Source organism: Protopterus annectens, chromosome 5.part1 (assembly GCF_019279795.1).
Source record: "Protopterus annectens isolate FY-2018-M chromosome 5.part1, PAN1.0, whole genome shotgun sequence".
NCBI lineage: Eukaryota > Metazoa > Chordata > Ceratodontiformes > Protopteridae > Protopterus > Protopterus annectens.
The window spans coordinates 722,649,373-722,793,551 of NC_056736.1; positions in this window are offsets into that span (position 1 = coordinate 722,649,373).

Here is a 144,179-nt window from a genome sequence, read left to right on the forward strand (position 1 = left end):
AGGGAAGAGTACAGGGAGGTTATGACTTCTTTTTTTGGAGGCAATGCCCTTACTTATGAGATGAGTAAAATAGAATGCCCTTCTTATAGTTTCATAGTAGTTTCATAGTAGTGTACTAGGCTATCTGCCCGGGGGCATTTACAAGCCTAGCCAACAGTGATGTGGCTTTACGCCACCCCATACTATATAGTTGCGCCTCTCTAGTAGTGACACATGTGGAACCCCATTATTTAGTAAACTATACCTCTGTCTAGTAGTGACACTGAGGTCACTCCCGGGGTAAACTTGCAATCTCCCATCCATGCATCGAGATTTTTCTTGAACAGTGCCAATGAAGGGCTCTGTCTCACGTGAACTGGGATTTTGTTCCAGAGTATGGGTAACCTCTGTGTTATGAATCTATCCCTCCAGCATGTCCTATTCATATTTGTGCAGAGGTTGAAATCTTTAGCTCGTGTGGTTCTGGTGGATTTGGATTTTTGAGATGGAGCATGTCCATCAATTCCTGGTTGGACATGGCCCTGTATGTTAGGCACAAATCACCTCTGAGCAGGAGGTATGCTACTGAATAGAGCTGGAGTTTCTTTAATCTAGCTGGATAAGGCACATGTTTTAGACCTATGATCCTCTTGGTGAGGTACTTCTGGGGTCTTTCCAGTTGCTGCATGTGCCGGGTGAGATACATCCCAAATGGAGCATTATATTCGATCATGGGCCTGATGAGGGAGGAATACAGAGGTACAATGACCTCCTTTGATCTGGATGAGAATCCCTTCATGATGAGATGGGCAAGGTAGAAAGTCTTTCTGACCACTTTGGCAACATGGTTGTCAAAGGAGAGGTCACTATCGACTTGAGTCCCCAGGTCTCTGATTACATCTTCTGTATTCAGTGGGTTATTGTCTACGTGATAGTTTGTGGGTACTTTGTTTTTCCCAAAGGGGATGACTATACATTTTTTGGCGTTAAGTTTGAGGCCATGATTCCGGCACCAGTTGTCCGTTTCAGTGAGACCTTTCTGTAGGATGTGTGTGTCAGCAGGTGAATCCACTATGGCGCCCAGTTTGCAGTCATCTGCAAACTTTGTCAGCCATAATCCTTCCATATTTGCTTTCACATCTGAAAAATAAATGCCGAATAGGAGTGGACCCAAGACTGAGCCCTGTGGGACACCACTTGTGACGGGTTTTGAGTCTGACATGGCTCCAGCAATTTTAACCTTATGGGTTCTGTTTTTAGCCAATTTGCTACCCATCTTGTGACATATGGATTTACATTTAGGCTGCTGAGCTTGTCAATGATGCCAGAGTGTGGTATTGTGTCAAAGGCCTTAGCCAAGTCCAAATAGGCAGTGTGGACAGCCTTGCCCTCATCGATGGCACTAGTGACTGTCTCAAAGAAGTCAACCAGGTTTAAGAGGCAGGATCTGCCTTTTACAAAACCGAACTGTGTGGGATCAAGGGTCTGCAGATCACCAATGTCGCCATTTATGAGTTCCATGATGATCCTTTCCATAGCCTTACAGATCAGGCTGGTCAAACTTATGGGGCGGTAGTTACCTGGGTCAGTTGAATTTCCCCTTTATGGAGTGGGACCACTGTTGCTGTGCGCCAGTGTTCAGGTACATATCCTGTAGTGAGGCTAAGATTGAATAGAGTTCTTAGGGGGGTTTAGTTCATCTTGAGTTCACGTAACACGCAACCGGGATACCATCGGGTCCCATAGATGCTGTGTTTTTGCCTTGTTGAGTGCTGATTTCACCTGTGTGTCTGTGATGACAGGTAGGTTACATTCAGCAGGGATAGTTACTTCATCTTTAGGGGTGAGGGAGGGAGAAATTTGCACTGAACCTATCTGCCAGAATGTTGGCAATGTCAGTAGGGTCAGTGAATTTTTGTTATTGTGTACTAGCTCAGAGCATATCTGAGAATTTCCTCCCAAGGTTCTGACATAATTGAAGAAGGCTTTGTGATTGTCTTTGGTATCCTTGGCAATCTTTTTCTCAAAGTTTGCTTTAGATGTTTTTATGAGAGAGCGTAGTTTTTACTTGTGCTGATCAGGAAGCCTTTCCCTTGTGGGATTTGGCTCTGTCCTGCAGCAGCTTCCTTCTTTTGTTGTACAGTTTGTTTATAGCCGGGGTCCACCAAACCGGGCGTTTTCCCTTGGTGGAGAGGGTCTTGGTTTTAGTTGGGATTTCCTGATCCATGCATTCCTGGAGATGTCCATAGAAGGCTTTTGTGAAGGATTCAGCATTTTGGGATGTGGTTTCCATTGACCCAGTAGGCTTAAAGGATATCATTTCCGACTTAAGGAGCTCAAAGTCAGCTTTTGAAAAGTTTTTCACTGTAGTCTTTTGTTCTGGGGGTGGGGGTGGGATATGTACATCCAACGTGATCAGTTTATGATCAGATCTTACTAGTGAGGGGTTTATATCCGGTGCGGAGCATTTGGACCCCATGTTTGTGATAATCAGGTCAAGTATATTATCTCTCCTCGTAGGAGAGGTGACCAGTTGCTCCATAGCATTTGAGTTTATGAATTCCAGGAATCTTTGGGCCAGGGTGTTAGGGCTAGAATAGTGGGCCCAGTCTATGTTGGGGTAATTGAAGTCACCCAATATGATTGTGTTTGGTGTGACATTCATATCCTCCAGTGTTTTCAGGAATGCTTGATGGGATTCCTGGGATTGGGAGGGTGTTCTATAACATGCGACCAGTTGTATGGCAGTTTTACCTATGGTGAGTAAAACTTGTATGGTTTCTGATGCTTCATGAGCAGCCACCAATCGAGAGGTGTAGGTGTCTTTATGAAAATGGACACTCCCCTTTGTGGTTCGGCCTGGAACTTGAGGCCGAAACGCATGATATGAGGTATAGCCTGGTAGTGCTGGAGTGCTCTCAGGAGCCTTGAACCAGGTTTCAGTTACTGCACAGACATCGATGTTCTCCATACTGAGAAGTGCTTCGAGTGCCTGCATCTTGAGATTTAGACTTCTGGCGTTGAGCAGCATTACCCTTAATTTTTTTCCATTTTTGTTTTTTATGGAGGTTGATTTGTCCTTTGAGCATTGCCTAAAAAGGCACTATGGGGTGGCAAGAGCCTTGGCCAGTATCCGGAAGCCCAGTGGTGACAGGTGCAAGCCATCCCTTGCGAAGCAACGTGGCTTGTCCAGCATATCATCCCAGGCTGACAGACATTGGATCCCCCTAGAATGACACCAGTGATTAAGCCAATTGTTAAAACTGATCATTTTGTCTTTGTACTGAGGCATCATTCTTGGCGAAGGCAGGATGCTGCTCAGGGTCAGGGTCATACCAGTCTGGGCTACATAATCGGAGAGCTCCTCAATGTCTCTTTTCATGTAGTCCAGGGAGGTACGTCTCAGGTCATTCACACCCGCATGGACAATGACTGAATTCTTACCACTGTGGAGACATGGTAATCAAAGGTAAGACTGCTGTCAACCTATGTGTCCAGGTCTCTCAACACTTAGGGTGTTGCTATTGATGCGGTAGTTAGCAGAAACACTACATTTACCAAAAGGGATGATAATACATTTTTATGTACTGAGTTTAAGGCCATGACTTTGTTTGTGGAAGACCCTCTTGCAGGATGTTGGCATCATTTGGAAATTCTATGACCACTCCCAGTTTGCAGTCATCTGCAAACTTTGTCAGCCACAGACCTTTAGTTTTTGCTTGTACTTCATAGAAATAGATTACAAACAGTAGAGTTCCCAGGACTGATCCCCGTGGAATACCACTGGTTACAGGTCTGCTGTAGGAGGTGGATTCCCCTATTTTGACTATATGTGTTCTATCAGTTAGCCAGTTAGTGACCCATATAATGGTATAAGGGTTGTTAACTAGCTGGGTGAGTTTGTCAATGATGTCTGAGTGGGGGATAGTGTCAAAAGCCTTGGGTAAGTCTAGGTAGGCTGCATGCACAGATTTCCCCTTGTCCATGGCCATGTTGACTGTCTCAAAGAAGTCCACCAGGTTTAACAGGTATGATCTCCCTTTGACAAATCCAACCTGAATAGGGTCAAGTATTTGGAGATTACCTATATTTTTGTTGATAAAGTCAAGGATGATTCACTCCATATTCTTGCTGATAAGGCTAATCAGGCTAATAGGTGTATAGTTTCCAGGGTCAGTAGAAGCACCACCATTGTGGAAGGGAATAACAGTGGTAATTTTCAATTCAGCTGGAACAAAGATGGTGCTTAGATTATAATTGAAAAGAGTAGCCAATGGTGTTGCTAATTCTTGCTGGAGCCCATGTAGGATGCAGCTTGGGATGTTATCAGGTCCCATAGAGGCTGTGTTTTTGGCCTTAGAGAGGGTGTTTATGACCTGCTCTTTAGGGATACAAGGTAGGGGACAGGTGGTAGGGATGTCACGGGGTATGTGTGGCAGGGACAGGGAAATGAAGTTTTCATAGAAACTGTCGGCCAATAGGTTAGCTATGTGTTAAGAGAAAAAGTTTTAAAAACATACTGTTATTTGTCTTTTTCCTCTTCTTGCAAAGTGAACATGTTATTTGTTGGGATATGCCTATCAAAGATGAGCCTCATCTGTGAACAAAATGCAGCATTGCTTATGAAACTGAATAATAACTGTTTTTTGCATTTCAGAATGGAGAGATTTGGTTATAGCTCAGTGAAGCTTGGGATAAGGACGCACGGCCGAGTAAGAGTTAATTTACTGAAGCAGGCTGTGTGTCCTGGAAAATTTGAGCTACCATTGTTGAACTGAACATTCTGTACTTCTTGAACATTCTGTACTAACTGTTGGTTTGAGGTGATTTGTGATAACCATGTTTATCCTATATGTTTTTCATAGCCAACTGTCAACGGTCAGAAATGTAACAAAAAGTTGTTTTGCTTGCAGTATAAAAGTTGATGTCAGTAAACAAGTTGACCAGAGGAGGAGATCATCTTGGGCAACATGCTGTGTAATCTGGTTAGCTGCTAATAAAGAAGTTTTTCATCACCTGAGGCAGATGTGACTTGTTTGAATTCTTCTTCTGACATTTTGGTCCTTCGGACCGGAAACCTCTATGAAGATATGGATCAGACCGACAGAGAGACCGAAAAACCTGTGCAGGTGAGGGTTTCTCATCTTAAGATTCCCTCAACTGAAAGCCATCTGACTGATTTGTCATTGAAAGGAGGCCGGCCGCTCTCTGATCCCTATCTGAGGGACGGTTTCTGAACCAAAAGGGGAAACGGAGTCTCATCTGGTTCAGGTAGGATGAAAACTAAATTTTCTTTTAATTTAATTTAACCTTGTCGACAAGGGTTTTATTTTTAGTTAAGGGTGGGTAGGATTACTTGTTAAGATTATTTTGTTAGGATCACCCGTTAAGATAGCCCCACTTTATAATAAGCCCTGTTAAATAACTTTGATACAGTCCTAAAATAAGAAATCTAGGGGAAACATGGGTTTGAGTTGCTGCAAGTGTGAGAGTGATGTCTGTTTAAATGTTGATGCTAAGTATATGAAAGGTTTAAACAAAAATAATGTTAAATTTTTGAAAAAGTGGAAGTTGAAATATGATTTTGATGGTACCCTGAATAAGAATGCCTGTGTAAAATTGGTTAGAGATTTGAAAAGAGATGCGGGAACTAGAACTAAAAAACAAAGACAATTGGGATTTCCCCAAGCACAAAAATGGTTAGAAGAAGCAAATAGACAAGCTACAAGAGAAAAACAGTGCCAGGAAAAAGAAAAAAATAAATCAAAAGGTATCACTGGTGCCAAGTGGAAAAGTAGCTTTATTTTTAGATAAGGAGGATGAGCACACAGTTTGTGCGGTACAAAGGCAGGCAACTTCCCCACTGTATGGGGAAATTGCTGCTGCCGCATCGTGGAACCTCCTCAATATCAGTCTGAAGATGTGGGATCTGTACAGCAGGGTGGGTTATTGGCTGCTCAAGGAAGCATTGTGACCCCTCCAATTTACCCAAATTCCGTAGTACCCAAGGTTGCTTTGCAACAGGTAGACCAACCTATGCAGTTAAGGTCAGGACCAGCAGGACAAGGACGTTGGGCCATTAAACTTTCTGACTACTCAGAAGCTCTTCCCTTAATACAAGTTGCAAACCCACAAGCAGGGGATGTTGGACAAGAGCCAACTATTTTAGTTTATCGTCCATGGGCTAGAGAGGATATAAAACGAGCTACAGATGGTATTCCTCATCCCAAGGTTAATTTTCAAAAGTTTTCTGAAGACATAGTTGGTATGCGTTTAAGTTATCATCTAAATGGTTTAGAAGTAGAACAAGTAGTGCGACAAATCCTGGGTCCAGATTGGCACTTAGTTTGTGGTACTTGGACGTGTAAGGCAGATGACGGCACTACATTAAAGCATAATTCTGGGGTGTTAGAAACGCGAGTCACTGATCTGTTAAAGAAAATTTCTGATAAGTGGCGTCCAAGAGCAGATTGGACAGTAATAAATCAGTGCATCCAAAATGATTATGAATCTGTAGATCACTATATTGTAAGATTGATAGAAGTGTTTAATAACCATTGTGGAATGATGATTCCGCAGGATCAGACCAATGATAGTCCGTATGAACAGCAATTGAAAAATGCTTTTCTTAAGGGTTGTAGGGCTCCAATAAGTAGTTTTATAACTAAGCATCTGGTAGATCATAGAAAATGTAGACTGCAACCTTTGTTTGAATATGCATGGCATGCTGAGCGACATTTCAATTTAAAAAAGAAAAAGAAAGTACAAGTGTTAGCAGTAGGGGATGATGGTGGTATATTCTTGGTACAGGACCAAAGGGGGCAAGGGTGCCGTGGTGGCGTAACAAAAACGTGGGGGCCCGAAATGGGACACGTTAAATAAACAGGGTGGACATTCAGGGGAATATGAGGGGAGGTTAAAACGTGGAGAATGTTTTAAGTGCAGTAGATGTGGGCACTTTGCTGCCGACTGTGAAGAGTGGCAACATCCCCCACAGCTTACGAACAAGGGCTCCACATGACTATATGATAGTAAAGGAAGGAGCCAAATTCATTATTGTGATTATTGTAGAGAAGAAGAAAGCGAGAATGATTGTGATGATGATGAGGCAGACACTCTCTGCGATGAATGTCAGAACACTCAGAAGGAAGGGCGGGATTGTAACTGTGAAGTCATAAACCTGGCAAATTTGGGTATTGCTATGCATCTAGATCAAAAACCCATGATAGAGTTTTTGGTTGAGGGACAGAAAGTGAAGTTTTTATGTGATTCAGGTGCATCATCAGTTCTGCCCCCGAACTGCGAGACAGACGAGTTTGTCCTTGTGAAAGCGGCAAACGGGAAAATCTATAAGGAACCACTGTCTCATCCTCTATTGTTCACAGATCCGCAAACAAACCAAACTGTTAGGTGTAGGGTGATTATATCGAAAGTTTGTCCAGTTAATTTGCTGGGAAGAGATTTGATGCATTAGTTTGGAATAGCGGTAATTCCCACACCTAAAGGCATTGAGGCAAAAAGGTTAGCGGATGGCTTGGTAGTACAGGGAGTACAAGACTTGTTTTACTGGTATAGCCAGGACTTGATTTCAAACGGGCCGGGGAGGGTTGATACAGATTTGATCAACCTATCTTTAAGTAAATCTAGGAGCGGGTCACCACAGGTTGCGGTGCACTTACATTGTACAATGTTCTACAGAAAGGCCCCTGGTCCGGATAAAGAATTTGAAAAAGAATTCTTTAAGCACAAACATGCAAGGATAATTTTGAATGATATGTTTTGGGATACGCAAGGTAATACAGTAGTGACCTGTACTTTGACCAAGGAAATGAGTTCTTTATATCGCTCAGGTTATAGCCCACATATTTCAATTACTAAAGCGGTGGGGACACATTGGGTAGATTTGGCGAAAAAGGTAACGAATTGGGACACAATGTCCGAAAGTCAGTTGAAGGATCAACAGATCCAGGTACAAAGATTAAATTGGGTGACTTGGGCACAACCAAGCGTGCACCTCAGGGATGACAAAACAGAAATGGCATGACAAATCCTTCTAACTCAAGAGGAAGATAGTGCGTTAAGTGCCTTACCTGTAGATTTATGGTCAAAAGGTAAAGGGGATGTAGGACTGATGAAAACAGCAGGTGAAGTTTGTATAACTCCAAAGTCAGGTTTTAGACCTCGTAAGCACCAATACCCGCTAAGTAAACAAGCAGAGGAAGGAATTAAGCCAGTTATTGAGCAGCTAAAATGGGTAGGAATTCTTGTTGAATGCCCAGATTCACCCTGCAATACTCTGTTGTTTCTTGTAAAGAAACCGGATGGGTCATGGAGGTTGGTTCAGGATTTACAAGCAGTTAATTCAGCTGTGATCCCAAGAGCACCGGTGGTCCCTGACCCCTATACATTACTTAATGATTTACTACCTCAGCACAGATATTTTTCTGTCATAGAAATAAGCAATGCTTTTTTCTCCATACCACTACATAAGGAGAGTAGATTTTGGTTTGCATTCACTTATCAAGGTAAAAGATACACCTACACCAGATTGCCACAGGGTTATTGTGAGAGTCCGACAATATTCGCACAAGAAGTGGCTGCGAATTTAGCTCAGTTTGTTCCCCCAGAGGGAAGCCAGGTTCTGTTGTATGTAGATGATATTTTGTTGGCCTCACCCACGCAGGAAGGTTGTAAAAGGGATACCCTTGCCCTTCTTAGTTTTTTAGCTGAGCAAGGACATAAGGTAAATAAAGAAAAATTACAATTGTGGAAAGCACAAGTAAAGTACTTGGGTTATTTAATTTCACAGGCAGGTAGACAATTGGAGAACAAAAGAAAACAAGCAAGTCTTGAGGCACCTATGCCCACGACTAAGCAGGAGATGATGTCCTTTTTAGGTGTGACTAATTTTTGTAGAAGTTGGATCCCTAACTATGCTGAGGAAGTAGGGCCATTGACCGCACTAATCTATGACACTCCCATGGCAGCTAAAAATGATATACAGTGGACAAATACGGCAATACAGGCATTTAATAGAATTAAGCAATTGATAGCAGGATCCTCTGTTTTGGGTTTTCCAAACTATTCTAAGCCGTTTGTGCAAATGGTTGATTATAAGGGAGGATATATGACTTCGGTTCTGGTACAAGTACATGGGGATAAACAGAGACCGATAGCTTTCTACTCCTCCAGATTAGATCCTGTTGCAAGGGCATTGCAACATTGTGTTCAAGCTGTAGTGGCAGCCGCCATGGCAGTACAAGCCTCAGCTTCATTAGTTTTGTTTCACCCATAACAATTGCGGGTTCCACATTCAGTAGCTACTATACCTTTGCAAGATAAGATAACCTTTTTATCTCCTAGTCGACATTTGTTGTGTATGACAGTGCTGTTGACACAGCCTCATATGACCATAGAAAGATGTACTACTCTTAATCCGGCGACACTTTTGCTGACTCCAGAAGAAGGTACTCCACACATTTGTTTAGAGAGCATTCATGACAAAGTGCTTCCCCGACCAGATTTAACGGATAATCCGTTGGTAGATTCTGATCTCGTTTTGTTTGTAGACGGATCAGCAAAGAAAGACACTGTAGGAAAAACACTAGTAGGGTATGCAGTCACCACAGAAACTGAAGTTTTGGAAGCAAAAAGATTGTCAAACATTTATTCTGCACAAGCAGCTGAGTTGGTGGCTTTGACTCGAGCTTGTACCTTAGGGGAGGGTAAAAAAGTGACAATTTATACAGATAGTCAATATGCTTTCTCCACTGTACATGTTTTCACTCAACAATGGAATAATAGGGGAATGGTTACTGCGACAGGCAAACCAATAAATTACAGAGATTTAATTTTACAGTTGTTAGATGCAGTGCAACTACCACTTCAGATAGCGATATGTAAATGTTCCGCACATACCAACAGAAAAGATCCTGTCTCCAGGGGAAATGCACTTGCTGATATGGCTGCAAAAAAGGCAGCTCAAGAAAATGATTTGCTTTTACATGACAATGATTTAGAGCCCGGACACCTCTTAGACTTAGAGACACTAAAAGTAATGCAAACATTGACAACACAGAAGGAAAAATGTCGTTGGGTAAAATATGGTATCACTCAACAGGATGGGTTGTACAGGGCATCAGATGGCAAAATGGTATTACCCTCAAACCTTTTTAGGTATGTGGCATTGGTTAGCCATGGACCTGCCCATGTAGGAGTACAGACGATGATTCAAATAGTGTCTAAGGTGTTTTGGTGTAAGGGGTTTTCAACTTATGCAAAGCAATTCTGTTTATCTTGTTTATTATGTGCAAAGTATCATGCTCAGGGGGGAGTTAAAAAGTCTCAGCAGGCATTCCCCACCTCTCCATATCCATTCCACACACTCTGTATGGACTTTATTGAATTGACACCCTCAGAGGGAAAAAGGTTCTGTTTAGTCATTATTGATGCTTTTTCTAAATGGGTAGAAGCTTTTCCAGTAAAGCACCCAAATGCACAAACAGTAGCAAAGTTTTTGACTACAGAAATAATTCCCCGATTTGGTTTACCAAGACGCATTTACAGTGATAATGGATCTCATTTTGTTAACCAGATTGTTCAGACGTTGGGTCAAGTGTTTCAAATTTATCTTAAATATCATTGTGCTTACCATCCCCAATCAGCTGGACTGGTGGAAAGACACAATGGTGTCTTGAAGAGTAAGCTTCGCAAACTGATGGCAGAAACACATAGATCATGGACTGCGTGCCTTCCTTTGGCACTCCTGTATATGTGAATCTCAACTTCCTACAAAGGACTTACACCATTTGAACTTTTGTTTGGGAGACCATATTACGTCCCGCAGTGGCAAGGATTGTTGCCAGTGGAACGTGAGGGGGGTGAGGATCTAGCGGATTATATGAAGAAGCTGCTAAATGTCAAATCTCTTGTAACCAATGACTCCTTTGCAGATTCCAGAAATGAAACCTTGTTAAGTGTGGTACCCGGGGACTGGGTGTGGATCCGAATTGTGAAGAGAAAGAATTGGTCATCCCCCAGGTGGGAAGGCCCATACCAAGTACTTATCTCGACACCTACGGCTGTAAAGATCGCTGAGAGGACTTCGTGGATTCATATCACCCACTGTAAAAAACTCAAGGCTCTTCCTTCTACCATTGATGTTGGTCAAACTCCACCGGACCTCTGAGATCAAAGTCTGGCTACAAAGGGGGATTAGCCCAATAGGGGTTAGTTCGTCTCAAACCAAGTGAAGAAACCAACGGCGCGAGGTGGTCCTTAGGGAGGATGGCCATGTTCAACTGGTACTTGAACTGTCACATGATGATGATTTTGGTGGCGAAAGTAAATATGTCCATACGAGAAGGAACAGTTGCAAGAGAAAAAGGAATGGTGGTGCTGCAAGCGCAAACAGGTGTTACTACTGTGTTTAAGGTGAAACTTTGTGAAGGAATTTTGGACTGTTCTAAATGGAACAATAATAATTTCTTGACTCGTGCAAAATACTTGTGCAATAGAGACTGTACGTCCTGGTCAAATGTTTGGTGGTCAACAGATGTGAATGGATGGGAAACAAGTGGTGCAGTGATACCAGAGAAAGATAAAAGCAGGCAACAAAGAATAAAAATTGTGCATTTCCAGGGTACCGGAGCAGTTACTATAACCATTGTGTCACCACAAGAAAGTGATTCAGGAGTTTATGGAATCGGAGTGTCCCTTCCAACTAGAACTGATCCTTTGGGGGCCCTCCAACTTAAAGTACAAAGCCTTAAGAATGCGACAAGTAAAGCAGATTTTGCCTTCACAGAAGAAGAACAATTGTTACTCGAGATGGGATTCGTACACCATAATGAATGGTTATCTTGGGTTAGATATAGTACCCGAGAAGCACATCATGAGAACTGTATTTCTTGTGCTGAAGGTAAACAGCAACTAGCGACAGTCCCATTGATGCAAGATGAAGGTAACCTAACGTGTCTGTTAAAATTATTCTTCAACAAAACTGAAGATAAATGCAAAAATGAAACTCAGCGTTTTCCAGTCATAAGCAAAGTTGAGAAACCGCCTGCAGCGATTTCCTATCCAGGTTCGTATATGTGCATTTCCAGAGATGGCACAGGGAAGAATTATGGCAATATGGGACCGAACTATTGCAATGTTACTGTGAATGGCAATGAGAATCCATTTCTGGAGAACCAAACTCATAGTTTAGCAGATGTTTGGTGGTTATGTGGAGACAACAACTCAGATCAAGGCTTACGATTCCCTGGAGGGGAACTTGTGCACTTGTAAAGTTAATTCTGCCATTCTACATTTTCCAAATTCCAGCAAGCAATTTCATAAGAGAACCTGAAATAAAACCGAAGTGGTTGAGTAGGAGAAAAAGAGAGGCACTGAAGCAATCCTTCGATAACGGTGTCTACATCGATAGCATTGGCGTACCAAGAGGCGTACCTGATGAATACAAAGCAATAAACCAAATAGCAGCTGGTTTTACATCCATCTTTGTCTGGATTCAACCTAATAAGAATGTGGACTGGATCAACTACATTTACTATAACCAGCAGCGTTTTGTGAACTATACCAAAGATGCATTGAAAGGAATTGCTGAACAACTGGAGGCCACTTCGCAGGTGGCATGGCAGAATCGAATTGTGTTGGATATGCTCCTGGCCAAAGAAGGAGGAGTTTGCAGGATGTTTGGAACTTTCTGTTGTACGTATATTCCAAACAACACTGCGCCTGATGGAAGTATCACTTGAGCTTTGAAAGGTTTGGCGATGTTATCCGAAGAATTGGCAGAGAACTCTGGGGTAAGTAATCCCTTTACAGACTTTCTACAAGCGTGGTTTGGAAAATGGAGTCATCTCATCAGCAGTTTCCTGGTGTCCGTTGGAGTCACTGTGGCTATCGTGGTGGTATGTGGTTGCTGTTGTATACCCTGTATCAGAGGTCTTCTACAAAGACTGGTTGATACTGCTGTTATGAAGACTATGTACCAGCAATTGCAACAGACTGGTGAAAGTGAATACATTGAAATATGACTTTTTGCAAATGTTTTTGAAGTTTAAAAATTTGTCTTGCCAATGAAGTAATGTATGCAAAGAAAAACTTAGTTTTTACCATATATTGCTGAAATAAAAAGACAAATAAAAGTGTTTTCAGGGGGAAAATGTTAAGAGAAAAAGTTTTAAAAACATACTGTTATTTGTCTTTTTCCTCTTCTTGCAAAGTGAACATGTTATTTGTTGGGATATGCCTATCAAAGATGAGCGTCATCTGTGAACAAAATGCAGCATTGCTTATGAACCTGAATAATAACTGTTTTCTGCATTTCAGAATGGAGAGATTTGGTTATAGCTCAGTGAAGCCTAGGATAAGGACGCACGGCCGAGTAAGAGTTAATTTACTGAAGCAGGCTGTGTGTCCTGGAAAATTTGAGCTACCATTGTTGAACTGAACATTCTGTACTTCTTGAACATTCTGTACTAACTGTTGGTTTGAGGTGATTTGTGATAAACATGTTTATCCTATATGTTTTTCATAGCCAACTGTCAACAGTCAGAAATGTAACAAAAAGTTGTTTTGCTTGCAGTATAAAAGTTGATGTCAGTAAACAAGTTGACCAGAGGAGGATATCATCTTGGCCAACATGCTGTGTAATCTGGTTAGCTGCTACTAAAGAAGTTTTTCATCACCTAAGGCAGATGCGACTCGTTTGAATTTTTCTTCTGACACTATGTCCACTAGTTCAGTATATGTGGAATCATTAACTACCAGTTTGGCACAAATCTGGCCTTTCCTTTTAGGTTACAGATGTAAATAAAGAATGCCTTATCGTTGTCCTTAGTTGAGGAAGCTAATTTGGATTCATAGATTGCTTTGGAGGTATATGCTTGTTTAAGCTGATGAGAGAGTGTTTCCAGTTTATGGCTCGCTCCTTCTTACTCTTAGCAATTTCTTCCTCTTATTGTAAAGCTTGTTAATGGCAGTTGTACAACAGGCAGGTTTTCTCTTCCTTGAGGAGCTTGTTTTAGTCCTTTCAGGTGCAGCCAAGTCAATGCAGTTATACAGGCATTTGTATAAAGTACTGGTGTAGAACTCAGCATAGTTGCCAGTTCCATCAAGGAAGGTGCAGTGAAGCTATTTATACCATCCCGTAAGAGGTTACAATCTGCTTTGGAGAAGTTTTTTAGTTTAGTTGCTACTGGAGGAGGTCAGGTGTGATAGTTACTACAAATGAGACTGATTTGTGGTCAGATCTAACCAGGGAGGACCTCACAGTGGGGGTGCTACAGAGGTCCCTCACTTTGGTAAGCACCAGATCCAGGATGTTGGCACCCCTTTGTGGAGATGTCAACCAACTAGTCCAGGGCATTGGAGTTAACGAAGTCAAGGAACCATGGACCAAGTGAGTTTGAGCACTAGTAATTTACCCAGTCAATGAACGGGTAGGTACAGTCCCCCAAAATCATGGTGTTCGGATGTGTATTGATAGACTCAAGTAGATCCAAATAGGCAGAGAGGGTTTCCTGATTCATGGAGGGGGTCCTGTATCTGGCAATGATTTGAATAAGTGTCCTACCAACAGTTAATTGCACCTGAAGTATCTCCAGGGAATCATATGGTTTAACCAATCTGGAGGTGTATTTATCTTGAATGAGTATTGATAAACCGCCTTCTTTAGTTTTCATGCCTTCAGTGTGTGGTCTGAACATGTGGAAGGAGGTGTAACCCAGTACAGCTCGGGTACTGTCCAAGACTATGAACCAGGTTTCCATGACTGCACAAATGTCTGTGTCTTCCAAGCTAAAGACTGCTTCCAGTGAGTGCAGTTTCATGTTAAGACTCCTAGAGTTTACCAGCATACTTGAGGTTCATAGATTCATAAGTAGGTACTAGGCTATTGGCCCTGGGGCCTATGCAAGCCCAACCAAAAAGGTACCCTGGCTTTTGCCACCCAAGAAAATTATTTTCCTGTGCCACTGTTGAGCAGAGCCACAGAAGTGATCCCCTGGGTGAATTTCCTATTTCCCACCCAATCATCAAGATTTTTCTTGAAGAGTGCTAATGAGGAGCTTTGTTTGATATAGATAGGTAGTTTATTCCAGAGTATGGGAAGTCTCTGGGACAGGAATCTATCCCTCCGGCATGTTCTGTTTATTGTGGTGACAAGGTTTAGGTCCCTAGAGCGTGTAGCTCGGAGGGATTGGGATTTCTTTAAGTGGAGCATGTCCAACAGCTCTGGGTTAGACATAGCTTTGTATGTTAGGCAGAGATCACCTGTGAGTAGGCGATATGCAATGGAGTAAAGCTGGAGTTTTTTGAGACGGTCTGCGTAGGGCATCTGTTTGAGGCTGATAATCCTCTTTGTGAGGTATTTCTGCGGCCTTTCCAGTTGTTGTAGATATTTTGTGAGGTACATACCAAAAGGGGCATTGTACTCTATACTGAGTCTAATGAGTGATGAGTAGAGGGGAACAATGACCTCTTTTTTTCTGGATGAGAAACCTTTTGTGATGAGGTGTGCCATGTAGAAGGATTTCCTGACTAATGTGGTGATGTGATTATCAAAGGAGAGACTACTGTCCACCTGTGTTCCAAGGTCTCTTATCACACTTTCGGTGTTAAGTATACTACCGTCTATGTTGTAGTTCATGGGTACAGAGTTTTTACCAAAGGGGATGACAATGCACTTTTTGGTATTGAGCTTGAGGCCATGGCTTTAACACCAGGCATCTGTCTCAGTAAGGCCCTTTTGTAGGATGTCCACATCATTAGGAGTTTCAATTATGGCTCCTAGTTTGCAGTCATCTGCGAACTTCATTAGCCAAAGACCTTCTGTGTTAGCCTGTACTTCAGAGAAGTAGATACCAAACAGGAGAGGACCCAGGACTGAACCCTGTGGTACTCCACTTGTCACTGGTCTAAAGTCGGATTTGGAGTCTGCTACTTTCACAGTGTGGGTTCTGTCAGTGAGCCAGTTGACAACCCATCTTGTGACATAGGGATTTATACCTAGTTTAGTGAGTTTATCTATAATTCCAGAGTGGGGGATGGTGTCAAAAGCCTTGGCAAGATCTAGATAGGCTGTATGAACCACCTTACCCTTGTCTACAGCGTTGGTGACTGCTTCAAAGAAGTCTATCAGGTTTAGGAGACATGATCTGCCTTTTACAAACCCGAACTGGGTGGGGTCCAGAGTTTGGAGATTACCAGTGTCTTTGTTTATAAGTTCCATGATGATACATTTCATGGCCTTGCAGACTATGCTCATCAGGCTAATGGGGCAGTAGTTCCCAGGGTCCATGGTGGCTCCCCCTTTGTGGAGTGGGATAACCGTCGCTGTGCGCCATTCAGCAGGCACAAAGCCTGAGGTGACGCTATGATTGAACATGGTACCTAGGTGGGGTGCCAGTTTGTTCTGTAGTTCATGTAGAACGCAGCCTGGGATGTGTCTGGTCCCATGGATGCTGTGTTTTTGGCTTTGGAGAGTGTGGTTTTTACCTGTGCAGCCGTGATTACAGGAACTTTGCATTCTTCCGGTATAGAGGTGGGCTCTTTAGGGGGTGAGAGGGGGGTAAAGTTAGCACTGAACCTATCTGCCAGGATGTTGGCAATATCAGTTGGGTCTGTATATTTAGTGCCATTGTGCTGTAACTCAGAGCAGATCTGAGTGTTGCCATTGAGATTCTTGACATAGCTATAGAATGCTTTGTGGTTGTCTTTAGAATCAGTGGCGATTTTGTTTTCATAACTAGCTCTGGAGGATTTTATCAGGGATCGCAGCTTCTTACTGAGGCTGACCAGGGACCTCCTCCACTCATAGGATTTTACTCTCTTTTGCAACAGTTTCTTCCTTCTGTTGTACAGTTTGTTTATGGCAGAGGACCACCAGATTGGCTTCCTTTTTTTGGAGGATAGCATCTTGGTTCTGTTTGGGATAGCACGATCCATGCACTCATGTAAGTGCTTATAAAGTGCAATTCTGTAGGATTTAGTAGATGTAATTGTATTGTCCATCTGCATGGGTGTCATGAAGTTCACCACTTCTGCCTTAAGAAGCATGAAGTTGGCTTTGGAGAAATTTTTTACCATAGTTCCCTTAATGGGGGGTGGGGGCAGGATGTGGATATCTAGGGTAATTAACTTATGGTTGGATCGGACCAATGAGGCGTTGACTTCAAGTGTGGAACACCGGTCACTCATGTTGGTAATGACTAGATCTAGGATATTGTTGCCCCTGGTGGGGGTGTGGATAAGTTGATCCAGGGCATTGGAGTTTATGAATTCCAGAAAGCGTTGAGCGAAGGAGTTGGTACATGAGTAGTTTTCCCAGTTAATGGTGGGGTAGTTGAAATCGCCAATTATTAGGGTGTTTGGTTGAACCCTAATATTTTCCAGTACATCAAGAAAAGAAGAGTGGGAATCCTGGGGCATGGTGGGTGATCTGTAGCAAGCTACAGTTTGGATTGCAGTTTTGCCCAGAGTTAGTTGCACTTGGATAATCTCAGCTGCATTATGCTGAGCAACTAGGCTGGAGGTGTGGATATCCTTAATGAATATGGACACACCTCCGCCTTTGGTGTTCCGGTCCAGGTTGCATGGCCGAAAAGTGTGGTATGAGTTATAGCCTGGTAGTGCAGGGGTGCTCTCTGGAGCCTTGAACCAGGTTTCAGTCACTGCACAGATATCAATGTTCTCCATTTTAAGGAGTGCCTCGAGTGAGTGCATTTTGAGATTTAGACTTCTAGCATTGAGTAGCATCACCCTCAGTTTTTGCTTGCCTGTTCCTGTTACTGTTGTTTTTAGATGGAGTTTTTATGTCAGGAATTTTGTCCTTGAGACACTGATTAAGAAAGGCACTATGGGGATGGCATCCCAGGGGTGACAGATGAAAATCATCTCTGGCAAAACATCAAGGTCTGTCGATCATGTCATCCCAGGCTGACAGATACTGGATCCCCTTAGAATGACACCAGAAACTAAGCCAATTGTTGAAGTCAATAATTTTCTGTTTGTAGTGAGGCATCATCCTAGGTGAAGGTAAAATGCTGCTTAAGACTAGGGACATAACTGCCTGAGACACATAATCCAAGAGCTCAGTCATGTCTCTCTTCACATAGTCCAGAGAGGAACGTCTCAAGTCATTCACACCAACATGGACTATGACAGAGTCATAACAGTACCTGTTGTTTTGAGACTTGAGTGCATGTGTGATATGGTAGATCCCAGCACCTGGCAGAGAGATGACCATGACCTTTTCCTTATCCAGTCTAGTGAGAGTGATATCTGTGTCTGATGATGGAATCACCTATGACTAATATGTTTGGTTTTGTGTTTTGCCTTAAGAGCTTGACAGGTGAGACTATGGTGCATGAGCTATTATGTGTATTGTGTTCTGTAGAGAAAGTATTATGTGTAGCGTGCTTGTGTTTGTGTTTGGGAGGTCTCTGGTGTTTAGGTATGTTTCTGGTGCGGACCTCCACATATGTAGGCATGTGTGATATGTGTTTGGGATGGAAATAAGAGGTAAGGTGTGCATGCTGGCAACCCACTCATTGTCATATGTACTCACTAGTAAGTGAGAGAGCATAGATTCAAGGTAAACAAATGGAGCTTTTCTCCCCGGGCCTCCACTGAAAACAGGTATTACCCAGTCAGACTTTCCTGGTAAACCTAGGCAAGTAAATAAATAAATAAATTTAGCAACGAGTCACAATTTGTAAATGTGGACAGTGAGTGAATATATCATATATGCAGCACAAGATATGGTATGCACACACCTAACCTTTGCCACACAAAAATAACACAAGACAGGACACCATAGCATCCCAGTAGGTCAGTAGGTCAGTATAGGGACAGACCATGTTGTCACATGTACCCTGTCAGCAGCCCTTGCATATTCTTGCCCAAGAAAGTGTGGCTATTGTGCACTCTGCATATTTACATCAGGCCACTATCTGTTAACCTTTGTTTTTGTCACACTTCACATTGTCCACTACATTCCATATATGATACAAATACAAAGACAGAGTGCATTGCAGCATAGTCCTGTCCATCAGTGCTGTGTTGCAATGGCCATTCAGCACCTTGCACAGCCCAAGGTCCCTTTGTAGGTGGGCCACTGCTACCTGCACCTGGGCCCCAATTTCAGCCATTCTTCACAGCAGCCCACCCTGTTCTCTTCATATTGCTGTTTGCATGTGGCAATGGGCCCCTCCCCCCAAAAAACTCACCTTCTTGCAATCAATCACCACACCTGCATACAGCCAGTGTCCCTTTACCCCATAACACATTACACCCTTCTGTAATCTGTAAAGCACTGTGGAACTGTACTGCAGAGATCCATCACAACCTCCCCCAGACAACAGTAAGACTGTTAACCAGACATTCTCCAAATACGTCAGTGCTATGTGTACCCTTACCAAAGATAGTTGACCAGACATTCTCCCCATACATTGCAGTTACATGTACCCGTACCAAAGAGTTAATCAGACATTCTCCTCATATGTTACTGTTACGTGTACCCTAACCAAAGAAGCAGTAGACTTGTCTTTCCTCTCTTGAGCATCTCCTGTAATATTGACCACTGTTCAGTTGCTTTCCAACAATGCAGTGAGCACTGTAGTGGTTATGGAAGATTTTATTGCTCCGTTTTGAGGTTCATAGTGCAGCAATTAAGGTGATGAGGCAATTTAGGATAAATGTCTCTGAATCACATCTTAGTGCAATGCATACTAGCCCTGGGCTGCACAATGAGGTTCATGCCTGACTGTGTACATGCATAAATGACTGCAAAGCACAATGTGCATACATGGGTGACTCCCTGATGCATGTTCCCCAGGGGCACTTTATGTGCAACCATGGACAGTGACATGAGTTTTAAGGACACATACCATACACTCCCCAAACTGCACCCTTGTCTGACATTCATTAATGCATGACTACATGGTGGCATCGGGCTGCAGTGTGTTGTCCTGCTGTTTGTTGATGTGCATCACTTGATAACCGCAACATGCATCAATGCAAATCTGATACCATTGCCCTCTAGATTACAACCTGCGATGTGGTTGTGGCTTCTGAGGGTGATGAGTGTAGAAGGGTTCCCGTGTGGTGCAGGAAAAAATCAAAAACCTTTCTGTACTTCTTGCACATGGATCAGTAGGAGTGCCTGCTGGCAGACTCTTATGTGAGCCCCCCAGTACAAAGTCAATACCTGGTACTGCCTTGCCACGGCAATGAGCGATGCTATGGTGATACTCCACTCTGGCAAGGAGTGCTGATATAGATTCAGTGATCTGAGGAGGTTCTACTTTGACCTTCTCAGCCAGTGAGAAGAAACTGCTATAGAAAGTGCACCAGAGTTTTATAGTAAGTAGTAGTGACAGGTGGTCATTTGTGGATATTTAGGCATAGGAGTTCAGATATATACAGGACTTGTGAGCCATGGCCATTTTTCTTTGCCTTTTCTGTTTTTTCAACTCCTGCTGAGAAAGAGAACAACCAGATGATCTTAATGGGTATATGTTTACTCATCGCAGGTTCTTTCCTCGAACCTGAAATGAGTAAAAACAACAGATCGACCCCCACATGGGTGGGTTTAAAATAGTGGGGTATGTGAGGTGGGGAAATGTTGGCCAACTAGTTACTTTCCCCATCTCACACATTCGCTGAAGGGAATGTTCGATAAATGAATGCTTGAGGTCCAGTGTTCACTCATCGGAGGTTCAAGGAAAGAACCTCTGATGAGTAAACATAGACCCGACCTTACCAGAAGCACCTGACAACATTCTCCAAGCATAAGCGTATGTGTGTGTGTGTTTGTGTATATATATATATATACACATACATCGATGTTAGAGCTGAATGTTTTTAAATGTATGCTTTATTGTCGTTATGCACTGCTGCTCCTTAGTATAACTATTGATTATGACTTTTAAATGCCTATTGTAACACATGCCATGTCAATACAAGCTGACCCACCATCCATCCTACCTCCAGAGATTGCCATTGGCAGTGTGCTTATGATGACTGTCTTGACAATGAGTGTTCTACTATCATCCTGAAAATCATACTCTACTTCAGATCACAGCATTTGCCTGATTATATTGGCACATGGTGCCCTGGTCTCCCTGCCCTGTATTATTTTTCCACTGTCCACTCAAATTACCTGCCTGTGGCAGTTATTCCTGGCACACTGAGAGCAAGACTTGAACAGGCAACTGGTCTATGTTTACTGTTGGCTGTTGTATTTCATGATACGTTACAGGTACCAGATGTCTACTGCCCATGTTTAGGGCATTTTCATTTCTTTGGCTGTGTGCTCATGGCCTTGTTGTGATAGTGCCATGTAGGGCAGTATCCTGTAGGCTGTATCTGCAACCTGATGGCAGCTCCTTGGTTAAAACACATCTGGCTGCTGAGTTTGTCCATGCCAAATTATGCAGCCTCTGTGGTCACTCTTTGCAACTCTTGCTCTTTTCACATGCCATGCACCTAGGGGGACTGGTCAGTGGAATAAGATCTGCACCAATGTGATACACTTACTGCTGTAGTAAACATTTGTCTGGCAAGTTTATTGTAATCAGTTTGCCATTGTACAATTAAGAGCATTTTACTACTCCAGAGACTGTTCTGCCTAGCAGTGTAGTACATGTTCATGATAATTGCATTTGCTTTTGTGCTTCTGAATCTTTATTGCTGTTTTTTTTAATATTTAATGTATTAATTCATGTGCATGTGTGTGTGTGTGTGTGTGTGTGTGTGTGTGTGTGTGTGTGTGTGTGTGTGTGTGTGTGTGTGTGTGTGTGCGCGCCCGCGCATGCACGTATGCAAAACTAATCGTTTTTCCTGGGTTGTTACAATACGTTTTGCTACACAAAACTATTTTTTATTTAATACATATGAGCTCATCATTTGCTTGTTTTATGTGTTCTTTGGATCTTGAAATTATATTTTTCTTAGTGATGTTTCATAGTGTCCTTGTTGCTATTTTTTGGTGTCAGCATGGTTGTTCTATTGTTTGCTTGCAATTTTATATAAAGACTGTATGTTATTTTAAGAAATCATTTGCAAAATATTGGAATAAAAAGAAAGATACAGGTCAAAGAAATAATGGAGATCTTGCTAAACTGATGCTAGAATCCACTGATTAGATATGCATTATTAGGAGAGCATATTTTTAATATGTTTTGAGCACCACTCTTCCATGCCCTTTTTGGCAAATGGGATTTAGGGACCAAATGCTGAGATAAGTTTTAGCAAGTGAAAATGTGAGGCTAAGGAAATTGTTTAGTGATGTCCTGAAAAGCACAAACACACATGCGCATGTACATAAATATACACACATACAAACACAGACACACACAGACACACACACACACACACACACACACACACACACACACACACACACACACACACACACGCTTGTATACCTCCAGGATTGGCAACATTTGCAAATACAGCTTCTAAAGTCAAGAGTGTTTGGAATTATAAATGGTTTGGATATTAGATCCTGTATTTCATTTTCTAAGATATGCAGGTGTCAGATGTAGCAAAACAGGTACACAAGGTTACATAAGCTGAGCAAATGTATTAAACATATGAATGTTAAAAGTGTTACAAACCACAGTTATACACTCATAAACCTCTCTTTAGTTTTGTATGTTATAAAGCAGAGGTACATAGCATCCAGTGTTGACAGTAATAATTCCACAATTCATGCCTGTTCCCTGAGATTTGACCTTGAAATTCTTCATGAATGCTGCAGGTAGCTGAATGAATAAAAACCTGAGAGATGTGCCAAGTCATGCTTTTCAAGTAGCATTTACTTTCTTAGTTAAGTAAACAGTGAAATCTTATGCATGTTTGCACACAAATATTACTCTTTATAAACTTTCCATATCGAGTTACATGGTTAAATGAAAGCTAGGAGTAATATTATGAAAATAAATTCCACTGGCAATATTTGTGTAGCGCTCATTTAATAAGAGGATTCATAATATGGAAAATCATTCAAAGTAAAAGCAAAAGGTCAGATTCAAGGTAATAGGGCATACACAGAAGCAGTGTATACACGTTTAGAGTAAAAATGTTAGCATATTAACTAGGACAGCTGCATAGGTTGCCTGATGCTTTGGATCTGTTAAGTATTGAGGGGGAGCTTGTACTGGACTTGAGCACAAACCTGCAACAATACTAACAAAGGTGTATTTACCTAACTGAGTATTTTTCACTGACTTTGAATCCTTTTCACTGACTTTGGGTTTCGTGGAACTACCCATTGCCCATCCGGTCCATTAGTTCCCACTAAGGGCCAAGAAGGGAGTGCCACATTTCAAAGGGAGGATTGAATGCCCACTCCACCTCCACTGTTGTTGGCTACTTATTGTTCATAGTCTAATGTACTACTTGATAAGAGTCTAGCATTAAAAGACATACTTCAACCCTACCACCCTGCCAAAGCCTTTTGGTCTAAAGATAAACTCCTCCAGTCTGTCACCAAAGCCCAAAATACACCCAGAGCCTCGTTATACTCACACTTTGTTGCTACTTTTTAGAGTGGCCTCCCACTTGCTCTCAGACATCTTGAAAATCAGCAGGCTTTCAAAAAACATCTAAGAGATCATATCTCAATATCTTTTCCCTTTTTTCTCCCACTCTGCCTCATCTTTCCTCCTTTTTCCACAATATCATCCTCTTCCTCACATTTACCAATTCCTCTCTTTATTCCTCCTCCATTTCACTGTAAGCTATATCCCTAATAGCTAACCAGCTTCCCAAATGTCTTGGACCCTGAATTAGTACACCTTTATTACTGCCCATCCATTCTGTCTACTATACCTACATTAGTTCAACCAGCCTATAAGCCTAGAACAAAGTGAAATCTGGATCTCCTGCCATTGTAAAACAATATACATATCTATCTATCTATCTATATATATATATATATATATATATATATATATATATATATATATATATATATATATATATATATATATATGGATCTACTTCATATGTTCGACACTTCAAAATGCCGAAATTCATATGGCCGAGACCATATGATCGTCATTTGAAATGTCGAACATATGAAAAACAAAACAAAAAAACAACAAACACTTACCTAAACACTGCTACCAGGGGGGGGGGGGCAAGACCCCCTGCACACAACCCCCCCCATAACTTAAATATACCAACTCCAAGATCGCACTACTGTGCAGGAATGGAAATCTTTCCATACCGCACTGCACAGAGATGTCGGTTCTGCATTGTCGGCATTTCAAATGTTGATCATATGGTCTCGGCCATATGAATTTCGGCATTTTGAAGTGTCAACAATGTCAAGGGGACCCATATATATATATATATATATATATATATATATATATATATATATATATATATATATATATACACATACATATAGATAGATATACATATAGATAGATATACATATAGATATATACATATAGATATATATACATATAGATATACATATAGATATATACATATAGATAGATATACATATAGATAGATATACATATAGATATATATATATATATATATATATATATATATATATATATATATACACACATATAGATAGATATACATATAGATAGATATACATATAGATATATACATATAGATAGATATACATATAGATAGATATACATATAGATATATACATATAGATAGATATACATATAGATATATACATATAGATAGAAATACATATAGATAGATATACATATAGATAGATATACACATATACATATATATATATATATATATATATATATATATATATATATACATACATATAGATAGATATACATATAGATATATACATATAGATAAATATACATATAGATAGATATACATATAGATATATACATATAGATAGATATACATATAGATAGATATACATTTAGATAGATATACATATAGATATATACATATAGATAGATATACATATAGATAGATATACATATAGATATATACATATAGATAGATATACATATAGATAGATATACATTTAGATAGATATACATATAGATAGATATACATATAGATATATATGTATATATATATATATATATATATATATATATATATATATATATATATTGCATTTCCTATTGTAAACCTATGCGTTGTGTTTGTTGCATTACCTTGCATTAAGTTTCTTCTGTACTTATTTTTTGTTCTACATTTACTGGAACTCTTCTCGCTGAGCTCCTCTGAAGAGGGGCTTTTATGCCAAGACAGATTTCCCCAGTAAATAAATATAAAATAAAATGATACATATTCAGATATGGCTTACCCAGTCCCACCATCCTGTGCTTTATATACTTAGATGCTGAAGTGATAGCAAGCACTTGATTCCACAGGCCCATATCCGCCATGGCCCCTTTAACCTGGTTGAATCCACTGAGCTGACAACATCAGCCTCATGGTGAGATGAGTAAGGAGGCTGCTCTGTATCTTGCCTTGGAAAACAGTTAATACAAGTTATTCATAATATAAGTAGCTGAATCTTAGGTGCTTGGATTCTTTCATTGTGAGCTTCTCTCCAACAAAATAAAATTCCTTAAGCCTTCTTTGTACACCAAAAATATCAGTACCTGCCAATAAAAAATACACAAGCACTTGAAATAATCATTTTATTCCTTATAAATATTTGCAATCATATGCACATATTCATGAACTATTATCTTTCTGAATTTAGCCTTAGTTAACATAGCAAGTGACCTTTTCAGACCTGCATGGGCCTTTCTTGAAACAGGCACTAGCAGTGGTAAGGGTACATACAAAATGTTAAATAATTTGGTGGCCAGAAATCCTGCTCCCTATCACTGTTTTAAGTGGAAGTCCCTCCCTGAAGGTCCGGCCATGCGAGTCCTCTGTACTTTTAGTGGAACTTCTGCCTCACAAGGTCCATCTGTGATAGTCTTCCATACTGTTAGCGCCATGCCCCCCCCCCCTTATGTGTACATATGAGATGCCTGGACATGTTTGGGCATGTTCACAGATATTTGAGCAAAAAAAAAAATGATGTCAGCAGAAAGCATTACCCTACTCTATCCATAGCTTATAAAAACAGACCTATGTGCACTGGTCTATGCTGTGTATGTTCTTTTGCTCCTGTAAGTGTATCATGGAAGATGATAGCTCTGCAATGGACGATGCTAACTCAGAGCCATCTTTGTCAACTCTGAATCCTTCACCGCAAGAGAACAATCAGTTGCATCATGAAATAGAGGAATTGTTATATCACTTTATTCGAGCATGTCATGTTGATGATCTTAACTTTACTACAGATGATGATGAAGAATGGTGTCTTGAGGAAGATATTGCACCCATGATCGACACACTTCAGCCTGAGAGGCTTATTATGATGGTCTTGGTAAAAGTTATTCTTACACAGCTACTACAACAACTGATGACTCAGACCTTAAAGATAAACTGTGAGGGATGCAGAACTGATACTCTCTCCCAGAGAGGACACCATTGTGTATATGACCCAGAGGAGGCAGTTAGGATGGGGTATTTCCAGAACTGTGTTATCAGTTGCGTCCCGACACATAAAACTGCTAATTGAAACTTGGCGGTATCACGTCATATTTTGACTGTCCAGGCAAAACAGCTAATATGCATTTCAAAAGAGCTTGAATGCATATATTGATGGAGAAGTGACACTATATGTTGTCCTGTTGAAGAAGCAGTAAGATCTGGGGGGGTTCATAAAAATATTTCAGAAACTCTGTACAGGCCCAAAGCCTGGCTCCATATTACATGTACCTTGTGATATGGGAAGTTCTGATGAGGAATACTGTGGCAACAGCTGAACACTACTAAGCCTGGTAACCTTTTGGTGTCATATCTGAGAAATAACAAAAAGCAAAACATTGTAAATTTTTAAAGGTTATGATATCTATGCAGATTAATGACAATGTACCCCAAAAGCTGTACAGTGCCCCTAACTGTCACAAACTGAGTTTTATTCAGACTGTGACCTTATGTTGGGAAGAGGTAAGTCTGACCATAATTGCAAAGCATGATATGTTGGAAATTATAAAAAATGTTCTACCCATAATATTTGAACAGGTAAACCAGAGTATACAGGGATGGCGCAGTAGAGCAGAGGTTTGTGTTGTCATCTTACAGCAAGAGGTTCTCTGGTTCAATTCTTGGTGGGGGTGCTTTCTGTGCAGAGTCTGCATGTCCTCCTTGTATTCGTGTGAGTTTCCTCTGGTTGGTCCAGTTTCCTCCCACATTACAAAGACATGCATCCGGGATGTTTCTCCCAGGGCATCTGCTAAAAATTGGCTTGTTCCAAGTCACTTTCCCAGTAAGCAAATGTTAAATAAATGTACTGGAACATTTTACATACACTGTTGCTATTTCTTGTTACAGTTTAAGGCAGCAACCACAAAAAGACATCATACATGTGCTCAACTTTGCAGCAAAGTTTTTCGTTACAAGGTATAACAAGGATTGTTTTTATTTTTTTTTGTTGTGAAATTTTAAAATGTGATTGTAGTCTAGGAAGTATTTCAAAGTATAGGTTGTGTAAGTATACCTTTTTGGAGTATGTGTCATGATAAAATTTTATACCCTTGAAAAGCGTCATGCCTTTTGTTTTATACAGCTATTACAGTTAAGATGAGGGATATGCTAAAAAATATATTATGACCCCCTAGTACTCAGTAGTTTAGGAGGTATGCAGAATTTGTATGATGCTGCTAGAAAAAGCGGTGAGAATATGACCTGTAACCAAGTGTCAGAATGGCTATACTTACAGGATGAGTACACTATGCACAAATCTGTAAGAAACAGAGTGATTGTAAGCAATACTGATGTTCAGTCATAGGTTGATCTTGAGGACATGTCTGGATTTTCAGAGTACAATGATTGGTTTCGATTTATTGTAACAGCTATTGATGTGCTATCTGAATATTAGACTGTAGTATTAAAAAATAAGTTTGGTAAAAGTGTTGGAGAGACTTTCAAAAAACATTTTTCTGCAGGGTGGAAACCCCCCAAAAATTACAAACAGGGATCTGAATTTCTTAATGTTGTTGTCCAAGCACTATTGAAAAAGCAAAATGTCCAGCATTTTACAATCACTAATGAAAGCAAGGCTTGTATTGTAGAAAGATTTAACAGCACAGTGAAAAAAATCAGGCATTTTACACCTTTTAATACATACCAGTATATAGACATATTACTGTGAATAACTAAAGCCTATAATGAAATTATCACAGAGCCAACAAAATGAGATTTATCAACATTACCTCCTCATATTTCTTACATGTTTGGGAAACATTCTATTGTGACCATAAATGCTCATTGGAAAACCTCTTTAAATTTAATGTAAATGAAAAAGTAGGCATATTGAAAAGTAAGAAGACATTTGATAAGGGGTTCGAGACAAATTTTACAGAAGAAATATTTGTTATTTCAGAATGTATAGCTAAGTGTGTCCCGGTGCGCAACTTAAAAGATTATGATGGGGTTGGAATAAATCTTAAAAGATTATGATGGGGTTGGAATAAAAGGTATCTTTTATGAACAAGAACTGGTAAAAACTGAAGAGTCATACATCATGTAAATAGAATTGAAAAAAAACTTTCTCAAAAAATGAAAGACAGGAAAAAATGGCTTTACTAGAATGGCATGGATGTCCCTCAAAGTTTAACATCTAGGTAAAGATTATACCACTAAAATTATGAAAGTATAAAATTAATACACTCCATAAGTTTGTGACAGTTGTGTTTGTGGCATAGTTGAAAAAGCAATGGATGAGAATGTATTTTTTATTACACTACTTAGCAATGCATCTTTACAATCCATCCATCCAACCAGAACCCCCTTTTCCCATTTTTGCACATGGGGTCGGGGTGTTACTTCAACAGTGACAAATAAAATTTCTGAATATACTGTAGAATTAGCAAAGCCTATAAATTTAATAGGCCCCTAGGAAGTCAGACTGGCTGAAATACAGTACCCCAGAACATGGGATGATATTACACCTGCAGACACCAAATTTTCTGCTGGTGAGATAGTTAAACCTGTGTCTAAGCTGAGAATACCTAGAGGATATTATAATGTGTTAATGATGTGGTTGCAGCCATCAGTAAGGCCATGCAGCATGTTTGGCTCACACTCTCTTTGGACTACGATGATCGAGAGAGAAAAATGAACTGTCATAATGGTGCTGCTCATTTATTTGTTGTGACCAGTAACCTAGCACACAATTTGGGAGTGCCTTCAAGGGTACTGCAATTTCACCCTATCAGCAGCCTGCACTGTGCAGACATTAATGACAGATTCTGTACTATGTACATATATACTGACATTATCGAACAGCAGAGAGTTGGGGATACATGTGCAGCTGCTTCAATGCACGGAAATTGCTGGCAAAAATAACTCAATTATTACTATCTGCTATGATAAGCCAGATTATATACCAATCACAAAGCAATAGTTTGACACAATAACGGTTGTGATGAAGAATGATCAAGACAGAAACATATTATTCTTGTTTAGTAAGGTGATTAGGAAGTTTCATCTCCACCATATTAGGGGACTTTTTTTGAAAATGACAAGACACATTTAAGGAAACCCTGACTGATACACAACTTATTACAAAGCCCAACTAGGATATGGCCTAATGGGGTTTCACAGAGCACCTGTCATGTACAGGGCATGCATAGGTGGTACATTTAGAGCCTTATTTAGAAAAGGCATACCTTTGATATAGACAAGATTTCGGGATGCAGAACCACAGCTTAATACGACTCCTAAAAATATTGTCAGAGATGTGGCTGGCAACGTTGTGAGCTATATGACATCACCACCTCCGCCCCCACCAACACCACCCAGCTGCAAGAAGGGTCCAGATTGGTAGGATACAAAAGACCTGACAAGAGGAGGTGGGGCGTGGACCAACAGGGGTTACAGATAGTGTTATTATAAAGCTGTATGCTCAAAATAAAAGACCAGTCCGGAAACAGAAATGTAAGAAGCAAGGGGACCTGTTTTAACTATGGCTCTGGTACACTGCATAAAAAATGTAATAAGAACCGGAACCAATGACGGATTAGCCTTAAGAAGCCCTGGGGTGAAAGTTTGTCTTACTAACTAATGAGGCATTGGGATTTTAATATATCTATTGTTCACCATTTTTAACGTCTATTTAAAATAAGCCTGATTTTTTTACTACAGCAGCGGTTCCGGTCTTTTTCTGCATTTTTTTATACAATTTATTTGGATTACCAGATCTATTGTCAAGCAACTACTTTTCTCATCTCTAGTATACTGCATATTGCAAGAATGTGCCAAGTCTGGATTAGATCTTTTCACTTTACCGCCAACTTAAACAAGTACAGAAAAAAACTGTTTGCTGAAATAATTTGTCGGCTATAAGTGATAATGCACCCCTAGAATTTTACATTGCTAGTAATGGTGAGGATTACATAGATCTGAACAAGTACTATGCCATATCTGTCGCAAAATAAAGGTGGATGGAAGAGACATTGAACACGTTGCTAGAATGAGATTAACAAATTACTCCACGGCTACTATTTTTTTAGTCAGGTGGATATTGTAGTGGGTTGCAAATCTTGCATTTTATGCCCACTTTGTAGATGAGATCTTTTTTTGGTTTGGGCTGGTGATGACATACAGTTAATGCAATTTGTCACCTATTTGAATTATACTACGTCTTTCCTAGAATTTGAGATGAGTTATTCCAAAAAATAAGTTGAATTCTTGGATGTAAAGTTACACCTGGACCCCCTTGAAGGGATAGGTATGGCTATATTTTGCAAGGGCAGTTGGAGAAACCACTATCTGCATAAAAATAACATGCATCCCAGGCATGTTTTCAACAATATCTTTGAGAACCAAGTGACCCATATCTCAAGACTATGTACTCAGGAGAATGAATTCCAGCCAGATCAGCAGAGTTTAAAAACTCATCTGAGAAATAGAGGCTACTCTAATAGAGACACACAGATGGATACTTTATCCATACAGAATACTAGTAACCAAAAGAAATGCTGTAAATAATACAAATGCCAAAACTCCACAGCAGTGCAAAAAGGAAAACCAGTAAAGGTCCAGACACCTGTAGGCAAAGGCAAAGTCAAGCCAATCCAATATGGTATCAAATTTAATACAAAATATCCACACCAAATAAGCGGTTTCGCTTCACCCACGGAAACGTTATCAGACTGGTGTATTGTCACAAATACACTGTTAAAATAATCAAAATCTGAATGTGAGTGGTTGTAAGTTAATTACACAATGTTTGAAAATTTAAAGAAACATCACAGAAACTTGTATACTCTTGTTTGACATATATACACACATATATGCACAACACAATTTGGTAAAAATATTTACAAATATTTACAAAAATGTATGTACACAAATATTATTTACAAAAGTGTATAGAATCTCCTAAACATGACAACAAAGATGTTATAAAATGTTTTCTTTCAGTTTCAAGGCAGGAATTGTAGAAAGGTAGTTTAAACCAGGGTTTACACAGGCATCAAAGAACATTTGCCATATCATCTCTTGAGATTCCAACCTGGTTTCCCAATCACCACCCCTTTCTGGAATCTGAACTTGCTGCATCACTCAGAATTTAAATTTGGCTGAGGGACAAGCTAAACAATGTCTGTACAGGGCATTGGTGTCTTTGCCCCTGTTTAGATCATATAAGTGCTCATATATTCTCTGTCTAAGACATCTCTCAGTCTTGCCTATATAGAATGCATAACAGATGGTACAATATGCTATGTATGCTATTCTTTTAGAGGCACAATTGTGGTGTCCATCAGTAGGAATAAATTTATCCAAGCTTGGTAAAAATAACTCACTGTTATTTACCACCATCCAACACTGTGCACAACTGCCCCATCTGAAAGTACCCTTATTTTTATGTGGTGTGAAGTTATTGACTTGTGATGCATTCTCAAACAAGTTCTTAAGGTTGCTACCTGTCCTATAACTAACCTTAAAGGAATATTGAAAAACTGAGAGAGTGTTGGGCATCATGGCAAACATATTTCAAAACATAAGAATAATGTATTTGATTTGCAAAGAATCTTGGTTATACCCTAACACACAGTATATGTCATTGGTTCCAGAGGTTTCTTTGTCTAAAGGGTAAACATCTTGTGTTACCCTTATTTCCAAGGTCTCCTGAATGTCAGCTGTCATAGCAGTAATGTTGTTGTTGGCAATAGGCTTACCCCTAATCAAGGGGTAATATTTAACTCCCAAACCATCCATAATTTCCTTCTTGGGGTTACCAATAAGAAGTTTGGGATAATCTTGAGCAAAAAAACAAGCTCTCAATAAATTATAATTCCTTACTCAGAACTCGTTCATTAGAAGTCATCTGGGCTGCCCTCACCATTTGACCCTTCACAATATTCTTTTTTTAGGGGAGGGGTGGTTACTTTTGAAGTGTAAGTACAAATTTGAAAAGTATTCTTTTCTGCGTATTTGAGAAATATATTCACTATTTTCTGTATCTTTAGAAATAAGTACATCTAAGTATGCAATAGACTCAGTATCAACTGAATTCATGAAGGACAGGAAACTGGTAGTGGAGTGTAAAAATTGCATAAAAATTGTTGTTGACTCAGATGTACCTTCCCACAAAACAAAAATGTTGTCCAAATAACGGTAATAGGCAAGAATATTTTTGAAAAAATCCCTGGTAAACACAAAATGTTTCTCCCAATAAAATAGTACCAAATTAGCAAACTACCCCATCCAGTTGTTTATAATATTCACCCTGAAAATAGACAAAATTGTTGTCCAAGATAAGTTCCATGTTTTCCAAAATAAGCCTAAAGTCATTGGCATTCAAAAAATCCAACTCAGTCAAAACTTCTTCAAACCAGGTTAAACCTGTTTGGTGGGGTATAACTGAGAAAAGATCTTTAACATCTATGGTCATGAAAATGTAGTTGGCGTCAAAGGGAACCTGCCCTAACTTGGTCAGGAAATGCCAAGAATCTATTAAGATGTGTTGGTGTAGTCCATAAAATGGCTTTAGCTTAGAGTCAATAAACATGGCCAAGGGTTGTGTTTTTGAGCCAGCTGATGCTACAATTGGCCTCAGTGGGGGGGGTCTCCAAGTTCTTATGGACCTTGGGGATTCCAAAGATTCCTGGGATGACCGGTCTTTTTACTCATAGGAAATTGTACAATTTTGTATCAATCATAACTTGCAAGAGATTATCTTCCAAAATAATATCTATCTTTTTGTACATTATTTCAATCTCATTCCTAGAGACCTGAAAATATCTACCTTCTTCAGTTAAGATCTCTAACATTTTCCCCATATAGCTCCAGTGCATCATTAACACCACCCCACCCCCTTTCTCTGGCTTCATAATCCTTAGCTCCTTGTCGTGACTTAACATATATAAAACATCCCTTTCTTCCTGACTTAAGTTATCACGACCATCTTTTAGATTTGAAAAAATGTTTCAACTCATTCTCAAGTAAAACATCAGAATTGGTCAACACTGGGTGCAGAGGTGGGTTAAACGTACTCTTTCTGGAAACCACAGTCTTAGTTTCCAGAGTCTGAGATGGAGGTGAAATATCATGGTCTTTGTAAAGTTCTTTCAAATTTAAATTCCTAATGAATAGCTTGGTATCAAGTAAAGTCTCAGTCGTTCGGTCTTCCCCAAGTAAAATGAACCACATACCTTACAATGGGCTAAATAAATCACTCCTTTAGTATGGCAGTTGAAACATCATTTTGGATAAAAAAGTGACTTTTGGAGACTGCAATATAAATTTGTCTTGGTTGTACATAAAGGGACATTGGGCACACATACCATATTTATATGTACCAATTGTTATACCCAAAGGGTTTGTAGCTTCTCCTTTCAAATATATCCTTTAAATTAGGATTTCTCCTAAACCCAAACCTTAATGGTCTCGAAAACTTACATTGAGGCAGAGGTTGTATGAACATATATATGATATAAATAGGAAAAAGGACACCAATGCCCTTTATAGACATTGTCTGCAATGTCCCCAAGCTGATTATAAGTTTTGGGTACTAGATAGAGAAAGTTGTCCAACAAGAAAGGGGAGGTAACTAGGAATCTAAGTTAGAATTTAGAGAGCTCATTTGGCAATTACAGCTTGATGCTTGTGTCCCCCCTGGATTAAATGATCACCTTTCTCTAGCCCCAGCTCTTAAGTTAAGAGCGAACAAATATTAGTTAAAAGTATAGAATAGTATTCAATAGGTATTGGATATTTCTTGACATGTGTATTTTTATGTATTATTTATTTTGTATATAACCTACACCGTTTTGACTTTAAAAGTTTTTTAATAAAAGTTTTATTTCAATATAATATACACATAATATCCAATATATGTAATTTTTTAAAAGGTCAATATGTTTCTTTGGATATTTGTGTATTTTAAAATATAAAAGGTATTTTAAGTGATTTAATGCAACAGCCAATCATAGAGGTGTTGGTTATATTTAAGTGGTATTAGATTCATTGTCAGGTGATTCTGAAGACGTTTCTGGTGTTTTAGAAATTAAAGCGCTAAATCCATTGAATGTGTATATTTTATTGGAAGCTATCATTAAAGTGTGTTATTTTGGTCAACTGGGAGCCCTTTATTGGTACTGGAACAGCAAATGAAGTGATTTTATGGTTATTGGTGTCTTTACACTTCAGTTATTTCACGTGAAGTTTTAGTAGATTTGTTACTGTGGAATGGCTTTTTCCAGTGGCCGAGGGTTGTCCCAGACTGTTAGCATGAGTGATAGGGCAAATCAAAGTCTTGTAGGTGAGCTTACTAGGCTCATTCAAGTATTTTCACCAGAAAATGATAGTAACAGCGTTTCTTTGGATCTGGACGGCTTTATGTCCTGTAACCAAGAAGACCGAAGCACAATGACATAATTTCCAGTCCAGCACCGAGCTACACAGCAGAAAGAAAGGCATGGAGTTGCTTCTAGCCAAGGAAATGGAAAAGATCATTCACAATGGTCCCAGAGTGGTCCTACTAAAACACTACAAATCCAGCGAGAGGTTGGGAACACTATTTGGACATTAATATGGACTCATGGTTAGGCAGAACAAACTTTAACTTTAACCCAAAACCTTCACAAGGGAATGAAACATATATAGGTATGTGTCTAAAATTAAAAGAGAAACTGTGCAAATTTAGAAGTTTAATGGCTAATAACTGCTTTTTAAATGAATGCATTAAAGTAAAACATGTCCCTAAGGGAGTTAGATTTAGTAAATTTCTTAATAATGTTTATGAGGGAACTGATTATTTTAAGGATGTAGTAAATGTATTTAATGACTGTGGTTTAGCCTTCATGAGAGTTAATATTAAGCAAAATGAAAAAATGACGGATGTGTTAAAGAATAACATCAGAGTTTTAAATGTAAAAATACAAGAAGATTTACTGTTTACTTTAGAAGAAAACAAACGTAAATATGCATATATTTTTAAAGATGAAGTTTTAGATGTTAAAAACTATAAAAGGAAATTGGGAAACTAGAACGGGATACTAAATACTATGCTGAGGGCACAGCTTATGTACTAAGGCAGCATTGTAGCCCACGTAATGGTAGAGGGAACATGACCATGGGTAGGAACAACAGTGAAGACAATAGAGAATATGATAATAGGGACAATGAAAGGGACCCCCCTTTAGACAATGGCCCTGTAAGAAAGTCAGAGAGAATAAGGAATTTGCCGGTACAACCTACATACTCACAAGCCACCAAGAGGGGACAGGGGAATCAGAGCAGGAAACAGAAGTTTTCCCAAAACCTCAGAGGAATTACTGGAACAGATAATAGAACGCCCACCTTCAGTGGAGAGGAACCTTAATGAGAACAATGAATTGGCGGTAGTAGCACCCATTAACAAGATGGGGAATTTGCATATTTACAATTATATTAATATTGAACTGAATGAGAGACATTTTAGTTTATTCCAAAAAGGTGTCAAATTCATTCCTAGTAAGTAGGGAAACATGGCTGAAACATTACTTGACATAAAAATGTCTGTCAGGAAAATTAATTTGGATGTATTATACGGTGATATGACTGAGTCAGGAAGTATGGACCAGTTGAAAAAGAAAAGTACTTACAATCCCCCACTGTAACCAGAGTTAAATAACTTTGAAAGGGTGGTGTGCAAAGAAATTAGATCGTACTATTACAGTAGAAAGGCATATAACAAAGACAACTTGACAAAAGATGAGGAGGGAGTTATCTCAGAAATATGTGACAACAAGGAGGTTAGTGTTATGAACCCTGACAAGGGAGAAGGGGTGGTTATGATGCAGCAATGGGAATATTCAGTAAAAATGCTTGATTTACTTAATACTGTAGGTAGATACAGTAAGGTGTCCGGGAACCAAGTTAATATAGCATATCATAGTTTAGACATTCGTCTAGAAGATAATATGTTACAAGGGGCTATAACAAAACAGCTATGTGATTTTTTTAAAGTATCTAAACCATACATTCCAAGCATTTTCAGAATACCCAGAGTTCATAAAAACCCTGTGGACCCCCCTCTGAGACCCATTGTACCGTCAGCTGGGTTAAAAACACAGCCCTAGCTATACACATTGACAAAATGTTAAAACCTTTCTACGAGTTATACTGCCATATATTGAAAGATTTATGGGATTTTTTGTATAAGATAGGACAAGTAGAATTTAACAATGACTTTTTGTTTATAACCATCGATGTCAAGGACCTCTTCTCAGTTATTCCCCACGATATAGGCTTGCAATGGTTTGAAGAGATGTTATTGGAGTTTGAATTTTTACAACACTCAGATTTTAGGACCATCTTAGAGAGTCATCATCATCTCCTTTCGGCTTATCCCGGTTAGGGGTGGCCACAGCGGAAAAATGGTCTGCAGAAAGATTGGCAGTGGAGTTTTATGGTGCCGAGTTGCCAGCCCAACACCCAACCTTCCACAGAAGGCACACACGCACACCTAGGGCCAATTGAGAGTGTCCAATCCACCTACAGCATGTCTTTGGGATGTGGGAGGAAACTGGAGGACCCGGAGGAAACCCACGCAACCACACGGAGGACATGCAGACTCCACACAAAAGGCATTCCACCTGAGAATTGAACCAGAGAACCTCTTGATCTGAGGCAGCAACGCTAACCTCTGCACCACCATGGCCACCCAGGACCATCTTAGAGAGTATGGAATCAGTATTAAAAAAAAAAACAATTTCATGTACTTTCAGGGTGAGTTATACCATCAAAAGGATGGGGTTGCTATGGGTGTGGTATGCATACCCATATTTGCAAATATAGTTTTATTATTTTGGGAAAGCATTTTATATTTGAGTCACAGTATAACGATTACATCAGGACCTACTTCAAATTTTTGGATGATATTTTTATTTTCTGGAAAGGGTCCCCGCAAAATATAGAAAGCTTCATAGAATATATAAATAATACCACAGAATTTTTGAAGTTCACATATGAAACCTGAGTTACTGAAGTACATTATTTAGATGTGACCATTATAAAGGACAACAACAATAAGAAATATATTTCAAAACTATATAGAAAGGAATGTTTTGCAAACTCATATCTATATTATGAAAGCAACCATCCATACAAACAAAAGAAAAATATAGTGAAAGGACAAATGATACGGGCAACCCGTATGACCTTTAACAAAGATGATTTGGTGAAAGAATTGGACTATATTGAAGGAATGTTTTGTGAGAGGGGATACCCCAATATTATGGTTCATACTATCAAAGAAGAAATACTAAGGGGATGAGGAAACAAATATATACCCCTATTATATTATGAAAGTAATGATGTAATGATAATAATATAAATAATGGTAAAAAATTAGTTAAAAGTGACACAGATGGTATATACCTGGTGTTGACATATAACCAAGACACCAAGGAGATTCAAAACACTGTGACCAAAAACTGGAAGATTTTCCGGACCATTAATGTTTGGGTTTAGGAAAAATCCTAATTTAAAGGATATATTTGAAAGGGGACGTTACTAACCCTTGGGTACAATTGGTACATATAAATGTGGTATGCGCTCAATGCCCCTTTATGTACAACCAAGACCAACTTATATTGGAGTCTCCAAAAGTCACTTTTTATCCAAAAGAATGTTTCAACTGCCATACTAAAGGAGTGATTTATTTAGTCCATTGTAAGGTATGTGGTTCATTTTACGTTGTGAAGACCGAACGTACATTGAGGCAGAGGGTGTATAAACATATATATGATATAAATAGGAAAAAGGACACCAATGCCCTTTATTGACATTGTCTGCAATGTCCCCAAGCTGATTATAAGTTTTGGGTACTAGAGAAAGTTGTCCAACAAGAAAGGGGAGGTAACTGGGAATCTAAGTTAGAATTTAGAGAGCTCATTTGGCAATTACAGCTTGATGCTTGTGTCCCCCCTGGATTAAATGATCACCTTTCTCTAGCCCCAGCTCTTAAGTTAAGAGCAAACAGATATTAGTTAAAAGTATAGAACAGTATTCAATAGGTATTGGATATTTCTTGACATGTATATTTTTATGTATTATTTATTTTGTATATAACCTACACAGTTTTGACTTTAAAAGTTTTTTAACAAAAGTTTTATTTCAATATAATATACACATAATATCCAACATATGCAAATTTTTAAAAGGTTAATATGTTTCTTTGGATATTTGTGCATTTTAAAATATGGAAGGTATTTTAAGTGGTTTAATGCAACAGCCAATCAGAGAGGTGTTGGGTATGTTTATTAGGTTCATTGTCAAGTGATTTTGAAGAAGTTTCTGGTGTTTTAGAAATGAAAGCGCTAAATCCATTGAATTTGTATATTTTATTGGAAGGTATCATTAAAGTGTGTTATTTTGTTCGACTGGGAGTCCTTTACTGGTACTGGAACAGCAACTGAAGTGATTTTATGGTTATTGGTGTCTTTACACTTCAGTTATTTCACGTGAACTTTTAACACTTTTTATTATGTTTTTAGGTATGGTTTTCCACACACCCTTCTTTCTTTTTATCTCTCAAAAAGTGCTATTTAATGGGCTAGTCTAAGTTTAAAATCTGTCCATGTATGCTACTTTTACTCCTGCACTTTTGGCCGAAGTTATAGATGAAAAGAGACTGAGATAGATCAACTAAATGACCACTTAACAAATAAACAATTTAAAAAACGAAAATGAGTTAAAAGCATAGTTACCAAATTTATGTATTCCCAGAAAATAAAGACTTATGCCTAGTGGGAACATCCAGGTCAACAAACTAAAATAAGAAAAAAAAAATGTCGCTTGCATACAAGATGTTCATATGCAGCAAAATGCCATTAAAGTGCAGCAGTTATATCACATGTACCAGTTGGAAATAATTTACTGGTGACCTCATTTTATTGATTCTGTCAAGTGAGAAATGTATGTTCAGTGAAAATATTTTTCTCATCCAAGGCTGTCTATCCTCCTAACATTTTACAATTTGCATTGTTGGGGCAGCACAGTGGTGCATCAGATAGTGTTGTTGCCTCACAGCAAGAGGTTGCCTGGTTCGATTCTTGGCTGGGATGCCTTCTGTGTGGAGTCTGCATGTCCTTTCTGCCTTCACATGGGTTTCCTCTGGGTGCTCCAGTTTCCTCCCACATTCCAAAGACATGCAGTAGGTGGACTGGACACTCTAAATTGGTCATAGGTGTGAGTGTGCATGCAGCTGTGTGGTGTGGTAGAATTACTGTGGAAGAACTAGCCACCTGGCAGTGTGTGGGAGGATGGCATAATGGTTAAGGTGTTCACCTTACAGATGCAAAGTGCAAGGTTTGATTCTCAGATGGGGTAATTGGCTAGGCGTGAAATGGCCCACAAGGGCAGTTAGCCTAGTACTAATCTATCTATCTATCTATCTATCTATCTATCTATCTATCTATCTATCTATCTATCTATCTATCTATCCATCTATCCATCTATCTATCTAAACCTTGGCTGTAGATGATTGTCAGTGCTGAAGTGACACTCTGACCCCACGGGAAGAAGGGGTTGTGGACGGATGGATGGATGTTGACTGTTGTTGACAAAACTCTAATCTGGTGGGGCCTGCTGCTACAGTGAGACCAAACATTCAAGCAAACTAACAAACTGCACTGAAGTACACTTTCTAGGATTTACTGTCTGGAAATCACTGCAGCTTAATGCTGCTAATACCCTGTACTAATAACTTTCTGATATACATATATGTTTGCATGTATTTGATCTATAGAAAATTTTCTGGATTATTATCTTCCATTTCTCAGCAATGTTTTTCCTGGCAATATATTCCATTTGTACTATACCATATGTATGACACCACTTCTTTGTATACCCTTTCTAATTTGTATTTGCTGTCTGATAAGTTTGCTGTCGACATTCATTATCTAACACCAGTGGATTTCTATGTAGCAGGATAAATCGATACCAATCTCCTTTCCTCCATCCCTCCCTACTACTTCCATAAAGAAGCTAAACCATGTGGCTGGCTGGACCCTTTCATCCTACTAATAATCTGCATTGTCGTATAGCCTTTCACTTCACCCCTCGCCTTCAACTCTGTACCTTTAAACAAGTTAGAATCATCTATCTCAGGTGTTTATATGTTTTCCTGCATAACCTTTTTTGGTAGCTCTGTACCATGTAGACGTTTCCTTCTTTGCTCCTCAGCTTATAACTGCCTTATGAACATTTCAGTTGTTTGTTTGCTTGTGTAGCATGGTCAGGTAGATATGCAGCTAGCCAGTGTTTACCAGGCATTGATTTCAGATGAGTATTCACTATTAGTGATACAGGTACACCTCACAGTCTCCAGGTGTGTAGCTGGTCACATGCATACACTCCCAAAAAGTTGTCTCTGTCAAAGGGATCACCATACAAAAAGGAAGATAGCTGCAGGGTGACCATGTCAACTGAAGTCAAACACAATGTTATGTCTTTGGTTAATTTCTACCACATTATCAAACACAGAATACAACAATATATTCACGGTAGATGGGAGGGAGGTTGCAAACCATATTTCACCTCTTAGGTTCTCTGAACGTACTAGGGAATAATAACTACAGTTACTTTGATCGGGGCTAAGATCAAAGGCAAATAATGTCTAACCCTGACAGAACCCCACATGGTCAGTCAGGATTGTCTTTCATGTGTCTCCCGTTAGCATGAAATAAATTGGTATATTCTATGACTGCACTGTATGTGCAAAATCAGGTTGCAGAGGTTTAGCAGAAACCTGTTCACCATCGACATATAGGGCTATAAAGTTAATGTCATAGCGTTTAAAATTAAAGGAGGTTTTCTTGTATGCACCACTAAATATCATCTACAAAACCAGTCACCATTAATTTAGGCAACTGTCTGATAAATAGATTACCCTGATTACAAACATGTGCCTCAGCTGCTACAGAATGAACTTTCAAAGCAACACAATTAACAGGTTATTTCACATTGGCAGTCTCTAAAGCCTGTGTATGCCTAATACAGGCAACATTTTCACACTTTTTACATAGATTGAGTCCAAAAACTACCACGGATGCACCTCCACAGAAACATATATCCACAAAGTGAATTCAACTGTATTAAAATGAGTCCAACTTTATTAAAATGATAAAACCAAGTGTGCACATTCAGGAAAAAACAAGTATTCAAAGAGTGAACACATTCACGATAAGCGCCTTCCGCCATAGCCTTCATCAGATCCTGTTTCCTTCCTGGCAGATTTTCCAATTAAAAGTGTAATCCACCTATCACAGGTTTGTCTAAGAACCAACACCTTCATTTTCATCCAATGGAGAGAACAACCAATCAGATAAACATAAGGAAACCCACCTTCCAGTCTATCCAATTAACGGCGTTGCAGTATGCATTCGCTAATATAAATTCTAAGAATTGTACAGAGATCGCGGTACAGTGCAATTAGGGAAATTCATCCCTTTCCTCACTGTAGTGCGATCTCGGAGTTGGAATATATAGTTAGGGGGTGCAGGGGGGGCTTGCCCCCCTAGAAAAACAGGATGTTCATTATAGAAGTTTACTTTACGTGAGCTCCTATATGGACATCACGTGATGTGTTTGAAAACAATATCAAATCTGCTAAATTTGATCAGCGGATTCGACATTGTGACTCATTCTATTTTTTTGAATTTCAAAGTTTACTTTCGATAAGTCGGATGCAAATTATTTTGACATTCGACATATTGATAGTAAACCTATATATATATATATATATATATATATATATATATATATATATATATATATATATATATAGATATATATAGATAGATATAGATATAGGTGTATATAGGTATATATATATATATATATATATATATATATATATATAATTTTTTTTTTTGGAAGCTCAAACTTTCAAAACTCTGAACTTCATATGGTCGAGACCATAACATCAAAGTTTTGAAAGTTTGAAGCTTCAATAAAAAAAAAAAAAAAAACAATTTTTTTACATTTATGCAGGGGGGGGTGAGGCCCCCTGCACCCTCCACACCCCCTGCTAAATAAATATACCAATTCCGAGATTGCACTACTGTGAAGAGAACAGTAAATTTCCCATTCCGTGCTGTACAACGATCTCCATTTAAACTGTTCAATGTTTCAAAATTATTTATTATTTATTTATTTGTTTTACATTTCTTTACTGGGAAAGTTTGGATGCATGTCCTTTTTCAGCGGAGCCCCAGGAAGAAAAGCTCCATAAGTGACAAAAAACATCTATAATACAAAATACATAATCAAATACATAACCAAAAGAGATTGGTAGTACATAAGAGGAAATTTGCAACATATCAAATTAATTGTAAAACAGTATGAAACAAGTAAGTCAGGTTTACAGCAGTCAGTCAAAAATGGAACAAATGCACAATAACTTTGATTAGTAACTGTTGATGGTATTAACATATGAGTATGTAGAAGACATTTCAATAAGGATGTAACACTGCAAGGAGGTCAGTAAATCAGGGAGAATAGTGAGTGTCTTTGTACGATCCAGGAGAGGTACAGTTACAAAGCCATGAATTATTAAGGTCAAGGAGGTCAGTAAATCAGGGAGCATAGTGAGTGTCTTTGTACTATCCAGGTGAGGTACAGTTACAAAGCCATGAATTATTAAGGTCAAGGAGGTCAGTAAATCAGGGAGCATAGTGAGTGTCTTTGTACTATCCAGGTGAGGTACAGTTACAAAGCCATGAATTATTAAGGTCAAGGAGGTCAGTAAATCAGGGAGCATAGTGAGTGTCTTTGTACGATCCAGGAGAGGTACAGTTACAAAGCCATGAATTATTAAGGTAATTTTTCAATAACTTTTTAAAGAGGGGAAAGGAGGTAATGGAGGATATGTTGGACAGTAGAGTATTCCAGATTTTAGGAATAAAATTTAATTATTCACCCGCCTTGTTTTTGGCTTTAGCTTTGTCAAGTAAAAATGTTTGACTAGAGCATAGGGTTCTAGTACTAGTGGATGACAGTAACAGATTTTGAAGTGTAGGAGTGTTATTGGGTTGGTGTAGTAGTTTATGGGCTACTATAAGTTGGTTATAGAGTAAAATTTGAGGGAGTTGTAACCAATCTAGCTGTTTCAGAACCTTACAATGGTGTGTCCTATGAGGGGAATTAATTGCAATCTTAGCTATCTTGTTATAACATGATTCCAGTTTCACTAAGAGGTTAATGAAAACAGGAGAGGCATAGAGAAGTGAGGACATGAGGTGAGTTTGGGCTATAGTGGACAGTATCATCTGTAAGAAACTGTTTTTTTGCAGTAGAGAATCCCTATTTTTTATGCACCTTTTTAATAGTCTGTGAGATATTGATGTCAAACTTGAGGTTACTGTCAATTTCAACACCCAGGAGCTTGGTTTGGGCTGTTGTTGAGATAATAGTTTTGTTTAATGAAGTTATTGTGAAAGAGGGAGAGGGAGCTGTGGGTTGTGTGGGGTGTAACAGCATAAGTTTAGTTTTGTTTGGATTCAGGATCAGCTGAGAGGTTTGTGATCCAGGCTTCCACTGCTGAAAATGTATCTTGGGTCTGAGATTGTAATAGTTCTAAGGTGGAGTTTGCACAAATTAGTGTGGAATCATCAGCATATTGGATGATGGAGGCCTGTTGGTTGGCAGTATGGAGGTCATTGGTGAAAAGAGAGAACAAGAGGGGTTGACAGGCAGAAGGGGAGAGAGTTCTTGTTGCCAGAGGACAGCATGTTTACATTCTTGTAGGTATCTTTGGAACCATGTGAGAGTGGACTGACTGAGATTTAAGGCAGCAAGGACTGAAATGAGTTTAGTATGTGACACCATATCAAAAGCCTTAGAAAGGTCTAGGAATATTGCTGAAATGTACTTGCCATTGTTTTTATGGGAGTTCACTGTATTGGTGAAGGACAGTAGAGCAGTGGTGGTGGTGCTGTGTAAAGGACTAAAAGCCTGTTGTGTACTGGATAATAATTTATAACTGAGGAGGAAGGACAGGAGGTGTTTATGGATGCATCTTTCTAAAATTTTTGATAGTGGGGATAGTATGGCAATAGGGTGGTAGTTGGTCAGTTTTGTAGAATTGCCACCTTTGTGGAGTGGAATAACTTGGGAAATTTTCTAGATATCTGGGACTATGTTTTCAGTTAGTGACCTGTTAATGAGGATGGATATTGGATAGGTATGGCATCTGCGGCTTTGCTAAGAAAGTCAGCTGGGAGTTTGTCTGCTGCTAGTGTAGTCAGTTTGAGTTTACAGAGCAGTTTTTTATCATGACTGTGGGGACAGGTTTGAAGGAGAAAGGGTTGTGACTATATTTTTATAATTGGCAGATGGCGTTAGAGGCAGGTGTATAATTATTTTTGTTTAGCTAGGTTTAGGATGGATTCAGGAAAGAATTTATTGAACTGGGTAGCAGTATTTTCAAAGGTGCTGGATGTCCTAGGAGAGGGTGTTTTTGCTGGGCTGGGTTTGAGTATAATGTTAATAACTGTCCAACATTTTTGAGGGTTGTTTTTATGCTTGTTTTGGATATCTTGGTAATATTGAATTTTGTTCAACTTGATTGTTTTTTTTTAACTTTATTTCTTAGTTCCCTGTAGGCTTATTTTAGAGCTTGTGTTCTAAGCTTTAGCCACTTGGATCAGGCTTTGTCTCTGGTTTTGATTAATAACCTAGTTTCATTGCTAAGCCATGGAGCAATATTAGATTTAACACAGATAGTTCTGGGTGCTGCATGTGCATTCAATACATTTAAGAAGGTTGAGCTGAAGTAGTCTACGGCTTCATTCAAGTTAACAGTTTTTAGCAATTCCCAGTTACAGTTTTTCAGGCTGGATATAAAGTGATCAGGGTTAAAGTTTTTTATGGTTCTAATTAGCTGGAAGGTAGCATTTTTGGATGGGTTGATGCATTTCCTTAATAAATATGTTGGTTGGTGATCACTTAGGGCATTTGGTAGGGATCCTACATCATGTGAGAGGGTAGGTTTATTTGTTAGTATCCAGTCTAGTGTAGAGGATCTATTGGAGGTTTTGTCGATTCTAGTAGGTACTTATATGGTTTGAGTAAATCCATATAAATTGACAAAGTTAGATGGGTTGTAAGAATTGCAGGTTTGCTAATCTATGTTAAGATATCCCAAAATTATAGTGTCCTGGGGGAGGGTGTTAGAGGTCCACTGTTGTATGTTCTCCACTGTAGGGATATTATCACCAGGAGGGATGTAGATACCAATGATGTTCACATGCTTTTGAGGATTGATATTTAGTTTGGCTGCTAAAAGTTCAGCGTTGTTAAAAGTGGGAGCAGTTATTGTAGAAGGCAGAATATCTAAGTGTTTTAACTGTTTTCTGTTTGCACAATCGTTGCATAAGATATTATAATCTGGGTTTAGTATCTCATTGTTACTGATGTCGGGCTTAAGCCATGTCTCTGTTAATACGATAATGTCTAGTGAGTAATGGACTAGATGGACATGTAGTTCAGTTATCTTGTTTTCAAGACTTCTAATGTTGATATTTAGTAGTAGTAGGTCTTGTGTTTTGTTGGGGAGAGGAATGGTGTGGGGGGTAGTAGGTGACGTGGATGTTTGTGGACCTGGGTTGGAGTGAATGTCACTGCTAATAGTTAACTGTGAGGCAATGTGAATGATGACTTTTATAAAGCGTGTGATGTTTCTGTTATACGAGGTGGAGCCTAGGAGAGTCCTGGGTAGATTTATAAATCTAAATAGGGGGTATTGCATAACTGGGGTACTAAAGACAGAAGCAGATATTGGGAAGTAGTGACTTTTCATGTTATAGGGATGGTAGAGTGTAGTTCCTTGATTGTTTAGAGGTTGGAGTAGTTTGATGTGGTAGGAGGTAAGAAGAGATATTATGGTATTAACTTCAATCTTATGGTCTCGACCATGTGAAGTTCGAGTTTTGAAACTTTGAGCTTCCAAAGTAGACACGCACACACGTGTGTGTGTGTGTGTGTGTGTGTGTGTGTGTGTGTGTGTGTGTGTGTGTATGTATATATATATATATATATATATATATATATATATATATATATACACACACACACACTACTGCGGTGGTGGTGCTGTGGTAGCGTTGTCGCCTCACAGTAAGACGTTGCCCCGTTCAATTCTCAGCTAGAGCGTCTTCATTGTGGAGACATGCGTGAATGGGCGTACCTTCATTGAAGGTTGTGCATCAGAGCTGGCAACTTGGCATGTAAAAATCTACTGCCAATCACTAGCAGACCGGAGTTCCTCTGTGGCGACCCCTAACTGGGAAAAGCCGAAAGACACAACAGCATATGTACACACTCATGTTTGCCATGATCCAGTGGCAGAAAAGTTGGCCTCATCAATAATATGACCTGCAGTCGCTAACAGCAATCAGCTGTCTGATAGATGGTTGTGGAAAAAAAATCTAAGAAAACATTTCAGCAATCTGAGATGGTTCAAAAGTCCCTGGAAGGAAGAAAATCCCAAAAAAGTGTCAATTTAGTTGTATATACAGTACATTGAGTACTGAACAGATATGCCAGGTCCCGTAACTAAACTGTACTGGGCAACACTGTGGCTCAACATTAAGATATATGCCTTGGCGCTCCAGTGTTTGAGGTTCATTCCTGACCTCTGGTCATTGTCTGGGTGACGTATGAACCCCTTAGCAGCACCTGAACAGGTTTTCTCTGGGTAGGCCTCTTAACTCCCTCTTCTTGAAAGCTGAATGATTGGCTATAGTTAATTGTATATGTGTTCTGTTTACCATTGCTCCTGTGACCTCAGTTTTGCCAAAAGAAGTGTCTGAGAATGAACCTTTAATTTGATTAACAAATTAATATTTTTTTTAAATAGTAGGATAATATAGAGTGGCTAGGTTTGTGTTCTAAAATAATTCTTGAGTATGCCATATGAGGTATCTAATAAAGACACCAGGGGTGAAAAAAAACTGAAGCAATGTTACAATCTTTCCAAAGGTCTCCTGAAATGAGGCTACAGACTCTCCAAAGACCTCAAAAGCAGATGCGTTCAAAGAATATCATAAGAGCTTAATGGCTTTGAAGGCAGATAAAGGCTAGAGAAAAATGTGGCTCATCAGTCACCTTGGATCTTTCTCACTACTAGGTCATTCATTTCTGGTGTTTGAAATTTGTGTGGTTTATGCAGATGGCCAACTTCCTCATGCTGAAAGAATTTGCACATATGTTTCTAACATGAGTGTTACCATCATTTCAGTCCTCCTACATCCTGTGGTGACAGACTAAGGGTGACATGGATAAGGTCAGTGACATCAGTAGTTCCTAGTTTTGTTTAGTTATTAATCTGCATGTGTGCAACAGCAACTTCGTAAATATCTAGCACCTGACCTGAGACAGGTGTGCAGTTTTGACGGCTGCTGTATTGATTGAACGGTCCTTTTTAAGCATCATTTCTGGATACTGACACAAGGAAATGGGTTTGAAAGAGTATTATGAACCTAGGCCAAAAAAAATCTAGTAGCAGTACCCTATGTAAGAATGACAGATAGGAAAGAGCAATCTGAGGAGTAAAGAATTCTTCAGGCAAATTTTGGTTAAAACCGAGATAAGTGATGAGTAAATTCAAACCAATGAAGTTTCCATAAGGAGAGCAGTCATGATTTCTACTATTGTGTCCGGCAGCACATCAAGCTATCCTGTTGTAGACTTCTTTGAGTTTCTGGGTGAACGAAGATTGCAGACCTGTACTAGGACATGCAGAGTACAGTAGGGGTAGAAATAACTATGCAGTATCAGTAAAGATTCTGGAAGTATGGGTAGTGAAAGGCTTTACTTTACGCAGTTTACCAAGTTTTGAGCTTACTCTAAAACTTTTTACTGTTTATAAAATTTCTTTTAATTCTTCATTACAGATTTCAGAAGTTTAGTATATGCAACTTCTTCAATGAATTGATCAATAGACGTAATTTTAAGGCATGATTAAGGTTGGTTCTGAGCTGAATCAGGAACGCTGTTATTTACAATATGTATTGATAAAATGGTCAGCCACTGCAGAGACTTAACACTCATAATATATGCTAATGACCCTTCTATCCTTCTGTATGAGTCCACTCTGTCTGCTGTCATTTTAGGGGTAAAAATCCACAACTAAGTTGTTTGCTTGGGAAAAAAGCATTAATTTAGTTTTATTACGTTTAAGGCTGAGAATAATAAGCTAGAGTCGTAAAGACTGAAAGCTGTTTCGAAGTTTCAAAATGACAGCAGACAGAGTGGACTCATACAGAAGGATAGAAGGGTCATTAGCATATATTATGAGTGTTAAGTCTCTGCAGTGGCTGACCATTTTATCAATACATATTGTAAATAACAGCGTTCCTAGAAAAGAGCCCTGCAGAACTTCAAGGTGACTAGGAGAGATTAAGAGAAGGCCTTGTTTGTTCTATTTGACAGATTTTGGTCTGAGAGTAAGATAGCTGATAAGTCATTTATTATACAATTAAAGGGTCATTTACTATTCAAAAATGTGCACACTGATTGGACAGCCCAGTGACCCTGCCCACTATAATCCACATATACCAACAGAAAGACTATGGCTGCTAAAGTTTGTTGAGCGGACAGACTTTCTATTGGGATATGCTCAGCAAGTTGACCCTTTAACATATTTTATGAGGGACAGGGCAAAATATGCAAAAAATGAAGGATGGTCTGTAAAACTATGCACACCTAAAAGGTATGGTCACTAGTACCAAGACTGACCATATTGTCAATAACCATGTACAGAGTATTACAGAATAACCCTGATTTTCCACGTCTTTGTACAGTTTTTGATTTTCTGGCAAATAGCTGAGAAGTTCTGTCAGTCAATAATGCCAGATATTAGAGCTTCTTATTTCTGTCACTTTAAAAGAGAGAGAGAGAGAGAGAGAAAACCCACTACGGAGATGCTGTTTCTCTGTGTCCTTCATTTCCTTTGCAATACACTGATGTTCTGTGCAGCCATGCAGATTTAAGTGCCATATGCATGCACCATGCATCAGAATACTTGAAGCTGTTAACCTGTTCCACCATCGTCCCTTCTATCTCAATTCTCAGCTTCTTCTGATTTCCCCTATTTGCTGCCATTAACACTGTCTTATCTGAACTTAGTTTCATCCCATGTGCCTTCAGTTTTGCATTCTTTTCTCCTATCATTTGCTGAAGTTCTTGCTCACTGTCTGCCTGTAATGCCACATCATCTGTATGCAGCGATTTTATTGATCTGTCCCCACCATTCTGTTTGCTAATGTAGTCCATCACCACTATGAACAGCTGTGGGCTCAGAGCTGAGCCTTCTGCACACCCACTCCCACTGGGAACCCCTCTGTGAGACCGAACACTGTTCATACTTGAGTCATTCTGTCTTTGTACATAACCTGCACTAAATCGACCAGTGTTTATGGGACTTCAAACCACCACAGTACTGCCCAAAGCAGCTTTCTTGGGACCTTGTCATAGGCTTTCTACAAGTCTAGGAATGCCCAGATGGACTTTTTTCTCATCTCTAGCTTATTCTCAACTATCTGTCTCACTGAAAACATCAGGTCAGTTGTGCTGCATCCTGGCACGAGTATGCTTATTCTCCAGTCATCTAGGATATGCCTTTCTCTCTGCACTGCTATGAGTATCCTCAGGAGCCATTTCTCCCCTGCTCACCCAGCATCTTTTCCATGTCTTCTGCGACCTCATCTGAGTCTGCTGCTTTCCCTGACTTCATTTTTTAGTGCTATTCTTACTTCTATATTGGACTCTTCTTCTCTCATCATAGGCTGTCTCTGAGGCAGTTCAGCTTCTGTGGGGTTTTCTTAATTTGGAAGCTGCTGGAAGTCCTCCTCCCATCTGCCTTTGATGTCCTGTGGACTGGTGAGCAGATTGTTGCTGGCATCCCTTATGAAGGGTGTCTGACTATCTTCTTTACCTTTCTTTGTCTTGCAACCTGATATGGTTTCTTCGTGCCACCTACTGAGTCACTTTCCAAAAGTAGGTAGAGTGCCTCTGATACCCTGTTTTTTGCTACTGTAACTCCTTTCTTAGCTTTTTTGTTAGCCAACTTGTATTCCTTATAAGTCTGGTCCATCTTTTCCATCTCCCACTTTTTCCAGTACTCCTTTCTTTTGATGACTTCCTGGACATCTGCATTCCACCAGCAGCTTTCCTTATGTTCCTTATTTCCATACCTGACTCGGCCACATATATGTTCTGTAGCCCTAACACATGCTGTTTTCAGGTGCTGCCATTCTTCTTCAACTCCAGTTATTTCCTCCTCTTCTTGCAGTGCTAGAGCCCTAAGTAATTCATTGAACTGTTGTACTTTCTCTCCAGTCAACTTCCAGGTCTTCAGCCTGGTGTCTGTTGACCTTAGAGCCTTCTCTGACCACTGTTTGCAGATCACTGTGGCAATCAGCGATCTATGCTGTGGGCTGAGTGTTTCATTGGACATGGCTTTGCAATCACTGATTTTACACCAGTGCCCTTTCCTTACTAGGAGGAAGTTGCATGTTGGCCACTCTTGTATGTGATCTTGTGACCATCTTTCTTTCTGAACCATGTCTTGGCTTCTCTCAAGCCATTTGCCAAACAGAAGGTTAGAATGGCCTCTCCTTCTTTATTCCTGTTGCCCCACCCATATGGACCCAGGCAGTCCTCATATCCTGTTCTGTCTGTCCCAATATGTGCATTCAGGTTGCTCATTATCAACACCAGTTCATGTTGTCTTGCTTTATCTAGTAGGTCCTGTAACTGCTGTCTGAATGCCCTTTTTTCCTTACTATCACAATCCTGCTGTGGGGTTCAGGCTGAGATTATGAGTACTGCCCTATTATTACACTGGAATCTGATTGCCCTGAGTTTGTCATTAATTCTGATGATATTCCTCACTGCCTTCTGAAGCATCTCTCTCACCACAATTCCCATACCATTTCTAACCTGTCTTTCCCCTGAGTAGTAGACTCTCTACCCCAAGCCAAGTATCTTTGCTGCACTGCCTTTCCATTTTGTCTCTTGGATGCATAGGATGTCCAGCCTCCTCTGTACCATCATGTCATCTACATTCAAGCCACTTCCTTTCAGGGAACCTACACTGAGTGTATTAATTCTAAGTTCATGTTTGGCAGGTTGATTGGTTTTACATATAGTTTCGCTCAACAGAGCTATCCCACTTAACCCAGGCTGGACAACTGGACATCAGACATCCAGTAGCTTATTGACACAGGGCTGCTGGGCTTTATGGCAGGCACATACTAGCCAATAGGGGCACATACACCCCTCCCACTGTTAGCATGAGTCCTGATGTAGGTCAGAGTATGCCAGGTCATTAACCCACTTATCACTGGCAAATATCCATGCCGATTTGGCGACATTAGTCAACAAGACATATGGGTTTATCAAAAATAAAATACACTAATTCTATAATTACCAATTAGAAACTGATACAAGTGAGAGCTAAAACAGCTTTACTGATGCCTTGAGTTGTCAACAATGAGTTTCTGCTTACTTTTGTAAGTTTTTCAATGATGCTTGATAGAACTATTGTGTTGAACACCTTAGCCAGATTGAGGTAGTCTGTGTGGACTGTTTTGCCCTCGTCCATAGCTTTAGTGATCTTCTCAAAGACGTCCACTAGCTTAAGTAGGCATAACCTGCTTTTGACAAAACTAAACTAGGAAGGGCCCATTGTCTGTAGGTTTCCTGTGCATTGTTTATCAGATCCATGATATTTCTTTCCATGGTCTTGCATATGACACTAGTCAGACTTATGGGTCTGTAGTGGAAGGTGAGTCTATAGTTCCCCGTGTTTGTGGAAGGCCCCCGCCCACACCATTTGTGTAAAAGGATAACTGTTGCTATCCTCCATTCATTTGACTTGAAGTCTGTTTGGTGGCTATGGTTAAATAGAGATTCTAACAGGCCTGACAGCTCATGTTTCATACTATTCAGAAGGCATCCTGGGATGTTATCATAGCCCAGTGAAGCATTATTCTTGGCCTTAGAGAGAGTGAGAGAGAGAGCAAGAGAGAGAGAGAGAGCAGTGAAGACTTGCTCCGTTGCAATAGTTGGTTGAGAAATGGTGGCAGTATTTCCTGGTGGGGGTGACAGGGGGCAATGGGGGTAAATGTATTGGACATCAGATTTTCTATATCTTCTGGCTCTATATAGGATGTGCCATTCTCATTTAGTCTGGCACATTGTTGGGTGTTGCCTTTAAGGTTGCTTACATAACTGAAGAAAACCTTATGATTTTCCTTAGCTCGGGAGGGTAGTTTTATCTTAAATTTGTCTTTAGTGGACTTGATTGTCCCCTGTGTTGCTTGTCCAGATTGATGAGGGTTTTTTTACCTTGCTGAGCAATGCCCTTCCTGCTTCTGGACATGATTTATTTTATTTTGTTATACAGTCCATTTGTACTGGGATTCTACTAAGGTGGTTTGTTTTTGAAGGTTGTTCTATATTTATTTTGAGTAGGCACAACTGTCTATATGTAGCTATTTACATGACTGTCCAGGATATCTGTGAACAATTCCACATAGGTAGCTGTCTTTTCATGGTTTGGGGTGGGGGGGTTGGAATTTTGCTAGACTATCACTTATTAGAAGGTATTTAGCCTTGGAGTAGTGTTTAAATGTGCTAGAGTTATCTGGGGTCCTGGGCTTAATATTTATTTCAAAGGAGACAATTTTGTGGTCTGACCTGACCAATGAGGACTTCACACAAGGGGGAGTGCATCATTACTGTATGTTTGTGAGGACCAGGTTAAGGATATTTACAACCCTGGTGAGCAGACAGACTAGCTTTTCAGGAGTTGGGCTATTTGTATCAACTAAGTCCAGGAATCACTCTGCCTGCATGTTTGAAGTTGTGTATGATTCCCAGTTAACACTGATGACGTTAAAGTCATCCATAAATATTGTTTTGGTTAAACGTGGAGTGTCTCCAGTTCATTCATGTACTTGCATGGGCTTTCTTAGTCATGGAAGGAGACCTATAGCTTGCAAGGAGATGGTATGTGACTTTATTTATGGTAAGCTGGATGTGGAAAGGCTCAATTGTGTTTGACCAGCCTTGAGGTGTGTTCGTATCTGATGTAGATTGAGACTCTTCCAGATTTAGACCCTACCTATGCAGTAGCTGGTCTAAATGTATGGAAGGCACTGTAGCCTTGCACTGCTTGGGTATCCTCTGCAGATTTAAATGAAGTCTCAGTAATTGGACAGATGTCTATATTCTCCAGGATGTGAAGGGCTTGCAGGCAGTGGCGTTTTGTTTTAAGACCCCTGACACAGAGCAGTAACAACTTTAGATTATTCTGAGCTGGTTAGCTATGTCAGCAGGTTTATCAAGTTGGTACTGCCAAAAAAGGCACTATAGAGGTGGACAAGGTTTTAGCCAAAGTTTGAAAATGTAGGGGGGACAGATGCAAGCCGTCCCTGGAAGAACAGCATTGTCTGTCTACCATATCCTCCCAGGCAGACAAATATTGTACCCCCTTGAAGTACACCAAAAACTAAGCCAATTATTAATTATCTTCTGTTCTTATTGTGGCATCATCCTCAGGGAAGATAGAATGCTGCTCAATGCTAGGCTCATACCAGCGTGGGACACAGTCTGAGAGCTCTAGCATGTCTCTCTTCACATAGTCCAGGGAGGTAGATCTCAGGGCATTTATACCAACATGGACTATTACACGGTCATACTGGTACTTGTGGTGCAAGGACTTGAGTGCATGCATGAGCTAATGGATCCTGGGCCCTGACAGGTGGTTGACCATGACTCCTTGCTAAGCCTGGTGAGTGGGACATCTGTGTGTCTCACAAAAAATTCTCCTGTGACTAAAATATTGTGTTGTGAGGTGGTTTGCCTTATGGGCTTAGAGGTTGAGACACCATGTGATGATGTTGTATGTGTCTTGGTCTACGTTGTCTTAGCATAGTCCTCTAGAGGTTGCTGAGGATATTTGTTTTGTGTGCAACATCTGGGAGACATTTGAGGTTTTGGAAGATTACATGTAGTGGGAGTGGGTGTGTCACTGATAACCTGTTTGGTGTTGTTTGTGTTGAGAAGTAATAGCCTTGCCTCCAGTGATCAGAATATTTTTTCCCCTGAAGAAGCAAAGACATTTTAAGATGTAGAATAGGCAGACATCAGCCAGCCAGGGGGAAATAAAAAAAAGTTTATCCATCAAAAAGTGAGTCAGCAATTTGAAGGTATTTCTGCCTCTCATTCTTCTGACAATGGCACAGCCAAGAGACAGATTTTATACTAAAAACAGTGTTCCAAAGCAAAATGATTGAGGATGGAAAAGGTGATAAAAATCTGGAAGGTTCTGTTTAACAATATTTTGAAAAGAAGGGACAGTATCTGTATCTTAGAAGAAAGCTGTGGTGGCTGTACTACCCAGAGAGGGCAACTGTTTCAATTTTGAGCCATGATTATAAAGTACTTATATATCTATAGTACCTAAGAGAATGTCTAAGGTGCTGCCAAAACGGATAGATATGGATCAGTGGTTTTGTGGAGGGGAGGTAATTATTTAACAACATTAACAGAATGATGATGATTCAAAAGGAAACAGTGTGCAAGAAGACCTCTATCATTGTTGGTGGGTCTTGATGTAGAGAAGGCATTCAACAGAATAAAGCTGGGAATTTATCAGCATGGCAATGGCAGCATTTGGGTACTTATTTACGTTCTGGAAACTGAGTCACATGATTCATGAGGTATAAAAGGAAGTGGTGTTGTACGTGTTTTAGTTCAGAGGAAGTCCATTAGTATCGGTGGGTGAAAAGCACTTAAGATTAAAACCTGCATGCAATAAGCTTTGTAGATGTAATAGCAGATTTTGGTGTTTGTTTTTATATGTTTGATTTGCAGTTTGTGTTTTGATGTATCAGGACTCCGAGGATCAAGTCTTAGACTTACAGTAGGGAGCTCTATCTAGTCTTTGCCTAAACTCCCTTCCCATTTTTTCAGATGAATTCCTCCTACACTGCTTCTAGCACTTTCTCAGCCAGTTCATTTCTTCCTTGAGAAACAATGATAGCCAGCTCACTCCTCCCCCATTGTAAAAGAAAACTCCCTGTCTGTCCCAGCCATGGAATCTTATCTCCATATCTCCTTCTTCCCTAATTCTAACCTCTTAAGAAAAGAATTCCAACTCATGAGTTATTTTCTTCTTCTCTTGGAACTCATACCATCCTTCAGTGGGGTTTCTCTGAGGACATACCCACCATCCTAATTACTCTCTACTAGAGAAAGCCATTAGTGCTGTGCCAGGATAGTGTAAGAATTACAGAGAGGTATAGTTGGAGGGATGGCTGAACAGCATTTCACTAACATTACTGCCTTAGACTTCACCATTCTCTGACCACTCCTCTTTCTTGACCGCTTCAGAAGCAATGATGGTGAACTTTATGGTTTCTGAGGTGGACACACGGCTGCCCAAATCCTAGCTAGTAACCTGCACTCAAACTAAAAAAAAAAAAAAAGCCATCAGCAGATAATTGTATATACTGTATCTTCTCTGGGAAAATATTTGTTCAGCAATCACTGTGTTGAAACATTGTCTGATTGTCTGTTACTTTCTTAGTTACTGTCTACTTCCCTTCCTCGCTCTATCTTTTTATGTTTTTATTTATTTAGCTAATTATTTTCACTTATTGTTCTCTGAGTATTTCTTTTGTTTAGTTATAGAATTTTTCAGATTCCCCTGTTCAGAAGTTTATCCTTCAAAAATATTCAGACCCTCACTCACCACATGTATTGGGGAGGAAGGGATTTAGTGGTCTCTAGGGTTTCATTCTGTAACGTTACCACTTTCTATTTTTTTTTAATTTCTCCAAATCTTTTGGGTTTCTAATACCATGATGGGAATAGACCCCATTCTTGAGTAAAAGTATGATTAAAGTTCATGAATTTAGTATTGTTTCGATCTTTGATGTCAGCCAGAAGTGCTCTTCACAGCACCCACAATGTGCCCAGTAATGACTCCTTCTGTAATTTGTATGGAGTTACATGCATTGGTAACATATCTAAATATGATTGTAGATTGTTTTTTATAAGATCCATTGCTCCTACAACTATTGGAACTGTCTAGGTATCTTTCTTCCACATTGCTCTCATTTCGGCCTGCAAATCATGATGTTTTATGATATTGTGTCTCTCTACACGCAAGACACTGTAGTAAGTGGGTGTAGACATTTCAATGATCAATGCTACTTTTACCTTCTTTTCATGGACCACTACATTTGGTTTTCTCGCATCTGTCTTTTGAACTGTTGGTAATGGGTGATCTCATGTAATGCAGACTTCATCATTTTCTATGATGCTTTGTGGCTAATGTTTCCAGTGTTTTTCAGCTGCTTCAGTATTATAATGTTTGCACAACCCCCAGTGCAACGGTCTTGCCACATTATTATGCCTTTCAGTATACAGTCCTTCTGCTATTAGTATATCACAACCAGCAACATGTGCAACTGTTTCCAAGTCTGTTTTACAAAACTTACATTTGTCTGTTTCTTCCACATGTTCAATGGGCTTTATAAACCAATATGTACTTAGCCCACTATTTTGGGCCACCGATATTAACCTTCCATCTTTTTGTTTGAATTCGCCTCTCCTTAACCATTCCTGCATTCAGTCCTCATCAACATGAGGTTCTTCCAAGAGTTTTAACACTTGCAACTACATTTATGCATTTTACACATTTCTTGCCTTCTCATCTGATCCTTCACCTTATATTCTTTCTTTTGTTTTTTTGGCACATTCAGTTACTGCCAGATTTTTATTTATTTATTTATTTATTTATTTATTTATTTATATTTGTTGACCGGGAGTGTCTGACTGGATGTAGGTCCATTTTCAGCGGAGGCCCGGGGAGAAAAGCTCCACAGTTAAAATAAACAGACAGTAGTTACATTGGATTACATAGCGATTAACAATTTACATAGCAATTACTTACAACATATTTACAGATGAAGAACATAATACATCAGTAGACAACTAGAATCTTTATCTGTGAAGTACATAACAGGCATTAACAAATGTTAAAATAAGAAGTTCCTGCTGTATAAGTACTAGGCTTATGAGCATCTGAGCTTGCTATAATCAAGGTAGTTAGTGGAGTGGAAAGAAAGGTAGTGGTTGGATGGGGTGGGTGATATTAGAGTGGGAGTTGCAAGGGCATAGCCAGCATGTTTTTAGGTGGGCTTTTAGTAAAGTTTTGAAGTGGGTGCATGATGGTACGGAGGTAATTGTGGGTGGGAGGGAGTTCCATAATTTGGCTATGGTGCAAGAGAATAGTGCTTCACCAGCAGAGTTATTGGCTTTAGTGATCTGCAAGTGATTTTTGTTGCTGGATCTTAGTGGTCTGGTGGTGCGATAGGGTTGGAGTATATTCTGGAGGGATGGGACATTTAGTGGATGGTTTACTAGTTTGTGGGCGAGTGAGAGTTGATACCATTGAAGGAGGTGAGGGAGTTCAAGCCAGCCCAATTCAGCAAGTGAGAGACAGTGGTGACTACGGTAGGATGCCCCTGTGGCGAATTTGGCAATTTTGTTGTAGCAGGTCTCTAGCTTGTTTAGATCGCATTGCCTTAGGTTGGTATATATTGGAGAGGCATAAAGTAGGGTGGAGATAAGGTGGGAATTTGCTATTGAAATCTTTGCTGCTTTGGTGAGAAGATGCTTATTTCTGTATAACACTCCTAGTTTTTTGTGGACTTTTTTTATGGTCATGGATATGTGAATGTCAAATTTTAGTTTATTGTCTATTTCCACTCCTAGCAATTTGGTGTGTTCAGTTGGGTATATAGTGGTGTTGTCTTTTGCTGTGATGTTAAAGTGAGAGTTGTTTTGAGTATGTTTGGTGGGTTGGAAGTTAAGTAGTTTAGTTTTGTTTGGGTTGAGTATTAATTGGGCATCGGATAACCAAGTTTCAACAGAGGAAAAGGCTTCCTGTGTGACTTTTTGCAGTTTGGGTAGGGACTGGGCTGAGCAGATGATGGCTGAGTCATCTGCGTATTGTATGAGTGTGCCATGTGTGGTGGCAGAGGCTAGATTATTTGTGAAAACAGAGAAGAGTAGGGGTCCAAGGATGGATCCTTGGGGAACCCCTATGGAGACAGGTAGTTGGGAAGATATGTCATTCTGCCATACAACGGATTGTTGGCGGTCAGACAGGTAACTCTGAAACAAGTTGGTGACTGATTGTGAGAAGGATAGGTTATTGAGGACAGAGATATGTTGTTTGTGTGGGACCATGTCAAATGCTTTAGATAGGTCTAGGAAAGTAGCAGATTTTTATCTACTTATGATTTGATTTCCATTCCCACTTTATGCCGATATGCTTCTGCTAAACTAAGAAGGGATGTCATCTTAGATTTATTCTCCTCATGTTTCAAAACGTTCACTATGTTTGGGTCTTGTGAGGTCAGCAGATATGTATCTAGTCCCACAATTGCAAATCTTTATATGTAATCAGTTTCAAGGAGGCCCATACCTCCTTTGGAATAGGGAATATATAATCTTGGTATGCACTGATTTTTATAAATCATTTGATGAGCATGAATCATCCTTCTTGTTTTCTTATCTAATCTACTTAACAAGAAGAAACAGCAACCAAGGAACCAGACCACTGAATTGTTTATTAAAAGCTCATACACATAAAGCGCTTTTCATTCAGTTAAATAACCGGAACTACTTCAGATAAAATAACCACACATTCAACACTGTTTTAAAACCCCTTTGTCAAATCATGTGGTACTAATTAACATATGTAATTGTTTGCTATTGAAAAACATTAACTCTTCAAATACCTATATAGGACACTAAAAGCCATTACATTCTTAACAGCACAAGATGTTTTAAGAACTAAATTAACACTGATACAAATTACAATATTTACTTTATGTACGTTTATACTTTTATACTATATACTTCCTGTATATTCACTAATGCATACATAATGTGGGTGGGTGTATTCACTTTTACTCAATCATGGTTGCCTATACTATCATCTTATCTAATTAAACTTTTCAGTTTTAAGTAACATAGTATTGAGGAAGCCTCATTTAGGCCTGGGTGTTGACAAGCATTTACACAAAGTTGCCATAATAATTCTAATTTTTCCAATAAGAGGGAGCTAGGGCCTCCTCTAATATCTGATGTCACTTGGTCAATAACTCTAAATTTAAAACTATGTGTAGGGAAACTTATTATATGTCTAGCTTAGGCATTTTCTAACTTGCCTTTATTTATACTATAAATCTAATATATCCAACACCTTTTGGGGCCAGTCAATCACTCCAAAAGGACAGGAAGATCAAATTGGTTTATAGCTTGAATTTTGTTCTTAAATGCCAACACTGTTTTCAGAATTAATTTAATTCTTCTAAAATATTCCTTACTAAGTTTTATTCACATTTGCTCATGATTTTTGTTAATCCTTCATCAGTTCCCAAATATTTATACATTCCCTCTTGCTGAAGTTATTTTATATCACATTCTTGTCCCAAACTGATGTTTTATTGGTGCTGCAGTTTTCCTACTTTAAAGGTTGCTTTTGTACATTTATCAAGACCAAATGACATTCTTATATCATCTGAAAAAGTTTTGACTACTTGCAGTTGTGCTTTCATTTCCTCATCTGATAACTATACAGTTTTAAATCATCAATAAAGAGAAGATGAGAAGTCTTTACACTTTGTTGCTTTCTGGGAGCCAAATTATAGCCATGACCTAATCTGTTAAGCAGACAACTTAATGGGTTAAGGGGAAGACAAAAGAACAATGGTGACAGGGAGTCACCCTGGACTATCCCCCTTTGGATTTTTATCCCTGGAATAATAATTTGTTCTTTATCATGGCTTAACTGAAAAGTGGTTTACCACTGTTTCATGGTTGCTGTGATGTACTTTATCAGTGTAGGGTGTATCTTATAGATTTTTAAGTACTCTTTTATCCATGAATGTGGGATACTGTCAATGCTTTTTTTGTAATCAATCCATGCCATACTTAGATTCTTCCCCTTTTTATAGTTCTCCACTATGACTTTATTTAACAAAAAATGATCCTTTGTTCCATATGACTTTCTTTTATTGCCCTTTTGTTCTATTGCCATAATTCAGTTTTCCTCTAAATGTCTATAAACTCTGTTGGCATCAATTCCCATGTATAGTTTATACGTAGTCGGAAGACAAGTAATTGGTCTATAATTTTTAGGGCAGCTTGCAGGTTCACTCCTAAGTAGGAGCATTTTGTTCTGTTATTAGCCAGGTCGGTGTCTGTTCAGGTGCACATATAAATAGTTCTTACTCATGGCTAAATCTTCGTGCAAAGATGTTAATACTTTTAACCAGAAGTTAGGTACTGCATCTGGGCCTGGTGTTTTCCTGTTAGAGGTTTTTCTTGACTTTGTTTCAATCTCTCTGGCTGTTACTTCATCCCATTTCATATCCTTTACCTTTGAACTTATTTTTTTTACTTCTTCTGTTCATTTAGCATCTTTGTTATGTTCCACAGGATCTTCATAAATACTTCTCCAAAATGTATCCATTTTTTTTGGAGGTCTTTCAATTCCTTTTACGTTGTTTTCCAATTATCTATAAAAGTTTTTTGGGTCATCAATAAACTGCTTATTTTGTACTTTTCCTTTATATTTATCTGTGTATCTTCTAAGTTTTTCTGCCCATGCTCATATTTTTAGTTTATTATTTGCGATAGTGCATGACAAATCCTAATCCATTATAATACTGTGCATTACTTTTATCACTTCTATCTTTCTGCATGCTTTTGTTGATCTGTTCCCTCTTCTATACTCTTCTAACACTGACACCTCTTTTTTAGTTGCTTTATAGTTTTCTCTGTTTGATACTTCCATGATGGTATTCGATTTCTCCCCTTTGTCTCCCTCACTACCCAGTGTTCTTTTGGTAGAACTTTATCAGTTATTAATTTAGCTGCACTGTAATATAGCCTGTTTACTTCTGTTATATCGCATGGATCTCTACGGACAGTCCTAACTACTGTGTTTATTTGTTGTATTAAACTTGTGACTTTTCAGGTTTTATTGACCTTCTGCAGTCTATTTCTTTCATTGATCTTAATATGTCTATCTGTCTCTATTAAATCAAGCAACTCTTCTCTTAGCTCAATTTCTTCTAAACTGAGGGAACATTTTTTGTTCTCCGTTTCCTGCAGGCATTTTATAGAAAGTTCTATAGCATCTGCCTGTGGCACATTCTCTTCAACTTCATCCTGTGTCATCCATTGCTCTATCACATGGGAACTCACTGGCCTATGACTCCTCAGAGTTGCCACAGTTTCCTGTTCCTTCCCTTACCGTCCAGCTTCAAGTGAACGTTTATACTAGTTTTCTGTGGAAGGCTCCAAAATATCTTCATATGGCACCTGACCAGTTGCTTCCTGTTCCACTGGTTTCTCCTTAATGTGGATGTCGCTTGCTCTGTCCTGCTGTGGTGCTTTCTGAGTTAGATTTTCTAAACTGAATCCTTCACTTCACAGTTACTCCATAACCTCAGTTTCTATTCCTTTAACGTCTCCATTACTAATCTCCTTTTCTACTTTTCTTCTTCGTCTTTCTCTTCAAATGTCTCTGGTACTGCTCTTTTTTGTATTTATTAGTTTTGCTTTCATCTTTGCATAGATATTACACCACATTAAATCTTTTTCTTTCCCATGTCCATATTTCTTCTACAGATGTCTCCTGATCTTCCTGTTTCTCCTTACTTTGGGGACTCACTCCATCATGTTGTGATGTAACCTGTGTTAGACCTTCTACAGTAAATCCTTCACTTCGCAGGCATTCCATAACTTCATCTTCTATTTTTTTTTATTTCTATTTTACTAATCTTCTTTTCTAAATTCCCTCTTTGTGACATCATTTTTTTATTGTGAAATTTTCCATATCTGGATGCCTTTGCCTGTATTTCTCTTTGAATATCTTTGGGCTGCTTTTTTTGTATTGATTAATTGGGCTTTCAACTTTGCATACATATTGCACCATATCAGATCTCTCTTTCTTTCCCATGTCCATATTTCTTTTTTATACTTTTCAGAAATCTGTAGGTTTTGTTGTTTATATTTTCACACTTCCTCAGATGCTTCTTTTTCCAAACAAATCAAAGTTTCTTGGTCTATATAATGTTTTTCACATATCCGTTGTATTAATGAACACAATTTTTTATTTGAATCTTCTGACAGTTTTTCTTGTGGAAGCATTTTTCTTTCCTCTAATTTCTCTCTTAATCTTTTGTATATCTTGTGTCTGAAAAAAAGGAGTTATGTACTCACCATAACATTCCATGTGTACTGTCCATCTTCACCTTCATTCTTACTAGGTTGGGTTCGGATCCAATCCTCGGATCTGTCTCAGCCTTATTTACAAGCTCAAGGCTCTATGCCAGCTTGTGGATAAATCCTTATCCCAGCATACACCAGGACCATCCCCAGATCTTGTTCGCCCTAAATGTAACATTATATGTACTTCATGGAAGGAGTCAGAAGCTACTAAAGAAGAATAGAGGTCATGGTAATCCAATATGTATAGACCTGGTCTTCTAGGAATAGGAGAAGGGAATGGGAAAGGAGGGTGGGATGTAAGAATGAAGGCGAAGATGGACAACACACATGGAACCTTATGGTGAGTACATAACTTCTTTATGTGATGATGTCCTATCTCACCTTCATTCTTACTAGGTTGGGACAGCGTCCCTAGAAAATTGAATCCTGGGTGGCTCACAGGAAAATATTCCTCAGAGCTATGGATCCAAAGGAGGTTTTATTCCTGGAGGCCAAATCAACTTTGTAATGAGTGATAAAGGTATGTGATTTTGCCCATGTTGCTGCAGCACAAATGGTATTATTGGTAGTTTGGCCAAAAAGGCTGAAGATGTTGGAATGGCTCTTGTGGAAGGACATTAACATTTTTGGGAAGTTCTTTATTTTTGAGACTTGTAAATAAAAGGTATGCAGTCTGATAGCCATTTGGAAAATGTAACTTTAGAGACAGGAGAGCCTTTCTTGGAATCAGAAAAGGAAACAAATAACTGATCAGATTTTTGGAATTCTGCTATCCTATGTAGGTAAAAATGTAGTTGTCTATGTACATCAAGTTGATGCAACATGTACTCTGCCTTGTTTTCAAATTTTGGGAAGAAGACTGGTAATTCTATACTTTTGGGTAAAGACAATTGGATGTGAAACCACTTTAGGTAAGAAGGTGGGGTTTGTTTGTAAAGACACCCTGTCTTTATGGAAAAGCAAATATGGGGGCTTTATGAACAATACTTTCAACTCTGACACCCTTCTGGCAGACATGATTGCTACCAAGAAAAAGTTTTCCAAGTCAAGAACTTTAATTCTCAAGAGGATGCTGGTTCAAAATGAGGAAACATTCTGTGGGATAAAACAAAATTTAGGTCCCATGGTGCTGGAGGGTCTCTGATAGATGGTCGTAATAACATAGTATCTTTGAGGAAGGCCTTACATAGTTTATGATACATTATGTTGGAGCCAGAGTCTCCAACATGAAAATTGGAGATCACTGCCAGCTGACTTCTAATAGAGGCTGCAGTTGCACCGTCGTTAAACAGTTTTGCTAGGAAGTCCAGGATGAAGGTAATAGGATCCGCAAAGGGATCGACATGGCTATTGTTAGCCCATAGGCAGAATCTCTTCCATTTGTTCTTATAAATCTTCCTCATTGATGCCTTATGGAAAGAGATAAGGATGAGTTTGACCCAAGAGGAGAGGGTTAGAAACCTGCCTATCATTGGAATTGGAGCAACCATGCTGTCAGTTTGAGGGTTTGAAGTGATGGGTGTAGAGTCCCAGATGAATGAGTCAGGAGGTCTGGAACTGGGTCCAGAATCCAAGGCTCTTCCTGAAGATGAGGAGACAGGAAGGGAAACCAGATTTGGCAAGGCCAGTATGGAGCAATGAGTATCAAGTCCCTTCCCAAAGAACTGGCTTTCTGAAGGACTTTGTGAATGAGTGAAAAGGGAGGAAAAGCATAGAGGAGACCCGGGGGGCCAATTGTGAATGAGTGAAAAGGGAGGAAAAGCATAGAGGAGACTCGGGGGGCAATTGTGAATGAGTGCATCCATTGATGACTCTACCCACGGGCCAATTGTGAATGAGTGCATCCATTGATGACTCTCCTTCGGGGGGGGGGGGATCAGGGCAAAGTAGTTGTTGCATTTGACAGTCACAGATGTCACAAAGAGATCACAGCATGGCTGCCCATTTTCGGAATTTTTTTTTGTCTACTTCCTGTTTCACAATCCACTTGTGAGGCATCAAAATTGCTCTGCTTAGCTTGTCTGCTATCATGTTGGATTTCCCTGGGATGTGCATTGCTATCAGAAAACATTGGGAAGAGTTTGCCTTTGAGGGGGTAAGATCTGGTTCCTCCTTGTTTATTTATACACCATACAACTGACATGTTGTCTGTCTGTATTGCAATGGTTCCCAGGGGGAGAGAGTCCTAGAGTGCTTGCAATGCTAAAAGCACTGCTCTCATCTCTAGGACATTGATGTGCAAATGGGCCTTGTGATCCTGCCAGGTGCTTTGGACAGTCTTTCCCAGATAATGCCCCCCCCACCCTATCTGAGATGTGCCAGTGGTCACTGTGGCTACAGGTTGTGGAAAGGCAAATGGGCAACCTAGAGTTACTTGAGAGGAGTGCAGCCACCATCAAAGATCCTTCTTGCAAGTTTCTGTTATGAATATTTTGTGGGACATTGGCAGTTCTTGCACTGACCACCGAGTGAACAGCAACCACTGAAGAATCCTCATGTGTAGACATGCGAGGGGAACCAAAACTAAACTATCTCTGCTGCCATGACTCCTAGTGCTTTGAGAACCATCTTTGCTTGGGTTTTCTTTCTTTTTAGAAGATATATCATGTGGTACCTTAGGGACTGTATCCTTTCTGGTGGATGTCGCGCCATTTGTGTGGAGTCTAATTCTGCCCCTATAAATACCACATGCTGAGAAGGCTCTAAAGAGGATTTTCTGTAGTTTATCATAATCCCTAGGTGGGAGCAGAGTTGCAAGGCTGTTTTTCTAGCTTTGATTACTGATGCCTGGTCATGGAGGTTAAGAGCCAGTCTTCTAAATATGGAAACACCTGGAATCCTAGTCATCCCAAGTAAGCTGCTACTACTGCCATACATTTGGTGAACACTCTGGGGGCTATAGTGAAGCCAAAGGGCAGAGCTCGAAACTGGTAATGACTGGCTCCCAGCCAAAAGCTCAAGTGTCTCCTAGATCTCCTGTCCATTTATGTGTGATAGTATGCATCCTGGAGATCTATCAAGCACATCCAATTGTCTTTACCCAAAAATGGGAGTATAGACTGCAGTGTCACCATCCAAAACTTGCTCTTCTTTACTGAGTTGTTTAGAAAGCTGAGACCCAGAATTGGTCTCCTGTCCCCTGTTTTCTTTGGAGCTAAAAAGAATCTTGAGTAAGTTCCGAATCCTTCTTGGTATGCAGAGACCTTTTGGATGACTCTTTTGTCCAGCAACGTTTGAATTTCTAGAGTTGCCCATTCCTTCTGACTGGGTGGAATGTCTGGAAGTGTTTTTATCTTTGGGGGGGGGGGAGAAGGGAATGATGTAGCCTCTGGATATGATGTCTTGTACCTATTTGTCTTTTGTTATTTGTTGCCAGGCTTCTGGGTACAAGGATAAATGACTCCTGAATGCCTCCAGAGCTGGACAATTGGGCGTCCTTTCAGCAGCGCTGAAAGGGCCTACCAAAGAAAGATTCTCTGTCGCCCTGATTTTGCGGACTGCTCTGCTGCAAGGTCGGGGTCTTCCATTATTGCTTCCCCCTCTGCCTCAAAGGGAAGGTTCACCATGTGTGTCCTGAAAAGATTTCTGTGATTTTTGGAACCACATTTTGCCACTACCTCTCTGACCTTTGGGGTATGGTCTACTAGGCATGGAAAAATGGACTCCTACAGCATTCAGAGTCTTTCCCTCTTGTTCACAGCTGGTGAGTGTGTCCTTTACCTTAGGCCCAAACAATGATGAGCCATCAAAAGGGGTATTTACAAAGGTAGACTTGAAGGGTTCCACAAAGTCACATGAATGTCGCATCCAAGAATGCCTCCTTAGGGAAATTCCAGAACCCACTACTCTAGTCGCTCCATCAGCTGCATATGATATGAGCCTCATGGATGCATTAACTACTGAATTTAAGGTAGTGAGTTGAGAGGATACCTTGTCAGTAACCCCTTCAGCTACTAAACCTTAGAAGGTATCTCCTAGCTATTTGAGGAGATCCCTCTGCAGTCTTGTGAAATGGTTAAAATAATTAAGCGATTTGAGAGAAAAAGCCACTGAGGAAAAGATGTGCTTTCCGTACTTGTTCATAGTCTGGGACTCCTTCTTCGGAGGATCAACAGAAGAAGATGTCAGAGAGAGAGTTCCTTCTTAGTGTCTGCCACCACTACCATGGCATCAACTGGGACTCCATTGGTTAAGAAAGTTTTTTGTCAGACATGGATGTGATGAACTTGTTTGGCCTCCTAGGAGTAGGTTCCATTGAATCTGGGGACTCCCATTTCTTTTGAGAAACCAGGTCTAGAAGTTTGTCGAAAGAAGGGGACACCCAAGATGTGGAAGGGTGAGACCCAAAACCCTTCAGGTATACAGAATTATCTGCATTAGGGTTGGAGGACATCCAGCCACCCCTCTGTTTAAGTATTTCCAGGATGTCTCCAAAGGAGACACCATCAGGAGGTGGCTGTGGGACCCTTGAGCATTATTGAGGTCCGCATCTGAGGTGACAGACTCCTCTGGGGAGTCTAAGTGCTTCCTCTTGCACAGTGTCTTCTAAGGGACCTCCTCAGAAGGGTACTCTCGAGACATTTCAGAAGAGTGAGGGGTGCCCTCTGGGGTATCCTCAGGCCTAGAGTCTCTGTGTCCCTGTGGATGCAGAGGTAAGGAGGCAGGCACTGGTGCTCTGGGGGAGGAATCTCCAGAGAGGATTGGAGACCTGTGTGTGGAGACAGTACACTCCTCATGACCTCAAAAGCCCTCCATCCCTGATCTGAGGATATCCCTGGATCCGAAGAAGCCGAAGGACCCCCACCCCAGAAACAAGGACAATGGACCTGACAGCTGTCCGATCCGACTCATCCCCCAGACCCAACTGGAGAGTGTCGGCTCCTAGACTCATCCAGCTCTGATGGAGTCAAAGCTGTCTGAACCATGGTCAGATCCATGGAACCTGATGTGGGTCTAGGATCTGAAAGTTCCACTAATACCAACTCTGGTTCTTCTGACTCTGAAGTCAGGGGCTGGATCAGAGGAGGACATGGATTAGAGGAGGTGGATGTTGTACGATCCAAAGCCCTAGGGGTGGGATCCAGGAGTAATTTGGCCAGCACCAGTGTCTGTAGCAATCTCTGCACCACCCGATCCACGTAGTCATCTAAAAGACTCCTCGATGGGGTGGAAGATTTTGCTTTTTGAAGTATAGGAGATCTCAAAATAGGAGATACCAGCTCCAAAATCAGGGACCGGCTCCTTAGTTCGAACTCCATTGGCACCGAACAAGAAGGGGTCGGAGTGGTTGGGATTTTGTCTGATCCAGTATCTCTTGGATCTGAAGAGGATAATCTTGGTATTTTATAGGCTGCATCCAAATAAGTAGATGGGAAGATCTTTTAACAGATTTTTCTGACTTGTCAGATTTGGCAGAATGAGATTTGTTTGATTTAGGTGAACTCATACCTTCTTCCAGTGCCTCTGAGAAGGGGGGTTTGAAAATACCTTTTAGAATCAGTTTATTCTTTCTCTCCAGGAGGGCTTTATGATTAAAGGAATGACAGATACAGCATAACTCCTGGAGATGGACAGCCCTGAGACAAAAAACACAAAGAGTGTATTTATTGCTGAGAGGCATTTTTTGCTACATTTTTCGCATTTCTTGAAACCCATTGGCCTAGACTCCTTGCCTGATGTTGCTAAGGACAAGAACAATAAAACAACAAAGGAGGTTTTTTGTTTTATTTTTTGGGCCCTCTAACTTAAAATGGGTCAAGCTATTGGAAAGTGCAATACACACACGGGGAAAAACAAACAAAGCCCTCTAACTTAAAAGGGCCTCGACACAGAACACACAAAGTGGAGAAACACTTAGTCCTCTAATTTAAACAGACTGTACAATGATACTACACTAAGGAACAAACCATGAAAAAAGAACAACAGGAACAATGGGGACAAGGGGATAAAGCCCTAAAACGGGCTGCTTGATAGATCTCTAAATGAACTATGACAGAACACGACAAATACAAACAATTAGATGCTGGGAAGGATACAAGGCCTAGCGGATAAACGACGGCCAAAAGTCAGCAATAAACAGCTCAACTCGGAAAAATACAGTAATAAGAAAGATGCTCACCTAAATCAGCTAAAAATCTAGATATTCAACAATAACTGAGAGTTAAAGTGAAAAAAATATATCAAAAATGGTATACTTAGCAGATGAACGCTCAATCTGATTAGTGGCAAACGAGATCTGGGGATGGTTTTGGTGCATGCTGGGATAGGGATTTAGCCACTAGCTGGCAGAGAGACTCAAGCTTGTAAATAAGGCCGAGATGGATCTGAAGATCGAATCTGAACCCAACCTAGTAAGAATGAAGGCGAGATAGAACAACATCACATTTCTGGGTTTTTTGCATAACAGTAACAATACATAATTTCTTACTTACTCTCAATAGTCCACTCTATCGTCTTTTGGTTCTTCTTTAACCTATCAGTTTTTGTGATTTTTGTGGACTGCTACTTCCTTCTACAACAGGGGGCCCATCCTCCCCCTGAGCCTGGCCTGGCCCCATTTTAGGAATGTTTCCGTATTTTGAGGATTCTACAGTCATTTTTTTTTCAGTCCTGGCATCAGTGCGCCTACCGGGATTGGGCACTTTTTTATCCTGGGTCTTGTCCACCCAGCTGCCTTTTTTAATTTTTGACCTACTTCTGTCCATTATATATGCTATATAAAATACAGTCTATATATCAGTGTCGTCTTAGGTCCATAGGATAATAGGTAGGTACTAGGCTATCTGCCCGAAGGCATTTTTAAGCCTAGCCAGAATGTGTTGGCTTTTGCCGCCCCCTTAGATTAGTTCCCTGTGTCTCTGTCTAGCAGAGCCACTGAAATGATCCCCGGGGTAAACTTTCTGTTTCCCATCCACTCGTCAAGGTTTCTCTTGAAGAGTGTTAGCAAGGAGCTCTGCCTAATGTAGATCGGAATTTTGTTCCAAAGCATGGGAAATCTCTGGGACAGGAATCTATCCCTCCAACATGTCCTATTTATTGTTTTGGTGAGGTTTAGATCCCTAGAGCATGTGGCTCAAGGGGATAAGGTTTTCTTTAGGTGGAGCACATCCCTCAATTCTGGGTTGGACATGGTCTTGTATGTCAGGCAGAGATCACCTCTGAGTAGGCGGTATGCAACCGAGTACAGCTGGATTTTCTTCAGTCAAGCTGCATAGGGCATCTGTTTGAGGCCAGTGATCCTCTTGGTGAGGTACTTCTGTGGTCTTTCCAGCTGTTGCAGGTGTCTTGTAAGGTACATCACAAATGGGGCGTTGTACTCTATGATGGGTCTGATGAGTGATGAGTAGAGGGGCACAATGACCTCTTTTGATCTGGATGCGAACCCTTTTGTGATTAGGTGGGCCACATAGAAGTCCTCCTGTGTTTGCCTGTACCTCTGAGAAGTATATGCCGAACAGGAGGGGTCCTAGGACTGAGCCCTGGGGAATGCCACTTGTAACCGGTTTAGAGTTGGACCTAGCTCCCGCAACTCTCACCATGTGGGTTCTGTCCGTGAGCCAGTTGGTAACCCATCTTGTGACGTAGGGGTTTATGTTCAGGCTGGTGAGCTTGTCTATAATATCAGAATGGGGAATCATGTCAAAGGCCTTTGCGAGGTCTAGGTAGGCTGTGTGTACCACCTTTCCCTCATCTATAGCCTTGGTAACTGTCTCAAAGAAGTCCACCAGGTTTAGGAGGCATGATCTGCCCTTAACAAAGCCGAACTGGGTAGGGTCCAGTGTTTGGAGGTTCCCAATGTCTCTGTTAATGAGTTCCATGATGATGCACTTCATAGCCTTGCAGACCAAGCTAGTCAGGCTTATAGGGAGATAGTTCCTGGGGTCTGTTGTGGCTCCACCTTTGTGGAGCGGAATAACCATTGCTGTTCCCCACTCTATGGGTACGTAGCCTGTGGAGAGGCTGAGTTTGAACAGTGTGTTTAGGTAAGGGGTTAGTTCATCTTTGAGCTCATGTAGGATGCAGCCTGGGACACTATCCAGTCCCACTGATGCTGTGTTTTTGGCTTTGGAGAGGGCTGTTTTAACCTCAGTATCTGTGATTTCAGGGGCTCTACATTCTTGTGGTATGGTTATGGGCCCTTTTGGGGGGGAGGTGAAGTTTGAACTGAACCTGTCTGCCAGGATGTTGGCAATATCGATTGGTTCAGTGTATTTTGTGCCATTCTACACTACCTCCGAGCAGATCTGAGCATTGCCACTTAGATTCTTGACATAGCTAAATAATGCCTTGTGGTTATCTTTCGAGTCCTTGGCAATTTTTCTTTCGAAGCTAGCCTTGGATGATTTCATGAGGGATCATAGTTTCTATCTGATAGTGATCAGGGATGTCTTACTTTCTTGGGATTTTACTCTTTTCTGTACTAGTTTCCTCCTTCTATTGTATAGCTTGTTTCTGGCAGGGGTCCACCAGACTGGTTTCCTTTTCTTGGAGGAGTGAGTCTGGGTTTTGCTTGGGATAGCATGATCCAAGCATTCTTGTAGGTGACCGTAGAATGCATTAGTAAAAGATTTTTCAGCTTGGACAGTGTTATCCTTTAGCATGGGGGCTTTGAAACTTTCCACCTCGGTCTTAAGTAATATGAACTTTGCTTTTGAAGTTTTTCACGGTGGTTCCCTTGACCAGGGGTGGGGGTGGAATGTGGATATTCAGAGTGATTTGTTTATGGTCAGATCTAACCAGCGAGGGGTTGACCACTAGTGTGAAACACCGGTCGCCCATGCTGGTGATGACCAGGTCCAATATGTTGTCACCTCTGGTGGGAGTGTTGACCAGTTGATCCAGGGCATTTGAGTTTATAAATTCTAGGAAATGTTGGGCAAGGGAGTTAGTACTTGAGTAGTTCTCCCAGTTAATGTTTGAGTAATTGAAATCACCCAATATTAGGGTGTTTGGTAGGACCTTTATGTTTCCAGAAATGCGGAATGGGGGTCCTGGGACATGGTGGGTGATCTATAGCAAGCTACAATTTGAATTGCAGTTTGTTGGTGAGATTTTGTGAAAAACAGGATCCACCTTGTGAAGGTATTCACCACAACTTTAGAATGAATTCAGTTTCAGCAATGCTACTCTCCTTTGCTTGCTGACTTAACATCTATCCATTCAGACCTCTTTCTACACTTAGAGGTTTCTGCTGTCCTTTCAAGATGTAAAGATATGACAGAATAAAAACAGAAGTGGCTTTAAAAGGAAAGTGGAGTGGCAGTGTTTAGTAATGCTAGAAAGAAAGTATGCAGATCACCTGAAGAAATGTCCTTGTCTTCTAAATTTCTCTGGCTTCTGTTTGCATAGAGCACTAACTATTCAATAAAAGCAAAAATTGTAAAATCTGAAGTCAGGTGAGCCATTAGGGGGTGGCTATTTACTCATGACCAATAATGGTGTTCACTTTGCAACAGTAGAATAACAGTGACCCTTATGATAATGATACAGTTTACAGTGGTGAGGTATTAACAAGCTTAATAGGTTCAGAGACAGTTACAAGGCTAATGGCCGTAGAGACCTTACAAGCCTAGTCAGTTTATCCCGAGTTGCCCCAACTGTCTGTGGTTAGGTGAGTGAAGATCACAGAGATAAGGATCTATGGTAGTTAAAAATGACTTCCTCTGTCCAGGAGGGACATGGGCGCCACCTCAGGAGTGAATTTGCATTCACCCATCCATTGATCTAGGTTGCGTTTGCAAAAATCAGGGAGGGTTCTGTTTCATGTAAATTGGAAGCTTGTTCCAGAGAAGTGGCAGTCTCTGGAAGATGTATCTATCTCTCTCTAGCATGACCTATTCATATCAGAGGCTAGATCCCTGGAATGAGTGACCCTTGTGCAGTCTGATTTACAAATGTGTAGAATTTCCATCATTTCTAGTTAAGTTTTTGTTTTTATTTAATAACCTTCCATCATTTTAGGTAAATAAACAAATAGCCATTTGTTAATGGGTACATCCACTGGATATCCATTCCCTTGGCCATTGGTAATCCAGAAACATTGTTTGATAGGTGACTTGCTCAGAGTTTTACAGCAGGTAACTTGAGGCTGTGGGAATATTTGGCTAACTTACATTTATGAAATACTGTCTGCCAAGGTAATGTTGGCCTTTTGATTCAAAATAGTTCTATGTGGGCAACAGAAACTTTTTTACATTTGCAAGCATTAGCCTGCAGATCCTTTCTATTTATATAACTTTTGGCTTTGCCACGTGCAGCAGTTCTTTTTGAAGGAAGCCTTCTGGTAAACCTTCCACCACATCCTGGAAGTCAAGCTCTTGTAAGGTTGGTCTGATGACATAAGTGGGAGTTTTATTGCAGTCTGTTCCCTTCCCTTCACAAAAAACAGTTTTGTATTTTGTTTGTTTAAGGATGACTGTCTCAGGATATATGACTGCAGCTCAGCATATACTACAATAACCAGCAGCAGCACTGTATTACAGTTTAAACAACTAAGCACTCATTTCCCTGGTATAAGATGATTTTCTTGTCAGTCACAATAAATAAGCTTCATAACCCTAACAGATGCGCTAAGCTCATTGGATGGATGGCCAAACAGAACCTTGTCTTTTTTAAACTACATTTTCTCCAAACTGTCCCCTCGGTCATCGGCACAGTGTGCTGGCTCCTGGAAGCTTTGAACTGATACTAGGGCTATTTTCTCCCACCAGCAAAACAACTTAAACTGGAAACCCTATCAGATTCCTAAATGGACATGCTAAAATGAGCCTTCTCTCAGCCTGATAGTGTAGGTGATAACCTACAGTTTATCTACTAACTTTTACTGTTAATTTAAACCTTATTTCAGTTAAAGGCTAAGAGGCCATCACACCCATGGACCAACCCTGAGGTCATCCACCCCGATTTCCCATCTTACGTCCTACAGCTTTAAACTAGATTAATTAAATAATAGTAGTTCCTCACCTTTGCCACTAGATGAAGGTAGAACATAAGACATAATTTATCTTTTTCATGAACTAAGCCAAATATAGCCACCCCAGTGCGAGCGTAAATACCTTATCCTACTACATTATAGCACAGTAGTCCCTATCTCACAAAAGAGACAAAACAGAAATCCTATGGAATACAAGTACTTGTTGTGTCTTTCGGCTTTTCCCATTATTTATTTATTTATTTTATTTTATTTTACATTTGTTGACCGGGCTAGTCTAACTGGATACATGTCCATTTTCAGTAGAGGCCCGGGGAGAAAAGCTCCACAGAGAGTAGTTATGACAAAAAACAACAGGAGATAAGATCCAAAGTATTACATTCAAAGTCAAATGAACAAGTAAAAGGGTTATACAAATAATTTAAAGAGGTAAAACAGTCTTAGGTAGTTGGAGTATCCTAACTACAATGAAGACCCTTGGATTTTGGATTGGGTGGAAGTTAGGTAGTACTGGGGTGTTTGCTATTAATCAGGATTAGAGCATGGGCATAGCCATTCGGATTTTAGGAGATCTTTGAGTTGTTTTTTGAATCCCACAGCAGAACTCCGGTCCTCTAATGATTGGCAGTAGATTTTTTACGTGCCGAGTTGCCAGCCCTGACGCATAACCTTCAACGAAGGTACGCCCATACATGCATGTCTCCACACAGAAGATGCTGTAGCTGAGAATCAAACAGGACAACGTCTTACTGTGAGGCAACAACACTACCACAGCACCACCACCGCAGTCTCTATGGAATACAAGTAGTAAATTGTCTTTTTCCATTAGCTTCTCACATTTTTTCCACAGAGGGTGCAATATACCTAAGGAACTTTTCCTGTGCACAACATCAATAAAAACTGATTAATTGGTTCCTACCTGCTGTCCACTTCGTGGGTCTATCTCTACCTGATAAATATCTCCATGTGAACTTTCAAGGATTTCTGTCTTCCCCCCTGCTCCTGGAGCATGTGCTATTCCCTCCCCTTCTTTATCCAACCTAATTCTTTAAATATGGGCTACCACTCGTGGCGCCATTTTTAAACTACATTTTTTCCAGACAAACTGTCCCCCCGATCATCTGCATGATGTGCTGGCTGTAAGTGGAACAAGATTTCATTACTGTGCTGTTATTGTGCTATATTGTGTTGGATTTGCTAAGAAATTATAGCTTAATATAACTGAAAAGGTACATATACTGCTATAGTTATGGCTTGTTCACATATTACTAGCTGAGGTCTGGACTCACATGCACCACTGACCTATGTGAAACTGCCTTCTAGTCTTTGTGTGTGTAATTCGTAGGTTTTCTTTCCTTGCTCTCCAACTCTGTATAAATTAAGTGTCAGTACGGTTGTGCATCAGGGCTGGCAACTCGGCACGTAAAAATCTACTGCCAATCATTAGCGGACTGGAGTTCCATTATTATTGTTACATTATAGCACAGTAGTCCCTACCTCACAAAAGAGACTAAACAGGAATCCTAAGGAATACAAGTAGTAAATTGTCTTTTTCCATTAGCTTCTCACATTTTTTCCAAGGAGGGTGCAATGTACCTAAGGAACTTTTCCTGTGCACAACCTCAATAAAAACTGATTGATTGGTTCCTGCCGGCTGTCCACTCCGTGGGTCTGCCCACTACACTCCCCTCCCTGCCCCCAAATCTCACCCACCCCTAGTGCCTCTACACTTATACCCCACTACACCACACCCATAACACCACCCAATCAGAGCTTTACCCTCACACACACATACACACGTTCACACTCCTAGCATCAAAAACCCATACCCCCACCACATATCCACAACCAATCATCTCCCTCCACCAACCCAACCATATTTCCACTCCATTACCTAGAACAAAATGAAAATCATTCTAGTTTGTCTCCTCCTCACCCTCACATTACTAACTAACCTCACATCCACTCATCCTACCACCACACTACTAAACACTAAGTACCACACAACACATACCTACATTACACCTAACATGCACGTATACTTCCCCATTAGTGCTTCACTATTTAAAGACAGCTCAACACTACACATATATAAAATACAACTAACAACTATCTAAACAACAAAACTATCAGAAATATACCACACAAGTATAACACATAGAATAAAACACATATTACTAGTTACAAAAAAACTTCTCATAGCAGGTGATATACACCCTAACCCAGGCTCAAACAATACCCTACTTCCACCTAAAATGAAGAACAGACCTACTAATCATAAACATCAATACCAGGAGTATAACTAACAAACTCCCCAATATACATGCATTTATAAGTCACTACTCCCCAGACATAGTAATCATAACTGAAACTTGGTTAAAACCCAACATCCAAAATGAGGAAATTCTCCCACCAGGGTATAATATACTAAGGCAGGATAGAACAGGCAGGAAGGGAGGTGGAGTTGCCATATTATTTAAAAACTCACTCAACATAAAACCCCTAGATACCCCTATGCCCACATTTCAAAATGCTGAAACCTTAATCTCAACTCTGTCCATAAATGACACCAAAAACATCAGTATTATCTGCTGCTACATCCCCCCAGGTAATAATTCTCTCACAATAGAAGAAATCCTACAAAGGATTTCAAACAAACTACCCCAGGAAACCATCCTCTTAGGTGACCTGAACACAGACTGGTTAGCCTGTAACTCAAACAACCCCACAGACCATATCAATCTCTATGGTTTTACCCAGCTGATCGAGGAACCCACTAGAGTTGACAAAAAATCTCACAAACAATCTATCTTAGACGGGGCACTTGTTAATTACCCAAAACACAAATATCACACTGGGCATCTACCAGACAGCCTAAGTGATCACCTCCTCACATTCCTTCTTCAGAAACGCAGTAATCTTTCAAACCCCATACTTTTTAGACACACTAGAGATGACAGTAAAATAAATACACAAGACCTAAATAATATCTTAAAACAATGTAACTGGAGCCCACTTCATACATTAGGTTTAGACCAAGCAGTCAACTACTTTAACCACACTTTCACTACCATCCTTAACTCAATAGCACCCATTAAAAAAATCAGAATCAAGGCAAACTATGCTCCATGGCTAAGTAAGGAAACAAGAGCCCTTCTAAAAGCTAAAGATAAATCCTGGAAAGTATGGAAAAGAGATAACACAAACTTATCCAAACAAAACTACCAAAAACTAAGAAATCAGGCCAAAAAACAAACCAAACATGACAAACAAAACTATTTCCTCGACAGCCAAAACAAACACATAAGAGACCCCCAAAAATTCTGGCATGCCATCAACTCCCTACTTCATCCAGGCAAAACATCCACTCCAACTCCCACCACCAACAATAACACTACAGACCTTGCCTCCCAATTTAATCACCATTTCACTGAAACTATCCTATCCTTAACTTCTCAACTCTCAAATAACAACCACTCACACACTCCCAAATACTCCCTCAATAACAACCCTACCTTCACCCTCTCACCTGTCTCAGCCACTAAAATTAAAAAAACTGCTACAAAAACTTAAACCAACTACCCTTGCTGCAGATAATGTACCAGCCAGTTTTCTAAAACTAGCAGCCGATTGCCTAGCCTAATCTGTTTCCATCCTTATAAACCTCTCCATTCAGGAATCCTACATCCCACAGCTATGGAAAGTATCATATATTATCCCTCTTCACAAAGGAGGAAACTCTTATGAATTCTCTAACCATCCCATAGCCATCTTACCCCCCTTATCAAAAATTCTTGAAAGGTGTATTCACTCTCAAGTCATGCAATTCCTGAACTCTAACAATCTCCTCTCACCCACACAACATGGTTTCTGACAGCACCACAGCACAACAACTGCTCTCCTCTCTTTTACTCATACAGTTAACCTACACAGAAATAACAACAACTTCGTATCTGCAATATTTTTAGACCCATCTAAGGCTTTTGACATGGTGTCACATACCATACTACTAGACTCCATGGCCTCCCTAACGTTCACACCCCCCCCCCCACTATAGCCTGGTTTAAAAGCTACCTGTCAGACAGACAGCAATCTGTCCAATGGCAAAACAAACAATCTCCCCTACTTCCAACCACTATAGGAGTCCCACAAGGTTCAATATTGGGCCCTCTACTCTTCTCCATATTTACTAACAGCCTTCATACAGCCACCCGACATGCCACACTAATACAATATGCAGACGACTCAAGACTCATCTGCTCCGCACCATCACTTACAGCCCTTCAAAAACTTACCCAGGAATCATTTACCTCAATGGAAAACTGGATTACCCAAATCCAACTTATCCTCAATCCCAGCAAGACCAAATGACTCATATTCACACCCAACAAAACTAAATCCACCCACCAACCTTTTATAATCACATCCAAAAATGGTACCAAGATCTCTCCCACTGACCACACCAAACTCCTTGGTGTAGAAATTGACAATAAACTACATTTTGATGTCCACATATCACAAACAATCAAAAAGGTCCACAAAAAAATGGGCACACTATACAGACACAAGAAATTCCTATCTGACAAAGCACAAATTACACTAGCCCAAACACACCTACTGTCCACCATTATGTACGCCGCCCCAATCCTTACCCATACAAGAAAACAAGACCTTGTATGACTCAAATCATGTTATAATAAAATCACCAAATTTGCTAGTAACTCCAGCTTCAAAACCCATCACTGTCAGGCATTACAGGAACTTAAAGGTCTAGAACTCCCACAACTAATCAAATACCACCAATTAATTCTCACCTACAATATAATAAATCATTCCAACAAAACTCCATTCCTAAACCAACTTCTAACCCAATACACGTCAAGTCGCCCCCTCCGCTCTTCTGAAAAATCTCTTTTCTGTATCACCAAAGCCAATGACTCTGTAGGGAAAGCTCTGCTCTCCCACAGTACAGCCAAAATCTGGAACAACCTTCCCCCTACTCTGACCTCTGCTCCATCAACTACTCTGTTCAAAAACTCTCTCAAAGTGTACCTAATGAATTGTTGGCTATGCCCATGCATCACATAAGCCCCTACCTCATGTAACAATAAAGAAACTACTCTAAAGTATCTCTGTTGCACTTATAAACTCAGGAATTCCTACTACAAACCTCCAAATGTATTTTTCTATATGCATTTTAACCAAGAATTGCTTATTTTCTGTATAAGGGCTTTTCTGTCTCTGATATTTTAATTATGACTTGTATTAAGCATGTAAACTACTTTGTTACTGTTATGGAGCTTTTCTCCCTGGGCCTCCGCTGTAAATGGACCTGTGTGCAGTCGAACTATCCTGGTAAACAAATGTAAAATAAATAAAAAAATAAATAAATTGTCTTCCTCTAAAAATACAGATGAATCCAAATAAGTTAAACTGGGCCAAAAATGCTATAAATTCTTGATCTATTCTTCTTTACTTCTAGCAGTTAAGGAATCATTATCAGGACTTAAAAGTTACCTTTATAACCGTGAGTCATACAGGTAATCTGCCAGCAGTTTGTCCGATACCTGACTGCAGTTTGTCTGATTGCCTGTATGGTGAAACCATTTTGATGAAAGTCATTTTCAGCAAAAGCGAAATAAGCACTTCTCTCCAGTGTTATGTGGCCATGGAGCTGGCATATACAAGTCAGTGAGGAGCAGACAATCTCACCCCACATGTCTGCGTTCTCAGAGTATTTTGCTTGCAGCTGGTGCCAAGCAGGCCAAGATAAGTACCTTAAATTGAAACGCTGCACTTTTCTAAGCCATTCTAAAGACTGCTGTTGTATTTTCACATTATTTCATTGCATTTCTCTGCATTTTATAACTGTAAAGTGTATTTGCTTTTCCTTGATCGAGCCTGTGCTAGCATGCATTGAAATTGTCTTAAAGTGTGTGTTCCTCATTGATACATTGTCTACCTATGAATCACCTTGTAATTATTTGTTGTACCTAGTTGTTTGATTGGGTCTATATCAGTTTGTCGAATAATCTATCTAGCAAATGACTGTTCATAGAACCCACTTGTGAAACCTCATTTTAGCAAACAATTGTTTCAATGAATGTTTTCACAGAGAAAAAAATAGTGGACCAAATACCAACCGTAGCAAACACTACACATTTTAAAACTCAGTGAAGTGGGGAGCTTATCCTCCCAAACCCGCCAATGTGGGGGGGCTGCATACCCCACACCCCTCTAACTAAATATTCCAACTCCGAGATCACACTACAGTAGGAAAAGGGGCAAATTCCAGATGATAGCCAAGTACTTTCTTTCCATGTAAAAAAATTTGCTGAAATGATCGCTCGCTAAAATGACGTTTCACTTAAGTGGGTTTGACGAATAGTCATTTGCTGAATAGACTATTCAACAAACTGATATAGACCCATTTGGTTTGTTTCTGATCCTTTTTCACTTTAGGTGAACTAAAGTGCATTTTTACATTAAGAAGGATAGGGCTGGAGTCTGCTGGGGGGGGGGGGTTAAGATGGCTAACTGACAGCAACAACTGGTGAAAGCTCTTTGACTGAAAACTGTTCTCTGACAGAAAATATAATCAAAAATTTTTAATTTGGATATACTTGTTAGTTAATTGTATTCATTAATAGTCAAAGAAAAGATTTATCACTTTAAGTTCTTCAAAAGCTGAAATTTTCCTGTCAGAATTTCAACTGCTTGGTTAAGAGAAATGGTACTCAGGATTTTTGTGTTAAAAAAACACATCCAATAAATAATATCTAGTACACAGGATGTGTTACTTAAAATAGACAAACTGTATACCAAAATAGAAAGTTTCAAAGAAGAGACCAGAAAGAAGATGGAACATCTAGAAATTCTTATGAAACAACAAAATGCACAAATCAGCAGTATAGAAGATGCTTTAAAGAATCATGAAGGGAGAATAACTGAAAGTGAGACTCAGACTGACTTTCATATAAAACAAGATAAGTGAATCGTAGATAAAGTTGATGATTTAGAAAATAGACTGAAACAAAATAACATTAGAATTTATGGTACATCTGAAAAGTATGAGGGAGATAATAAAATAAACTTCTTAAAAACTTGTCTACATAAAATATTAAATTGACCTGAAACTTTATATTTTGGAATTCAAAAGGCACGTAGATCCCTGAGAGCAATTTCAAAGAAAGAAAACTTACCACCATGTCCACTTATAATTAAGTTTATGTCTAGCTTAGAAAAAAGATCAACTATTAAAAATAGCATGGTCCAGCATATCTATTAAGATAGTTGAATATGTAGTCAGATTTGACAATGATTATTCCAGTAAAATAATGAGTAAAAGAAAATCCTGTTTACCACTGATCAATGAACTTAAACAGAGCAATATTAAGGTAACTTTGGTGTTTCCTGCAAAGATCAAATTATTTATTTCTGAAAGAACCAAATATTTAACACAATGGAGGAGGCCCCCACTTTTAACAACAATAAAATACTTAATAAACCTGAAGAAATGGAGTGGAACAGTGCATCCCTCAAGAGATAAAGTGAACTGAAGTCCCGAAAAACTACTACTAAAATTAAAAAAAAAAAAAAAAAATTAAAAACAAGTGACATTTCTTCACTGATTGCAGAATTTTTATTTTCTAAAACAATAGATTTGCCCTTTAAGTAAAAGGTTTGTAACTTTGGGCTCCTAAAAACAGAGGTGGCTAACTTCACGGCACCCATGCAAATAGAGAATAGTTGTATGACCGCCGAATCATACACCAGTACACTGTACGAACATGTACACAAATGCATGGATCTCTCCATACTCAATAGAACCAAAATGCTCTCCTCCAAAAAAAGGAAGCCAATCTGGTGGTCCCCTGCCATAAACAAACTCTACAACAGAAGGAGGACACTGATGCGGAATAAAGTGAAGTCCCAAGACTGGAAAAACTCCCTTATCAGCATCAACAAAAAGTTGAGATCCCTCATCAAATCCTCTAAAGCTAGCTATGAAAACAGAATTGCAGCAGATAGTAAAGACAACAAGGCCTTCTACAGTTATGTAAAGAATCTCCACAGCAATACCCAGACTTGTTCTGAGCTACTGAACAATGGTACTTTCTATACCGAGCCAACAAATATTGCCAGTATACTGGCCAACAGATTCAGTGCCAACTTTACCCCTCTCCCCCCCAAAGGACCAATCACAATATCAATAGACTGCCAGGCACCCAGTATTACTGCTGCACAGGTTAAAACAGCACTGTCCAAGGTCAAGAATACAGATTCTATGGGACCTGACAATATCCCTGGCTGTGTTCTACATGAACTACAGAGTGAACTGGCACCTTACCTGTGTGCCCTGTTCAATCACAGCCTCACCTCAGGCTTTGTCCCTACTGAATGGCACACTGCTACAGTCATCCCTCTCCACAAAGGAGGAGTGACTACAGACCCCGGGAACTATCGCCCCATTAGCCTGATGAGCCTGATATGCAAAGCTATGGAATGCATCATCATGGGCCCCGTAAACAAGGATATAGGGAATCTCCAAACTCTGGATCCCACACAGTTTGGTTTAGTGAAGGATAGATCATGCCTGCTCAACTTGGTCGACTTCTTTGAGTCAGTCAACAGAGTGTAGATGAAGGCAAGGTGGTTCATACAGCCTACCTTGATCTGGCCAAGGCTTTTGATACCATTTCCCACTCAGGAATCATAGAAAAACTCACTAAGCTAGGCATCAACCCCTATATCACTAGGTGGGTTGTAAACTGGCTCACAGATAGAACCCACAATGTGAAAGTAGCTGACTCCAAGTCAGACTGCCGACTAGCCATGAGTAGAGTCCCACAGGGTTCGGTCCTGGGTCTGCTCCTGTTTGGTATCTACTTCCCTGAAGTCCAGGCCAACACAAAGGGATTCTGGCTGACAAAGTTCGCAGACAATTGCAAGTTGGGAGCTATTATTAACCCCCCAAGTGATGTTGGCATCCTGCAGAATGACCTCACTGAGACCGACTGGTGTCAGAACCATGGCCTTAACCTCAATGCCAAAAAATGTGTCATCATCCCCTTTGGGAAAAACCCAGTTAGGTTCATAGGTAGGTACTAGGCTATCAGTCCAAGGGCCTATGTAAGCCTATCCAACAAGGTTCCTTGGCTTACGCCACCCAAGAAAGTTATTTTCCTGTGCCACTGTCGAACAGAGATGCAGAACTGATCCCTGGGGTGTATTTCCTATTTCCCATCCACTCATCAAGATTTTTCTTGAAGACTGCTAATGAAGTACTTTGCTTGACATAGATGGGTAGCCTGTTCCAGTGTATGGGAAGTCTCTGGGACAGGAATCTATCCCTCCAGCATGTCCTGTTTATTGTGGTGACAAGGTTTAGGTCCCTAGAGCATGTAGCTCGGAGTGATTGGGATTTCTTTAGGTGTAGCATGTCCAACAGCTCTGGCTTTGACATAGTTTTATATGTTAGGCAGAGATCACATCGGAGTAGGTGATATGCTACAGAGTAAAGCTGGAGTTTTTTGAGGTGGTCAGTGTAGGGCATTTGTTTGAGGCCAGTAATCCTCTTTGTGAGGTACTTCTGTGGCCTTTCCACTGCAGATGTCTTGTGAGGTACATTCCAAAAGGGGCGTTGTACTCTATAATGGGTCTAATGAGTGTCGAGTAGAGGGGAACAATGACCTCTTTTTTCCTGGATGAGAACCCTTTTATGATGAGGTGTGCCACATAGAAGGACTTCCTGACTATTGTGGCGATGTGGTTATCAAAGAAGAGACTACTGTCCACCTGGGTCCCAAGGTCTCATCACACATTCAGTGTTAAGTAGATTGCTACCTATGTGGTAGTTCATGGGTACAGAGTTTTTACCAAAGGGGATGACACTGCACTTTTTGGCATTGAGCTTGAGGCCATGGCTCTAACACCAGGCATCTGTCTCAGCAAGGCCCTTCTGTAGGATGTCCACATCATTTGGGGATTTGACTATGGCTCCTAGTTTGCAGTCATCTGTGAACTTCATTAGCCAGAGGCCTTCTGTTTTAGCCTGTACTTCAGAGAAGTAGATACCAAACAGGAGAGGTCCCAGAATGGAACCCTGTGGTACTCCACCTGTCACTGCTTTGAGGTCAGATTTGGGGTCTGCAACTTTTACAGTGTAGGTTCTGTCAGCGAACCAGTTGGCAACCCATCTTGTGACGTAGGGATTTATACCTAATTTAGTGAGTTTAGCTATAATTCCAGAATGGGGGATGGTGTCGAAAGCCTTGGCGAGGTCAAGATAGGCTGTGTGAACCACCTTACCCTCATCTACGGCTTTGCTGACTGCCTCAAAGAAGTCAATCAGGGTCAGGAGGCCTGATCTGCCTTTCACAAACCCTAACTGGGTGGGATCCAGAGTTTGGAGGTTACTAATATCTTTGTTTATGAGTTCCATGATGATACGTTCCATGGCCTTGCAGACCAGGCTCGTCAGGCTAATAGGTCGATAGTTCCCGGGATCAGTGGTGGCTCCCCCTTTGTGGAGTGGGATAACTGTTGCTGTGCACCATTCAGTGGGCACAAAGCCTGATGCAAGGCTATTATTGAACATGGTGCTTAAGTGGGGAGCCAGTTCGTTCTGAAGTACGTATAAAACGCAGCCTGGGATGTTGTCTGGTCCCATGGATGCTGTGTTTTTTGCTTTAGAGAGTGCAGCTTTTACCTGCGTAGTTGTGATTACAGGGACTCTGCATTCTTCCTGTATAGATATGGGCCCTTTAGTGGGTGGGGGGGTAAGGTTAGCACTGAACCTATCTGCCAGGATGTTGGCAATATCAGTTGGTTCTGTAATTTTCATGCCTTTGTGCTGTAACTCAGAGCAGATCTGGGTGTTGCCATTGAGATTCTTGACATAGCTATATAATGCTTTGTGGTTGTCCTTAGAATTAGTGGTGATTTTGTTTTCATAGTTAGCTTTGGATGATCTTATAAGGGATCTCAGCTTCTTACTGAGGCTGACCAGGGAGCTCCTCCACTCATGGGATTTTACTCTCTTTTGCAACAGTTTCTTCCTTCTGTTGTACAGTTTGTTTATGGCAGGGGACCACCAGATTGGCTTCCTTTTTTGGAGGATAGCACCTTGGTTCTGTTTGGGATAGCATGATCCATGCACTTGTGCAAGTGCTTATAGAGTGCATTTGTGTAGGATTCAGCAGTTGTAAATGTATTGTCCATCTGCATGGGTGTCATGAAGTTAACCACTTCTGTCTTAAGAAGCATGAAGTTGGCTTTGGAGAAATGTTTTACCATGGTTTCCTTAATGGGGGGTGGGGGCGGGATGTGAATATCAAGGGTGATTAGCTTATGGTTGGATCGGACCAATGAGGAGTTGACTTCAGGTGTGGAACACCGGTCACTCATGTTGGTAATGACTAGGTCTAGGATATTGTTGCCCCTGGTGGGAATGTGGATAAGTTGATCCAGGGCATTGGAGTTTATGAATTCCAGAAAGCGTTGAGCTAAGGAGTTGGTACATGAGTAGTTTTCCCAGTTAATGGTGGGGTAGTTGAAGTTGCCCATTATTAGGGTGTTTGGCTGACCCCTAATATTTTCCAGTACATCAAGAAAAGAGGAGTGGGAATCCTGGGGCATGGTGGGGGATCTGTAGCAAGCTACAATTTGGATTGCAGTTTTGCCCAGAGTTAGTTGCACTTGGATAACCTCGGATGCATTATGCTGAGCAACTAGCCTGGAGGTGTGGATATCCTTAATGAATATGGACACACCTCCACCTTTGGTGTTTCAGTCCAGGTTACATGGCCGAAAAGTGTGGTATGAGTTATAGCCTGGTAGTGCAGGGGTGTTCTCTGGAGCTTTGATTCAGGTCTCAGTCACTGCACAGATATTGATGTTCTCCATTTTAAGGAGTGTCTCAAGTGAGTGCATTTTGAGATTTAGACTTCTAGCATTGAGTAGCATTACCCTCAGTTTTGCTTGCCTGTTCCTGTTACGGTGGTGAATTTGTTATTTGAACCTTGCCTAAAAAAGGCACTATAGGGGCAGCAAGAGCCTTAGCCAGTATCCAGAATCCCAAGGGCGACAGGTGCAGGTCATCTGTGGCAAAGCATTGTGGTCTGTCGACCATGTCATCCCAAGCAGAAAGATACTGGATCCCCTTAGAATGACACCAGAAGCTTAGCCAATTGTTGAAGTCAATCATTTTGTCCTTGTACTGCGGTATCATTCTGGGTGATGGCAGAATGCTACTTAGGGCTAGGGTCATACCTGCCTGGGCTACAAGATCGGAGAGCTCTTCCATGTCTCTCTTCATGTAGTCCAGGGAGGTAGGTCTCAAGTCATTCACACCAACATGGACAATGACAGAGTCATATTTGTACTTGTTGTGGAGTGACCTGAGTGCATGGGTTATGTGGCGGATCCTGGCACCGGACAGGCAGCTGACAGTAACCTTCTTCTTGTTTAGCCTTATGGGTGAGACATCAGTGTGCCTGACTATAGAGTCACCTATGACTAGTGTGCTGGGTACGTTGTTTTGCCTTATTGCCTGTGGTTGAGTGGCACACTGAGTCTGTGGGCTATGTGTCATTTGGGTTGTGTTGGGGGATGGAGGTTGCTTGCATTTCTGCTTTGGAGGTCTCTGTTGCTTAGATAGATTATTATTGAGAGCCTACTCAAATGTTTTTGTGTTACTATGTGTGGATTTTGGTGGTGTAGATTTAGTGAGACTATATGATGCGTGTGGTGTTGTACAAATGTTTACCTTCTCTTCATGACTGTCAAGTTCAGTCTTGGTTGGAGACAGATTTACCTCCAGTTTGGCTAGATAAGTGCATCTTTCACAGACTGTAGTGTTGGGTGGTAGGAGGAGAGGGTTGTCTGTGTACATGAGGCAATTTCTACATTGCCTCAAGATGCCCAGATTCATCATATAGACAGGAGAGAACACTGGGAGCTGACCCTTGGACATGCCTAAATAAAAAACTATTTTCCTCTAGATAAGTGAGGAAAGTGAGTACAAGAGCTGTTTTTCTCTAAGCAAGTGAGGAAAGTAAGTACCAAAACTGTTTTCCTCTAGGTAATGAGGAAGACTGAGTGCTATAGTAATTAGTAGCTTATTTAGTGCTTACAAGTTCTGAACACGTGCTGAGCACGAATAAACAAATTTAAGTGCTAAAACTAAGAATCTGTATCTGCACTAGTGTTACAGGACAGAAACAAGTGCAAATGCAGGCTTTCAAATCAGAAAGTTGAGAGAGATGGAAGAGCTTGCCCAAACGGCCAATAACTACAATTTCTGGGCCAGAACCACTCCTTATGTGGTAGATAGGTTACCTAGTGCTTACCACTCCTACTGATAAGCTAGAAGGCTTCCCTCCAACACACAAAGGCTTGGAGGGCTCAGAAGCTTACATACAGTCCTGGATATAGCAAATCTGTATCTGGAACACTAGTTACAGGAAAGGTAGGAAACAAGCTTACAGTTTTTTTTTTTTTTTTACAAAAAAGTAGCAAAAAGAGTAGTAAAAACAATTCACATGCAGTGCAAGCTAGCACACTTGAGTATGTAGCAATATTTGACCAAACACAGTTTAAAAAATGCAATTAAATTAAAAAGGACTAAAAGCAAGTGCAGAAAGAGTTTATTAGGTAGAATGTGGTAAAGAGATGGGACTGGGGGAGTGTCCCAGATCAAATCTACAGTGGGGTGGGCAACTGCAAAAACCACCAAATTTAAACTACAAACCAAAAATAGGGAGGGTGGGTGGGACAAAACAGAGATCTAAGCAACAACTAACAGTATAAACTCTAAAAAAAATATATATATACTCAGCTCTGTTTATTTGCAGAGAGATTGGAAAGCAGTCTCTCAGAACAGGCAGACAACAGTTTCAACAGTTCCCATGAATTACCACAATGATGATAGTCCACTGAATACAGAAGGCATTATAAGAGATCTGGGAACACAGGTTGACAGCAATCTCTCATTTGATCACCACATTGCCATTGTGGTCAGAAAGTCCTTCTATGTGGCACATCTCATTACTAAGGACTTTGCATCCAGGAAGAAAGAGGTCATTGTCTCCCTCTACCTTCCCTCATTAGGCCAGTCATAGAGTACAATGCCCCATTTGGCATGTACCTCACTAGACACCTGCAACAACTGGAGAGGCCACAAAAGTATCTCACAAAGAGGATCCTAGGCCTTAAACACTTATCCTACATGGACAGACTAAAAAAACTCCAACTATTCTCTGTCTCATATCACCTACTTAGAGGTGATCTCTGCTTGACTTACAAAGCCATGTCTGACCCAGCTCTGTTAGAAATGCTACATCTAAAGAAATCCCAATCCCTCCACACCACATGCTCCAGAAAACTCAACCTCATTACCACAATTAACAGAACATGCTAGAGGGACAGGTTCATAACCCAGAGACTGCCCATGCTATGGAGTAGACTTCCCATACATGTCAAGCAGAGCACCTCACTGACCCTCTTCAAGAGAAATCTTGAAGAATGGATGGGAAACAGAAAATTTACCCTGGGGATAACTCCAGTGGCTGTACTTGACAGAGGTACTGGGAACTAAGGTCGGGTGGCACTATGCCAGGGAAATCCTATGGCTAGGCTTGTAAAGGCCCCAGGGCCATTAGCCTATTACACCTATAAACCTATGAACCTATGGACTTTAGGCTTCAAAATGTGTGTATGTGTGTATTTATATTTTAATATAAAACATTTTTCATGATGAGGAATATAAATGGTTAGCTTTACTGTTTCACTATTTTTACAGTGAAAGACTTAATGTATTTCATTTAACTAAATGTATAAATGTGTTTCTAAATGTTAAACAAATACTCCCTGTAAGAGAATGTCATTAAATTATAAGCAATAGAATTGGTAACTTTAAGACGATATAAGTTAAGCATTTTATTTTAACTCTACTTAATATGTGAATTTCAGGGTTAACTGAATGTCAGATCTAAGTAATATGCTAATTAGAAGTGTTAAAGTGTTGGTGATTTTGTTTCCTTTGTTCCTGCGTAACACATGTCTTTTATGGCGCAACACTTAAAGAAAGCTTGGGTACAAAAGAATGTTCCAGTTGTGTCAGAATGCTGGATTCTTCCTTGCCTTGCTTCCCACCTTGAGCTTTTCCTGAAGAAAATCTAGGTCAAAGTTTATCACTGATGACTGTGAAAACAGAAATACATTTTCTTTTTCTTTCTTTTTTTCAAGTATATATCCAAGAAGTCCTCTCAAAATAACATTTTTTTTTTCTTTTTTAGAAGTGAAGAACTGGTAAAACAAAAGTTATAGTAATATTGAGCTGTTGATATATAATTTGCTTACATTTTGCTGAATGTTAATAGCAAATTCTGTATTGTTATTAACTCTAAATGTACATATTAATGGGAAGAAGTAAAGTTAGATGTGTGTTACTGATTAGAGTAGTTTAAAAGAATTAAGAAGAATGAGAAATGTTCAGAGGAAATTAGCAGTTTTTACATTCTGTGAGTTGTCATTTTCACATACTGTAATCAAATTCTAATGTCAAGATCTGAAGCTTAGATCAGAACAGCAATTCACAATGGCTAAAAACACATTCAAATTAAACAAGCAAGAATTGTTTTATATACAGTCAAGACTGTTTGTAATACCAGAATTAATAAGAAGAGTAAACTTCTTATGAATAATATGCAAATGCACAAGGGATGAAATATCTAATATGTAAGATTAATAAAAGAGCGGTATCAGTAAGTTAAGAAATATATACACATACTATCATCTCTAACACAGGGCTGATGATTAAATTGCTCTTTGATAGGAGATTTTAGAAATGCAGGTGATATAGAATATGGTAGAATACTATTGACAAAATAAGACAGAAAAATATATTTAAATAACAAAGTGCTTATAAGAAAGATATGTATTACATATACCCGCATATGGCAGAAATGTGAATGTACAAGATCTCACATAATGTACATGGAAAATCATATAAAAATATTTGAAAATGATCTGAAAGCTGAAATTTGAAGCTTGGTCATGTGAACTTTGAAGATTTTTACATATTGTATTTTATTAGATTCATTAAGACTACCTGAAAAAAAAACATTTCATAAGTCAGAGCTGACATTTATATTGCAGAATCTGTACATCTGTTTTAATAGAAAGTAAAGTAGGTTTTTCAATATATATGAACCCAGGGATTCCAAGATGGTGGTCATCTGAGAAGCACCCTGTCCTTTTAGCTCCAGCTACTCTTCTTAGGTCAAACCTATATTTCAACTTTATCTAGGCTAAAAACGTGTGCAACTGGAAATACTCTACTTAAATTTTACTCTTTTAAGACCTCTGAGAGTTAATCAGTAATTCTATTTATTTATTTATTTATTTATTTATTGCAGTTGGTTTACCAGGATAGTCCATTGGGCCAAAAGAACCCGTTTTCAATGGAGTCCTGGGGAGAAAAGCTCCAGCACATAAAAACTGAGTTACATTCACAAGATAGCTAACTATTATTAAATTATACAAGTAGTGGGTAAAAAATTTAGTTCAAAAGTCAAGAAGTATTCAAAAATACAATAAATGAATATTAATGTGATGTACGTGAGCTGATACAATAAGGTGATAACATAGCAGAGTTGTGTTGGAGAAGGAGCACAACATTACATTACAGTGTAATTATTCAGAAGGAAACAAGCTTTGTTAGGTAAAGTTGAGCCTGAATGCATACAGGAGGTAGGATGACATATATTTATGAGGGGTGGGAGCAAGAACAATCCCATTGGGACCTAAGATGTGAGTGAAGAGATTTTTTGAATAGGTAGTGATTAGAGGTGGTACGGATGGATGGTGGGAGTGAGTTCCAGAGACGGGAAAGGTTAGAGGATAATAAGTGTTTACCTGGGGGTGAGATGGTTTATGGACTTCTAGTAGGTTTTGATTGTTGGACCTTAAGACTCTATTTGGAAGGTGCATTTTGAAGGCAGAAGACAGAGAGGGACAAAGAGAGGGGTTGAAAATAAGCTTATGAGCTAAAGTCAGCTGTATATAGTTAAGATGATTAGGTAGTTCGAGCCAATTTAGTTTTGGAGAGAGGAACAGTGGTGGGTGGAGGACCTATGGCTATTAGCGAATTTGGCAATTTTGTTATAACAGGAGGAAAGCTAGCTTTTTAGAGAGGACTGAAGATTAGTCAGTAATGGAGCACCGTAGAGAAGAGAGGAATGAGAAAGGAGGAAGCGAGAGTGGATTTGGAGGAACTAGTAAGATACTGATTTTGACGGTAGAGCATACCTAGTTTTGATGTGTTTTCTTAATATTTAGTTGTAGATGGGAGTTGAATTTAAGTTGATTGTCAATTAGAACACCTAGTAGCTTGGTTTCAGATACCAGTTCCAAGGGTGAGTTGTTTTGGCTGGTAATTGAGAAAGAGTTTGTGTCAAAAGAAGTAGATTTGGAGGGTAAATACCATTAGTTTTGTTTTGGAGGTGTTGAGTGCCAAGTGATTTATTTTCATCCAATGCTCAGTAATTGAGAAAGCTTCCTGAGTCAGTTTTTGGAGAAGAGAGGGGGAGGTGGCAGAGCAGATAATTGTAGAATCGTCTGCATATTGGATGATGTTTGCAAGTGGGATGGATTTGTGGAAGTCATTTATAAATATATTAAAGAGGATAGGACCAAGAATAGATCCTTGGGGAACTCCAGTCGGGGTAGTAAGGAAAGAGGAAGTGGCCTTTTTCCATATTACGGCTTGGTGTCTGTTTGATAAATAACTGGAGAACCAATTTATGGAGGTGGGAGAAAGGTTAAGTTCTGATAGTTTGGATAGGAGCAGGCTATGTGAAATAGTATCGAAGGCCTTGGAGAGGTCTAGTAGTAAGGTGGAAACAATGTGGCCGGTCGCGTGCTCTATTAACCGTCTCAAGAAAGGACAGGAGGGCTGTCATGGTGCTATGATTTGGCCTGAATCCGTGTTGTGTAGGGGTTAAAAGGTTGTTATCTATGAGGTGTGGTAGGAGTTGAAGCTGGATACACTTTTCCAGGATTTTAGATATAGGGAGAGGATAGCAATAGGGCGGAAGTTATTGATATTGCAATTGTTGCCTCCTTTATGGAGGGGGATGATGAAGGCTTGCTTCCATAGTAGAGGTACTGTACATTCATGGATGGAGCGGTTGATTAGAATGCTGATGGGATAGGCAATTGCTTCATGGCTATACTTAGGAAATAAGAGGAATGTTGTCTGAGCGTTGGTGCATGGCTTTAGTTTCTGAAGGAGTTTCTTTATGGTGGAAGTGGGGATAGGTTTAAATGAGAATAGAGAAACGTTGGGAGAGAGAGAACTTGAGGAAGATATGGGTGAAGAGGGGGTTAGAGTAGTGGAAGAGGTGGAAGATCGACAGTGAGAAGATGGGAATGTGGTGGAAGTGGTGATGACGGAGGGTTATTTGCAGGAGAGATTAGGGGTGTATTAGGTGAAGAGGAGGGGTGTGTGAAGGAGGATGTAAGTTTGCTAATAGAATCGATGAAAAATGAGTTGAACTGTGTAGCTAGATCTAGGTCTGGGCTATTTGGGTCTGGAGTTGGGGTGTGTGGTTTACTGGGGTTTAGGAGGGTGGAGATCCCCTTCCAGAATTTTTGTGGGTTAGTTTTATTGTTGTTTTGGAGTGTAAAGAAGTATTTTTGTCTGTCGGAGATTATGAGCTTTTTTACTTTATTTCGAAGGGTTTTGTAAGCAATATGTTGTTCTGGGGTCTTATTTCTCAGATAGAGTCTCCAGGCTTTGTTTCTAAGGTGCATGTCCACAATAACTGCCTACTTAACCTGTTACTAATTACGAACAAAACTACACGTGGCTGTATAGAAGCCCAAGATTTCAGCACCGGATCCATTGACAGCACCCATAAGAATAAATAGCGGTGTACAAAATGCCAAGAGAGTCTGAAAATATGGACATTCAAACTACAAAATCCAAACTGTCTGCTATTTCCACATCGCAGGAGAAAGAAGCAAAAAGATTAAGATCATCAAAATCAGTTCAGGAACAATCAAAAGAACCGATCAAACAAAAGGCTGAAGGATCACCACTAGTGGATGAGTTAAAAAGTGCGCTTTCACCCCTACAAGAAGCCATTCAGGCACTATCTGTCAAAATGAATTCTTTTGGTCTAACAATCAGCAAAATTGCTGATCGATTAGATCTAGTGGAAGAAAGATCTAAGTTAAATGAGTTTGAAATTGACCATATGAAAGAGGCTCTCCAGATGAAAGACAAAGTAATTAGTGATATGCAAGCTAAAATCTTAGATCTGGAAGCGAGAAGTAGGAGGAATAACTTGATTATAAGGGGTCTAAATGAAAAATATGAACCAAACCAACTTATAGAAGTCACCGCTCAAATCTTCAACAACTTATGTCAGGGAATTAATTGCCCAAACAAGTATATCATCGAGAGAGCACACAGGGCTCTCCAGAGGCAGCAATCGAATATATTACCAAGACTAGTGTATGTTGCTCAACTATCAAGATGTTCAATCGGGGGAGTGGCTAGGATGTAGACTGGTTGGCAGCATCTTTTCGCAGCTCTGCACTCAAAAGATATTTCTGACAGGAATTTTTAAAAACTAGATATTGTAGACAAACCTATTTTGTTGAATTACTTCTACTAATATCACTAGAAGTCTACAGTGCAAAAAATTTGGCTTCAAACATTATTTTTCCTGTCAAAAACAAGAAGGAAGGTATCTTAATCTACTGAAAATGAGCTTTTCTAAGCATACCACACAGGACCAGACGATGAAAAAGGAGATACAGTCTTTATTAAATGCTATACAAGACTTGTCAGTGAAATTTGACAAAATGAATACCAAACTGGACACTTTTGAGGAGAGATCTACAAAACAAATACAGCAACTACAAGAAATAATGACGCAACAGAAGTCTCAAATAGCTGACATAGATAGATCCTTAAATGATAGTGAGGGCAGACTCTCAGAACAAGATCTTCAGCTACATTTTTTATCACAACAAAATGCTTCATTACAAAATAAAATAGAGAATCTAGACAACAGGTCCAGACGAAATAACCTTCGCATCTATGGGCTACCAGAGAAAACAGAGGGAGATAACATGGTGACTTTCCTTACTACCTGGTTACCAGAAGTTTTAAAATTGCCTGAAGCTCTTTCTTATGGAATTGAAAGAGCCCACAGATCCTTAAGAGCTGCTTCATCAACCATCAAATCAAAAAATCACCCGAGATCAATAATAGTAAAGTTTTTTCATCACAGGACAAGGAACTTATTTTAAAAACAGCATGGTCAACTTCTCCAGGTAAATACAAAGACAACATAATCAGATTTGATAATGATTATTCTGCTGGGGTTATAACTGCAAGAAAAGAATGTCTCCCTCTGATAAAGGAATTGAAAAAAAGACAACTTAAAGTCCACTTGCTGTTCCCTGCAAGAATAAAAATATTTTTTACTGAAGGTCCTAAAACTTTTGACACTCTGCAAGCAACAGTTTCTTATCTTTCAGCTAATAAAACCTTGGATAATGTGGAAGAAATGGATTTCTCCCAATTTGGGGTTAAGCATCACTTAGAAAAAAATGAATGGAGCACTGCTGACAAGAAGAAGAAGAAACGATAAAAGACATATGAAAAACACAACCATTATTGTCTTCTATTTGCTCTGTAAGGCAAAATAGTTCTTTGAAAGCATTCATGCTTTACACATGTGTCAGTCTTTGAAACAATATAAATACAAGATAAGCAGGACATTTTAAGCAAGGTAACATATCTTTCTCTATTACAGTGTAAATACTTACAGTCATGATTTTTCTAACTCTAAATGATGTTTAGATAGTTCATTTATAAATTACCTGCCTTTTACTGCTAGTATAGAATATGATGTATTTACACTGACATATTAATGTGGTGTGTTTAAATGACCATGATTCCTTTTTATATTATTTACACTAAGCTGCATGAAATATCTAAACTGATGTATTTAATACACATAATAATATATAAAAACTGATAGTAATAACTGTCAAAAAGTGCCTTGAAAAGTAATTATTTATTCTTTGATGCTAAAAGTGCCTTTTTGACTAACAAACAACTGTTTGGCTTGTATATCTGCCCTTAATGTTAAGAAAACTAATAGAAGTTTAATGAGCTGGTGTTCAGTTTAAAAAAGCCCTAAAAACTTCACTTACTTTGTTTTTGTCTTCCCACCATGGTCACGAGCTGGGAACTCTTATTTTACCACCCCTGAATGAAGGTTCTTCAGTTAGAATCCATTACAGTGTGTTAAACCTTCTAACAGCACAAAATGAAAGTAAACAGTCATGAGTGATGTCAGCACTAAAACAAGACAGTATGGGTGTGGTGTCAGCTCCTAAGCTACTTAAAGTAACCAGCACACTATTTATGAGATGGCAAAGTGCTTTTACAGTTTTAACAAATATTAAAAGTACACTGAAGTACCTAATGAATTTAGAAGGTATCAACACATACATGACGTTTTATTATATTGTAATATTTGTTATTCATTTTGAATTGTACACATAAACAGCACACAAAGCTTGGAAGTATATCACTTGGAAGAAACTGTATGAATAGTTAACACATACAGACTTTACTATAATCTTTTCTGATAAGATCACCCACGTAAATTACTATAATTTAACTTAATTTTATAAAAATTTAATATATTTAAGTCCTTGACTGGAACTATATAACATATTTGTAAACACACTGCAGCTAGTGTACTCAACCTTAAGGATAGTAAGTCAATTAAGGTTCATGAATGTAGCTATGTGTTATTAGGCATTTTAAGGGTAAAAAGGAGTCGCTGTTTAATTATCAAGATACTCTGTAAATATTAAATTGTTCAAGTAGCACAATCATTAAGCAGTAATGAGCAAGAAAAAATCTCAGTCTTGCTTATGATATTGTTATATATATATATATATATATATATATATAGGAAAGAACTGCTGAATTATAAGTATGCTTTTATTAAAGGCAAGTTATATTAATATTGAACTTCCTCACTGAAAATGAATGGTTGTGTAGAGACACAGTAACTCCCATTATATAACCAAGGCTAAAGTGATTGTCTTGTATGTCTAAATTAATCAGCCTTGAACCTTAGATTGCAAATAGACATGCAACATACTTTTACTTATAATACTGAATATATATTATATAACATCACAAACGCTAAAGCCATTGTCAGCTACATCTCATATCAATCAGCATTAAAATATGATTTGAATAGCATAGGCATTTACTAACATATTGCTGTTGGTACCTGATATGCATATAAGTAACAGGTCTAATTTCTGTCTATGAAAGTAAATACCAGGCTGTGTGCATTTATTAATTATGAAACAACAGTGTGCTATCTATTCTTTTTAATATCCTATAAGTATGTACTTGTTAGAGATACACACATGCTGCAAAGCTGCTAGTTATTGCATATTCATTAGTATATTTCTGACTGCAGTGTTATAAATATATGGTGTGGACCACTTGAGTTGAGAATATGTCTCTATATTGGGCATGTTCTCTGTTTGAACGTTGTATATTATCTATAATATGATATAGAGTGCCCTCACTAAATTCAAAGAAGCCACAATAGAAACAAATATTTATTAAAAATGGAGAATAGAAGGATGAAGAGAAAAATGAAGGAAAATGGTTGATGGTCATATAAGGTTATCTTTTCCTGTGTATGTAGAAGAGTTGACAGTAATAAGTACCAAACAATTGTGTTATAGCATATTTAAAGCCTACTTTGCTTCTCATATTTTCCAACCTTACAGTTATAATGCTGCAGATAAATCCTGTAATATCATAAGGAGTATGAGTTGCTATTTGACATATGACATATGTGGTACACTAGCAATGAAATATGCCAGTGGCACTAATAAATATATAGGAATTGCTAAGAAATATAGTCTTAAACTATATAATACCAATGCCAAAAACAAATTAGTAGCATTCATACCACTAAAATATGACTTTTTGAATTAAAAGAAAACTATAAGATTACTGATAAATGACAATACAAATGTAACGTTATATTCATTGTTAAGGATACTTTCTGATTTAATCAACTTGTGGCATGGTTAACTGATGCATATAATGCTTAACATTTTTTTTTATGTATGTATGCATTTATGTGTGTATGTATGTATGTGTGTGTATATATATATATATATATATATATATATATATATATATATATATATATGTGTGTATGTGTATGTATATGTATATATATATGTATATATATATATATATATATATATATATATATATATATATATATATATATATATATATATATATATAGGTAGACCATTACAATAAATTTGATACCTATGAATGCCACTCACACTATAAGGGAGATAGACAGCAAGCATATTATTTTTAAGATGCATAACCGTTATTGCTACACAAAGGATATATTAAAATAAAAGATTTTCCTTTACAATTTAAACAAAACCAAATAGTTAAGTATTAAATCTATGTATAGTTGTGTTGCCTTAGTGTTTTATAAAATATTAAAAATAGATAAAGACTGTATTTAAGCAATCTGTAAAGACAGATACATGTATACTTAAAAGATATATAAGATACTTTTCATTATAAAACTACCATATGGCGGGCCGGGGAGGATGCTGAAATGCAGACTTAGAGAGATCGCTTGAATGATTAGATCATTCAAGGATGAGATGTTTTTTCTCATGGAGGGGTTTGGTGGTTGTTTATCTTATATTGTTATCAGTTATGATCTTGTAATTTACTTTTATTGGGTGTCTATAATCTATTGTAATACTGTTGGAAGAAGAAAGAACAAGTCATTCTCTTCATGTACACACATCTACACATTGTTACGAGTATATGAATATGGATAAAAGCAAAGCTAATATAAATCCAATTGCAAAATGTATATCTCTTAATGTAAATGGTTTAAATAATAGCTGCAAAAGGGGAAGTCTTTATAGATATTTAAAGCTATGTGAAGCGCAACTAGTATTTTTACAGGAAACACACCTTACACAGGAAGACATAAATAAAATAAACAATAAAAATTATACAATACTAGTAAGTTCCACCTATAATCAGAAGTGAAGGGGAGTAGCAATTTTGTGGAAAAACACTACTTTAATGCCTAAAATCATAAACACGTTCCATGACAACTCAGGAATGGTTTGTCTAGTGACAATATCTATCAATGAAATTATATATACATTAGTGAATATTTATTGTATACCAGGACTAGGTGTTAGAGTGGCCAAACAACACTTAGAAGGCATTGTACAATATACCAAAGGCAATTTAATCATAGCTGGAGATTTCAATTGCATTATAAAAGAAACTGACACAAATACTAAAACTACACGTAAGAGATCACCTTTAACAAAGTTGTTATCTGAGTTTGTTGAAACTTTTAATATAGTTGACATAAATGAGTATGCTATCCCAGATTCACTATTCTTTACACATTTTTCCCATAGACATAATACATACTCTAGAATAGATAGAGTGTACATAACAAAGGATTTAACCTCTAAATTAAATAAAGTCAAGACAATATCATGTCCATTTTCGGACCATAACACCATAACGTTTGAGATAGACTTATGTTTCAAGAGAAGGATATCAGTAACAAGAATACCATCTTACATAACAAATCTCAAAGATTTTAAGGAATTTTATATTAAAGAGACACAAACATTCCTAAATATCAATCTTACAAAAGATGTATCTAAAATATATATATATGGGATGCATTGAAAGCATACCTATATGGAAGAGCGGTGGGATGGTATAAAAATAAACAAAAACAGTGGAATAAGGAATTACTGGAATTACAGTCAAAAGTAGATAATTTAAAGCTTGATATTCAAAATGGAAACACCAACTTAATAAAAGAACTAGAAGATACTAATAAAAAATACTCAGAGACGCTACACCACAAAACAATGATCACCTTAGAAAAAATTAAACTATGTTACTATTCAATGAACCCTAAAAACCAATGAAGAATAGCAAATAGGACTAAAAAGATTATTAAAACAAATCAAATCAAGGAAATACATAATATAGAAACCAAAAAGAAAGTATCTGATTTAGAAGGACTACTAGAAGCTTTTAGGCTATTTTTTCATAAACTTAATAATCAAAATGAGAAAACAGAAACACATTCAGCATTGAAAGCTTTTCTCAAAAACAATGTTAAAGTTAGGTTATTAGAGGAGCACGTACAACTAATAGATAAACAAATAACAATGACAGAACTTAAAGCTGAAGTAAATAAGCTAAAATTAAACAAAGCTCCAGGTATAGATATTATCACCCCAGAAATATTTAAATTACTATCAAATGAGGCTTTGCTGTTGTTATTGAATAAAAAATGGTAAAGACATTCCTCCTTCTTGGAAGTACACATTAATATCACCAATTCTGAAACAAAATAAAGATCCCAGTGAATGTTCATCATACAGACCCATTTCACTTCTTAATATAGATTATAAAATTTTTATGGCAATACATGCTGCTCGAATAAAACAATTACTACCACTTTTGATAGACGAGGATCAAACAGGTTTTATAAAAGATAGGAACACTTATGACAACATTAAAATAATTCTTTCCTTAACTGATTATATAAATGTCACAAAAAACAAAATGAATGTTATTAGCTTAGACATAAATAGCGCATTTGATTCAGTGAACTGGGATTATCTGTGGTTAGTTTTAGAAGAATATAGCTTCTCAAACAACTTCACTTTGTTAATAAAATCATTATATGAAAAATCATTGGCTTATATAAAACTGGGATCTTGTCTGTCTAAATCTATTAAAATAACTAAGGGCACAAAACAAGGCTGCCCTCTTTCTCTGTTATTGTTTAAGCTAGTCATTGAACCCTTAGCAAATAATATACGTATGGATAAAAATATTGAAGGAATACAACTAGACAACAGCCTAGAGCTTAAAATTCAACTTTTTGCTGATGATATTTTAATTACCTTAAAAAATAATAATAGCAGTTTAAAAGCATTATGGGACTCAATTCAAAACTTTCAAAACTTTTCAAGTCTTAAATTTAATGAGAACAAAACAAATGTATTGCTTATAAATACTAATAAAAAAGATCTAAATAAAAAATACCATAAATATAAATCTAGCGATAATATAATTAAATACTTGGGAATTATAATAACTAACAACCTAGATATTACAATTGAAACAAATTATAAAGAGACCTTAAATAATATTAAAAATCTAATACAAAGATGGAATAAATTCTTCTTTTCAATGGAAGAAAGGCTTTATATAATTAAAATGATCATATTTCCAAAAATTCTTTATGTCATACAAGCTTGTTCGCACCTAAAACAATTAAATGATTTAATGGAAAGATTCCTATGGTATCCAAAAGAACCGAGGATAGCTATGAAGTATCATCTAGATGATTGGGATATAGGTGGCATAGGTTTACCAGACATAGAAATATATTTGCATTCATCAATTATTAAAACAATATCATTATGGCTAAATACAAAATATACATTAAAATGGAAGCTAGTTCATGAGAGAATCTGGTTAAAATCAGGATTTGTAGTAGCAAAAAAGTATACAGATTTCATACCAAACAATTTTCTATGGCTGATGAAGGAATATATGATGATACATAAGAACAAAAATATAAGTTCCAAATACATTACTTATACATTAAAAATTTTCCAAAATCTTATTAATAGCAATCCTGATATTAAAACATGGTCATTTCTTTTACATCCAGTAGCGTACACACAAGGTAATATAATAACATTTAATATGGAAGTAGTCAACATGCTTAAAGAAAAGGGATTCATATATTGGCATCAGTTGCTAAACTCTGGAAAACCTCTGACAATAGACCAGATTAAACAGAAATTAAATATGGAAGATAGTTCGTGGTTACATGTACAAGAATTAAGACAGTATATATTAAGCAAACAAGAAACAATGCAACCATCAATAAGAGAAAATGTTCATAACCTTATAGAACATATAATATTACTAACGAATCAACCCATTACTGGAAAGGGATACTTATCATCTATTTATAAAACAAACAAAAAAATAAAAATGCATAATAATGACAAAATATGGAATTATTATAGATCAGTTAATGGACATGTGCCAAATGACAGAGATAAAAAACTAATTCTTGTCTCTCCAAAGCAGACATCACTTTCATTACATTGGAGACTTTTTACATGGCAATTCATACACAGATCTTATGTAACCCCTCATAAAATGGAACTTATGTTTAAGAAAAATATTGGCTGCTGGAGATGTGATTTATCAATAAAAGCAGACTGGCAACATATGTTCTATGAATGCCATTTGATTAAACCATATTGGGATAAAATAAATTATTTTCTGCAAATGGTATTCAATGATAAATTCCAGATTTCCAAATCTATTATTTTGTTTAATGCACCTGTACCTGACTGCGTGCCAAGAACAAAATATGTAATCTTATGGACTCTCCTAGCTATTGCAAGGAAGAACATTACATCAAACTGGAAATCCAAAGCTTCTCCAACTTTTAAGCAATTCATGAATATGGTGTCAGCAGTATCGCAATTGGAAATGAACACTATTAAAGGAAGAACTGAAAGAACTACATCATTATACGTAGCATGGCAAAAAGTAACTGAAATACTGGAGAATAATGACTGCAACAGATTATAATCAGGAAACAATTGTATAGAAAGTCAATTATATGTCAACAATAGACATCCTTGTAAATACTTTATTTTGGTTTTAATATTTGATATCTGTTTAGAGGTTTTAGCCTACCTTTTTAAATAATTTTAAATACTTCATTGTCATAAATAACCTGCATTCATGTTTTCTTGTTTTTGGAAATGAATAAAAATATTAAAAAAAAAAAGATGTTCAATCTATTCTAGCAACTTATAAGAAAATAAAACAATTCTCCTGGAACAGTCAAGTTATTACAATTTCACAAGATCTTCCCCTTGAAATAAGGGATATGCGGTGCAAACTTGCCCCCTATTGTGCTGACCTTATTTCCCGGAAAATTAAATTTCAAATGAAATTTCCCTCTACTTTATCCTTTATTCACAAAGAAATAAAGTTCTCTATGTCGTCCCCTAAAGAAGCAGAAGCTATTTTCATAAAATGTTTTGGCTCAGCTCCTACAAATCGTTGAATTTCTTCCTGTGCTTTTGCTTCAAGTACTGTCTTCGTGTATATCCCTCCAGCGTTGGTATTATGTTGGTTTATTTTCTATGTTACGTGTGTCCTGCTTTATATCAAATTTATGATTTTCCTTTATGGTAATAGGAACCTATTTTCAGTTCCGGTTGATTGGGGGGCCCTAAATTATGTTGGCTTATCTTGTTCAGGCTGATGCACCTCAGAAGATGGAAATAGATTCCCTTCATCCTGTTTGAGTCAACCACAATCACTCCTTAACATGAACACTATTTGCTACAGGTATGAAGACTGTTTTCACTGGTCACTATGTAATCCATGCTTTAATGGAAATGGTTCTGCTTGAACTATAATCCTGAGAAATAATATGTTACTGGACTTTTTATCCAAGTTGACCAGAATTAGTATTTTTATTAGCAGGAACTATGTGATTTCAATTTATATTGCCATCGCGTTACAATGGTCAGGGCTTGTTATACTATCTTGTCTAGGTCAGGTCATGAGGCTACTTATAATTTCCCCAAAATGACTATTTGTGGATAGGATGGCCTGTCAAATGCTAAAACAAATTTGCTCTTGTTTTGACTGATTATAATCGTTGAAGTGTAAACTCCATTTTTCTTCTGGTTAGTTATGTTATATGTCCGGTAGCTAGAATTTTAGTGATTGCTGAAAAGAAACAAGTAGTTATTGATCTATTTGTTATGTATGCAACCTATATGTATAACTTCAACCAGTGTTTAATGATGCAATATCGATATAGCTTACTAATCCTAATGCTATGTCTAAATGTTTGCAATTGACCTTTACCTTGATAAGATACCTGACAGGGTATAGATGGCCTGGCTGGGAATTGGTTTGATGTTGTATATTAATTGTAAATATAGTAATACCCTTATTTTATTACTTTTAGTAATAATTACTAAATCTTTTTTTGATTTACGATTACTTAAAATATTCTATATTTGCATTCTCTCAATTGTTATAGTGGTGTGGTTAAGCACAGGGATAAAATTGAGGGAATTTTGTGCCATTTATCTACATTGTGCTGCATTATACTTTTTATTATATGTTTACTTCTCATTATTGACTTCATTTAACATTGCTTTTATATTTCACTCTTATTACATTAATTTTTTATGAATAATACTTGGAATATTTCTTCATGGAATGTGAGGGGGCTCCCTGATAAAAATAAGAAAAATCTAGTAATGCATCTTCTATCTAAGTCCAAATCGGATCTTTGTTTTCTGCAGGAGACACATATGCTAAATAATGAATGGGTCAATGATACAAAGAAGTCATGGATTAGAGACATTATCCCTTCGGGTGTAAATCACAATTCCAAGGGAGTGGCGATTATCATTAAAAAATCCTTTAAATTAAAGATTATCTCTAAAGGAACAGATCATGATGGAAGGTGGTGTTACTTTACATGTCTTTCACATACCTTAAATGATCCTGTACTATTTTTAAATATTCATGGACCCTGTTCAGGACAATTGGATTTCATTATGACTATTTACAACTTTCTTCTTAAGTTTCCAAACCATATTTTTGTTTTAGGTGGGGACTGGAACACAGTTTTAAGCCCTAATGTAGACCATTCATGTAAGACCAAAGCCTCTAGTTCTCAGGTTTATAGGGCTCTTTCAGAATGAATAGCGGATTTCGATTTACTAGACCCAGTCGAGTTTAGTACTGAAGCTGGAAATAATAAATCCAATCACTTCATCTATTTTTCCAAATGTCACCAGTCCTGGTCTCATATAGATTTCTTTCTAATTTCAAACACGTTAGTAAATAGACAAATTAAATTTTCAACGGAACCTAGATTTCTCTCTGATCATTCAAGAATAGAACTAGAGATAAGTTTAACTTTCAACTTGTCCTCAACTTATAAAGTATCTAATTGGTCTCTAAATAGTAACCTATTAAAAGAACAGTCTCTAATCATAGAAATTAAAGATGCACTTAAAGACCTATTTGAGACATCGTGTGATGGGGATATTCCTTTTGATATTAGATGGGCAGCAGGGAAGGCTGTAATTAGGGGAATCCTTATTAGGAAAGCTAGCTTTCTTAAAAAATTACTTAATAATAAGTTAACAGGCTTAATTTCTGAGATCAAGTCCTTGGAAGACAGACTTTGAGATAATTATTCTTTAGCCACCGAAAATGAGTTACAATTTAAACAAAAAGAGCTGTTTGAACATCAATCAAATTTATCTATCCAAGAATTCTGTTATATCTCGAAATCTTCAGAGTATCTACAAACCCCTTCTAGTACCCTCACCAGGATAATTCTTAACATACCCAGGTCCCCCAGAATATCTTGCATCCAGCACAGTAACATGCTTTATAGATCTGATGAGCAGATTATTCATTTATTTCACCAAATATACTCTGACATCTATGCAAACAATAACATGCTTCCTTCAAAGGTGGAGATGGAAAAATTTCTAAATGAGATTACCTTCCCAAAAATAACCAAATTACAGAGGGACCTTTTATCAGCTCCGATATCCAAGAATGAAATTCTGGATGCCATAGATAACCTCAAGTTAGGGAAAGCCCCTGGCCCAGATGGATACTCATCTGATTTTTATAAAACGTTTAAAGATACCCTGGTCCCTGTCCTATTAGAACTATTTAAATCTTTTTCTAGTAAAGGCATAATGGACTTATACATTAATTACTCCAAAACCATTTTGATCCCTAAAAACACTTCAGATAGCACTAATGCCAATAGCTATAGACCGATATCTCTTATGAATGTTGATATAAAAATTTTTTCTTCCATACTCGCTAATAGGCTTAAAAAAATTATGAACGATTTAATTTCCCCAGAGCAAACCGGGTTTATGGCTAACAGACATACATGGGATAATACCTTAACACTAGAAACTATAATAAATCTATCCAAAAAAGAAAGGAATCCTAAATATGCTTTGGTGTTGGATGCATGTAAGGCCTTTGACCGGGTAAACTGGAATTTTTTATTTTTGGTTTTATCGAACTTTGATTTCCCCTCTGATTTTATTAAGTTGATTAAGATCCTATATAATAGTTCATATACTTGTTTATACATAAACAAAAAATATTCCCAACCCATAAAGATTACAAATGGCACTAGACAGGGGTGCCCGCTCTCTCCCCTACTATTCAATTTATACTTAGAAGCCTTTCTTTTGTTTTTAGTTAAAAAAACTTATCACTGTATTCCTAGAATTTGTAACACTAATATCAGCTTCACAGCCTTCTCAGACGATCTTAATCTTTATTTCAAGCACCCTATATCTGACGCTAAGAAAATAGTTAATTCTCTGAATACTTTTGCCTGTATTTCTGACTACAAAGTTAATCTAAATAAATCCTTTGTTTTTCCGATCAATCCTACAGCACATAGCATTTATTTCCAGATCTGTCCTTCCATATCAACTATTCTCTTAATTATCTAGGGATCTCTTATGATCACTCATATTCCTCTCTTTTACAATCTAATTTGTCAAAATTATGGATCTCTATCTCCCAGGACATTTCGAGATGGCAGCAGTTAAAACTTCCTATGCTCTCTAAAATGTCTATTGTCAAAATGAATATACTTCCCAAGATTCTCTATCATTTTAATTCTTCTTTATCCCCGGTCTCAATTATCTTCCTTAACAGGATTCATAAAGACATTGCAAAATTTATCTGGTACCCTAAATCAGTCAGAATTTCATATCATAGACTTACATTACCTAAATTTTTGGGGGGTATGGCGATGCCCAACTTCATACTCTATTATAGAATTGTTCATACTAATAGAATATTTGCTATTGCCAACCATCTTCCAAACTCTTCTTCATGGTCACCCTTATGGATTAAAGTGTGGTATAACCATGTTATCAGTAATGATATTAACCCTAAATCTTTACCATTCCTGAATAAATCTATCCTTAAAAAATTAAAATTGCATCATACACTAAAGGGTTTAATTAAAACCTGTCAAGATCTCTTCCATTCCTTGAATTTAGGTAACGCTCTCTTATTATTTCAACCTTTCCATCTCAACCCAAATTTAAAAATGAATGATAAAATGATTAACTTAAACAACTTTCCATTGATTAAAGATTATACCTTATGGGACATGTATAAGTTTAAGCACCTCTCGTTATTAGAACTTAGGGAAGCTCTATCCTTGTCCAAATCATATATCATTATCTTAAGACAATTAAGAGATCTCACATCATTTTTTCTTCAAAAGTTTCCCAGCTCGGATACTGAGCTTAATACGGTAGCGGGACTATTACAAAACGTAGCTGCTAGTAAAAATATGCTCTCTGTATCTTATAAATCCCTCTCCACATGCCTAAATAAAGGTAAAATCATTTTTGCAGAATACTGGGATCAACAAGGAGCTAATTTCTCTCCCCAACAGAAAATTTCATCAATAAAGTCTACACTTAAATACTTCCCTTTTAAAAAACTTATATACACCCAATTCATGATTACTAATAACCTATATTTAACTCCAGTTCACCTAAATAAATTTAACTCATCCGTATCCACTTTGTGCTCCTGTTGCTCATGCCCCTGTGCTGATATCATTCACATTCTATGGTTCTGTAGATACTCCCACAGCTTATGGTGTTCTCTTAAGGTAAGGCTTGACAAAATGGGATATCATAAATCTACTTTATCTTGGGAAATGGCCTTACTGCATGTTACTAGGGTTAACATGACAACTCTCAAACTTAGAGCACTTATCACCCTATGTCTTCTAATAAAATTCTATATTACTAAGCACTGGATGGATCGATCAAAGTTATCGTGGAAGGAATTTAAAATTCTAGAAATTAAATACATTACTTCCCAAAAAATGATAATAATAAGCCCTCGCAAGCGAGCGGCTTATCAAAAACTTTGGAATTTTATCTTCCTTCTTTTAACGGATGATTGAGATACCCTCCTTTCATTCATATATAAGCTTATTGATTATCATAATCTTGTCATTGGTGTCCCCCTTAATCTAAGTTAATCCCTCCATGCTGCATCTTGACATGGGCTTTGCCTCATTATTTTATGTTTAACAAGAGGTTCGGAGGAGGGTTCTTGTTATATTTTAATGTTTTGTTATTTGGAGTCGTTATATTCTTTTTTTTTTTTTTTTTTTCCTTTTCTCTCTGCAGCAGTATTCTCTTCTCCTTATCATAGTTAATGGCACTTATGTATATAGGTTATTAGGTTGTTTTTTTTTTTATTTCTTTTTATAATAATGCTTATACAGAATTTCTGTTGTCTATCACCTGCTATGTTGTGTGGATTGTCATTTTGTTAACTATAAAATGAAATAAAGAATGTTTTGAAAAAAATAATATATATGAACCCAGAAAGGGAGAATGGCATTTGAATTAAGCGCATAATAACTTTTGAATACAACATAGACTGCAAATATTTTTTGACTCCATAGAAACAGCAAAGGCTTCTCTTTGACCACAGTAATGTACACATTTTTTATGAAATAGTTTAATAAGTTAAATGATTTTCAAATATTTTGATATTTGTCATGTTAAGACTGTTACACAATCTTTTGTTTTTTGATATAGACACTTGTATTTTACTAGAAATATGTCCTACAAAACGAATCCTCAGCAACCCAAAAAGCACTCCAGCAAAACAACACACAGGAGACCATATACAACCAGACCCTTCAGAGCCTTAACTACAAAGCCATTAAGGCAAGTCAACACACCACCCAGTGTTTTAATCATAGGAGACTGCATTGTGAGACATACAGATGTCCCACTCGCCAGGTCTAATAAGGAGAAAATTACAGTCAGTTGTCTGCCAGTGGCCAGCATTCATCAAATCACCCATGATCTCCTCAAGTCATTAGACCACAAGTACCAGTATGACTCAATCATAGTCCATGTGGGTGTAAATGACCTGAGATGTACCTCCCTTGACTATATGAAGACAGACTTTATGGAGCTCTCGGACTATGTGTGGCAGGCTGGTATGTGCCTAGCACTGAGCAGCATTCTATCTTCAATAAGGATGATGCAACAATATGACCAAAAGATGACTGACTTCAATAATTGTCTTAGTTTCTAGTGTCATTGCAAAGTACAGTATTTGTCAGCATGGGACGATATGGCCAACAGACCACATTGCTTTGCCAAGAATGGTCTGCACCGTTCCCGTCCAGGCTTTGAATATTGGGTAAAACATTGTCCTCCACCACTATGCCTTTTATAAACAACAAGAAACTGACAAACCTCACAACAGTGTACAACCAAGCCAAGAGAATCTAAAGGTGTTACGTCTCAGTGCCAGGAGCCTAAGCAAGAAACACTACACCCTCTGGGCTGTCCTTGCAGTGAAGAATGTAGGCATCTGTGCAGTAACTGAGACATGGTTTAAAGCCATGGAGTGCTCCCCAGCAGGACAGGGCTACAATGCCTTCCATCAGGTCAGCAACATGCAAGGACTAAAGGTGAAAGTGTTGCAATCTATATCAACAACATCAATCTATATCAACAACAAACTCACCTCAAAACTAGTCCAACATGATATCTCATTGAGTTTCTCCAGCTTCAAATTACAATAGATAGAGTCCCATATCATATTCTTGCAATCTATAGGTCACTATCCATTCCCTAAGAAATTCAAAACTTGTACTTGGATTTATTAGATGCCCTTACTATTCTACCCAGTACCATATTCATGGACAACTTTAACTGTCTCACTGTAAAGTGGGGTGTTTGCATCCATCTATTCCTGAACTTTGTAAACACAAACACCTTGGACAAGATAGTCTATATGCCTATATGCCCTCTAAGGGTGCAAACATACTCAACCTGGTACTGACAATCATGGAAGCATGCTGTACCCCCCCCCCAGTATAGCTTCCAACTGGTAAGGTCAGACTACAAAGCTATTTGCTTCATAATAAAAATATGATAAATTCTGTGACCCTGGCTAATCCACTAACATTTAGGAAGTATTCAAAGGCAAACTTCCTACTACTACTATGTGATAACCTGTCAAAATTGCAAGCCCCCAAATCCTGAGAACACAGCTGCCCATGTAGATTTGTTCACAGAAAGCCTTACAATCATATCAATAAATGCACACAGACAGCTCTGACTACCAGAAATGAGCCCAGAACTAACTCAAAAAACAATCCACCCTGCTGGAATCCAAACAGAAAAAGGTTGTACAACAGAGGAAGAGTCGTAGCAAAGATTATGAAGTGCTATAACCTGCATGATAAAAACACTCTCATCAATCCAAACAACACTAAAAGGGAAAATTAAGTCTACAAAAGCCAAATTTGAGGTTAAGGTAGCCTTCCAGGCAAAGGAAAACACACGTCGTTATTTGGCTATGCCCAAAAACTCAAAGGCAGCACACACCAGAGTGCAGAACTGATTGCAAATGGAGCCACCTACACAAAGCCAGAAGATATAGCAAACCTACTTGTCAACAAATTCAGCTGCAGCTGTACTTGTCTCTCTCCCAGGGTTACCCTTAGAAAATACTATTAAACAGCCAAATATCACTAAAGAGCAGGTCCTAGATGCTACATGTTCTATCGAAGGTAAAAAAAAACACTGAACTGATGGGTCCAGATAATATCTTAGGATGACTCCTAAATAGCCTCAAACATGACCTATTGGGCCACTGGAGTCACAGTTTAACCATAGCCTCAGACAGGCTTTGTGCCATTTGAATGGAGAACTGCAATGGTCATTCCTCTGCACAAGGGTAGGCCATCATTGGACCTCAAGAACTACAGACCCATAAGTCTGGCTAGTCTGAAATACAAAGGCATGGAAATGATAATCACAGACATAGAAGGTTCATAGGTTAGTACTAGGCTAACTGCCCTTGTGAGCCATTTTAAGCCTAGCCAATTATCCCATGTGAGATTCAAACCCTGTACCTTGTGTTTGCAAGGCAAACACCTTAACCATTAGGCCACCCTCCCAACCCTAAACTTTCAAACACTGTATCCAACCTAATTTGCTTTAGTCAAGGTCAGATCATGCCTACCCACTCTTGTGGATTTCTTTGATAAGGTCACCAAGGAAATGGATGAGGGCAAAATGGTGCATATTGCCTACCTTGACCTGACTAACACATTTGAAACAATACCTCACTTGTGTATTATAAACAAACTTATGGGTATAGGCATAAATCCCTGTGTTATGCATTGGATAGCCAGATGACTTCAGAAATGACCTCGGAAGTTAGGATAGGCAGACCACCTCTACAAAGAGGCTGGTCACTAGTGACATCTTCTTCTCACAAATCAAGGCCAATGTCAAGGGCCTCTGGCTGACCAAGTTTGCAGATAATTGCAAACTAGGAGCAGTCTTAGAATCCCCTCAAGACACTAATATCATGCAGGAAGGGCTAACATAAACAAATGATGCATGCCAAAGCCACAGCATTAAACTCAGTGCCAGGAAGTGCATAATAGCACCCTTTGGGAAGTCAGCCACCTTAGGAAATTACCTCATCAATAACACATCCCTAAGAGTAGAACCAGTAGTCATGGATTTAGATATGTATTTAGATAGTAACTTGGGTTTCAACCAACATGTCTCCAAGGTAGTAGGGACATTATTCCATGCTGCTCAACTTAAAGGTAACAGCATGGCATTTGTGTGCAAGGAATTCATTGTTCCTCTGTATTTGGCCCTCATTAAGCCCATTATTGAGTACAACGCCTCTTCAGTATGTACTTGACCAGGCACATGGAACAAATGGAATATCCACAGAGGTTCCTCAGAAAAAGTATACAGGGCATAAACAGCATGTCTTATGCAGAGCACCTCAAAGCCCTATTTCTATACTCTGTTTCCTACAGAGTTTTGAGAGGCAATCTATTTATGGTATGCAAAGCATCTTTGGATCACACTCTGATGGACCCTTTCCACGTCCACAAAATGAAGATTATCAGAAGTACTCGATCTGGGGACTTAAACTTTGCTTTTGACATAAGTAGGATGGAGAACAGATTTTGTGTCTCAGAGAATGCTTCTTTTCTGAAGAAGGCTTCCCATCTATGTGAAGCAGAGATCTTCCCTAACCCTATTCAAGAGACACCTGGATCAGTGGATGGGAAATCAGAAATATACCACAGGTCTAGCATCTATGTCTCTGATGGACAGAGGCAGCCTGTAAATCTTGCTCTAACTTACATAGACCCCATAAAATAACCTCAAAGACATAAAAACTTGCAGGATACAATTGTGATGCTTGGCTTGGCTTGGCTTATAAAGGTCCCAGTGGTCATTAGCCTAGTATACATTAATGAACATATGAACATACCTTAGATGCGTGTTCATGGAAACTTGAAAATAGTTTCAATAGTTGGGAGGGTGCAGTAATGCAGCAGTTAACATTGTCACCTCACAGCAAGTGTGCTCTGGTTCAACTCTGTACTGGAGTGCCTTCTGTGTGGAGTCTGCATATCCTTCCTGTGTTCATGTGGGTTTCCTCTGGGTACTCTGGCTTCCTCCCACATTCCAAAGACATGCACCTGGAGTGTTTCTCCCCGGGCCGCCACTGAAAATAGGCTCTGTCCCAGTCGGATTTTTCCCAGTCAACAAATGTTAAATAAATAAATAGTGCATTTGTTGCATGCAGATTGACAGACCTACCTACTGCTTTTACTGTCATGGTGTTTTCCACAGAACAGAACATAGATGATTTATGCTCTGCCCATATAGGGCTGATGGGCAGCACTTTTTTAACTAAAGGCAGTATCTGTCAGCGACTATATAGCAAGCGTGGATTTATAACACACTGCAGGATGACTAAGACTAACCCACTGGTGTTTTATCTCATTTCAAGAAAATCCTGCTGAGATATAACCTGATAAGGCAGGGTATTTATGAGTAGATAGACTTATTTAACTTGTATACAAATATCAACTTTGTGCTGTGTGATTTTGAGCATCAGATGAAATGTCACTGGTGCAAAATGCAAAGGTTGTCTGTTCGACTTTCCCATTCCCATCACCAGTATGATAAAATAATCAAATAATTAACCAATCCTACGTATGCATTCTCTAACCAAAATACATCTTAGTACATTTGAGTTTGTAAAAAAATAATCAATGCAATGATTTAAGATATATCTTGATAAAAGGACATACTGCATAAGACCAATAAATAAAGTTTTTAAAAGTACTTGTAAATATATATTAAAATAAATGTTATGGCCTAAAATCTTATCAATCCAGAGACAACAATGCTATCTAGTGGCCTAAAGATAAATCAATTGTATGAATTAAATAAATACCATTCCAGTACAAAAAGTGCAAAACAGTTTTGTATTTTTTTAATTTTAAATAAAATCTGTGCACTGTAAAAATTTATAATGCAGTGTAGGTTAAAATAAATAAAGTAAAAAGGAATAGTAAATATAGCATCGAATAATGATGTTATCTTAAAGTCTAGCAGATCTTAATTTTAAAAGGGGGGCCAGGGATATTTTACCCCATGGGGACGTGGTACCGTATTTAAGATTGTAATTGTTAAAGGAATTGGTATCTGATGATGTCCTGCTGTTTAAGGATGAAAATGCAGTGATTTCATTCAGCGTTAATAAAGTATTGGTGTGATTAATTCTTTAAGTCCTGAAGTACTCATTTCTTACATCTGGTGCCTGTGAGTGCCCTATTTCGTGGATGTTGTCTGAAAGTGGCCCTTTATTTTTATTGTGGATGGTGACTTTCAGTTTGACAAGTGGATATGTGCTTTACATTGACTATGCTGTTTTGTGTATTCTGTTGTTTGGCACGTTGGCTTGTTTTACAGACCCTTGTGTGCATGTTTTGGCTGATGAGGTGTAGCATTATTTCGACATTTTGTACTGTGATATTTTAAGTTTACAATCCACTGTTTATTCGATGTTACTCTATCCATATTACATTGCTCAATGTTTTTGGTATTCAGCATTTTGCTATAGTACCAGTAATACTGACTTCACACATTACTCACATAGGCAGAATGCATTCAACTATATAAACATAACTTCACTGCCTGGTGCCCTTTTATACTGCCTTTTCTAACCATATAACTTCATAAGCTTCCAACCCTTCCAACAAGTTCCATTCCAAATGGGTGTCTCCTCCTTTCTTAATACAAGAAAGATTTATACACTTTTGCTTAAGGTAACCAACAACAATTTTAGCAATAATCAAAGACAAGACATTAAGAGTTCAATTGATTTGAGAAACATTGAAATGTTATTTGCATGAAAAAGGTTTAGGCCAAGATGCATTCAGTAACACCTGAGCATAATAACTAAAGCTTTTATATTAAGCTCTGTGTAGAAGCACAGCAATGATGTTATAAACAGGCTTCTGGACTTCTGCAATACAAGAGTTTAATTCAAGGCTTACACAGCAGAAATCAGGCATTCCAGGATAATAAATTTGTGATGACCCTGGAAAGATTTTGGATATAATACTATGCAGTCAGTCAAAGCCTGACATAAACTGGCTAAAGTCTAAAGCAAAAGGACAAACAAATCAATTTATCACAGACAACGCAGGAGCAAAGTCTGGATCACACAGTACACAAACAGAGGCTGTGAGAATCAAACCCTAGACTGCTGAAGGGTGTAGATTTTTCATTACATAGTCTTAAACCTCAGTGCCAAACCAATAGGTGAGTGTAATAATAATAGATTTGTAAGATACTGTATGTGTGAAAGTTATGTATGAGTACTAATCTGCAGAGAGGCTGTTGTGAGTAGCAATTAAATTTACTGAAAACAGGTGAGTGATTGGCTAGGAATTTTTAAAGGTTTCCTATGAGAGCTCGACTGCCATCCAATACTGCTGAACTGAGATTTGAGACCATGCGAAAGTTTGGTTATATTTATACTTTGTGATGTTAGGATTACCTGACATTTGACTGCATGAGGAATGGGGATTATTGTAGCCATTATTTTGTTTTTTAGGAGAGGACAGATGTCATTGCATTATGTAGCATGGCTAAAAGAAAGTAAGTTGATCTTTCAGAGGCAGGAAGAGCTTCGTCTGCCTGCAGTAACTAACAACAATGCATGCGCTGATCTGAAAGATTTATAAAAAGGCAGAGATTGTAATAAGAATTTAGTTGTTTAATGATAGTATTGTCTCCAAATGCTGCAACAGGGAGTCTGCATTCTAATATAGGGAGTAGGATATTTTTATTATGGCCTTTCCACATACCTCTCAATTGTCTAAAATTTTACAGAATGTCAAGATTTTTGCCTCATATGTTTGGTCTATTTCTCATTCAATTTGTGGATTTCTGGTAAATCACTAATGATTGAAGTTATTAAATAACGACATACTTCTGAGTTTCAGACTTCATATCCTTCAGAAAATGCATGCTTTTGCAAAACCTGTTCATTCTATCAACTTTCTAATTTTGTAAGAGTAATATTTAATATCTGGCCCTGATTTGGGACTTTTGCCAACCAATATTTTAGGCTTTGTCGGGATTTCTTGCAGTAAAAGATTGAGAAGTATGCCTTTCCAGCCCCTGGAATAAGTTAGCTGGCAAATGTGCAAGTAACTTCATTGTTTACATTATATAAATTGAATGTGTTTTCAGAGGTTTTTCTTTTCTGAAGCAGACCTTAAGGAAAACTACAAAACTGCTAAACTCCTATGAGTCTAAGATTCTTGTGCTGGGTATTTGTTTTCTGTTCTGATTTTTTTACATACTGCCTACAGCTTTTTAAAAACCAGAACTGTCTCAGTCCACCTTAGAAATACTGTTTTAGAATATTCCTCCTTCATGCATGGTGGCAAACATCACTTCGTAGACGTTATTTTTCTCTGTTTATAAATGTTCTCTTTGATCTCCCAAGTCTTAAAATGATACTTTATGCTGCTGTCCTTTCACTACTAAAAGTAAGCAAACATTGCAGTCGTTTGGAAAACTCGCTACAATATTATTTCACAACAATAATTTGGTTCTATAAGCACTGATTAGCGCTTAACATACTGTATACTAACTAAATGACTTTTGGCACCTATCGGAAGCTCTGCTATACTATTACTGTGTCTATATCTGACCTCTGGGCTCATGCTATCTCCACTGCAAGTTCGTGCACACATGGTATTGTTTTCCCAGACCCCACTACCTTCTTTCCATAAGTACTTTGAACTATCCACAAATATGATTCTTTTATCCTTAGCTCAAACCTCTTATAAGCTCACTGACCTTCTTTCACCTGGGAAAAAAGTACTAATTCCAAAAGAAGAACATGCGTTTCCTTTAACTTTACTTGTTGAAGTAAACTGTCAAAATTCCACAGTTATAAAGAGCAGAAAATAGTTCATACTAACTACTTCATAAGCATTTCTGACTCTTAATGTCGTCTATATCAGGAAATCGCCTCTCCATAGCTAAAAAGACTACATTCGCTTCTCTACAACTATATCTATGTTATTACATTCCAACTTCTGCCAGCCGTTAGCTAATAGACTATCCACTGTTTCATCTTATTACCCTCACATCACAATAACCAAAAACTGTTACACTGCAGTGTCCACCTTTTGTGCTAACTACCACTAAAATAATGTTATCTGAACTTGCCCTGCTGTCTGGGACCCCACCCTCTGTAACATTAAAAACACGCCACATTCATCTCATTAGACAAACACTCCTCGATCTCTTCACTAAACTTTTACAATGTCATTGTTTCACAACTAATCCAACCTAACGGCCGTGTCTTTTGTCCCGTACTTATTAGTAACAGCCAGTGTCTAACCTATTGTATTAAACTCTCTAATCAACCTCTGTTTGTTTATTATCAGTTATTGTAAGGATCTTATATATTGTATTTCACTTACCAAACTTTTATGATACTACGTGGCTGCTATTTAACAAACACATGCAACACGAGGGAAACAGAAGTAGCTTTGGATAACCTACAGAACGGTGATAAAAGGGGAGTTACTGGCGAGATGAATTGTAAAGAGAGGAACAGACAAAATAAGTGATATGTGGATTCAGAAAGGATGAGATTCTTGAGAGTTTGAAGACCTTTCAGAATCCATTGATAGATGTTAAGCATCGTAGCGGAAATATGAGCGAATGAGGAGAGCAACGGGAGAAAAGACGGAAAGGTAAAACAGGTAAAACAAAAAAGGAAAACATGTCGTAGGTGAGAAAGAAAAGTCATTCGATTTTTGTATGACAAGAAAGTAAGGGAAGGAAGTGAATGTAGAAAGTTGGAAGGAGGAGGTTAAATTAAGGAGGACATCTGTGGATGAGGCATTAGTGTTTTGGGATCTAAGGACAGTAAGGCCATTGTGCAATGTGCAGATTATGTTACTCTCTCTCAGACTCTCACTTAAATTTATTGATTAGGTTAGCCCCAGCAGACATGTCCTATTGGCGGGGCAGATCTGAGGTGTACTTTTATATATATATATATATATATATACTATGGACTGGCCAGGTTTTCAGGAATTTCCTGTTATAAAAATTGTACAATATAGTGGGTGACTTTATTTAGACGAACTGTGGGAAGATTTAAATTTAGATGGCAAAGAGACTATAAGAAGGAAATAAACAATTCCTTATCATTTTTGTGGAGGCTGACCCATAATAAATTATTAATTAAGGCAGAACTGAGATATAGGTTCATAGACACATATTAAGCTACCTGTCTTTGTGGATCATTTTAGGCCTGGCCAGATTCTCTTTTGTGAGAATCAAGCCCTGTAACTTGTATTTGTGAGGTGAACGTCTTAACCATTATAAAATTCTCACATATAAGGCAGACAAAAAGAGAATCTGCACGGTGAAAATGTAATGTAGACATAAAAACACTGCGTTTGTTTTAAGAATGCTGTAGGATTACGGCCATTGCGTCTTTGCTCCAACAGAATTTCACCATGAAAACTGAATACTTTAACTGTGTACAACATGGCAAGTGGACGCCATGCCTATATAACAAAAACAGAGCTAACAAGGGAAGATAAATTGGTTCTGTACTGATTACAGCAGGTTTGCAGGTTTGGAAAGTGCATTGTATGGATGCTTGTATTATATAATAATGGCTAGATAAGAAAATGGTGAATACAACTAGAGATGGTTTGTTAAAATGGGAATAGGATGAATTGTTTTTATTTTTTTACTTAATCTGATGTTCTTTCTTTAAGTATGCTTTCATTTTGAAGTACTGTGCGTAAAACAAATGGTTTCTTTCTATTATTGAATGCTTGTTGGAATATTGCCCTCTGTAATGAAAAGCATTGAGGGACATACCTCTCAACTGTCAAGATTTTTGCAGAATGTCCCACATTTTTGCCTCATATTTTTCATCTGTTCCTCATAAAATGTTGGTTTTCTGGCAAATCATTGAGGATTAAAGTCTGACAATAAGGATAGACATTTGAGTTTCAAACTTCATACCCTTCAGAAAATTCATGTAAAACTATTATCTTATCAACTTTCTAAGTTTGTAAGAGCAATATTTAAAAATTGTCTCTATTTTTGGGCCTTTGTCTGCCCATTATTTTTATTTATTTATTTGCAGTTTGTTTGCCAGGATAGTCCAGCTGGGTGTCGAAGAATCCATTTTCAATGGAGTCCTGGAAAGAAAAGCTCCAGAAAATACATAAATACAAGAATACAAAAATACAAATATACCACATAAATGCAAGACGTCACAAGAATACAAAATAAAAAATACACAATTAAGAGGGAATTTAAAAACAAAGTAACAAGTTGCCAATAGCTTGGCATTATGAGATCCTTGTTACTATACTGAATTAACTTCATTACAGTTCCTATGCAAATATCATGATTCCTAACGTTATTACAAGTTATTAGACCGTAGGAGGCTATTTACAGATATGGTGGCTAGTGAAGAGTAATTACGGACAAGGAAATTATAAAAGATGGGAGCAAGATCATTCCCATTGTGAAGTTAGGAGTGAGTGAAGTAGGGTTTTGAAGACAGAGAGTCTGTTTGTGGTACAGATGGGAGGTGGAAGAGAATTCCAATGGCGTGCTAGTGAAAAGATAGGAGGTGGCTGCCTGGTGGATGGGATGGTTTATGTACTTCTATTAGATTCTGGGAGTTAGATCTGAGAAACCTATCAGGAAGATGGATTTTGAAGGTGTAGGCAAGAGAGGGGCAGAGGGAGGGGTTAAAAATAAGTTTGTGTACTTGGATAAGTTGGATGTAGGTAAGATAGTTGGGTAGTTCTAGTCAGTTCAGTTGAGGTAGGGAAATACAATGAAGGGTATTGGACCTATACCCAGTTGCAAATTTTGAAATTTAATAGTAGCAGGAGGAGAGCTTTGACTTGAGGGAAGATTGCAGATTGATAAGAATAGAGGCACCATATAGAAGGGAAGGGATGAGGTAGGTAGTAGCGAGAAGAAGCCTGCTAGAGGGAGAGATATAGCGGTTGTGACAGTAAAGCATGCCATTTTTTTATGTGTTTTATTGATATTTACTTGTAGGTGACTATCATTTACATCTTTGTCCAAATCTTTTGCTCTAAGAGGTTGAGATTGTATGTTGTAGAATCTTTTATATTCATGTCAGCAAATATCAACTCAGGCAGATGGAATCTCAGTTAATGTCTTATCTGAAGGATAGCACTTTAGGAGTTTACCAGTCTTTAATGTTGTTTGTCTTTTCGGCTTTTCCCGGTTAGGGGTCGCCACAGCGGAACTTCGGTCTGCTAATGATTGGCAGTAGATTTTTTTTATGGTGCCGAGTTGCATGTCTTTCAAATGCCACTCGACCGTGGGGAGGACATGCAGACTCCACACAGAAGGCACTCCAGCCGAGAATCGAACAGGAGAACCTCTTGCTGTGAGGCAATGCTACTGCTGCACCACCGCAGCTTTCCCAATACTGCATTACAATTTCAGTACCCAAACATTAAGCCAAGCACCTGATATGGGAATAGAACCCACATCCTTCTGATCTACCCAGCTGCAAAGGTGAGTCTGCTATTTAATAATCTAAGCCACTGAGACGAACAGTAAATAAAACTTAGGGGAGTAATCTGGATGGGTAGTGAGAGGAAGAATAAGAAGGCATCTGGGGAAGATAAACAGAAGTGGGAAGAGCAAACAGGAGGGAATCAACAGCTGTAACTTTTAACTGTCAAGAAGGAAGTAAATGTGCAATAAGTTGAAGCAATGTGTTCTGCTATGTTGGGAACAGTATAAGTACTGGGAAATTGGGCTCTCTTTTGTACATTTGTACATTTTTACAGCCTTCCTGAAAAAATAAAAGGGTCAGTAGCAGTAACCAAGCAATTTTCATAAGATCGGGGGGGGGTGCAATTTTTGATAAATTAAGGGTACTATAGTTATGTAGCAATAAGCTTTGTCTCCTCACAGAGCATAGTACTCTAGTTTGTTTTCCAGCTAGGGTTCTTTCTGTGCACAGTGTGTGCATAAAATGTCAAATATTTATGTCATAAAAAAGTAAGGAAAAAAATTACAAAATGGAAGGTTTGTGATGTCACAATGGATTACTATTTCACATAAAGAGTTTTGGACTTTTTCAACAGCCTTAAAATAACAAGGGTCAATGGAAAAGGAATTAACACAGTGTAGCAGTACATTTAGCTTTGCTGCGCCACTATGCTAGGCACTCTGGTTTGGTTGCCAGCAAAGATTCATTCTGTGGAGCTTTTTAACAAAGTCTGTCGTTAAGTGTGACTGTCGTGATGTCAGTTCATGTGTGTGTGTGTGTGTGTGTGTGTGTGTGTGTGTGTGTGTGTGTGTGTGTGTGTGTGTGTGTGAGAGAGACCACTTCCTGTAATGAACTGGTGTCCAATACAGAATTTTGTTCTCTACCTTTTTACCAACTGATTGCTTGCATAAGTTCAGTTCCAGCTGACCCTGAATAGGATATATTGGGTACTTAAGAATGAATCCATGAATGCTGGTAAAGTAGCATGTGTAACTTGTCTAGTAAGGGCGAAAACAAGTAAATTAACTGGACCAAGCTGTTATTGTCTGCAGTCCCATTTTGTGTATCTTTCTGAATATTTTGTCATAGCTTTATTCATAATTACTTTAAATTGTTGTAAATCTTTCATGTATCCATTGCTCTCTCTAGTGACCAAAGTGCATAATAGCATAACTAAATTCAGAATACCAACAATGAACCACTACATTGCTGCATTTAATTACTGTTAAACTGTTTTCAGAAATATTTTCTATAAATGTCATCCCCAGGATTTACTAATCTTCTGTGTAAGACTAGATTAGTCTTACACGGAAACTCCAGTCTAAGAGTATGACGGCAGCGCTTCATGCATATTAATGAGGGCACGCTGCCTCAACTCTAAAGCTTATACAGAGCGTAGAGTGTAGGAGGCGTGTCGGACTGCCGAGCAGTCCAAAAATCCACGCCCCTGCACTGACAAAACCCAAGAAATGTCGAGTTACATGAGCGACTCCGCTCACATGTGTACATTGTATCACTACACTCCTCCATATGTTAAACCTCGTACAAATTTAAAAATTAAAAGAAATTTTTTTTTTGTTTTATTTCTGATATAGGTGCCCGTATTTGCGCGTGTTTGTATGGGATTGCCCATTGCTTAGCTACAGTTAGCAGCTTAGACACCGAAGAGGATAATAAGAAAAAAATATGCAAATTAAGCAAAATAGCGATAGCGTAGTGGTTAGAGCCTTCACACAAAGAGGAGGCATTCCTGGTTCGAGTCCCACTACTGCACGTTCCATTTTCTGTTGGAAATCTGTATACAAAAATATTTCCTGACATTTATCATGTATAAGTTTTGTAAAAAGCATTCAAATGTTATATGTAGTAGTGAACGAATTATATATATATATATATATATATATATATATATATATATATATATATATATATATGAAGGTGAAATGGTTATGTATTCTGAGGCATGAGTAACTTATTTTAAGCAATATAAAGCACTGCTAAGCACATTTTAGCAGTATTTAGCATATTTAAAACCAATTGCTCGTAGCTGAGCACCGCGTTAATAAGCGCAATGTATTTGCGTGTAGCTGTGCACCGTGCTAACCAGCGCAAATACAACGTATTTGTGCGTAGCTGTACACCACGCTAACCAGCGCAATGTCGGGCAATGTCGGGCAATGTTGAGCAACGTCGAGCAACGTTGGCTAAACATGGCCACACCTCCTTTACTGTACCTTAACCATTCAGGTATGGCCAGTAGGAAAATAAAAAGCAGTGACAGGGCTCAAACCCAGGATACTGTGCACTATAGTCACAGTACATAACCACTAAGCCATGACAGCATTGCATAACCATGCACTTTCAACAGCCACATATCTATCAAAGGAATATTAAACATTGCCAACATCAGCTAAGCAGGTGTGCCTTCAGCTGAGTTTTTTCAAAACTGGCCAATCAGAAATAAGTGCAGGAAATGAGGCATATTTAAGCTCCACAGGTGAGAATACTTGCCATAACTGGTTGTAGCTCCCTTCTGTAGTCAGCATGGTCGGTGTTGGAGAAGGCACTCGATTTCGAGCGCAACGCTGGGGCATTATGGAGACCAAAGTAATGGTTTGGCTCCTTGTCCACAATCATGAGGAAAGACTCCTGCGGGGCCAGTACCAGGGCACCCAATATAAAACGGAGGCCTGGAACAGTCTTGCTCATGATCTCACCAGTGCCACTGGTGTTCCTCGGACTGGTGAGCAGGTCAGGCACCATTATTCTGACCTGAAGTGACATAAGGAGGATCAACTGGACCAGTGGATCCAGGCGTCCCGTGCGATGCCTAATGCCCCAGTACTAAGTAGCCATTGTATTAAGTAGTTAAGAATTGCTATGCTTGTCTATACTATGGACAGGTATGTCTCAATATCACTGCATTTACTTCACAGTGTATGGGCTATGAATCAGCAAGCCCATGAAGATAGGTTGCAAAGGCTGCGTCATCAGGCAGGTTAGTAATTATTTTGTATGTACTATTATATAAAATAAATGAGAGAGTCTTCAAAAAGTGTTTTAACCCAATAAATAAAGGTGTAATAATCCTTTAATAAATGTATAATTCCTGGAGTGCGTCTGTGTCATTTTCTTTGATATGTTGTTGTACTGTTGTATTTTACAAATAGTACTGTTGTATTAAGCAGTGTCAACCCACACTTGAGTAGGCCCATATAACGTGGATGAAGGGAGTGCTAGTAGCATTTATGCATATTTACAGCCCTCAACTGTTGGTTCATGCCCAGCATGTACAGGTTAATCTGGCGCATGAGTAGTTTGGTATTGTGTTCCCCAGAAATGTCAGTGTGCTGCCAGAAATGTAGGGAGCTGTTAACATATAACTGATACTTTCACCTGAACATATCTAGATAATTATATGAAAGTAGAGCTGTCAGTGTACCATCTTAGCAGTAGTGTGTGTGAGAAACTTTCAAAATATGTAGCAGTAACATCTGCATCTTGGACAGTTTGTATGTAAGATACAGCTCATGTATATAATGATCTAGCAAAATCCAATTGCACAATATAAGGACATTGGGTAGTGTAATAATACATGTAAGGGACATATAACTGCAGTTAATAGGAACGTAGTGAAAACTAGAAGGATATATAAGTTGTTAACTGAGCTATCCTTTTCCACCCTACTGTATGTGCATAAAAAATGCAATTCCACACCTCAATCGGTATGTCTAATCTCAAAACATTTGTTGGGACATATGTCCTATTGGTTTATAAATATTTGCATTTATTTCTATGCATGTGCCCTGTTAAAATACCACAATATCGGTGGCCTGTTGCCATCAATTCAACCTGCATGCTGTTGTAATGTCCACTATTGTTCTATATATGCATGTGTTATGCTTGCTTTTCAACTGTTGAAAATCTGGTGTGTTGGGTTAATGGGAATACTTCTGAATGCTGTTATAACTAATTGGGAATGCTGTTGACTGTTACTAACCCATATCTTTATTAAACCCTCCAAAACATAGTTTGTATGGGAAGGCCAGTCCCAGCGGACCCACCTGTCCCACCTCAGCTGGCCATGGCACCTGGCACCAGCAGGTCCGGTGCCCAGCCTGGGACCTCCTCCTCCATTGGCCCTGTGCCACCTAAGGGTGGAAGCGCTGCAGGGAATGGGGCTCTGCCCCCCTCGTGCAAGTGTGGGCGGAGGAGGGCCACCTATCACCCTTCAAATGGTCCAGGCTGTGGTGTGTAGAGAGATTGAACTTTCTGTTGCAGAACCTCTACGCCAGCTTGAGGCATGAGTGGCACAACTCCTGGGTCAGCCTGCACCTCCTACACAGCCCCCAGCATAGCCACCCTCTGGGCTGTGAAGGTGCAGTGGTGACTGCCCATGGGTGGGGACCTCAGTCCCACTGTTTACATCTGTGGGCTCATGGGCTTGCGATTTCCAAACATCCCTCCTCGTCAAAGGTGTTCACCCACCACATGTGTCATATACCGCCCCTGTATGCATCTTGTGTGTCTTGTCTGTTTACCTCCCCAACCTACCTCCCCAAATATACCTACTTCCCCTACCCCACATTCCACTCTCACCTGAAAAAAAAAGGCAATCTGCTCCCCAAAAAAATTACGCCCCATACATAGCTGCCCATTTTGCACACATGCCCACTGGACACATAAAATGTAATTTAATTGGCATTACAACATACTTTGTTGTCCTCACCCCTCTCTCAGGGGTTGAAGGTTTCATATCTACCTCCAAATTTATTCCATATGCACAGCTGTTGCTGTTAAAGAAATTGGCAGCTATGGACCTTCCCTACACCCGTCCTGCACATCCAGAGCTACTTTCCATACTGTCTTTCCCTCTTTGTGCCCCTTTTTCACCACTTTCCTATCTCCCCATTTTTCTTTTCTTTCAAAGAAATGAGCACGGGGGTTAGCGGGAGTAAGTACTATTAAGCAGTAGTTAGCGGGTTTGTGTGAGTGTGCACTTGTTTGTGCTTAGCTAAGCACTGCTAAGCATCGCGCAACCCTGTGCAAACCCGCTTACAACTGCTTAAAAGTGCTTTAGTCACTCTGTATGTGAGGGCCCTTGTTCTGCTCAGGAGCAAAATAAAACACCTCTGTAAGTCTCAAACCCCAGACCTTGCACACACTACACAACATGAAGTACCACTAAGCCACAGTAGATATACCAGTTGGTGATGAAATAAATATATCATGCATCAGAATGAGTGAATGTAAAGGAAAAATAGGAATGCCATACCACACAACTTGTTCTGTGGATCTTTACCAACAGTTGTTGTGGGATTACATTACATGACTGTGATAAGAGAAGCAGCCATTCTAGCAGGAAATAATGTTACACCATCACTTTACTTTTCCCTGAGTCTGTTCAAATATGTACCTGAGTGTTTGAGAGGTCTGGCAGAGGCAGAAACACAGAGGCATATCAGCCTTTCTGCTGTTACACACTGTGCAAATAGCTTTGGAAGGAGTTTCGGAAGCATACCCTTATGTAGGAATACAACACTGAAATACAAATGGATGTAGCCATGTACTGGTAGCAACCAACTGTAACAATGCCATTGCGCTATTGCTGAAAAGACCTGTGTGGTGCACAGATAAAAAATAACAGGCTATTCTCTGGCTACCATGTGGATAGGTCCACAGTTGGGAGTTACGCAGACAGACTACTTGCCTTGATAAACTAACATGTACACAGCAGCCCTGTAAGTCCAGCAAGATAAAATCCACACAACAATACTTACGCTGTCTGTACTTCTGCAACCCTACCCAAATGTAGAATATACTTGTGTGTGCAGGGTCTACCAAGGATGTAGGTAAGCATACTCACAGTACTGACATGTGTAGGTAAGTATACTCACACTACTGACATGTGTAGGTAAGCATACTCACAGTACTGACATGTGTAGGTAAGTATACTCACACTACTGACATGTGTAGGTAAGTATACTCACACTACTGACATGTGTAGGTAAGTATACTCACTGTACTGACATGTGTAGGTAAGTATACTCACAGTACTGACATGTGTAGGTAAGTATACTCACACTACTGACATGTGTAGGTAAGTATACTCACACTACTGACATGTGTAGGTAAGTATACTCACAGTACTGACATGTGTAGGTAAGTATACTCACACTACTGACATGTGTAGGTAAGTATACTCACACTACTGACATGTGTAGGTAAGCATACTCACAGTACTGACATGTGTAGGTAAGTATACTCACACTACTGACATGTGTGCAGTTTGTCTGAGCAGCTTGTGCTAATGTCAACACTAAAAAAGCACAAACTGTTTAGAACTGAGTAAATGAATATTCACAGTATAGCAGTTCACAAACAATTCTTGTGCCAAAGGAATACATTTCAATAACTAGCTTTGTATGCCAGTTAATTGTAAAAGTTGAAAATAAAGTACATCTTTCCATGTATCTTGGGGTAGCATTTTGAGGGATGAGTACATTTCTACACTGACAAGTGGGTACTGGAAGCAGCAACATTAGGTCTGAGTACAAAATGTAAATCTCTGGCTACACCCCTGGCTTCTGATATAAGAACTATACCAACCTTCTGTCTTAAACAATGATGTCCACAGCAAACAAGGATGATCTCCATCTTGGAAAGCTGAAAGGGCCACGCCTACCTGAGTTAGCAATTTATAGTACTGGGTTGCTATGACAGTTGTTGTGTCTTTCGGCTTTTCCCGGTTAGGGGTCGCCACAGCGGAACTCCGGTCCACTAATGATTGACAGAAGATTTTACGTGTCGAGTTGCCAGCCCTGACGCACAACCTTCAATGAAGGTACGCCCCTTCATGCATGTCTATACACAGCAGACGCTTTAGCTGAGAATCAAATGGGACAACGTCTTGCTGTGAGGTGACAATGCTACCACAGCACCACCACCGCAGTATATATCAGGCTGCATGCAATTAGCAAGTGGTGGTCACTAATTGGTGCAGAGGCCATCACATGCTCATGTGCAAATACCTACAAAAGCAGGCTGCAATCTCTGCCAACAAACTCAATCACTCTGTTGCAGAGACTGACAGAGAGAGAGACAGAGAAAAGGAAAAAGAAAAAGAAATACTACCAAATCATACAAAGGAAAGGTATGTGACACATATGTATTTACTGGCATGTAGTAGATGTTATTGAAGAATAGTCTACATAATGTGAACTATTCATATGTGGCAGCAGTACTTATTTATGCATAGATGTTCTGCTTAACTACTGCTATGGACAATACAGTGTGTACCTGTGGGCAGTGGGACATACCTGTGAAATGTGTATCTCAGCATTAAATGTCAAAGATCTGATCCATGTTATCTGTGTTCTGTACAGTAGTGTGGCCAATGGCTGTTGGGGGGATTAGTGCTGACATTATATTAACATGGGTGTGACAGAACAATACATGCATGATAGTCATATTAAAGTGTAGCTTAGCATTGGTAACGGCTGTAGCAGTCTAGTATGCTTATCTAGCATCTGTTGCCATATATACCCCCCTAATGTTAGTGTGTGTTCATATGTGACACCTGTTTGTGTTGCAGCAAGGCCCAACAGTTCAACTGTGAGGTCCAGGGACTTACAACAGTGTAGACCTTGTGTGTGTATGCCACACACATACGGAGAAATATATATGTGTCATATATATTCACATCTGTGTATGTGCATAGAGCAGGGGACATATTGCAACTGTTTGTGAAGGGTGGAGATATATATGTTGGTGAAGTTTAGTATGCGCATATTTGTATGTAGGTTTTGGTGTGTGACGAACAAGACAGCATACAGTGCTGGTATATGATATGTGGTGGTTAAACACTGTGGGTGGTTTGTTCAGTTTGCAATGTTGAAGCCAGTGAGGCCTGCTAAACCTACCTGGGCTGTGAACACCTTCAATGCATTTATCCCAAGACTGTGCGATTTTATTACATTACTGTACACCTCACATCCTTTGTATAATTGATATTCCCACTATGAAAGGTGAAATGTATATGTGCCTACATATATATGTATATGTACACCAATGGATGTGTATATGTATGTATATATATATATATATATATATATATATATATATATAGTTATATATACTCCTACACACCTACATCTACTTGTTGCAATAGATTCTCTGTACTAACTGACTGTGATGGTCAATGTGTTTGTGAATACATCAAAGATATGTATCTGTGGGATAGCTTAGTGGGAAACTGTTTATGTCATGGTATTATGGGTCCTTGCTTTGATCCTAGCAAAAGCTGTGTATTCTGTTGCCAGGCAGAAAATGTGCTATTGCATACAGTGTGATTAAGTCCCTTGGTTTTAGCTAGGGTGTGTCATTGGAGGCTAAAGCACTACATCTATGATTATTGATTGGTACTGATGTTGAATCCAAATCCTGTGTGTACTGTAGTACTACTTGAAGCTCTGGCCCTGTACAGCAAAGTATGGTGTATGCTTGCATCCACTTTTTTGCGTGGTCCCTGTATTCATCACAGATTACATTGCTCAAGATTAAGGTTGTGTAATTACTGACACACAGTACTGTATAGTACATACTGAAAGCTTATCTGGGTTGTCATACCTTTGTGTCATGTTATCAACCAGCTGTTGAGGATTTTGTGAGGGATCTCAGCTTCTTACTGAGGCTGGTGAGGGAGCCATGTCACTCGTCTTGTGTATTCAAATAAGACGATGAGGCTCAAGTGTTCATTTAAGTTGTTTATTACACACAAACACATCAGGATGGATGACTGGAACATAACACCAAAACGAACTCAAAATGACACTCTTGCTTGCACATGCTCAATACTTATATGAACATGCCCATAGATTGGAATGGCTCTTAAAGGTACAACACACAGTCTGATCTACATTACCCAGTTCTGCAAGTGACATAACTTCTCATAACCACTCTGTCCCCTTAAACGCAGGATTTTTTTGTGGTCTCCCATTTCTACTGAGGTTTTTACCATGCGAAATTACACCCTAGGCATGAACTCATGTACCCTCCTCCTAAACAGAGACAAGTCAGCAGTATCGTGCCATATGTCTTTTCCTTCTCCCCAGTTCCAGCGGTACACTTCCATGTAGTCCAACCAAATATATTACGTTTAATTTTTATACCAAAATATGATGCTAAGTGGAATAATTGCTAAGGATAAATGTAGTTTGATAGGTGTAAGTTGAAGCAGAAGATTTTTACATGCAAAAGATAGCAAGGTGGGTCTTCCAGAAAAAGTATGGTTTGTGTAAACAGAAGGGCAGATAGACTAATCTGATACTTTGGGATCAAATGAGAGGGTGTGGACTTAGAAATGCATTCTACAACTTTTTTGCAAATTGAATATGAGCTTGATGGAGCAATGGGAATGACGCAGCTGTTGGAAGGGATCTGACCTCAAATAATTTCATTACTATTGAAAACTAGAGGGAGTAGCGCAATGATAATTTAGTGAGTAGGGCAGATAAAACCTTAAAAGCAGTAAAATTAGAGTTCAGAAAGTGATGAGATAACTGAGTGCTCTGGAAGAACCTGAAGTGGATGAGTCTATATGGTAATGTATATGTATATTACCCAGATATCTGCATGGGAGTGTTTCAACAAATTATTTTATACCACCAGTAAGTTAAAGATGATGTTCCCAAATATAGATGCATATTGATGGAGATGTGAAGGAGCATGAGAAAGCCTAGTTTCAATGAAGACTTGGAAGGAATGTTATCTGGAGATTCCTGACTGGACGTACAGCAAACCAAAAATGCTCACGCTTTTAAGTTGTGAGAAAGCTTTATATTGCACTAAAATGAAGCAGCTTTTCTATATTTACTTACAAAGTGAAATATTGCTTAAAGATGGAAGTCAAGGATTATACCTACATTTGGAGGTGTGGTCTTATTAATGGATAAATTAGATAACAGAGAAAGACAATCAGCAAAAAATACTCATGGCAAAAATAGATGCAAAAAATGGCTACCACTGTAGTTGAATAGAGACTTATACAGCTGTAGATGTAAAATTAAGATGCCATTAACCTATTTGTTCAGATTGGGAATATTATCTTAGGCATATTGGCATGCAGAATACATATTACACTCCAACAGGTTTTGAGTAAAGTTTATTGAAAAGCTATGACTAGTTACTGTCTGCCTCTGTCTATCAGAGAGATGGGTGTCAGACCAGGGGGTGAATTTTGAATTTCCTATCCACTGGTCCATGTTGTGTGTGAATAAGGTTAGGTAGGGCCTCTTCTTCACATGGATGGAAGCCTATTCCAGAAAATGGAAATTCTCTGAAATACTTGAGTCTCTAACATGTCCTATTTAAGTTTCAAGCAAAGTTTAAATCATTATATCTAGTAGTTCTGGTGCTGTTCATTTTCTAGATTTGCACAAGGTCCATGATAGCAGGGTCTAAGGATGCCTTATGTGTCAGACATAAATCACGTCTCAGCAGTATGTAGCAAACAGAGAATAGAGATAGGACTTTGAGATGATCCACATAGGACACTGTGTTTATGCCTCGTTTTCTTTTGTGAGGCATCTCTGTGGACATTCCAGTTGTTGCATGTGCCTGGCCAGGTACATACTGAAGAGGACACTATACTCAGGTTTGATGAGGGCTGAATACAGTGACACAATGTCTTCCCTGGACCTAGATTCCATGCCCTTACTTATAAGTTGAGTGACACAGAATTTTTACAACCATAGACACATGCTGGTCAAAAGCCAGTGCACTATCTACATGAGTTCCCAAATCTCTGACTACTGTGAGTACTTTAAGGGGTGATTTATCAATGAGGTATTTTCTCTGGGTGGCTGACTTCCCAAAAGGTACTACTGCGTATTTTTTTGCACTGAGTTTTAAAGCATGACTTTTGTCTGTGTTAGACCTACCTGTAAGATACAGAATTAATTTAGATAAAACAAAGGCTATAGCTATGAACTAATTACCCAAACATGAATTGGTATAGCAGTACCCATATTTATGGAAACATGAAAAAAATGAAGTATTTAGGAGTATGGTTTAAAACAGATTCTGTTATGGCAGCTAAGGATATGTGGGAAGACACTAAACAAAAGATAATAAAAAAAACTGAGAAACTGGAAGCTCTTGTTTATGGATAGCAATAAAAATGCTTTTCGTTCCCTTCGTATTTTACACAGGTCAGCCATATTTTTATCAACCAGAGGAGAGGTTGTGGATAGTAATTAATAAAGAATTAAAGGATTGTGTCTGAGAGGGGAAAAAGGCAAAACTCAAGTGGAATAACTGATCCTGCCAATAGAACAAGGAGGGGTTGAAGGTATATTTTAGAGCTGCACAGTTAAGGCTCTTATACATAACATAAGTAGAAAGCTATACTTTAGATTCAGACTGGAAAAGGATGATGATGATGAAGCAGGGAGGCAATTCGATGATGAAGCAGGGAGGCAATTCAAGAAATAAGGAAAGAGTGGGAGTATGGATGCAGATCCTTAACGGGAATAACAACAGTCATACGTATACTATATTCATAAAGTAGCAGAAAGTATACTAAGAACTAAGCCAACATAGGAATGGAGAAAACAGATTCTGCCCATAGGGATGACTGCAATTAGGGGTACAGAGAATAGGCATGAGGGGGCTGGAATTTACTAGAGTAAACTGGCAAATGAACTAAGGTATTGGGAGCAAATAACTAGAGAGTGAAAAGTAATAGAATGGGAAGAGGCAAAGACATTTGGACTGCAGACTACAGATTACTTTCCCTATCAGAGACTAGTATCAGGGTATAGGCAAAGAGAAAGGGATAGGGGAATCCTAAATGAAAGACCTGCACCAGTTGAATTTCTGCCTTCCAATGATGTATAAACTATAAACTGGAACTGATGCTGACAGAGTTTATAGTCATTGGGAAGAAAACTCAATCATGGCAATAGAACAAAAGGGTAATAAAAGAAAGTCATATGCAACAAAGGATCATTTGTTGTTAAACAAAGTCATAGTTGTGAACTGTAAAACGGGGAAGAATCTAAGTATGGCATGGACTAACTACAAAGAGGGTTTTGATAGTATCTCACATTCATGGATAAAAGTGTCTTAAAAATGTATAAGATACACCCAGGGTTGCCAGACGTCCCTATTTGGGTGGGACTGTCCCGAGATCAGCAGCCTGATCCCGAGTCCCGCACCGCCGGTTTAAATCCCGGGCAGCCTCTGCTTTGTTTTTTTTTTTTTGATTGGCCCGTATACCAGCATACAGGCCAATTAAAAATTGCTAAACACGGAGCTTCTTGAGTTTAATGCGGAACATCGCAGTTCTACATTAAACAGAAGTAGCTTCGTGTTTAGCGATTTTTGATTGGCCCGGATACTGGTATACGGGCCAATCAAAAAAAATAGCAAAACAGAGCTACTTCTGTTTAATGCAGAACATCGCAGTTACGCATTAAACAGAAGTAGCTCTGTGTTTAGCGATTTTTGATTGGCCAGTATACGGGCCAATCAAAAAATCGCAAAACAGAGCTACTTCTGTTTAATGCGGAACTGCGATGTTTCGCATTAAACAGAAGTAGCTCCATGTTTATTTATTTTTGATTGGCCCAGGCCAATCAAAAAAAAAAATAAACACAGAGCTATTTTTGTTTAATGTGGAACTCTGATGTTCCGCATTAAAGACCTAGTGTGGAAGACCTTTTTATTTTTTAGTCTTCACTTACTGTGAAAGACCTTTTTTTTTTTTTATTTTAATCTTCACTTTGTTCCTGTCTGGCCAGTCGGAAATCTGGCAACCCTGGATACACCCTACACTGATAGATTACATTACAGCGACCATGAAACAGTGAGAAACCACTTTTGCAGTTAAGCCACGATAAAGGGCAAATTATTATTCCAGGGATAAAAATTCAGAGGGATATTCCAGGGTGCCTCTGTTACTGCTGCTATTTTGTCTTGTCCTTAACCCATTAAGTTGTCTACTTAACAGGTTAGGCCATGGCTAAAATTCAGTTCCCAGAAAACAACAAACTGTAGATATTTATCTTCTTTTTGTAGATGATTTAAAACTGTATAGTTCATCAGATGAGGAACTGAAAGCACAAATGCAGGTGGTCAAAACATTTTCAGATGATATAAGAATGTCATTTGGTCTTGATAAATGTTCAAAAGCAACCTTTAAAGCAGGAAAGCTGCAGCAGCAGGAAAACATCAGTTTGGGACAAGAATGTGATACAAAAGAACTTGAGCAAGAGGGAGTGTATAAATATTTGGGAATTGATGAAGGATCAACAATAAAACATGAACAAATGTGAATAAAACTTAATAAGGAATACTTCAGAAGACTTAAATTAATCCTGAAAACAGCGTTGACATCTAGGAACAAAGTCCAAGCTATAAACCAATTTGCTCTTCCTGTCCTAACTTACAGTTTTGGAGTGATTGACTGGCCCCAAATGTGTTGGCTAGGTCGGACAGGAAAACAAAAAGGATGCTTCATGCTCATCAAATGATTTATAAAAATCAGTGGATACCAAGACTATATAGTCACCGTTCTGAAGGAGGTATGGGCCTGCTCGAAACTGATTGCATGTATAGATCTGCAATCGTGGGACTGCATACATATCTGCTGACCTCACAAGACCAAAATGTAGTGAAAGTTTTAAAACATGAGAATAAGTCTAAGATGACTTCCTGCTAAGTTTAACAGAAACATATCTGCATCAAGCGGGAATGGAAATCAAACCAGAAGTAGATAAAAATCAAGCGGCAACTGAACGTGACAAAAGCCAAAAGAAAGAACATAAGCTGATGGATCAGATGAGAAAGCAAGAAATGTGGAAAATGTATAAATATATTTGCAAGTATAGAAAACTCTTGGAATAGCCTCATGTTGATCAGGATTGAATGCTGGAATGGTTAAGGAGAGATGAATTTAAACCAAAAGACGAAAGGTTAGGTATTGGGGGACCAAAATAGTGGACTATGAACACATTGGTTTACAAAGTCCATCGAACATGTGGGAGAGACAGATAAATGTAGGTTTTGTAAAACAGAATGGGAAACAGTTGCACATCTTGTTGCTGGTTGTGACATACTAATGGCAGAAGGACTGTATACTGAAAGGCATAATAATGTGGCAAGACTGTTGCACTGGGGATTTGTGCAAATATTATAATATTGAAGTAGCTGAAAAACACTGGAAACATGAGCCACAAAGCATTATAGAAAATGCTGGAGTCTATATCACATGGTATCACCCATTACTTATAGTTCAAAAAATAGATGCGAGAAAACCAGATATAGTAGTTCATGAAATGAAGACAAAAGTAGCACTGATCATTGAAATTGCTATACCCAGTGATTACAGTGTCTTATGTACAGAGACACAAAGTCATAAAATACCAGGATTTGCAGGCAGAAATGAGGGCAATGTGGAAGAAGGATACCCAGACAGTTCCAATATTAGTAGGTGCAATGGGCCTTATAAAAAAGAATTTACAGTCGGACTTAGATATGTTACCAATACATGTAACTCCATACAAATTGCAGGAGTCATTACTGGGTACATTGCGGGTGCTGCAAAGAGCACTTCTGGCTAACATCAAAGACTGAAACAATACTAATTTCATGAATTTTAATCACACTTTGACTTAGGAACCCATTTCCGTCATGGTATTAGAAACCCAAAAGACTTGGAGAAATTAAAAAGAGAGAGAAATTATATATGTGCAATGGTGCCACCATGGTCATTCTCAACTCTTCAGAAACATAACCCATGGAGACAGTTAAATGGAAAAGGAGGTTGGCTAAAGTGTGCTTGACCAGTATTAGCAAACAGTCGGGGAGGCTATCAGGTCCCATGCAGCTAGTACCTTTGGTTTCGGATACTGTGAATATAACCTGGTACAAGGTGATCCTAGGAATAAGGGGGTGATTGGTAGGGGAAAGAACAGCTCTGTGTAGGGGACTGAATTTTTGAAGATATTAGCAATAGCTTTGGAAACAGTGGCAGACTCTATTAAAAATATGTCTGATACAGTAATGGGAACATTTCTGAAATTATTAATGTAATTGAAGGATTTCTAGTCGTCTTTAAAGATGATAGCAGCCTTGAGTTCATACATGGCCTTGCACTCTTATAGTGCAGCTGAGAGTTTTACTTAGTTTTAAATGTCTTTTGTCCATGGGGAGTGGAGTCTGTTACAGATTGCTTAAATGGCAATCCTACTATACAGGCTTATATATGAATTTACCATTGTTCTTATGGTGAATAGGGAACAGACTCCTTGATGCGGATTGTCTATAATGACCAAACCAAAAGGTACAAATGTCACAAAGACAAACCATTAAGTAAATACTGCAAGAAAAATCCAGCCAAGCTATAGTTTTCACTGTGTAATACCATAAACCTCCTGTAACAGAGGCCCATTGGAAATATGGAAATGACCTGTTAAGGACATCAAATGTTTGAGGCCAATAAAAAGACTGAAACCTGCATGTCCACTGAAAGAATACTTTAAAGACTGATATAAACATATCAATAAACAGCTCTATTTCTAATAAATGCTGTACATTACCCCCTGAAAATGTAACAGTTCTGACAAGGGAAGACATCATGCAAAAATGTCATAGTGTGTAGACAATAACACAAAAATAAGAATAAACTCAACAGAGGAAAAAAAAAGGGTATGATTTCTACCAATACCCTGGGTTTATTTGTATAAACAACACAGTGATACAAAAAAAAGGACCATGGGTTAAAACACTTACCATTCTGGGTAATAAACCAGTACTTCATGCAGATCAAATGGTAAAAATACCATCCACTTGTACCATGATAGGACAACAATACCAAAAGACAATATTGCACTTCAATATTACATTTCCAAGTTTTAAAGATACCAAATGCAGATTTAAAAGACCTCATTATAAAAACTAGTAAAACAAGATATCTCACAAATTATACATTTACAAGCACAAAAAAATCCTACTATTTAGTAGTCATTACAAGTATCTTTGATAGACAGATTACAATTTAGTATAAATGGACAATATTGCCTTCAAATTTCAAAATGTTTGTTAAAGTGGCAACACAGTTTGTATGTGTGGTTTCAAATAACCAAGTGTTAACAGTAAAAGACTAAAACAGAAGCGTACACTGCCCATAATTGGTGGAACATATTTAAAGAATGGTCATCATCTGGGACCAAATTGCTAAATTGGTTAATACATCCTGTGTTAATAGTTTTAAAAGTCACACTAATAATAGCTTGAAATTGTTTTATATGGTGCAGGTTACAAAGAGTTGCAATAACTCAACAAGTTATGATTGTAAATATGAGCAAAGTGGTAAATGCTATAGATAGCAATGCTGATGAAACAAATGCAGTCTTTTCTTTAAGTGAAGTTTAGTCTGTTCCTCAAACAAATCAAAAAAAGGGGAACTGAAAGAATACTCTGTTCTATATAGTATATACTGTCTTTTCAAACTACTGCTAGCATGATTATTAGCTTGAATAAAAGCTGCAAGAATAATATAGAATATAAAGGGTTAATTTAGAAATAGAATAAAATGCTAAAAATAAGTAGTAGTAAATGTGCTGGCATAGCATAGTTAAGATTTTGGCATCCATGTGAAGGAGTATGTTATTGAAAAACAAAGTCTGTAGAACTAACTACGTAGATGGCAGCTGCAAGGACATCCATGAAGTAAAGAGATGTAACTTCAAGTTTCAGATAGTGCTGGAACACCATATTTCAAATAATGCAAGACTGAGTTTTCATGGATCATCAAACTACAAAGAACCAAGGACAAGGGAACAAAGGAAAACTGTTATACAAAGAAAGAACTGTATTACATCAGACTTTGAGAAAAATACCAGACCTTCTGGTATAAATGTAACTATGCATAAACAGATTTTGGGAAATTTGCTATAGAGAGCTGACAGCATATGTGTTGCATGTTTGTAGAACCAAAAGTCAAATGTAACAGAAATGTCATACTAACTAAAGCAGTTTACTGAAGCAGTTTGCCTCCGTGTAGTTATTGTACTTAGTACAATCCAGTATCTAAAAGTAGCTGTTCATACTAAGAGTTAATATACTGTGGTGTGTATGCATGTAAATGCAACTAACAGCAAGATAAACAGAAAGACGTGCATAGAATTCACATAATTCTTCATCCACAGCTAATGGAGTTTGGCTTTATTTAACCATAAAGACTTAAAAAGTAAAAAAAAAGTCATGGGCATTCAGAAGCCATTTAGCTGAAATACTTAATGTCCTTAAGGGGTCATTTGTATATACCCCACAGGCCTCCATTACAGGAGGTTTAAGGTATCACACAGTGAAAATTGTTTATAAGGAAATAGAATTCAGAAAAGTTGACAATATCATTGGATTGATGAGGAACTACACCTTCCATGAGTGATGCATCATGTGATGGTTTGGGAGATACACCTCCAGTGATGGTAGTTAGGCCATGATACCATGGTGCTTCACAAGTTAAAACTTCTCGACGCACACTTCTAGTCATAGTGCAATACTTAGTCTTCCCAGGATCTACATTTCCAGTAATGTACTGAACATGCCACCAGTGACAGTCCATGAGTCACGCACTTTTGATAGTTCAGGAGCTGCAGTTTCACTGAAGAGAAAGGAGCCATGCTTCCAGTGGTAGTTCAGGTGCTGCACCTCCAGTGAAAAAAATGGAGCAGTTGTGTCTCTACTGATGATTAAGGTGCAACGCCTCCAACAGTGATGCGAACGTTATCCTTCCAGTGATGGCTTTGGAGCTACACCTCCAGTCATGATTTACTTGCTACTTTTTCAATAATGGGTTAAGAACCACACTTCCAGTAATAGGACAGGAATGAAGCCTCCAGTTGTAGCTCACGAGCTACACATCTAGTAAAGATACGAGTGATTTTTCAAATGGTGTATCTGGAGTCATGCCACTAATGACAGTTCAGGAGTTACACTTTCATAAATGGTACAGGATCCACATCTTCAGTGTTATTTCAAAACACAATATTGCATTAGCATTGTCTCTAGTTATTTTTATGAAGCCATGCGTCTGGTTACGGTTCAGGGGCTAATATTCCAGTGACATCACAGAAGCTGTGCCTCAACTGACTGTAAAGGAACCATACATTCCGTGACAGTTAAGGAATGATCATACAGAAGCTATGCCTCCAGTGATGATTCAGGGCTATCCCTCAGTGTTGGCACATCAGCCACATTTCCATTGATATTCAGGAGCCACGCCTCTTATGATGACAGAGAAGGTGTACCTCCTGTACCAATTCATGAACCATGCTTTGACTAACAGTGGAGTTACACATTCAGTTATTGTACAGGAGTTGTGCCTCCAATCATAATTCGAGAGACACACCTTTTGTAACAGCTCATAAGCTACATCTCCTGTAATGGACGAGCACTAATACCCAGAAGCTACACCAGCAAGGATGGTATAAGATTTATGCCTCCAGTGATGATTCAGGAGCCATGTCTCAGTGATGCTTCAAGAGTTTTCCATGCAGTGATAGCACAGGAGCAAGGCCTCTTGTGGTAGTTCAAAAACTGCACTTCCAGTTTCGGTACAGGATTGTTCAGTAAGTGAAAAAAATTAGAAATATCCTCTTTCTTATAAATGTATAATAGATCATGTGAAAAAGAAATCCTGTTAACTTGGGAAGCCTGCCTAGTCACATATAGGGTGATATTCATAGTCATGGAGAGCACAAGTGTGCAAATGAAGTCAGTGAACACTATGGAGGATGCAAATACAGTATGCTCAAAGAGGCACTGATTCTTGCATGTGTGCAGTTAACAGCAATCTGCAGAACCAAACTGTCTACAGCTGCACACGTGCAGAAGACGTGTATGAGTATGTAAGATGTCCACACATGTGAAAGTCAGCTGTAACTTCATCAGTTTTCTAAGTAAGCAAAGAAGTGTGGTCTTGCACTCATATCACTAGACTTCTCAGCAAAATGTTGGCACTGGCAGGCAGATAAACCCACTTTAGTAGCAGCTTTAATATGAAGGTGTCCATTCATGGACACCAGCTTGTTTGATTTATATAGGTGGAGAGGCGATAGATAAAGTAAGAAGACAAGGGAAACACAAGAAGGTGACAAAAGAGAAATGAACAAGATGTGCAAAAGGAGGGCATATTAATTTTTTGGTAGGAATAGACACCGTTTATAGCATTATACAAGGGGATGAAGAAAAAGATATAGGGAAACAAGTGTAGGGATGTCAATTAGGGAAACTAAAGAGTTGTGACACAAAACAAGACATGCAGGGGTCGGTGGCCATACAATAGAGAGGTTTTATAGAGAGAGGAAGAAAGGATGGAGAACTGTTAATGTTTGAGAATGTAATGCAATGCACAAGTCGTGGTGGTTATGACACAATAGAATGGGTTCACAGATTACAGGGGATAGATGAGGATACAGAAACAGGCCTAGAGACTACTAATATGAAAAATGGCTAGTGATATGAGGGTAGGCAGTTCTTCATGTTAACAGGAAGGTAGTTTTTTGGCAGCTTGGTATCCGAAGCCTGTAAGTTTAGAGTATTGGTCTCCATGCAGGAAGCACTGATATGGGCTCCACCAAATTTCCAATGCCCCTTCTTTTGTCGCTTCCACCATGGCCTGCAGCAGGTGTTTATCAGGCAGCACTTCACCTCTTAGGATGCCCACTGGAGAGATGCCACCACTTCTCTCCACCAAAACCATCCCAGCGTACACAGCAGGTGGTCGTCTGTATTGAACAGTAGCAGCAGAGATGCCCTAGGCTGTTCTGGACCTGTAATGGGAGAAGATATGAGAAGAAAGCAAACATGTATATACTATAAGTGATAAAATAATGAATAATTAAGAGAAAGTTTAAGAATGCGCTGCCTGGGGGTGGGCTGTACTCTCTTTTGTTATATTGGTATATGTACCTTTTCTGTCTGATCTCACTCCATGTTGGAGAAAAAAGGAAAAATGGCATTTTTAGCACAGTAGAGTCAGCATGTTAAAAGAACTGCATGCTGACCACGTATATAAAAATGCCCTGTGACATCCAAACATATGGGCCACCTTCCGAAGTGTAAACCTTGACAGTATTCCCAGAAATACCACAAACCTGACCCACCTATCATTCCCAGAAATACCACAAACCCAGCCCACCCATCAAAAGACCAAGAGATGATGTTATAACCTGCTGGCTAGCAATGGCTATACCACAGTCTATGTGCAGGTATGTGTGGACTCATCCTTGACCATATGGCTGTAATCAATCACTACTGACTAGACAAGTGGGCATAAACTACAGCATGAAATATATGAGAGTGTACCCTGCTGCATGCATTAGCACACAAAGAAGTATGGGGTAGAAGAATATGGAGTACAGTCCTAACATTTAAAAAATAAGGTAAAGAATAAAACAATCCAATTTAAATATAACTGCTGCGTAATCAATTTAAGCAGCCAGTGCATGAAACAATAGCAATAGTGTAGAATATTCAATTATACAGTATAAAGGTCAAAAGAGAACTGCAGCAGAATAGATTCACAGTGGAGTTATATACCTACATAAATAACTGTATAGAATTGGTAATCCAGATACGCATATAAGAAATTTAAAAGCAACCCACCTTTGTGTTCCACCAACATAAATAAATTCTTCAATAAAAGAAAAAGCTCATTAGAATACCTTAAAAACAGTCAAGGAAAATAGCAGAATTTTTACTAAGAATTTAAAAATTACTATTAATCTACTAAGGCAGTCCACAAACTCAGGTCAGCATATGAAGCCAAGGATAATTACAAATTATTCTTTAGTGTTGTTAAGAAACTGAAACAATACTCAATAATGTAGAGAATCCATACTAAGTGTAAACCCAATTCAAACCAGGTGGACATTAGTGCAAACTTTACTCATGAGACATCGATCTAAAGCCTTATGATCCATCTCTCTTTCTCAACCCCTCCATCACCACCACTGAATAACATGCAATGAAAGTGCAGTCAGAAACCAAGAACACTTCCTCCATGGGCCAAGATAACATATTGGTCTGTTTGATAAACAGTACTAAACATGCCCTTGTGAAACCTCAATAAAAGCCATTCAGTCTGACAATAAAAATATTCTCATTCCCAGAAGTACGATGTACAACACTGGTGATTACACTCCATAAAGGTGGCTCCAGTACTGACCCTAGAAATTAGTGAACCATCAGCCTGATGAGTTTCATTTGTAGGACTATAAAACAAATTATAAGAAATAATAAACCTTACCATTAAAAATGTGATCAGGCTAGATCCACAGTAATTTGTTTTTGTAAAAGGTAAAGCCTGTCTAATGAAAGTGGTTAATTTGTTTGAAAACATAACACAGGTTGTTGACAGTGGTCACACAGCACACAGCCTACCTCAATTTGGAGAAGGAATTTGACACCATCCCCCATGCTAGTATAATTAATAAAAGTATAATTAATAACATAAATGCATTGCAAATATACCCATGTGGTAATAAGGATATTAAATTGGCTAACCAACCCCACATCTTACAGGTGGCAAGGGCAGTATTACAGAACATAAAGGCGACCACTAATGTCCTTGGTGCTGTGACACTTTTCTTCTGTATTTAATTCTCTGGCCTACAGACTAAAAACCAAGACCTATGGCTAACCAAATTTGTGGATGACTACAGACTGGGAGTCATTGTCAAATCCTTCTGTGACACAGAAGTCCTCCACAGCAGGAACATACACATCTAAATGTCTTATTTATTGATAATTGCCTTAAATTAAATTAACAAAACGCAACTTTGTTATGTTTGGCAGACCAAGCATTCCCCTAGCAAATAGCACTGACAATATCTCACTTCAAAATGAAAATGAAGTTAGAGACCTGTAAACCTTGGTTGATAATTTGATAATGATTTCAAATGTCAGGATCCACTAGAGTGAGTCCTGAAAAGCAGAGACTAAATGGCCAGAAGATTGGATTAAGACTGAGGTGGCATTTCTCAAAATATTCCCTTTTCTCCAAGGTATAGTGATCTTGGAGTTGGCACATATAGGTTCAAGGCAGGGGGCCTTGCCACCAACCCTGGAACAAGACGTTTTAAGGAGAACAACAATTTACCAGATCCACTCTTCTCTGGATTTTTGGCTTTTCGGCACTTGGCATTTCAACTGCCAACATTTCAGTAGGAAACCTAATTCCTTTTCCTTAATCAGCATGTAGCAATGATTGTCAGGAAATCGTTCTAGATAACACAGCTGATATTATTCAAATCTAAAGAGACTATCGTCACCTTGTATTCAGTATTGATCGGACTAATGCAATGCGACACCTTGGGATGCATATCAAACAGGTGGTATGACCCCAGAGATTTCTAATAAAAAAGGGTCATAGGCTTAAAGTTCCAAAGACACCAGAAATATTAGAAGCATTTAATTCCTTTTTTGTGTCTTATAAGCTCCACAGGGGAGACATGTGCATTGTCCTCTGAGAAATTAGTGACCCCATAGTACTGGATCTCTTCTACCTTCAAAAATTAAACAGTCTGACAAATACCAAAATTCAGCAACTCAATAAAAAAAGTGGAAAGTGAGACTTATTTCTCTGGACATTGAACTTTTGTCTCAAACTCAGTAAGCTAATATAGCTGCTTCCTCTTAAGGTCCCCAAAAACCGAGATGGGCTGCTCCCCTTACACTTGTTGCTTGACACAGGTCATCTGTCAGGTCAGTCCATACATCTACTTTTCTAAAAGAGCTATTGTGAGCTACCTTCATCCTTTCTCTGTACCTGGTGGAGTATACTAGCTTGGTGCTCTGCCCTGGGCTTTAATATAAGTCATCCTCTGTCTACATTCATGAATCAAAATGGTAGCAGTTCTCTGACAGTGAAACTGACAGGCTGTGAACAGAACCTGCAACATGACTGTATGCAAGTCAGGTAACTGAGGGTGATGAATGTTGTGCAAAGCTCATCCCTGCTCATCCAAGTCAAATAGAAGCACATGCTCACAGGTGATGTTCATGCAAAGCTGGCTGCAACATTACAGAGTTGTATGGATATGGGTAATTCATACAGCTTTTACAAGAATGCCTCAGTCTACAAACTTTGCAGAGATATGAAAATCAACAGAAAGTGTGAATGCATCACCATTTTATGCAAAACTGCTTACTGAATTTTCTGTGTATTTTATCAGAAAAACAAAGAAGACTCCCCAATAGAAGGAACGTCTAACTGCTATTTGTCTATAAATTAAGCTGTTAGCATCTGCTGTGTGTAACACCTATGTTTAGTCGCTAAAGAACTGCTTGGTTGCCTTACATTTCTATTATTAACTGTTCAGAACTGTGGTAACTGTTTGGTTGCTTTACATTTTCTATTAACTGTTTAAAACTGTGAGAACATGTACTGTGTTAGTCGCTAGACTTATTCCAGACCTGTGATAAAGTATTTAGAACTGTGATGCATTTACCTATGGTGCACTGTTATAGTCTCTACTTTCCCTCCTATGTACTCCCTTTCCCTTATTTCTCTTGTCTCTACTTTCCCTCCTACGTACTCCCCTTCCCTTATTTCTCTTTTCTCTACTTTCCCTCCAACATACTCCCTTTCCCTTATTTCTCTTGTCTCTACTTTCCCTCCTATGTACTCCCTTTCCCTTATTTCTCTTTTCTCTACTTTCCCTCCTATGTACTCCCTTTCCCTTATTTCTCTTTTCTCTACTTTCCCTCCTATGTACTCCCTTTCCCTTATGTCTCTTTTCTCTACTCCCTTTCCTTTTCTCTACTTTCCCTCCTATGTACTCCCTTTCCCTTATGTCTCTTTTCTCTACTTTCCTCCTACTTACTCCCTTTTCCTTATTTCTATTTTCTCTACTTTCCCTCCTACGTACTCCCTTTCCCTTATTTCTCTTTTCTCTACTTTCCCTCCTACGTACTCCCTTTCCCTTATTTCTCTTTTCTCTACTTTCCCTCCTATGCACTCTCTTTCCCTTATTTCCCTTTCTCTACTTTCCCTCTTACATACTCCCTTTCCCTTATTTCTCTTTTCTCTACTTTCCCTCCTACGTACTCCCTTTCCCTTATTTCTCTTTTCTCTACTTTCCCTCCTACTTACTCCCTTTCCCTTATTTCTCTTTTCTCTACTTTCCCTCATTTCTCTTTTCTCTACTTTCCTTCCTATGTACTCCTTTTCCCTTATTTCTCTTTTCTCTACTTTCTCTATTACGTACTCCTCTTCTCTTATTTCACTTTTCTCTACTTTCCCTTATTTCTCTTTTCTCTACTTTCCCTCCTACTTACTCCCTTTCCCTTATTTCTCTTTTCTCTACTCCCTTTCCCTTATGTATCTTTTCTCTACTTTCTCTCCTACGTACTCCCCTTCCCTTATTTCTCTTTTCTCTACTTTCCCTCCTACGTACTCCCTTTCCATTTTTTCTCCTTTCTCTACTTCCCCTACTACTGACTCCCTTTCCCTTATTTCTCTTTTCTCTACTTTCCCCCCTACGTACTCCCTTTCTCTTATTCCTCTTTTCTCTACTTTCCATCCTACGTACTCCCTTTCCCTTATTTCTCTACTTTTCCTCCTACATACTCCCTTTCTCTTATTTCTCTTTTCTCTACTTTCCCTCCTATGTACTCCCTTTCCCTTATTTCTCTTTTCTCTACTTCCCTCCTACGTGCTCCCTTTGCCTTATTTTTCTTTTCTCTACTTTCCCTCCTACATACTCACTTTCCCTTTTTTCTCTTTTCTTTACTTTCCCTCCTATGTCCTCCACTTCTCTTATTTCTCTTTTCTCTGCTTTCTTTCCTACATACTCCCCTTCTCTTTTTTCTACTTTCCCTCCTTCGTACTTCTTTCTCTTATTTGTTTCTCCCTTGATAGCTCACTACTTGTACCCACTTTCTCCTGTCTCTCCCTATTCCTCCATTTAATGCTGTAACTGAATACACAAGACTTATGTCCATCTAACTATACCTTTATTATACCTTTTCCTTACAGTTTTCATCCCTGCTGAATTATTTTCCACCCCAGGTGTCTCCTAGTCCTCAGCGTGGTTT